Source organism: Hesperophylax consimilis, chromosome 19, assembly GCF_061612785.1.
Source record: "Hesperophylax consimilis isolate HC1 chromosome 19, BYU_Hcon_1.0, whole genome shotgun sequence".
NCBI lineage: Eukaryota > Metazoa > Arthropoda > Insecta > Trichoptera > Limnephilidae > Hesperophylax > Hesperophylax consimilis.
In genome coordinates this window covers 28,047,156-28,191,334 of record NC_142854.1, presented here as the reverse complement: position 1 = coordinate 28,191,334, position 144,179 = coordinate 28,047,156, and the positions used below count along the sequence as shown (strand labels likewise).

Below are 144,179 nucleotides of genomic sequence, written 5' to 3'. Positions count from 1 at the left end.
CTCTCGAATAAGGCATACAAAGTGATCATCAGGATGAAGAAGAGGACTGGATTTAAGTTTTTGGAGGGAACTGAGAGAGTCAGAGAGAACGAGGGAATGTTCAAAATTATTTTTGATTATATATTTGAGAGATTCTATTATTGCAATGCACTCGGCTGAAAATATTGAAAATTGATTTGAAATTGAATGAAATATTCTGTCATTAGAATTATTGTGGTAAACGTTAATACCTATACCACAGTTAGGAGAGTCGGGAGATTTGGATCCATCAGTAAATAAAAGAGAAAAGTTGGGCCATTTAGATGAAATAATGTCATTGAACATATTATTGACAGTTCGGGCCGGGAGATTGGAATGGCTTTTAAGGATTCCGATCCCTTCTATTATTGTTGGGGATAGGGTGACGTGACTATATTTTAATTTGTATAAGGGAAGTAGATCATTTTGGATAATGTGAAGCTCTGAGAGAGACTTAAAATTTTTACAGATGTCAGGAAGAGGTTTAGTTGAAGCTCTGATTGTAGATGAATGAGTTGAGTGAATGAACAACGAGACGCTGGGGATAACCTGATGACATTTAGAATTTAAACATTTAAGAACAAATTTGTCAGCAAATAGTTGACGCCTTAAATAAAGAGGAGGATCAGAACATTCTACTTGAAGGGAATTGATGGGTGACGATTGCATCGCTCCAGTTATAATTCGCAAAGATTTAGATTGAATTTTGTCTAATTTATCAAGTACATTTTTTGAGGCAGTACTAAAAAGTGGGCAGGCATAGTCAAGATGGCTTCGAATAAGTGCGTTGTAAAGTAACTTAATGCAAGTAGGGTGAGCACCCCACCAAACGCCAGATAATGATCTGATGATATTTAAATTTTTTTCGCATTTAGTAACTAAATTATTAATATGGGAAGACCATTTAAGTTTCCTATCAAATGTTACTCCCAAAAATTTTACTTCAGAAGCGTTGGGGATTGGAGAATTTTTAAATAAAATTTGAACGGGGGGGTTTTTATGGCGATTTGAGAAGGTGACACACTGAGTCTTTTGGATTGAAAGTTCAAGACCATTTAACGTGAGCCATGTGCAAAGGGCATTCATGGCTTCGTTAAGATATTTGACGGCGAGAGGGATGATTTTGGATGATAAGAAGAAAGCTATGTCATCTGCGAACTCAATAACTTTTACTTGTGGGGGAATAGCGACATGCATATCATATGTGTATATATTATACAGTAAGGGGGACAATACATCGCCCTGTGGTAAACCCTTCCAAATAGACCTACTTTGAGGAAAAATATCTGGAAGTTCAATGAAAATTTTTCTATCTAGAAATAGATTAATAATAGATTGAACAAACATGGGGGGAAGGCCAAGGCCTAGAAGTTTTTTTTTCAAGATTGGGATGGAAACATTGTCAAAGGCGCCTTCTATATCTATAAAGACGGCAAGACAAACTTCCTGTTTAGAAATTGATAAATTAATATCAGTACTGATGATGGCAAGGTTATCTTGAGTGGATTTTTTTTTCCTAAATCCAAATTGAGATGGAGAGAGAAGCTGTTTACTCTCGACAAAAAATTCTAATCGGTTTTTAATTAATTTTTCATAAAGTTTACTGAGGGTGGATGAAAGAGCGATTGGCCTGTAGTTGGATCCAGAATTTGGTGATTTGTTTGTTTTTAAAATAGGGATGATTATTTGACAACTCCAGTCATCAGGCATTATACCAGTCTGGAAGATTTTATTTAAGATGCTTAAGAAGTGATTTAGAACATTATCATTACTATTTTTGATTATGCTGTAAGGTATACCATCTCTGCCTGGAGATGAGTCCTTGACTGTTGATAAACAATTTTTTAGCTCAATTAAGGTGAACGGAGAGTCTAGCCAATGATTAGACATAGGAGTATTATAGATGGGCGTTATTTCATCTAAGTTAGGTACAGAAGGGGGGGCAATTTTGTCCAAAAATTCATCGATCCATTTAGAATGAGACGCTCGAGGAGATGGTGAACTGAAGGAGGATCTAAATCTTCGGATCATAGACCAAACTTCCGAAATTGGAGTGTTCGGAGATACTGAACTGCAGAAGTTGTACCACCCAGATCTTTTTTTTGACCTCAATACCCTTTTGGCATTGGATTCAGCATTTTTGTATATAAGATAGTTCTCCATAGTCATATTGTAACGATAGGAAAGAGATTTAGCTTTCCGAATTCTTACTACTTTGGAACATTCCTCATCCCACCAGGGAGTTGGAGGGAGTTTTTTGAGAGATTTAGTTTTAGGGGGAGGATTTGATTTATTTATTGCAGTTATGAGCATTGATTTGAAGTTATTATAATCATCTTTGACGGAAAATATATCGGTGGCGGGTGAATTTAATAGGAACTTGTCCATATGAGAGTTAAATTCATCCCATTTGGTGTGTTTCGTTTTAATTTTTGTCGAAATATGAGACTTGTCTGATTGGAAAGAAGTTTGATAAGTAATGGTGATTGGGAAATGATCACTGGAGCAAGGGTCGGGGGACACCACCCAAGAGGAGAGAGAAGCCAGACTAGTAGAACATATCGAGAGATCCACTGCACTGGGGTTTGTGCTGGGGCGAGAGATCCTAGTAGGAGATCCGTCATTCAAAAGGAAAAGGTTGGATTGATCTAGGAAATCCATCACACTTCGACCATCTCGGTCGGAGAAAGCAGAACCCCAGACGGGGGAATGGGCATTAAAATCGCCTAATATAAAGAAAGGAGGGCTTAGTTGACTTACAATTTGCAACCAAGTTTGTTTATTGAAGTGGGCTGTTGGGGGAAGATAGACTGAAATAAAGGATGTGTCCTTTATTTTAGCTGCAACCATTTGAAAGTCAGCATTGGGGGGTTTGATATTTTTTATTGGGGAAAATGATATGGATTTTTTAATAAAAAGGGCAGCACCGCCGCCCGAACCTTCCGGGCGGTCGTCGCGGAGACAGGAATACCCTCCCACATTAAAGTGGGTGGATGGAGTAAACCAAGTCTCCGAGATAGCAGCCAAAGAAATAATGTTGGAATTTAATAGGTTAAGGAGATCAGATTTGTTAGAAATAGCACTTCGGATATTCCACTGAAGTATTCTGACATCCTGAAGAGTCATTTTGAATAAATGATTTTAATGTGGAAATAATAGTAGCAGCGTTGGACGGTAGATTAGTTTGAGAAGAAATAAGGTCAATTAGAAGCATAATAAGAGTTTGGATAAATGAAGAATTGTCTTGGGAGAGTTTTTCAGAAAGTTTAAGAGAGTTCATTGAGGACGGATTATAATTATTTGCACACCCATTTGTGGCATTTGAAAGAGGTGAACCATTGGGATTTAAGAGCAGTGAGTTGTGTTGTGGCTGATCGTATCCAGGAGCCGGTTTAGAGATAGCGTTTTTGTATGTGAATTTAGTTGAACGAGAAGAAGTTGTTGTAGTGGAGGGAAGAGAGTTGGATGAGGAGTTGCTGGATAAAGCCTCAGCAAATGATTTTTTGACAGGCGGGAATAGTTTAGAAGCCTGCAGAAAAGACAAGTTCTGAGAGGCCATAGAAATTTTAATATTTTTTTGGCGAGATTGTTCTGGGCAAGATGTGTTGATAGCTGTATGTGAGCCTGAGCAGTTAAAACATTTAGGTGAGGATGAAGAAGGACATTGGTCAGCTGCGTGGTTTTCTCCACATTTAAAACATCTGGGTTGAGATCTGCATGCAGCTTTGGTATGACCAAAACGGCAGCAATTGAAACATTGAGTGGTGGGATAAGTATACATTTCAACTGGTAATGAGTTGAAGAATAAATATATATGGGAGGGAAGAGATTGACCTTCAAAGGTGATAACGACAGATTGGGAGGGCTTCCAAGAAATTATACCCTCAGAGGAGTCCTTGTAATTTAGCCTCCTGGCTTTTATGGGATTGCCAATGTGTTGGGGGGTTGAAAGTGAAGACAGAATTTCTTCGATGGACAGATCGGTCGAGATACCTCTGACCAAGCCCATGCGAGTGACATTGAAAGTAGGGATATATGCCTTGAACTTTGAATTAGATGAAATGAAGATATTTTTGATGAAACTGTTGGCAGCTGACCCTGAGAGGAATTCGACGGAGATTCGGAAGCGACCCTCGGCTTTTACACCTCCAGGCTTGATTGAAAGATTCTTGCTATTTGATAGGAATTTGCCAAATTCAAGAGGGTGGATGGTTTTTCCTTGCTCAGTTTTTTGGGCGTATACTATGAATGGGCCACGGGAATGAGGAGAATAAAAGTTTGTTGGAGGAAGTTGAGAAAGTGCTGGTGGGGACTTTGAAGTCGAAGGCGAGTCAAGTTTTATTGGGGAAGAAGGAGTAAATTTCCTTTTTTTGGTAGAAGTCAAAATGACAGAATCACTGTCAGAAATTTCTACATTTTCCCCGTCTGGGGGGTCCGGAGAGGGATCTGGGGGCTTTGTAGGGGGTCCAGGAGGGAAATCTCCCTCCATTATTCACAACAGTAAACAACTACAATAATAGTATGAAAAATGACAGAAGTAAAAAAGTTTATAAATATCTGGAAATCAGCAGCGAAAAGTGACTCCTGGAAGATCAGAAGGGAGAAGAAACCTCAAGGCACAACACACTACACTTTTTTTTTGGCCAGAAAACAAAATAGAATGGAAAAAAATTAATTTTAGATAGAGCAAAACAAAACAACTGATGACAGCCAAATGTTATTGTTGCCACCCTTTCTCCATAGTTGGAGACATCATATTTTATGCAGACAACACTGTATTAATGTAGATAAGATCTGAAAAGCCAGGTACTTACTTATATATAATAGTAATAACAGTTCTTTTAAATACATCTATTTTAATTATGCTTTTGTTTTTGTGAGTGAATCTTGGAAGTACACTTCACATCCGTTCGACCTGTAACTCGGTAGATAGGCTCGTTGTCGATGACAATGCATTCTATCAACTTTTGGTGGCAATCATACATACCACACACATGGACATACACTCATTTCTCTGAAATTCGGCAGATGAGCGGGAGATGCAGGCCGGCGATGATGTCGCGGGGCCGAGGAGCAGACTAACGTTATGCCGAGTCAGACTTGTTGAATGGAATTATGCAAGTACTTAAGCCCTCCTCCGCTTATACAGGGTGTATCGGCACTAACCCGACAAACTTTAACCAGCTATTCCTTAGCACATTTGGAGTAAAAAATGTTATGTGCACTTTGCTGTCCGGTAACGTTTTTTTTTAATAAAAAATTAATTAAACATATTTTCACCACATGTCACCACTGTTTTATCCTTTGTCAAAATTTGAAAGCAACATCGCAACTCTCGCGTGTTGCTGCGAACGAAGCCCGTATTACATAATCCAGTACCAGAAAAGAAATATTTTATTTAACAATAATGATTATTCACATTTTTCGTATGCGAATCACTGATTGTCTTCTTGTATTGTACACATCAGTTTTATTTTTGTATCTAAATTGTTTCACCTCTGGAATGCTTTGGTTTCACCTCTTACGCGTTTCACGTATTAAATAGTCTAATTTTGAAACTAAGAAACTAATTAGTAGATTTCCTGAATTTATAATCGAAGTCCAATAATTCTGAGCACTTTTAAAAACAATTTTCCTCACTTAGGTACTTATCAATAATAATAATTGGATTATTTGAACAGCGCCGTTGTTTTTTAAATCACCGTAAGTGCTCTGTCAAAATGTTACTTGCTAGGCTATCCTACAACGTATATTTTTTAATAAATTTAGTTATTTACAACTTCGCGGAATGTGATTTATGAATATTATTGCTTATGTTAAAAGCCTTCCAGAATTACCGGAATATAACGAGCAGCTTGACACACTTAAGTTTATTTCCACTAATTTGAAGGTACAAAGAATGTATAGTTTTAAAAACAATCCCGATGAATCAAAAAACGGTTCATATAAAACTGCTGCGCAACACACTGAGACAAAGGAAAGCACTCACACAAACGTCATGACTGCATTGGATTGACCACCTGCAAATGAATGCTGCCAGATTGCTAATTTATTTAAACAATAATTATTAAATTTTATTTAAAATATCGCAATTTTTTTTAAAAATCGACAATAAATTACAACTATAATTTAAAAAAAATATTCTTAACCCCACGCTTTTTCGTAATTGATTAATTAATTCAGAATTTAAACGTTGCTTGAAATGACTAGCCGTATTTGGTGACCAGATCTGAATATCCAGGTTCAGAATTTAAACGTTGCTTGAAATGACTAGCCGTATTTGGTGACCAGATCTGAATATCCAGGTTTAGAATTTAAACGTTGCTTGAAATGACTAGCCGTATTTGGTGACCAGATCTGAATATCCAGGTTCAGAATTTAAACGTTGCTTGAAATGACTAGCCGTATTTGGTGACCAGATCTGAATATCCAGGTTTAGAATTTAAACGTTGCTTGAAATGACTAGCCGTATTTGGTGACCAGATCTGAATATCCAGGTTCAGAATTTAAACGTTGCTTGAAATGACTAGCCGTATTTGGTGACCAGATCTGAATATCCAGGTTTAGAATTTAAACGTTACTTGAAATGACTAGCCGTATTTGGTGACCAGATCTGAATATCCAGGTTCAGAATTTAAACGTTGCTTGAAATGACTAGCCGTATTTGGTGACCAGATCTGAATATCCAGGTTTAGAATTTAAACGTTGCTTGAAATGACTAGCCGTATTTGGTGACCAGATCTGAATATCCAGGTACTTCCTCACCTTCCACTCCTTCCCTTAGCCATAAAACTTACCCCAATTCAACATAAAAATTGTTTAAATTATCGGATGTAATGAAATGCATAATAATTAGACCCCAAAATACTTAATTATTCAGGGAAATAAACCCCTGAGTCATCAGTTGGAAATACCAACGACATTAAGTGAAATTAACAATGCAATAATCCTATTATTGCATTGTTTAAAATTTCACTTAATTATTAGCATTAGCAAATAATATTGGGATTAGCAAATAATAATTTACGACAATTTACTCGGAAATCAATAAAGCCAGAATAATAAAAAAAGAAAGTTATCACTTACGTCGTCTGTAAGTGGCTTTACCAAAGTTTGATAATGCCGTCAGAAGGTGAAACAGCTGTCACGCGTAATAATAATTACAACTAGCAGAACTTGTTTATAAACACACTGTTTTTATAAATTTTTTAATAAGACTGTTAAAATAAAAAAAATCTCTAAATTGAAATGGAGTTCTACAAACTAAACTTAAAATCAAATAAATTTATTGCGAAGGTTCAAAGTACTGTACTGTAATATTATATTAAATAATTTTTACGTGTTTAATTATTGTTTAAAGTCAGATTAAAGCGATTAAAAAACCCACCTGGCAATTCTTATTCGAGTTTCGTTGTTTTTACGTATTGGCGCGCTTACAAGCATCAGTCGTCTCATTTTTAACCATTAATATTTAGTGTGTAGGAAAGAGAGAAGACGCTTTTCGACACACTTGTCGAAAAACTTGTTGAATGCCGACGGGCATACTCTTCTACAGATTTTATTAAATATTGATATGTAGGTAATATTGATGTGTAAATGAATGACATTGTGAGAATTTTACCAATAAATAATAAATGAAAATGCGGACATGTAGTTTATGTTAATTTTTTTATTGGAGCATTTGTTCGAAGTGACTACCATTATTTTCGATGCAAGCGTGTAGTCTTGTTATATTTTGATTATTTAAGTTTGCAGGATTTGCTTTAATTTCTGCAGCGGCTTCCATCACTCGTTCGAGCAGTTGCTCTCTTGAGGCTATTGGCTTAGCATACACTTTTTCCTTGAGAGCCCCCCACAGGTAGTAATCCAGGGGGGTCAGGTCGGGTGATCTTGGTGGCCAAGCAATGGCCGGACTTCCACGGCCTATCCAACGACCAGGAAACTCGACATCCAAGTAGTTCCGCACGGCAATCGAATAGTGTGGTGGGGCTCCATCGTTCTGGAACCACATTCTCCGTAGTAATTCGAGGTTCACATCTTCCAGAATCTCGCCCAGTTGCACTTGTAAGAACTCCAAATACATCGGTCCATTTAGTCTGGGAGGCAACTCGATTGGACCGAGTATTTGATTTCCCAGGATTCCTGCCCACATGTTGATGGAAAATCTGTCCTGGCTCGACGACTCCCGAACAAGCTTGGGGTTTTGTTCAGCCCAATGGTGCAAGTTGTGCACATTTAGCACTCCTGTTTTAGTGAACTGTGCTTCGTCGGTAAACAATATGTTTTTCATGAAGTCTGCATCTCTTATGACATTATGCAGCATTCTTCTGCAGTACACGACTCTGGAAAAGTGGTCATTCTCCATGAGGCCTTGGCAGCGCCTATAGTGAAAAGGTTTGAGCCCGTGCTTCTTCAGAACTCTCCATACCGCCATGTGTTCCCTGTGTCCTATCATCAGAGCGACCCGACGCACGGACAGCGTGGGGTCTTCGGTAATTAAGTTCAGGATTCTCTCCTCAACTGCCACAGGAACGATGTTGTGTCCTCCGCCGGCGCCTTCAATCCGTCCGATGCCACAGTCACGCAATTGTTGATACATCTGAAACAAAACAACAAATAACAACTGCTTTTATTATTCAGCTCAGTAATAATGTCAAATAAACAATCGCGGGCTTTTTCACTCATTTTATTTTTAAAGAACACTTATTTTAGGCACATATCAGAAAACTTACGTTTTCTCTTCATTTATTTCATTTTTTTATAGTAAAATGTATAACAAAGTGTTTTAAATTATAATTTTCTTAACTAGGTACGGTTGATATCTTGGATTCACAGGGGTGAAATTGAATTCAAGTAATTTAAATAATCCCATGGTGAGAAAGGGAGTGAATTCAATTGCAGTGAATGATGCATTTATTAGAGATTAAAATTAATTAACTTTTTAAAACGCCGTTTAGTGACCACTGAACACAAATCACCTAAAGTACAATTTACATTTTTAAAGTTGGTGGCCCCTTGTTATGTTTTTAATGTTCCCAGTTTAAATTTCAAAAGCGCTTTTTGGCATTATCAATGAATGTAAATAGTTTCAATAAACAATTGATAGGGTACAAACCTGGACAAAGGTAGCATGGTGTGGGACGCGTCTTCCAGGAAACCTCATGCGATACTCCCTTACGGCTGCTCGTGAATTTCCATTGCAAAATCCATAAACAAAAACAATATCTGCTTGCTCGGCAGGTGGATAATTGAGGGGCATATTTCAACAGTAAAAACTTAGATAACAAAACAAAAACGAAACTAGAAACTTGATGACATGCGAACTCCCAAAACAGCACTGACCACTGATACGAGACGGGGTGGCGGGAACCACACGGGACTTGAGACAGAATATGTGTGAAAGAGATGACAGTAGCGCGGCGTTGCCAATTATTTTACCCCTATACTGTGGGCAGTAGCGGAGTGTGGAAATTTTATTTATTTTTTGTTTTTAAAAGAAAAAAAATGTTACCGGACAGCAAAGTGTACATAACATTTTTTACTCCAAATGTGCTAAGGAATAGCTGGTTAAAGTTTGTCGGGTTAGTGCCGATACACCCTGTATAGGTGATGATACCTTTGTTCTCGTCTTCCATGGGTTGGAGCAAAGCGTCTGGACATCGAACCCGTAGGATCGCTGACTCGGTTCATTGTATGAATGTTTTGCATCACCCTGCATTCCTTCACGTTCGTCTTATCAGCAGTTTTCGTATCGCGCTGTCAAAGGTCAATATTTCAATTCATGTTTCGTAATACATTGTAGTCTGAGCTGATTGCTGTAGCTGATTGTCGATTCAGCTTTTCTTCGCCTTCCTACACGTGGTGTCTGCTACATATTAAAGTTAAAAAGAACTTTGTTTTTAACGGGTTGATTATTTAATGTTTTAAATGAAATAATAACACAGGTTTTAGTAATAATGTTTTTAATAATAAATAATTATTTGTATGCTAAAACAGCTAGGTGACAATCACATCACATTTAGCAAAAGCGTGCCCTACTTACACTGCGTAACCAATAATAACATTAAACATAATTCAAGTTATATTTCATTATTTTACACTACTTTGCACAATAGGTAACAGTGTAATACTTAAATTAAATAATATCCTCTTTGTGTTCAATATTGTCCACTGAAGAGACAAACTTCGACATGTCTATGTTCCCTATGCCGGCTCGAGATGCTCGGTTAAACCTTGTTTGGAAAAAATAACTCCACAGTTATCTAGATTCTCTATTCTCTAGCGCAGGTGAAATACGAACATTCATATTTTGCGTGTGGTGGCATCCACAGTTTACGTGTGGCGCTTAGTGATTGGACTTAAATATGCCGTTTTTTTAATCCAAACAATGGTAGCTTCACGACTTAAAGAGTGTATGGAAGAGGTCTCTGGAAGATCAAGTGAAAAAATTATCGCAACAGAGATGACATGACATGAAACAAGCTTACTCCAAAAAGAAGTTGAACCGAATTCAAACAAAAGAAGCATTGTAAAAAAAATAATCAATCTAAAATAATTGCAGAAAATTTGACATCTTTCAGTCGCAAGAAATCTTAAAAGTTGCAGTTAATATTTCATGTGGTTTTCATAATTTTGTAATTAACGATTCACTTAACAAGTTTACGTGTTAATAAATGTTTCTTTTTAACAACCATTGTTTACACCGTTTACTACGGTTGTTTTTTGTTGCCAATATCAAACCGAACACCGTTAACACGTCGTGGCGGATTTGCAGTCTGCCTGAACGTGTGGGTGCTCCAGGCGAATCCGACGAACGTTTGCTGGAGCATCTGGAGCGGCTTAAACCAAGCTTAATTATTGTCGCACTATGCATTTTTCCATCCAGTTTATGGATGAAAAAAAAGGATGTGTTCTATTTCGGAACAGTTTAAGATGGCGGACATTATTTGACATCTGTTGTCTGTTTTTCGTTTTGTAGAAATGTAGCATATTTATTTAGTTTTATATTTAAAATGTGTTTATTACCGACTAGGAAATCGGATTATAAAAAGACTCGCTAAGAAACGCCGGGAAGAAAAGAACGAGATATATTCTACTTGCAGTATTTAATATCTCTAGGCGATCAAATTTTCAAACCAAAAATACAATACTATTTCGCATTGAATCGCAAAGATTACTCACTTTAGCAATCATATCCTAAAGACGTAACATTTTTGATATGCCGTTCTTAAATATCAACAATTTCACTGCATTTAAGTAATTTTTTTTTTACCCATCACAAAATTTATAAAATATAATTTTTCAAATTCATTAACAAACTTCGTAAATCCTCGATTAATTTATTTATCATTTAATTTTGTTTTTTTTTACCAAAATTGTACATTCTTAACCTTTTAAATGCCAGTAGGTAGAAGTGTAGCTGTGCACAGCAGGCCAAGAATGCGAGTTAACTCGCTCTTGGCACAGAAGCGGTTAAGATGACAAAAATCGATCTTACAGTAAAATAACTAGCCCCGTACATTCACATCTTCATTGGTAACAATGTAACTCATTTTTATACAAAAATATTCAAAGAAAATAAATATAATAGTCCAATATCTCTTTTTCATCAACTATTAGGTCCTTCTAGAGCAGGATATGCAAGTATTCGATATTCATGTTGTGTGTTCATATCCTACTGAAATCGTTGCTGTAGCTGACGTTTATGCATTCATTGATTTAAGCACACATATATTGTTATTAAATGTCTGACATAAGTCGTGCCATATTATAGTCTCGACGATGCGAGTGGCGAAAATCTTGCCTGACTCGTTACGGGACGATTTTACAAAATGTAGGCAACGTGAGCTTGTGTAGTTGCCAACATACTTGAATCATCAAGCATCGGATGCTTGCATATTCCTGCGGAAGATGGGCCTTATTCGAGAACATACATTGTGTTTACTGACTATTATTCCGCCATCCCAACTCCCAGTAGAAATGATGTTATAAAGACATTAAACGGACATTATTACTTTTCCCGGCAAAAAGAGTTACAAACGCTCGTCTCTAGTGAATCTTCTCCAGCGGCAGAGCCAGCATAGTGAGGTCTGCGGGGCTGAGAGGGCCCAGGGCTGCCAGGGCCGTGGGGCACAGGTCGGCGAGGTAGGATCGGGGGACCAGCCCCAGAAGCAGCGCCAGCTTGGCCCCCATGGGGGTCTTATTCACGTCGGCCACAGCACTGTCTTCATCTGGCATTACCTGAAACCATCACATGTAGAATAATGTTAATTATTATTTAAAAAAGCTAATTTCGGTTGTTGTTCTGTCTGTGACTGATTGTAACTCCGGTGTAAAGAATAATTATTATTATTATGTAATGAGCAAACAGCATTCTGCTGATGCGCTCATATCTGATTTCAAAAAGTTTAACAGAAATTTAGTTGTTTGAAATTTACAATAAGTACAATAATCATTAACCCATTGGCCTCAAACGACGCCGTTCCGGCGGGTCTGGTGTCGTCGGCTTAAAAACGAAAAAGGGATACATTATTGACATCAGTGTTTAAAATTTTAAATGCCAATCGCTCTGTAGATAATTAAGCATTCATTTCGTAGTAATTGGCAGGACTCCGTTGGTACAGTTTTTTCCTGATATTTACGATTGAAATTTTGTTATATTTCAGCGTCATTGAATTTTTTTTAAAATAGCGTGTGGTTCGGGAATTGACAAGCTTGTTCGTAAAATGCGTGGTGGGCGGCTAACATCAGCCCAAATTGAAATAAAATATATTATGGTCATAAGTATGATTAATGTAAAACTTTTCATAATACAATTATAAAAAAAAGAAAAAAAAATGGTTTTTTATAAAAAAAATATTTTTATATCCTCGTTTAATCATATTATTATTATTTTTTAAAAAACTGCATATATTTTTTGCATACCTTAATTCAATGAACGAGTAAATTTAAAAAAATTGTTTCGTTTGCATGTTTAGTTTAAAAGTTATGTAAGATTTAGTACACCACTGCAGATTTAAAACTTCGGTATAAAACAATTCGGAGGCCAATGGGTTAACGTAATTTTAAATTGGTTTATATTAGTAGAATCAACGACATGTTGTATTTTTGCAAATCATCTATCTCTCTTAGATCATCTTTTGCAAAATATGGACTCCGTGTTTGAAATTTGGATTTGTTTTGAATTTATTTTATTTTCAAAATTGGAACTGATGTGTCAAAAATTCGGATAAGCGATCAAGTACCTACTTACAATATAATAATTTTTTATCAGAAAATTATTTTAATTCTATATTTCAAATGTGTAAATATTATTTCTTTTGTTTAAATATCTTAAGCTGTGATCTTACCTGATCTATTCTTTGATCTATTTCATAGAATCTACGAAATAGGTCCACGAGAACAAGGAAACCCAAATTTGAACAAACTTCAACTTACGTTCTATAAATTGACACACATGAGAATGTGCCGTTGGGGTTAAATTTGACAAATAAAGTCAGATTTGGTTATTTTTCGAGGTCTGCACTTTTTCCATTGTCAAGAATGCGCTATTTACTAACTAACTAGATTTAGTATAATAATATCCTGTGATTTTTCACAGGTCTGCGTTAGTGACCTATAAGTATCAAAGTGGGACATTATATTCATTTTTTATGATTTTGAGATAATAATGAATATGTAAATATTTTTTAAACATTTTTTAAACATAAAACGAAAATTTGAAAAATTCATAAAAATATTCAGTCGCAACTAGGAATTAAACTCTGGACCTCAGCATTGCCGGGCTTTAAGAGAAAGCTACAAGCCAAAAATGTGTATATCCTTGGTATACCTTATAATTGTAGGTAATAGGCATTAAATTCGCTTGACAAACGGAGTCTAGAAACGTTCGATTTCAAGCACAAAACTGGTTTTTATTTATTTTGTAAATAATTTTATAAGAAAGCAAAAAAGTTTATCAAGTGAAACTGTCACAGATAATTTTAGCTATAATACTGTATTTTTTAAAAGTTGTTTCCTTTACGCGTTTGTACATTTCTGTTGAAAAAATATTTTTTTTAGTAGTTTAATTTATATTTTTCATTAAGTAATTTATTATTTTATTTGTATTCTACTCAAGCGAAACGATAGGAAAACCTTCAATTTATCTAAAGCATATTTTTTGGTATTCATAATGTACACCAATTCGTTATAAAGATTAATCAAAATAGAGATTTGGCATTAAGCTTCGCCTTAAACTACAGGGTTTTCCAATAAGAGGTGTTATTTTGATATTCAATTGTAAAAGATCAATGGTTTCGTTGCTTGTGTGGCACGTAGCGCCGTCTTGTTGAAAGTAAACGTTGTCCAGATCAATACCATCCAATTCCGGCCATAAAAAATCATTAATCATCTCTCGATAGTGCAATCCATTCACCGTAACTGTTGCTCCAGTCTCATTTTCGAAAAACTAAGGTCCAATGACTCCGCCGGATCATAATCCGCACCAAACAGTCACACGTTGAAGATAGAGAGGCTTTTCAACAATAACTCTTGGGTTTTCTGAGCCCGAGATGCGACAATTTTGCTTGTTGACGAAGCCACCGAGGTGGAAATAGGCCTCATCACTCAAGATGATTTGCAATTGATTCACTCAAGTGAATTTTAATAATTTCAATGCGTTGTTGAAGCGTGCATCGTTCCATTTTTATTAATGGCTTAGTTTATACTTGTCAAATGTCTAAAAATGACAGCTTCAAAAGTAACATCTACCGAAATAGCGGGCTATTCAAAATAACACCTCTTATTGGAAAACCCCGTAGTACTGGCATTAAAAGAGCCAAGAGTAAGTGTTTATCTGTACAGAGCAGATGACTTGAATGTGAATAGGTTCAAATTAATACCATTCCTGCTAGTACCTTTAGTGGGTTTCCACCAATATGACTATGATGTTTAAGAACTGACCTTGTCTGCAACGTGAGTCTGGATAAGACCATCGGATCCAACGTAGAAAGTCGATAGCCCGTCGTACCACCTGAAATGGAAACACGAGTAATGAATCTCCAACACATATTATTTAATCCTATAACCTAACAAATAGATCTACAAAAACATTACGGATTAATTGTCTGCAATTTTCAGCTGACAATTTTGTCTTTATCGGGAGCTTTTTAACTCCCAGAGCAATTTTAGGAGATATTTCTCCCAGACGTCAAACATTATTGTGTCAAACATTATACGATTTAAACAGTGTAAGAAATAGAGAACACCGTGCTTTCAGTTTGCATACAAAAGTTTACTATAGACGTTCCCAAAATCTGAAACAATAGGGAATTCTCTTCACACCAAAAAATCACTTATTATTAATTATTCACACGTAGAAACATTTCAGACACAAGAATACATAGTTTTTATAATTTTCAAAAATCATTTATTAAAGTTATAATGACTTTAAAAACAGGCGCGAACGAAATATTTCAATGCAGCTAAAAACGCCCGGTGATTGATCAAGCGTTCAAGGGCGAACGATGACGTCACTGTTGACCGGCCCGAGTAGATCCTGCAAACCGATGGCGGCAGCGGCGGCAAAGGTGTGACGTAGCACTTGTGACGTAGCGGTCAAAATGGCGCATGACCGTTTTCAGAGCCGAAATAGCCCGCAATTTTTAAAACAACTACAAAAATTTGAAAATGCATTTAAAAAAAAAGAAAAAAAAGAGGCACATAATAAAATAATTATCTTTATTGAAATAAATTATTTACAAAATGCACGAGAATTCCCTATTCTGTATAATTTTAAAGGTCTGTACAAACGATTAAATATGGTAAAAAGGTCTGAAATCACCGTATCTCCCTTACTGTTGTGATGAGAAATATGATTGAAACGGTATTAGAAAGAAAAAATATCACTCTAACTAACCATCAGGCCGTTTCTCCACAACTCGTTCTTGGCACACACTCCTTGCCTCATTCACATTCATACATCGTCTCATACATACTCTTCTATTATTCTGACTCTTGACATGGCCCAACTCAAGCATCTGATTCACTTGGTCGTGCCATGTCTTCCTCGGGCGTCCCCGACTTCTGCTACCATTCACATTTGCATCGTATATTCTCCTTACACTCCTTTCTTCGCTCATTCACTCTACATGTCCAAACCATCTTAGCGTCCCTTTCTTGATCTTACTCATTACGCTTACATCAGCCTTGTACTCTTTGCGGATCTCCACATTTTTCACACAATCATACATGGTTTTAACACACATACGCCTCAGGGATCTCATTTCAACAGCATTCAATCTACTTTCATCCTTTCTTTGCAGGTTCCATGCCTCACTTCCATACATCAGGGTAGGTACCAGCACTCCATTGAAGACTGCTAACTTCGCTTCTTTGTACAATTTTTCGTTAGCGCCAACTGCGTTCAGTCCTCCATTAACGGAGTTACCTGCATAACCATCGGTAAACGACTTTAAATACTTTATCTATGTTTGCAACCAAAAATTTTGTTTGTTAATATGTTGATTTGTAATATTAAAATCTGAAAAATACTTGCATCAGCTTTCAAAAACAGAATTTTATTTTGAAATACATTAAAAAACAGCAAATTTATCTGTTTAATATATTTCATTAAAACATTTCAGCATTTCGCTAAGAAATACGAAATTCGCAGGAGAAATACTTTGCAAAATATCAGAGGCTCTAAGAGAGGGTATAAAAATTCATCAAAGTTAGTAAAGATCTCAAAGTCTGGTGAAATAATAAAAAAAAATACTTACAGTTCGCATTCGTCGTAGGCCTCTCGCAGTTTCCACAATTTGAACTTCCAGAACATGAACATGGCCTTCAGGCCCGACAGCCCACGGATTCTCCATCGTACCCTGAAACGACATATTGAGACATGAGACATACGGACATAGTCCAATATCTTGCTTAATAAGGTCTTGCATGGCCATATCCAACGGCCTCCGTCGCTGATTGGTTACTATCCTTGGCTACGAATACAGAAGTTGCAGGTTCATATCCTGACGTGTGCAAGTAGATTTTAGTTGATTAATTTGTGTTATTTCACAATATATCAATTTAACATAATACGTATTTTATTTGCAGCACATTGCAGGGTAGTAGATACTCTCAGAATTGTCCTCGTGAAGGACCACCAATCAAAGTCGAAGCTTTGCTTGAAATTTTAGGTTTTAGCCGTGTTTGGTGACCAGATCTAAATAGCCAGGTACTTCCCAATCTATCTATTCCCAAAACCAAACCTAGACCTAAACCAGACCAAAACCTAGACGAACAGGGCAACTACTCAATATGGACAGTGCAATCACTGAGGGATCTGGTAGACACCTCAGGAGACACATGCATCTGTTGACAGAGGAATACACCAATAGATGCAGGAAATGTAAAGAGGCTGAAGAGACTCCAGTTCACCTATGTTGGCAATGTTCTGCTCTGATGGGAACATGGCTCAGATACCTGGGAAGACACATTGTGGAACCAGGAGACAGTTAAATATCCAAAGACAACCCTGGTGAACTTAATCAAAGGGACCGGGTACTGTTAAAGGAATGAGATAAAATGAGAGATAGGATAATGGGCACATGGCATGAGCGCTCACGGGAACTACACATAAACCGTCGCTGATTTATAATAATGAATTGCAGTGCAAGTTGCCTGCAGACAGAAAGGTAGACGCCCACGACCACCGCTGTGTTGGTTCCCCGCATCTTTTACTTCTGTATATCGTTGTATCATTTCGGGGCTACAAATGAGCTTGGACTGAATTAAAATTCCGGCTGAAACAAATAATTTAAAGTAATATACTTACGTAACACTCGAGTCCTCTTGCCGTCGCGTTATCTTAAGGATATCGAACTTGACGTAGGCAAACTTCAGGTGACCGATAGTCCGCAGGAGAGCAATCTGCTTGACATAGTGATATATGCCGCTGGAATGTAAAACGTTACACCTTTAAACGGGCACAATTATTGCAAAAAAAAAACACTCAATTGCTTCTTAGTGTGCAAATAGAAGTGGAAATACATAAGTAATAAAATTTATGAATATAGTTGTTGCGTAACTTCTGTTCCCCGCCAATCACAGAGCCAGGACTTTAACTTGAGTCTGCGCTTGAACGAATAGTCGCCTGCAGCATCAAGTCTGTAACGACTCTTACCTTCTCAACACATGAGAATTCGACGAGTGTACTGCTGGTAAAATGTTCAATTTTAGACATTAAAAGCTCTGTATCAGTAACTACAGATATGGTTCACCGTAAACGCTATGGAAAAACATAATCATTCCAAGTGTTGATCGCCGTGTGCTTGTACAGTGATTAGTGCTTTTAATGTGACTTGTGAGGCAATTTATCTCAAAATTGGGCCCCACTTATATCCACACATTAAGATAACCAAAGCTGGTGAGTACAATATTGTGTGATACTCTCTGAATGGTTTGGGGCAGTGTATTCCTGTATGGGAATCTTAGGTTTTTTTTTGGCAGAAAGAGGACACATTCCTTTCTTTGACCAGTACGTGATGCGAGCTACCGCGTCGTCCTGTTTAAGCTGTCCCTTTTCCGCTAGACATAAACGAGACAAATCTATATTGATAGATATGTGCATGTATTATCAGCATCAGCCATTTTCTATATCCTATATTTATTAGAAGTAAATGTAGTCCAAAAAATAAATGAGATTAAAAGTAAAATACACAAATTACAGCAGAAAAACTGACAAAAAAAATCTATTAATAAAATAATGAAGATGGAGATTATTTCACTCGAAATATAATGCACCTGATTGAACTTGAACCAATGGGAATAGACAACGCTACAAGCTTCCTATCAATATTCTTCTACAACCATAATATACACTTGCTGTCCCACTTCCGCTAGTGACAATAAGTAGGCGCAAAAGTGACAAAGGGCTGTTCTTCGCCGGTGGAAGTGTATACCGATGTACAAATATATTCAACGTTGAGCTTTTTTATTGCAGCCACTGTTCACTGTTTTATCTATACTTACACAGACTTAGTTCCGCGTATGTTGTTGATGAAGACTAGGTCTGGATGGTAGAGGCTGTAGTCCATTGGTTGGGTGAACAGTTTCGGAAGCTAGAACAAATAATGTCATTCCGTTAATATTGAGGGTACATAATATATGCGAGGGTACATAATTGGAGGATAAATATATTTGTTAATAAAAACTGATAAGAAGCAAAAGCAGCACGATCTATTTAACCCCTCAAACCACGGAAGACATTAATAGCCATGAACATCATATTCCATTAGAGGCTCTGAAGGACAGATCTGACCGGGGCGTCTATACATTATAAAAGTAATTTTACGCGTAGATATGTGATTTGTTGATAGGAATAGGCTCCAAGAGAAAAATAACAAAAAAACACCGATCAAAATTATTTTAAAGTGAGTAGTATCTCTATATAATTGTATACTGTACAGTATTAGTAGCCTATATATACTTTATGCTAGTAAACGGTACATATAAAAAATCAATCGTAAAACTGTAAAAATGACACAACTTCACAGATCGTTACTGTTCATCTGATGATACCGATTGGACACTGACACTATCAACTTCGCTTCCACTTTCGCCTTCATATTCTTCTTCTTCATCCGACCTGGACGAAGTTGTTGTCGACTCAGGATTATCTACGTTTTCTTCTTCCCCAGCACAGTCAATTGGATGTTTGCGTTTGCGAGTACCAGATAGGTTTGAAACGTTATGATGCGAAGCAATCTGCTCATCCGTGGAAGAAAGGGTTTTCTTGTGAGCAACTTGAGAGCCTCTTTCAGAGGAAAGAAGTTTCCAATTGTGTGCCACAAATGTAATTTTCCCTGCTCTTTGAGTTGTTAGACGATTCCTCCGTGTTGTATGAATGCGACTAAACGTGCTAAAAGATCTCACAGTGGCTGCTGAAGTAATGGGAGCAGTCAATATTCTTATGGCAACCTGTGACAAATCAGGGGATGTCGTCTTAGATAACTGCTAACACTCGATAAAGCATCCAAGAGAAGTGTAGAAACCATTTTATTAAAAATAAAATAAATTCCCCGTTTTCGGGAATTTATTTCAGGTCGGGGAATATTCACTAAGCACGTTTGAATCAACTTTTCTCAGTCTGCCGAGAGAGCCATCGAGCGTAGTTAGTGAGCTTAGACTTAACGAATAAAAATAAATAAAATGACAGGCATGACTAATGATCGAAAAGTTTTCACAGTATACGAGGATTTAACTTGCTTGTGGAATACTACAACAGAGATATACTCTGATAGAGATACCAGGAACGAAGCTCTTGCGATCCTTTTGGAACAGTTCAAATGTATTGAAAAGGCTGCAACGAAATCAAAACGTAAAAACTACATTTTATTCTTTTATTAGCATCATATTATTACTGAGTTTTTTCGTGCCATGAGACATTTTTTGCCCTTTTGTCTTTTTTTTTTCGTGTAAATAGTTAACCGTGCTACTAGATCTTAAATTTTTGTTATTTTGAAGTAGGAGGCATGCTGCCTGTGTTCCCCAGAGGAGCAACTGGTGAAATTGAACCAACCATTTCGGTATCTGTACACAACACTCAACGGTTGCACCAACCAAACGACATGAAGCAAAGAGTATGTGCCAAGACGCGTGCCAGAATGTTCTCTTTACTTTTCGATATGGACTGAAACTCACTGAGGGAACTGGTAGGACTACTAACAAGACACTGCCATCTCAGGAGGCACATGCAGTTCTCGGGAGTGGAAGATACCAACAGATGCCGGAAATGTGAAGAGGATGAAGAGACTCCAATTCACCTTTGGTGCCAATTTCCCGCTCTGTTGGGAACTAGGCTCAGATACCTGGGAAGACACATTGTAGAACCAGAAGACTTAGCCACGTATCCAATGACAACCCTGGTGAACTTCATTAAAGGGACCGGATTACTGTTAAAGGAATGAGGTAATAAAATGGGAAATAGCACAATAGGCCTATGGCCTAAGTGCTCACGGGAACTACGTGTAAACCGTCTCCGCTCTATAAACAATAAAAAAATATCCTGGTGAGAAATAACGTGATGGCTAGTCAGCTAGTTAGTTAGTTAAGGATTAGATTGTGCAGGCATTGCGTAAGAGGACTCACATTGTTCTCCAGGCTATTGTGAATGACTTCCAGCTGCTCGGGACTGGCCCCCTTGTGGGCGGGTGGCGGCGGCGATGAAGCTGGGGCACTACTGAAGCCTGGGCTGGCCGTGTCCACTCCGGCGCTGCGAGCAAACGCCGTCTTCTCGTAGTCAGAGAGGGACAGCGCTAGGGAATCCTGGACAAGTTATAAATACACATTAAACATGTTTTAACCAAAATTTCTTGCCAAGATACACTCTCAAAGACGATGAATACAATCTCCTTCAACTCGGTACAAAAAGAGGTTTATGCATTTAGATATAAATACATATTAAACATGTTTTAACCAAAATTTCTTGCCAAGATACATTCTCTACCTTACCAATACAATCTCTTTCAACTCGGTACAAAAAGAGGTTTATGCATTTAGATATAAAACCACACTAAACATGTTTTAACCAAAATTTCTTGCCAAGACACATTCTCAAAGACGATAAATACAATCTCCTTCAATTCGGTACAAAAGAGGTTTATGGATTGTTTTCAACGTCACTATCTGACAAGTTCAGTAACTATCTTTTGACGTATGTCACAAAATAGTAAAACTGCCCCCATGACCTTTTATATTTACATTTACCTCAAATTTGTAATCTTCTCTGTAATATATTGGTGCATAACCAAAACATGAATAAATAAATAAAGGGAAAAAATGGAATCTGAAGATAGCAATAGTTGTCTTGGTTGAGGAATTGGAGAAGGATGGATTCTTTCATGCTGCAGAGACAGTAATCCTGATGGAAATTATGAGTTCATAGTCCAATCAGTGAAAATGGCAGATTATAGTAAGTACATATAAAATATGCAAAATATATTAAAAAAAATTTTTTTACATTAACCCCCAAACAGGAGGTCTTGAGTAAAATAATTTCCCTTAACCACTCAGAACATTAGAACGTCAAAAGGCGTAAATATGATAATAGCGGTCAAGACATTAGAACGTCTTTTCACGTAAATGCGCGAGATTTTACAAAAATCGATTTATTTCCATCACTAGTATACGGATTGCCATGATTTAAAAAACAGAGTATCGATAATGAATAACGCTACGCGTCTGTATTCAACAATATCTATGGAACGTAGAACTGCATTATCTAAGCCGATTGAATCTGTCATCTTGTTCATTCATAATTTATTGCGTTTCTAAATAATTTATTAAAATATTTTAGTTTGGACGGTTAATATTTTGAGGTGACTAATAGTTTTTAATTATATTTCTTCAATATATAAAGTGTTATTTCTTTATGATACTCAGAAAAAAGTACATTTTTCACAGCTTTGAAATAATGGTCAGCGATTTTTACATATTTTTGACGTTTTCATAAAATGTATATTTAGAAACGCAAATATTTACGTATAATAACACAATACGATAGTGAATTTCATAATCTTTCCAAAACATTTTTTAGAATGAGGCTACGTTTCCCAAAACGTGAGTTATGAAGCTTTTAGCATAACTCGTAAATAACACAAAAATTATCACGTTTTGACAGGTCTCAAAGGAACACACAGTAAATAAAAGTCTTTGTCTGAGAGGTTAAGGCCTATTTCATCTTTGAGGATGTTGTGAGGGAGATCTTTTTTAAGGAAAGGAAGGAGAAGAAGTTCTGGGAAGGAAAAAGGTATAAGGAGTGTGTAGGAATATATGGATCAGTGTGTCCAGGAATGACGGATGTATGAATATATCCCTCCGCTGAGGCGCGAGGATATGGGTCGAGAGACCAGTCGGAGAGGTCAAAGTGTCGCCCCAAACTAGCCTCTCCCGATCTGGCACACCACACAGCTGGTGGGCTGGCGCATCCTGCTAAATCACCCAACGTATATGACAGAGTTATTGGTTATCCAATAAATGGTTCCCGGGGCAGCGGTACCCAAATATCATAAAAACAAACTGGTTAAAATTGTTTCTAGGTAAGTACTTTCTAGGTAGGTAGGTACTTTAATGCTTCAATTAATATTCAGTAGCCATTCAAAAATTCATTCCACAACAAACAAAAAAAGAGTTTAGCTGGCAATATAAAAAATGTGTTCCATATAAAAAAACAACATCTGTACAAGAAAAAAGTTGGATTGTGTGAAAAATAAAAGTACATTCCGATATATATATACATATAGTGTTTGAATGCAACTTGCGAGTACCAATGAAAACCTCCACCTGTGAAATAAAGTACAAGAGTCAAAATACCGCCACAAACACTGCTATCGATCTTTCGTAAAATATAATTTTTTTAATGTAAAGTCCTAGCAAGCTAGACGGCGTTATATTAAGTGAGTGTGCAAGAGTTAGCCCGTCGTCCCGCTAGGTTACTCCGAAAGGTTACGAAATCGACAAAAACCGGAGACCGTGAGCAGAAAAGAAAAGTTCACTAAGATTTGCAGAGCAGCCATTGTGGGATTTTTCTGCGCAGAGTCTCCGGTTTTTGTCGATTTCGTACCGTTATCAAACCAGTGGGAATTCGGGCTAAGATAACGCAACCCGTCGGTGTACAAAGCTTAGTGTTCGAGACTACGCACGTGAATTTGACCTACCGGCGAATTACAGTTTGATTTGTTCTTTCAACTAGTAAAAATAACGACAGATCATAATAGTTCCCAGATGATCGAGCAGCGTATTACTAAGAGAATGCTGTATTAGAGAAAATGGGTTCTTATCAGCTTAACCCCTCTAGCATTTCACTGTCATATATGACCGTCCATTTTTATGTTTTTTTTTCTTTCATGAGGAAATACTAAATTTCTTTGATGTTAGAAAGAAAAATAATAATTCTTTCCAGTTTGCTTCAAATATTTATAATGGAATCCATTAGTAAAATCCTAAAAATAGAGAAAATTAGATTGGCGTAAAGCAAAAACGTTTTTGACAACATTTTTCACATTTGATATTAAAATTATTTAGATATAGTAATGTTTATTTTAAATGCATACACCAGAAAGACAATTTTATCTAGTTTCTAAAAAAATATTTGACTTTACATAAAATTTAAAAATAAAATGTATATAGCGCATTTGAAATACACGGAAAACATTGCAAACTGAACAAAAGTGAAAATACTGAAAGGTTAAGTACTGTAGGTAAGGCACTCAACCTAAAAAGGGCATGGCAAACTATGGAAGGGTTATTCACATACAATTGCTGATTTTGCTACTAAGTAGTAGATAAACTATGGTTCTTTCAACATAGTTCGCAATGCTTTCTTTGTATTTCAAATGTGCTATTTACGTTGTATTTTTTAATTTTCCGTAAAAACATTTACTGTTTTAGAAACTAGTTAAAATTATCTTACCAGGGTTTATATTTAAAATAAACAGTACTAATTCTAAATAATAGAATTTTAATATCAACCATGAAAAACACTTAACACATTTTTACTTAATTTTTTTACTCCAAACATAGAAAAAATAAGACAACTCGATAGTTTCGAAAACACATTGGTTTTGGTCTTGTACTTCATTTATTAAAATCTGATTATATAATTTAATTCATTAGTTAAACCGAATGTCACGTTAGCGGCGCGAAATATGAATTATCCACTTTGGCTTGTTTTATCCAAGTTGAAAAAATTACATATTTCAGCATAATATAACAAAAAGATAAAAAAAACTTTTATAAAATATGGACGCCCGGTCATATATGACCCTAAAATGCTGGAGAGGTTAAACCAGTAAAATGGCTGCCTAATAATGTATTGACATTGACACATTAAATTATTGAGCAACGAAGCATTTCTGCACATGGACTATTTGCCAATGCAAGATGTCGATTCACGCTTGAAATTAGTTATTAATAATTATTAGTTTGGGTTATTTAAATAATCTACGCGCATTTCCTAACCTTCAAAATTAACTCAGATCATAAAAACAAGAAAAAGCATGGTCGTTGAAACTATAAATTTTGTTCATTTATCAAACTATTTGGGATTATTAGATTTTTTATTAATTTCCAACTACTCTCAAAGATTGAGATTACGGCCTTTAGTTTGTATTTGTATCATTGTGTGAGTGATTTTTATCTAGATGTTTATCAAATTATGACTGCATTTTATTATTATTTTTAAACTATCGCACAATGAATCTAGTATTAAATGGGCAGCCATGCTTTCGTCACACTGGAGTTTTTAATGCGGTTATTTTTTGGTTTGGGTACGTTACTTTTAGAGTTTTTGCGATGCTCCTAAATTATTGCTTGTGCGGAAAGCAATATCACAGCCACAGTTTTTGAGAACATTTCAATCTTTTTGGATCTTAATTCGACGAATTCCAAACACCCAAATTTATTATTAGTTGTAATATTAACCGCTGTAAAACAAGTAGAGAAGTTATTAGGTTATTAGTTTGAGTTATTCAAATTAATTTATAATAATAATAATAATTGAATGACTTGTATAGCACCATTTTTTTTCAAAATTACCTCAAGGGTGCTGTACAAATTTATAATACATTTCTACAGTGATCTATGTTATTACTAACTATTTATGGAGATAATATACAGTACAATACTTACCTGGTAGGTCACTTGAGATTAACACTTAATTAACTTTATCTAATTGTTTATTAGCGAAATTTAGATACAGGACTTATGACATAATTGGAAAATTGGATATAACTGGACTTTCTCTCAGGAATGGTGTACATATTTAATTTAAGGGTATGACAGCTTAACCCCTCCGACTTTTCGCGAACTTGAAGCTAAAATGTCTTTATCGAAATGTCAATTTCACGAAAACGTTGTGTTATTACCGCCTCACAATCAAAGCTCTATAAATGAAACATTACTGAACGGAGCCGAATAGTAAAAACTGTTTTAGAAAGGTTACAAAATAGGCTTTCAAATTGTTGTATCATAAATAAATATTAACATTTGTAAATATTTAAATTTAGAATGGAAACATGAAAAAATTGTAAAAATGACTCACCTGTAATGTTTTATGTAAAAACGATACTAAAATCACGGATAATGTAAAAAAAAAACACTTATTTCATCGTACAAATGTACAATAAACAATTCTGTCACTTCACTTTTTGACCATTTCATACAAAATATATTTTTAAAAAAATAATTAAACTTGCGAGGCGGGTCGGCACGTCAAACGGCTTTCTTGGCGTCGTTTTACGATTTGGCGGGTAAAATTTGCTTCCACTGAGTAGGTCTTTTTACGGGTTTCTATGGATAACTTTGAATAGAGATGTGAAGCTTCATTCAATACGAATATTCTACTTTTTGTTTTAGGGATGTCACTAGAAGAATAACGGAGTTATGACGATTTTTGTGGAAACACACGCGTTGACGTGTAAACACGCTTATTGTACTTGACTGCTATCGTTATTTTATCGTGAATATCTGCTTACGTTGCTGACCGGTTAAAAAGGTAAGTTTTTAGTTTAGACATCTTCTGCATTTCCTAACCTCAAAAATTTAACTCGGAGAAAAATTGGAACTTTAATGCATCTTTTACAATCTGTCGACAAAAATAGTTGTTTCTTGTAGTAATTAAGTTGAAACCAACCATTATTTTTAATATTTTGGCGTATTAAGTGTGAGGCAGAATTCGGCAACAACGGCAAAAAATTTAACTTTAACCCTTTCAGCCCCAGTGTTAATTCAATCCATCCGTCTATTTTTCCGCTCTGTTGAAATCCTTATTCCCGCCACAACAACGATAAATATTTTGACATCTGCTGATTGTGAGTTTCATTGAATTTCTGCCATCATTGATTACTTAATTTAAGGTGAGATATCAATATTTTCTACTTGAATTACAAATATTTTAACGCAGATGTGTTCTATAATAATAACATCAGTTCAATTCACTGTTCACAGTCATTTGCCAGAATATTGTAAAAGAATTTCAATGTTCATTCAACTTAACACTGTTTTTGACATGTTTTGGATATGTTTTCGACCAGTATGGCGAATTTTTAAAGATTTATTATCCTAGATTATTTCTATATTTCTGAATGAATTTTAATTAAAATGTTATTTGTTTGTACCTTAGAGATTATCACTAAATTGTAAATGTGCATTTTTGACATGAAACAGTTATTTGTGTTATGTTTATTTTACCTTACTATTTAAAAACTACCCTCTGACGTCCAATGTTAATCCAAATTAACATAGAATAATTTCAAAAAAAAAAAAAAAAATCAAGCATTACATATTTTATATATGTGGAAACAATAATGTGAGTGTGAAAAGGGTTAATGCATCTTTTTTTATCTTCCCCGACATAAATAGCTGTCTCTTACAGTAATGGAGCTTAAACCAAGTGTTATTTCTGAAAAAAAAAGGTGTATTAAGCGTGAAACGGACTATGAAACTTTATTTTTACCTTTTGATGCAACCCGTTCATAAACAGGGAATATCTGGCGGCATAATAGTTGGCAGTGGGAGCAATAATATCCCCGGGATACTTGTTCCACATGATCATGTCGTCCGGAGTTATCCCCAAAGGTCTGGTAGCCAAGTCCACGCTGGACAGGTTGGCTAGACTACCGTTCAGCTCCGAGCCCAGGCCCTCCAAGGATTGGGGCCGGAATTCCGGAGATTCTGAGACGCACCGCTTATGGATGATGTCCCTCCAGTCGTCCATCTTCAGGGAACTTTGCGAGTCGTTGTGGAGGAGGTTGGTGTCATCGTGGGCTACTTCCGGAAGACATTCTTGGACGGGACGGCAGCTTGATGACAGCTGTCGTATGCCCAGGAACTGAAAAATAGAAATCAGTATTATTTTATTGTAAGCCAGTTTGCTTGTTAATCTTTTCACCGCGTTAAGAATAATAAAATTGCAATCAGAATCAAAATGTGACTTGAAAGGTGACTAGATCTGAGTAGCCAGGTTCATCCCAACCTTCCTCTTTACCATCTCCGCAATAGTTGGGGATGCCGTAGTCCCATAGACTCCGGATAATCGGAAGCAATTGGGACTTTTGTGCAGCATTTGCATTAAAAAAAAAGGTTAATTTTGTTTGGAAATACGAAGATTGTGGAAAGTAATGATATTTGCCATCAATAATTAGGTTTTTAATATTAAAGTTAATGACTCAAAAGTCCAGAGTCTACAGATAAACAAAAGATGTTTATCTATAAAGGAACGTAACTTTAATTAGATAGCGCATGTCAAAATTTAGTTATTATTATTTGTACATAACCGACATGTTGTATCTTGGATATGGTAAATATTGGAATACCTTGTTTAATTATTTGCTATCGCACATAATAGCAAAATGGTAAATTTTAAATGCTCTACTACAGAATAAGATATGTTAAAATACAGTATTCAACGTTGCAATGGTGTGAAATCTTAACCTTTCCTATTTGAAATCATTTGAATTTCTAGCAATTTCGGTGACAGTTAGAGCACTTTCTATTCGATTATGCGAGATGACCTATGTTATAAACCGCTCAATTAACTTGACATTATTCCAAAGTTTATAAATAAATCACGCGTTATAAAATATTATGTAAAATCATCAATGAAATACCTCTTCCAAAAACTGCGAACGCCTCGGCAGACGAGTTTCCAATTTTGAAGCGGACTGCCTCGAGGAGACTATGGCATTTAACGGCGCCAGTTTCATCGAAACGGTTCTTAAACAAACTGCCATTTTCGGAGGTTTTAAAACGACGCACAATTACAAAATATTAAGATTTAACTGGCGTAAAATTCAAGGAACAAATCCATGGCCATGGCACTTCGCCGCAAATAATTCAATGCATAGAAAAAGTAGAAAAATTTGAAAGACTGACAAGACAAGTTGACAAGCTGACAAGCAAAGCAGTGATGCCATACCCAAAAAATCGCTCCGCTTTCCATGGTTAAAATTTCTGTGTGTTAAAAGGTCGATGTTTAAGTATTTTTTTAGTAATGGTACCTTTTTTTTTTTTTTTTTTTTTTTGTTCTTTATTCAGTAAAGTTTATACATTACAGTAAACGGGTAAATTTTTGGCCACCACACTAGGCACATGCCCGTGTTGTAGTGGTCAATATTTATTATCTTTCAGCTTGTTATAATGGCCCTAAAGTAGGAATCAGACGGTTCACTTTTCGCTCATTTCTGTTTTTCAATTTGCCTCTTTCACTCGAAGTGAGAAGTCTGAACACAAAATGAAACAAAAGTACCAAATGAATTCATTCGTGAACCGATCTGTCGATAATGAGTTTTGGCATTCGGCATCTTTCGTTCGGAATGAATGAAAAATGAAACGTCTAAACACGAAATAAATGCTCGTTCATTTCTATCAGTACAGTGTGCAATTTTATTCGTACAGGCATACTCTCTCTCGTCACAGTATTTTCGATAAACTTGTAGAATTCCGCTTCACGCAAAAACAACATAGCGCTTGGTTTCAACTTAATTACCTACTACAAGAAATTACTATTTATGTCGGGGGAGATGGTAAAAGATGCATTAAGGTTCAATTTTTTTTCTCAAAGTTGAGGTTGAAAAAAAATGGAAATTATTAAAATAACCCAAACTAACGACCTAAAAACTTATTTTGTGCATATTTACTTAAACCCCCAACGTTTACTTTGCTTCTTTTTAGTCAAATTCTTCAATCAAATGTGTGTATTTGAATACGCGTGTGTTTTAAAATATATTATACAGAACAGATTTTACCTTTGACTGGTAAAAATATGATATTTTTTTAAAACAATGCCATCTGTTGGACGTAAAAACAACATGCGCTATTGTTAATATATCTTCACAGAAAGTTGGAAAAGGAACCGGTTCCTCATTTGAAACATCGGTCGATTAAGTGACAGCATAGTCACCGGTATATATAGGAATACAGACCATCTCTAATTTACAACTTTGACTTCTGACAGCTGGACAGTAGAGCGGTTCGTTTGTGTTTATTATTTTATTTCTGTTCGAGTCATTTACGAAGGCGCTCGTATTTCATTAATATTTTAAACATATTATTGACAATGGAGAGTGTTACGCGCAAGTTGTTCAAGACTTTAAGCAAGGCCAGCTTCATCAGACAGGTATTTATGTAATTTTAAAGTTGCATCAGACATTCTTACCTAAGTAAGTTTACGAATGTATATTTCCGTAGATTTTTAAAGTATAATATTAATACAACTCATTGAAAGTTGTGTTTATTATCAATACTTGTATGTATACTAATGGAATATGTTAAAATGTAATTAATAAATAAAACTGGTTTTATACTGCATTGCCGGAGACTAAAGAATAATAGGTAAAAATGTTCAAAGTCATTATTTACCTTACCGCCGCTTTTAGGCATAGACTATTGAAATAACACTTCGTTTCAACAATTATTACCCAAGAAACAACTATTTACATGCATAATATGAGTTATTAGGTTCACAATTTTGGTTAATTAATAATTTTGCGTATTTAGATTGAAACGAAACTTTTGTAAACATCATTCTATACTAAAAATTCCAAAATGGCGGCACAAGATCGTTTCAAGTGAAATTTTGAACTTTGATTAAATAAAAATGGAACATTAATGCTTCTTTACCATCTCTTCCGACACAGATCGTTGTTTTTTGTAGTAATTGAGTTGAAAAGAAGTGTAATTTCCATATTATGTGCCTATTAAAAGTGCGGTAGTTAGGGAAATATTTACCCCAGTTTCGCCAATTCTTTGCAACTCTTACCTAGTTTTTTTCTTTCTAGTCATTAGTCCATCCCATGTGTGGATTGGTTTTTCTTTAAATTATCATTCCTTAATGTTTTGAGCTCAGCAGAAACCCATATAATAAATGTGCATGTGTCATTTTTACAGGTTCTATAAATTTTTTTTTACGCAATTGTTTTATACATTGTAACACATTTTCATTCTTCGACATGTAGAAAAACTTATTATTTACTAGCTGTACTCCTCCACACGTTGATGCCGCCCAGTCTGTCTGTGCAGATAGAAAAAAAATAGCATGTGTTGCTTTTACGTCCAACAGATGGCGCTGTTTAAAAAAAAAAAACAAAAAAAAGTTTTTACCAGTCACAGGTGACATCTATATAATATAAGTATCATAGATATATGAATATTAGTAGACCTGCCCTAAGTGATGAAAAGCGTATTATCCCCACTCCCCATACCGGTTCCATTGGAGCCGGCTGTGCTCGCGTATGGCCTCAAGTGAAATTTGAAAACGTGACGTCATCATTCTTGTGCGAACTATGGTCGAGGCATCATCGGTTCATTTTACGAAATAACACGGCAAAATGTTGACTTGTACTATGAAAACTTGTAAAAATAGATGTGAAAAAGAGAATAAACCCAATTGTCGTATTACATTCCATAAGTAAGCATTATTTTACTTTATTTTAAGCTTATTCACACCGTATTATATGGATCAGTTTTAGAAACATATACTATCACATCACAATGTAGCGATTCTCAAGTGTGCTCATCGTTGTTTACTGGGGTAAGTAAATTATGAAACATTTGTAAAAGTGTCTTAACTAAATACTCTGAAACTAACTACGACTCTGCAAACAGAAGAAATTTACTTTGCCGAATTTGGACTTCGCAAATTAGTTCATAACGTGGCGAGTAATTTGCGCTCCCATGTAAAAATGTCTATTCATTCAAAAGCAGATTTTACTTTTAAGAAGTAAATGGTGATATTATAATGCGAGATGCCTATTTACTGTCAGATTGATTTATTGACGAATCACAGTCAGCTTAACCCCCTTCGTTCTTCAACAGTTGATTTTACCCCTCGCCATTATCTTCTCGTCTATTAATTCCTATGTCTGTGATAAGTATACAAAAAAAAAATACACGCATATTCAAATTGTATAAAAATTTCAAAGCAATGGGTGAAGATCTTTCGGAGATTTAAGATTTTGAACAAACAAAAATTTACGTTTTTATTTATATAGATTTAAAAACCTAATTTTATTATGTGATAAATAAAATTGAAATCATCTAAAATTTGCATCGAAAACAGCTGTTTTGCGACTCGTGCGTAGACGCTCGACGTTTGTTATTGTATGCCTGTTCATAGATGCGTTAATTCAATTATTTAATACGCTTCTAACAAGTTATGCTTTACAATATTAAGACAAATTATCTATTTACGTCCGTACATACGCAATATGAATACGAATAAATCATTTTGTCCGTGTAAAACTCAATTCTTTCAAGAGAGGTATATAAATACAATATTGGATTGAATCACCAATACTATATTGTATTTGTATGCCTCTCTTGAAAGAATTGAGTTTTTATATGGATAAAACTATTTATTCATATTGCGTATGTACGGGCACAAATAAAAAAATTGTCTTAATATTGTAAAGCATAACTTGTTAGAAGCGTGTTTTAATAAAATAATTAAATTAATGCCATAAATGAACACGTAGATTACAACCGGACCAGAAATAAAACTTCTTAAATGAGTTCCAAATTTGGCAAGATTTTTAAAGTTTTTTTCTAGTATTCCACACATGCTTATTAGTATTATATATTTTTAAATTTCATAGGTAAAATCAATTAAATAATATATTTTATAGTTTCTGGCTACAACAACATCAATATAAAAAAAAATGTTATTTTTGAAGATAATATCTATACATTTGTTTTGCCGAAATGTTAATTATATGAAATTCCCTCGATAGAATAAAATCTAAATTAAGCTCTGAAAATTATTAAAAACACGTTTTGTTCTGTTATTTAATATGTTATAGTCATGAAAAAATTCACATTGTATCTTTAAATGCAACTAAAGCATTTGTCGAGAGTATTTTGCTCTATTTCAAACAAGTCTTGTTTTATGAAATATTTTCACCATTTCGCTTAATTATTATCGTTTTTTTAATATTAGTGCGCTCCCTCTAAAATTGGTATTTACATATCTCCCTTTCAAACCATCTTTGGTCTTAAAAGGGATGCAGACAGTAGTAACGAAGTGATAAATTTTTTTGACTTTGGGAAAAGGGGACATTTTCTAGTATATATCGTAACTAGTTTTCGTTCGTGATGGATTCTCTGGCGAACTTTTAAAACTTCTTAGGCGGGAAGCATTTTCAGCTAAAACTATTTTCACGGGAAAAAAATTGTGTTTTTTCAGTTTTTTTTGTATGGAATTTCAAAGGACCGAACAACAAAACTTTTTAAGCATGAAACTTCTTAAATGGAAACTTTTTAACCCTTAGGATTCGACCAACTACAATAGCAGTTCTGTGAAATCTTGACTACCTTCAGGTACACTGTAATGTGCAGTGTATAGAGCTAGGTTTTAAAAGTTGTGAACGCATTTCAATACTATCCATGAAAATTCCTAAGTAAAACGTTAACATGCCTATCAATTAAACCACTTCTAAACTAAGATATCTTACCTACATATTTTATAGACTCAAGGAAATTTTAAACGCTAAAAAATTGAAAATGATTTACTTCTCCCTGGTGCAATCTGCAATCACTTATGGCATAATAGGATGGGGTGGTGCACCTGATACATTTATTAAGCTTCTACAAATAATTCAAAAACACATAATTAAAGTCATATATAACAAAAATAAAACATTCTCGACCGACCTATTATACAAGGAATCTAAATTATTTAACATTCGTAAATTATTTATATTAAAAACTATGATATATTTATTTAAAAACAAAAATAATTTCAAAATAAATGAACACAGAATGAGCAAAAGATCAAATAATATATTTTACACCCCCCAAACCAATACTAAATTAATGCAGACACATACCAGTTTCATTGGTCCTCGTACATTTAACCTTCTACCACTACAAACTCAAATGATAAATAAAAAGATAGAATATATTAAAGATGTAAAATTATGGCTGAATGACGCAGATATTGAAACGCTTTTACTATAAATTTATTGATCCTTTCTACAACTCACTTGCTGAAACTTTATAAACTATTGTACATAATGTTTTCTCTTTACTTTTTATAATAACTATAAACAAAAAAAAAAACTTTTTCTACTAATGTATATTATACTTTAGGTACTTGAAATATAGGAATTGTTTTATATTACCCACACTCAGGCAGTGCCTTAGTGGGTTTTCATTTCTTGTGTATACTATTTGGTATTATATATTATGTTATTATATACTATGTGTAAAGAAATGAAAATATATAAAGCAAAAAAAAAAAAAAACATTTGAAATTTATTTTTCAAAATTATATTTGGCTTTGAGATGTTAACAAAGTATTACCCGTCTTCTAAGGGTACTTATACACTTGCGAACCGAAACGCGAACCGTAATACGAATTACGTATTTGCGGTTGCTTAGTTTCTTTCCCATAAGTTGAGGTTCAGTTCGGCTCGCGGATGTATACGTAGCATTAGGTTTAAGCGAGTTTCGCTGTGTAAGAATAATGTCACAGTCCTCCCCACTAGGACTTCCTGTTTTGAGGCGGCTTGTAGTTTTTATATTTTGGAGTATCCAGTTATCTTTATTTTAAAAATGAATTTCAGTGTTCAAATGCGGCGGCTAACAGGAATCAGCTCCTGGAGAAGCGGCGCGCGGAGCTGATGGCCAAGGGTCTGCCCAAGAAGCAGCCCATCCCCGGAGTCAAGCACATCCTGCTGGTGGCCTCAGGGAAGGGCGGTGTGGGCAAGACCACCACGGCAGGTAAACTAAAGCACTTTTTGATACCTATAATTCTATGCTCTATTAGCAAGAACTGTGCCATCCTTATACTCACATAAACAAACACTACTGCAACTTGCAAAAAATATGAAAACATAATTTATAAAATTATTGCAAGAACACTATCTTCAGTTTTAAAATATGTGCAAAGTACCAACCACAATACGCTGCGCCGCGCGTGCCTCACAGACCACCTTACGTGTCAAAAGCAGAAACTAAGTATGCAAAATGATGCAGGCATCATAATATGTATTCAATTTGGGATGCGGGCATGGGTACTGCCGCCCCGACAACCAATTATTGAATAACCAACACCTCTGCTATAGTAATCCTGTCTGATTACGTCTAAAAGGGATCCAAATGATAATCTAGTCTCCTTCAACGGAAGCAATCTTCCGAACAGGCCTTCCATTGATATGCTTGGTGTAACTATAAGTGACCAGCTCAGATACGGGGGCTCCATCGAAGCCAGAGTAAAGTTGGCCTCTCAGAAGCTGGGCGTACTGTACAGGGCCCGCAGATACTTTAATAGTACACAACTGCTGACCCTGTACAAATCGCAAGTGCGCCCTACTGTCGAATTCGGCAGCCATCTCTGGTCCGGAGCCCCTAAATACCTGAAAAAAACCCTTGACTCTGTGCAAAAATGGGCGGTCCGTTTGATAGATTCCCCAATCTTAACAAACGGACTGCAATCTTTAGAGCACAGGCGTCAGGTAGGTATGCTGTCCTTGTTCTATCGGTATTACAATGGAAGATGCTCTGAGGAACTAGCGTCATTGATCCCTTCGGCACCGGTGCGTAGTCGGGATACACGCCAAACGCGCGCTCAACATTTGTACACGGTTGACATTTGTCACATGAGAACGGGTCGCTTCTACGATTCGTTCTTAAGTTCAACAGCTCGGCTGTGGAACGAACTGCCGGCCTCTGTGTTTCCTCCCTCCTACAACATGGGACTCTTCAAGACCCATGTTCACTCCTTCCTCTCCACAAAAAGACCCTCCACACAGCATCCCCAAAGATGACATAGGCCCTGAGGGAAATTATTTTCTTCAGGGCCTCCTGTGTGGAGTTAATATAAAAAAAAAAAGTTTCGATCCACCACCTTGCACCGCAGTTGGAGGGATAAATTCATACATCTGTCACTCCTAGACACACTGAACCCAGGATTTCTATCTACCCCTTATACCTTTTTTCTTACCAGAACTCTCTTTCCTTTCCTCAAGAACCTCATCACAGCATCCCTACTGTCTGGAAGCTAAAGTAAAAGAAAAAATTCTCCGTCTTTAAAAACCGTTTAAACGATTGCATCATCTTCCATTTTTGTCACAACACTTTATTGACGAACTGTGCTTCCATTTGTATTTTTAAAATGCAGTGTTCTCATCTTGTATTTGACTAAGTTGTTTTTGCTTGCAGTAAACTTGGCCTGCGCCATGAAGGTGGTGGATCCGTCCAAGGAGATAGGGCTCCTGGACGCTGATGTGTTTGGCCCCTCCGTGCCCCTGATGATGCACATTAGCGGAGAGCCCATGCTCAACAACGACCATCTCATGGAGCCACTGCTGAACTACGGAGTCAAATGGTAAAGTATATATATATAAATATTGAAAACAATATTAGTGATTTCTAAACGAAAATCTGAAACAGAAAAATCAGAAAAGGAAACGGTCACATCTGGGACTCGAACCCAGGACCCTTGTCTTTCCGTGACAGTGCTCTACCAACTGAGCTAATGGGACCCTATTCCCCTCGGTCATTTTTAACTGTATCATACTTCGAATAAGAACTACCAACATTGTCTTCATTTTTTCACCGCACATTTTTATTGGCAACTATCTTTATGTATGATCGCAAGATTCAACCCGAACTAAATGCAATCCAGACAGCGTCTTTTTAGATAAACCTATCTAATTTTTTATTTTTAATGTGCGACATCTGTTGACTTTTCTGCAAGTCTAGAATGAATGTTCGAGTCCCAGATGTGACCGTTTCCTTTTCTGATTTTTCTGTTTCAGATTTTCGTTTAGAAATCACTAATATTGTCTTCAATATTTAAATATTACAATTTGAGGTTTTACTCAATAAAGTCATTCCGAAAAATAAATATATATGTACAGTACTCTTTCAGGAATCTGCCGCTTGATTATTCTACAACTATTAAGATCCGCCGTTATTTTTAATAGATAGAATATAGAATAAATTAAAATATAAACGAAACCGAATTTATTTACAAGCCTATGTAACCTTTGGACTGGGAAATCAATAAAATAATTGGTTTTAGATGAATGAACAAAGGACAACTCAGGTAGCCTTTGAAGTGGGAATTAATAAAATAGTTGGTTTTAGATGAATTAACAACGAACAACTCAGAAAGTCTGTAGCATTTGGACTGGGAATTAATAAAATAGTTGGTTTTAGATGAATTAACAACGAACAACTCAGAAAGTCTGTAGCATTTGGACTGGGAATTAATAAAATAGTGGGTTTTAGATGAATGAACAACGAACAACTCAGAAAGTCTGTAGCATTTGGACTGGGAATTAATAAAATAGTGGGTTTTAGATGAATGAACAACGAACAACTCATGAGGTCTGTAGCCTTTGGACTGGGAATTAATAAAATAGTGGGTTTTAGATGAATGAACAACGAACAACTCATGAAGTCTGTAGCCTTTGGACTGGGAATTAATAAAATAGTGGGTTTTAGATGAATGAACAACGAACAACTCATGAAGTCTGTAGCCTTTGGACTGGGAATTAATAAAATAGTTGGTTTTAGATGAATTAACAACGAACAACTCAGAAAGTCTGTAGCATTTGGACTGGGAATTAATAAAATAGTTGGTTTTAGATGAATTAACAACGAACAACTCAGAAAGTCTGTAGCATTTGGACTGGGAATTAATAAAATAGTGGGTTTTAGATGAATGAACAACGAACAACTCAGAAAGTCTGTAGCATTTGGACTGGGAATTAATAAAATAGTGGGTTTTAGATGAATGAACAACGAACAACTCATGAAGTCTGTAGCCTTTGGACTGGGAATTAATAAAATAGTGGGTTTTAGATGAATGAACAACGAACAACTCATGAAGTCTGTAGTCTTTGGACTGGGAATTAATAAAATAGTTGGTTTTAGATGAATTAACAACGAACAACTCAGAAAGTCTGTAGCATTTGGACTGGGAATTAATAAAATAGTTGGTTTTAGATGAATTAACAACGAACAACTCAGAAAGTCTGTAGCATTTGGACTGGGAATTAATAAAATAGTTGGTTTTAGATGAATGAACAACGAACAACTCATGAAGTCTGTAGCCTTTGGACTGGGAATTAATAAAATAGTTGGTTTTAGATGAATTAACAACGAACAACTCAGAAAGTCTGTAGCATTTGGACTGGGAATTAATAAAATAGTTGGTTTTAGATGAATTAACAACGAACAACTCAGAAAGTCTGTAGCATTTGGACTGGGAATTAATAAAATAGTGGGTTTTAGATGAATGAACAACGAACAACTCAGAAAGTCTGTAGCATTTGGACTGGGAATTAATAAAATAGTGGGTTTTAGATGAATGAACAACGAACAACTCATGAAGTCTGTAGCCTTTGGACTGGGAATTAATAAAATAGTGGGTTTTAGATGAATGAACAACGAACAACTCATGAAGTCTGTAGTCTTTGGACTGGGAATTAATAAAATAGTTGGTTTTAGATGAATTAACAACGAACAACTCAGAAAGTCTGTAGCATTTGGACTGGGAATTAATAAAATAGTTGGTTTTAGATGAATTAACAACGAACAACTCAGAAAGTCTGTAGCATTTGGACTGGGAATTAATAAAATAGTTGGTTTTAGATGAATGAACAACGAACAACTCATGAAGTCTGTAGCCTTTGGACTGGGAATTAATAAAATAGTTGGTTTTAGATGAATTAACAACGAACAACTCAGAAAGTCTGTAGCATTTGGACTGGGAATTAATAAAATAGTTGGTTTTAGATGAATTAACAACGAACAACTCAGAAAGTCTGTAGCATTTGGACTGGGAATTAATAAAATAGTTGGTTTTAGATGAATTAACAACGAACAACTCAGAAAGTCTGTAGCATTTGGACTGGGAATTAATAAAATAGTGGGTTTTAGATGAATGAACAACGAACAACTCAGAAAGTCTGTAGCCTTTGGACTGGGAATTAATAAAATAGTTGGTTTTAGATGAATTAACAACGAACAACTCAGAAAGTCTGTAGCATTTGGACTGTTACGATCGTGTTACGATTTGGTACTCTGAACATTAACTAATACGAATAAAAGTACCATACAAAATATGATAGTGAATACATATATGTATAGTAAATTGTATTTCTTAGTCCTCCTCACTAGGGGGACCTTGGGCTGAAGCTGACTAAAGTTATTCATTTCTATTTTATTTGTTGATTTAATTGATGTTTTTTGATTGATCTCTTTCAACCAGATTTTTATTCTTGATTTGTAATCATTAAACTTTTCCACTAGAATGTTGTGGAGTTTTGTCGCAAAATAAATGTAGTTTTTTTTTTTTTTGTCATGCGAATACACATAATTTTTTTTACGTTAGAAAGAGAAATAAAAATTCTTATACTGCAAACCATTAATAAAATCCTAAAAATAGCCAAAATTAATAATTCATATTTTGCGCCGCTATCGTAACAATCGTTTTAATAAAAATTATTTATACTTTTTTTATGTGAACGAGATAAAAGTGAAGGTACAATTTTATTACAAATTCCTCAAACAAAACTAATGGGTTTTGGAAATATCGAGTTCTTTCAATTTTTCTATGATCGGAGTAAAAAATTAAGTAAAGATGTGGATAGCATTTTTGACAACGATTTTCACGTTTGATATTAATATATTATTATTTAGAAATAGTAATGTTTATGTTAAATTTTTCACACCGGAAAGATAATTTTATGTAGTTTCTAAAACAGTATTTGTTTTAACGGAAAATTAAAAAATAAGATGTAAATAGCGCATTTGAAATACACAGAAAATATTGCAAACTGAACAAATATGATGAAAGTACTGTAAGGTTAACTTTAAACCAAAGTAAAGCGATGTTTGATTATTTTCTCGAAATATCTGTTTTAATGAATGCACTAAAATCCCCGGTTGTCACTTATTTTTGGAGTGGCGGGTTAGCCAGAGATGACTACTGGCTAGGAGCTTTAAGAGCGCACATGTCTCTGGCGGAGAACCTGTATAATAACCAGTTGTTGATATGTGTGTTTGTGTTGGTCGCAGCATGTCCATGGGCCTGCTGGTGTCAGGCGAGGGGGCCGTGGTCTGGCGGGGGCTGATGGTGATGCAGGCGCTGGAGAGGCTGACGCGGCAGGTGGCCTGGGGCCCCCTGGACTGTCTGGTGGTGGACACGCCCCCGGGAACGGGAGATACGCACCTGTCTCTGGCGCAGAACCTGCCTATAAGCGGTGAGAACTTCATACGCTGTTTTATCTTAATTTAATTAGCCCGCCGTTTCTATTTAATGTATATACAGGATATCATTAAGAAAAGAGAGAAAGATAAAATTAGGTTATCAACTGTCTGCCTATAATGAGGACGACCACCGATACCTTGGGCTGATCAAGTGTCACATGACTATCGGATAGGATATATTTTTTTTGTTTTTATATTAACTCCACACAGGAGGCCCTGAAGAAAATGATTTCCCTCAGGGCCTATGTCATCTTTGGGGATGCTGTGTGGAGGGTCTTTTTGTGGAGAGGAAGGAGTGAACATGGGTCTTGAAGAGTCCCATGTTGTAGGAGGGAGGAAACACAGAGGCCGGCAGTTCGTTCCACAGCCGAGCTGTTGAACTTAAGAACGAATCGTAGAAGCGACCCGTTCTCATGTGACAAATGTCAACCGTGTACAAATGTTGAGCGCGCGTTTGGCGTGTATCCCGACTACGCACCGGTGCCGAAGGGATCAATGGCGCTAGTTCCTCAGAGCATCTTCCATTGTAATACAGATAGAACAAGGACAGCATACCTACCTGACGCCTGTGCTCTAAAGATTGCAATCCGTTTGTTAAGATTGGGGAATCTATCAAACGGACCGCCCGTTTTTGCACAGAGTCAAGGGTTTTTTCAGGTATTTAGGGGCTCCGGACCAGAGATGGCTGCCAAATTCGACAGTAGGGCGCACTTGCGATTTGTACAGGGTGAGCAGTTGTGTACTATTAAAGTATCTGCGGGCCCTGTACAGTACGCCCAGCTTCTGAGAGGCCAACTTTACTCTGGCTTCGATGGAGCCCCCGTACCTGAGCTGGTCACTTATAGTTATACCAAGCATATCAATGGAAGGCCTGTTCGGAAGATTGCTTCCGTTGAAGGAGACTAGATTATCATTTGGATCCCTTTTAGACGTAATCAGACAGGATTGGGTCTTTGAAATATTAATGGCGAAATGTAGATTGAAAACAAATCTCTAAATATGGATTGCAATATTTAGAGTACAGGCGTCACGTGGGAATTCTGTTCTTTTTGTACTGGTATTTCAATGGTAGATGCTGCGAGGAACTAGCGTCATTGATCCCTTTGGCATCGACGCATAGTCGAGAAACACGCCAAACGCTCGCCCTACATATTATGTACACGGTTGACATTTGTTATATTTATTTATTAAATTAAATTCCCTGATGTCCGGTCAGAACCACTGAGCTATGTCGGCTTATTTCCAACCCGCCAAATAATTCAATTTGTACTAGTACCTCAATCAACAATTACTGCTTATTATATTCTTTTCACCTGTAAACAACCAACTTTATTTTTGTAGGAAAGCGGGACATATTATATCTACTATGTTTATCATTAAAAAAAATAATAATAATAACACAGGGTACATATAAATATCCATTTAGAATATTTAAATGTACATAATATAAGAAAAAAGAATAAACCAGTTTTAGAAGTGCAGATGGCATAAAAATAGTAGAACAGGTTGGTTAATTTACAAGTAATTTGCAATAAGAAGTAAATGAAAAAAATAAATGTAATTGCTCCTAACCGATACTCCTAAATAATAATATAAGCTACATAAAAACATCTTTCATGTATTTCTTATATTAAATATTACGCGCGTTTGTGTGTTTTATGGATCTTTACATAAATAATTTTATTTTTTTTATTTTTATTTATTTAATACATGTTACATTATTATGAAATTTACATAAAGTAGATATAATGAATCACCATACTAGGCGGCTGCCTGTTTCATGGTGACCAATTGAGTGTAATTAATTTGTATGAAATATGAAATCTAGTGTAAACATATGAAATTAGTAACTATAGATGAAGCTAAAATTTTGGAAAAATTGTAATAAAAAGTAGAAGATAGAAATTAGAAAGGAGAAAGAAGAAATTAGCATTAGATTGTAAAAATGTACATAATTATATATATATAATTTTTAATATGTGTGCATGCAAGCACACATGTGTATATAGCAGCAGACATACCTATATACATATAACAGCACATGTATACATACACCCATATGACGCATATAAACAATATATACACCTCTATCTGAGTACTTGGAATAGGCTACTAACACTATAACAATCACACATCAAAAAATCCCCGAGCGCTTTCCTGAAACTGTCGTATTTGGCTATTGATTTTATTTCTAACGTTAAATTATTGAATATTTTTGGAGCAAGAAAGTTAATTTGTCTTTGTGCCATTGAGGTTTTTATTGGGGGAATAGTATAATTCGATTTGTTGGAATATCTTGTATTATGGGTCGATTCAAAAATATTTTTTTTCGTATGTTTGAATTTATAGTAGGAGGATATGTTTTTATATAAAGACTAGCTGACGTGCACCCGGCGTTGGTGTGAGTTATCCGGAGATAGACATGTATGTATCGTGGCGAAATTTTCTGTAGGCCTTTTTAATATATACAATTCCATAGTACATACATTATTTTGATGCATCTCATAAGGTTTAGCCAGCGTTAGCAATGTAAGCGCCCGAAAGTATATTTTTACGACATGATTACAAAATGTCGACTTTGCTTACTATAAATATATATAATATATATTTATTATATATATAAACCTTCCGGATAAAATACCTAAATAAGAGGTTCCCAAACTTTTTTGCCCCGTAGACCACTTGCCAAATATATTTTTTTACTGAATTTTATTTAAATGAATATTGAATTTTCCTAAAACTGTTAACGTCCCATGTGATAATCATTTATTTTTTTCGTAAAAGATTCCCTTTCCTTGCCTGCCTTACAACCGGGTGGCTAAATAGTTCCTCTGTTTTTGCATTGTGCTGACAGGGGCACCCTTGTGAGGTATTACACCAAATAAAAATGGAGCAGGATAAGCAACGGGAATTTCTTTCTGGAGCTGGCCCTACAGAACTGCCTCTTAAGTTCTTTGTTAGTGCTTATTCCGATCAGTTCTTCTTGTCACATGATATCCGATTCTTCAACATTCCATTTCCACAGTCAAAATGTCCTCAAACTTAGTTTTGAAGTCTGTGTGAAGTACATCTAAATGTTGAACGTCATTATTACCCTGGATGTTTTTCAAAAACAAGTTGGGGAACTAGGAAAATTCGCGGCTTCCAATGTGCAATGTTTTGGTTCAATATACTAATTCTGACGAGAAAAGGAAAGTAGACTCTATTTATATACCTCAATAAACAACTTTACGATATATAAACGTACAAATATCAAATAAGTAATTTCTCAGTCTATTATTAGTATTACGTAAACTGTGTTAGGGGCCGTTCAAGTATTACGTAAGCAGATTTATTACAATTATTTACCCCCTCTTCCCCCTTGTCAGCAAAAGTAAGCAATGCTCTTACCCCCCCCCCCTCCCAAGCTTACGTAAAAATTGGTACCTATATGCATTTTTCTGTTAATGTATTCTGTTTTTTTATTGATTCATAAGCACAACACTTATAAAATTGACTTAGGATAGAGGACTTTAATGCACATAATATTCATTTAAACAAACTTTATTGACACAGTGGGAATCCCCGAATATGTATTCGGTTTTCAAACATAGACAATGTGTGGGTTGCCAATGTGTAAAAAAAATTAACTACTGCTGAGCAGTGCTGACGTAATCACTATCTCGACCCCCCCACCCCCCCATGTCATCAAAAATAAGCAAAGCAAAGACCCCCCTGCCCCCCTATAGTGCTTACATAATACTTGAACGGCCCCTTAGGTGTATTGTGTCTTTTACGGAACTCCTAAATATTGACTTGAGGTAAATGGGGATCTGCTCGTATGTACCCCCATTTGAATCTCGTGGACCCCCAAATTTTTTTCTCTCTGACATAGACCGCCAGCAAGCCGATATCGACCCCTGAGGGTTCATATAGACCACTTTGGCAACGTCTGCTCTAAATGATAGTGAAAACCCTATTAAAATCTATTGGGTTGTTTAGAAGAACTAAGCGCACAAACAGACAGACGCGGATAGCGACATTATTTTATACTATTTAGAGATAAAGTGCACACGTAAGCAAAAAGACATTTTGTGGATCAGTTACAAATATTCTAATTTATTGTTTTTTTTAGTTTTATCACCGAGTGGTGGCGGTAAACATCGATTGAACTATAATTATAACCTAGTCTGTGTAGCCTCTGCATTGTTTTTTTTTCCTAAAGTCTCATGAGTATATTATTTTCCAGGGGCAATCATTGTCACAACTCCTCAACTCGCAGCCATCCAAGTGTCACGCCGAGGCGCCACCATGCTGGAGAAACTCCACATACCGATACTGGGCATCGTGGAGAACATGGCTCACTCCACGTGCGCCAACTGCGGCTCCGTCAACCACATATTCGGCGAGAACACCGACGGCCTAGCGCAACAGCTGCACATCCCCGTCCTGGAGAGCTTCGAGCTGCATCACCGGGTCTCCGAGTCCACCGCCACGGGTAAACCCATCGTCCTATCCGATCCTGACAGCAATTACTCGTTGAAATACAAGAGTCTAGCCAAAAAGGTCTACGAGTATCTGAAACAAGATGAAAGCCAAAGCCAATCCAAGAGTTTGTAACGCTCATTTGTAGTAATAGAAACAAGGGAGATAGCCCATGAACCTCTGGTACAGTGGAACTCTGTTATAAGGTTTTTCAAGGATCGAAAACAAAACTCCTTAACCCTTGGAGTGCCGAATCTGTATTTGCTCTGAATTCACCGCGATTACCTCGATTTAATGGTATTTTGAACCTTAAAATGTGCTCCCAGCATACTAATATAAATTTATTTGCTTGACAAGGAAATAATGTATCATAATATTATCCTAGTTTGTCGTTTCGTCACTTGCAAACATTGATTTTTATCTGTGAAGAAGCTCGTTGCAAATGTCGTAATTTTTCAGTTTCAAAAGTCATAATACTGTATTTATTTACAGGAAAGCCTCATATAGCTTCAAAACATAATTTTGAAAATTTTGTAAATTATTACGAAAATTGTGTCTTTGCCTAGTATCGCAGGCTGCCAGGCATTTTACCTGGCACACTAAGGACGGGTTGTTTCGGAGAATTTGAACAATTCATCAAATTTCAACATTCATTTTCAAGTTCTGCGAAAGATTTTTTCAAGTTCTGTTTTTATTTCAGTTTTGTCAAGCAACTAGCCTATAATGATATAATAACAGAACTTGAATAGGACTTTCACAGAACCCGAAAATGAACGTTGAAATTTGATGAATTGTTCACATTCTCCGAAACAACCCGTCCTAAGAGTTTAGCATTAACACTTCTTATGTAGGTATATGTTCACCAATACCACTGCAAATCTCACATACGCATAGCGGGGCTTCTCCTTTGTTTCTATCTGCATGCCAAAAGCACAACTTTCATAGTATAGCTGCTTTGACTGTCGGTGCAGCCTGTTTGTTTGGCTCTGTGACAGTCGACAGGCTTCCATGCCATATCTCCCCTCGTTTGTATATGTTTACAGTTTTGTTTAGATCAATTTTACGATAGAAATTTCTAACTTCTAAGCTACATTATATTTTATATCTATGAATGAACAAATAATTTTTAAGTGTTGCAGTTGTACTGGAGTAAATGACAGTATAACTTATGATTGTATTGAATCGAATAGTGTGTAAAATTTTTTGGCCGTTGTTTTAACTTATTCCTTCAATGCAGTTGGTTCCACAGCTTGTTTTCTGATGTGTAGCTAAGCCGATATGGACAAGGAAATAAATAAAAAAATCGTTCTACGATTCAACTCTGGGGGTTATTGTATTCGATGCAAATTTTATATCTATTTCATTCGTACGCACAAATTATTTGAACGTCTATCTTTGTCATACATGAATGAACGTTTGAATCAAGAATTTATTTAGGAACGTGGGTGTGTTTTTTTTACTTGGCACATTTTGTGAGACAATATCGTGTTTATCTGGATGACGTTGCCATATGGCAACTCTGGCGCACGACGGGTACAAATCTTGCGTAGCCGATAAGCAACTCCGGCATACCAGAGGTTAATTAGAATATCATTGACTTCAAGTATGCTAATAAGCTAATTGCGTTTCTGCACCCCATAAGTGTAATGTCTGTAACATTATTTATACTACGAATTGTGCGTCAATAGACTATAATTAACACAATGAACAAGCAGATAGATGAATTGCAGCTTCCGATAGTGGCCATAATAAGGAAAAATATTTATTGAAATATGTATTTTGTATACATATTAATTGTAATCTCACTACTTCGCCAAATATCATTAATATTATAAGGTGTGGACATAGATTTTTTGAGCATGTAAGGAAATTTTTTGTTTCATTTTTTATTCAACATTGACCTTTGGAATGTTGGATTCCCGTGAGTAAAAACTGTAGATAAGTTTTAATACCTCAAACTTCTGAAATTCCCCATACATTCTGATGGCAGTATGCTGCACTAGCGCCTCCTAGCAGTACGAGTTGTGACGCTTGGTCTATTTTCATGCATTTTAATGGATTTTTGCATGATTAATGGTAAGGATCTCGACTAGCAATTCAAATCCTGGCGTGCCTGTCTCAATATCGCCCTGGTGTAAGACCACCATTCAGAATAACGTTGCTTGAAACTTCCCCGCCTTTCTCTTCCCCATCTCCTTTCCCTCAATACCTTCAGCCTCACAACACACTCTGATTGAGGATGCCATAGTCTCACTGGCTCCAGACGGTTGGGGGACTCTTGTGCGGTTTTACATTTAAAAAAAATAAAATCTAAACCAGCGCCTCTAGCCGCGAGAGTTGCCTGCTAATACAAGTAAATACTGCCAATATTTTACTGGAGTTAGATGTATTATTAATATTCTAAGGTATTTCAAAACTTCTCTTCTTTGTAGCAATTATGGTTCATTTAAATATGCTACCAACAAGTTATGTATAAAAAACCCATGAAAAGATAATGTTAGCTGATGTTGCCATATGGAAACTCTGGTACAAATATTGCGTACCCTATAGGCAACTACAGCATAACAGAGGTTAATTAAATTTTTAAATAATTTTGCTGCTCAGATTTATCTTCATCATTTACCGTGTTGAAATGCATTAAAAAAGGTTAAATCAATTTATTTAAAAGATTTAACCGCTTACTAATAAATGTGTTTTAAATTTTACACAACTGACAAACAATTTTTTTCCATACATTAACCCATAGTGTGCCAAGAAACCGACCGTGGATTTGCTAGTAGCCCACTGCACTTACTTTGATTGTACGGTATTTTGAACCTTACAAAAAGCTCTTAGCTTTCTAAAATATATTTTATTCGCTTGGCAAGGAAATAATGTATTTTAATATTATACTAGCTTGTCGTTTCGTCACTTGCAAACAATGATTTTTTAAATGTGAAAAAGTTCTTCTCAAAATGTCACAATTATGAAATCTTCATACGATTTATTCCTATTATTAAGAATTCTTATTTACCTTAAAAATAAATTAGTATCACAAATATTTTCTTAAGTCTTCATTATTATTCATTGGAAAGAAAAAAAATCCTTACTCTGAATAAAGGTAGTAATTCTGGGGAAACTACATAGGATAGATGTATACAATTTTTATAAATATACTAGCTGTACCCCACCACACATTGCTGTGTCTCTGTGCAGATAGAGAAATAATAGCGCGTGATGCTTTTATATCCTACAGATGGCGCAGTTAAAAAAAAAGCATGTTATTACTTGTCACAGTTGACATCTATACAACATTGTTATATAAAAACACACGCATATTCGAATGCAACATTGTGTCAAAATTTCAAAGCAATCGGTGAAGAATTTTTTCTTGCTAGAGCAATCTCGATGAGTTACAAAACTCATTGTAATTTATATAGATAAACACATTACCTGGTAAGACTGTAAATTTTCCTAAAAGACAAGTAACTTAATATGAAAATAGTGTCAGTCGACCTACAGCGGGCGATTGGCATTTTATCTCTGGCATTCCAAGGGTTAACGGTTGTGTAAACAGTTGGGTAAAATTTCAAACAAGTTTATTAGTAAGGCCCTTTATACAGGGTGTATCGGCACGTACCTGACAAACTTTAACCAGCTATTCCTTAGCATATTTGTAGTAAAAAATCTTATGTGCACTTTGCTGTCCGGTAACGTTTTTTTTTTAATAAAAAAATTATTATTCATATTTTCACCACATGTCACCACTGTTTTATCCTTTGTCAAAGTTTGAAAACCCATCTGGCAATATTTTATTCGAATTCCGTTGAATAATGTACGTGTGTACCTATATTGGCGCGCTTTTACAATCACAACGAAATGGCACGGCACCATTCGTCTCATTTTTAACTATTATTATTTAGTGTGTGCGAAAGAGCGAAGACGCTCTTCGACATACTTGCTTATAACAGCTGTTGAACACGAAAAGCAATGCCAATGACAGTGATGTAGTGTGGAAATTTTTAATTTTTTTATTTTTAATTAAAAAAAAAATGCTACCGGACAGCAAAGTGCCCATAACATTTTTTACTCCAAATGTGCTAAGGAATAGCTGGTTAAAGTTTGTCGGGTACGTGCCGATACACCCTGTATGTCTTGTCTAGATGTATGTAATAATTATAGATAGAAGGGTTTGAATATCAATTTTGCTGACATTTCGTTATTTTTTAATTATGTGAATTAATTATTTATAGCATACTAGTGTAGAGTTCCTAATGAAAATTGTGTTTATTGTTATCATTAACATTGTATGTACGTCGCCAGCTGATAAGGTGAACCATGTGATTATGCGTGCACAATTATTATTCTATTTTCAGTTAAGTCAGTGTAAAAAATTGCTGATTAGAATAAGAAATGAAGAATACTAGATTTTATACAATTGTATAATTTTAGAGATTAAAAAAAAAAAAAAAAATGATGACTTTATTAGCATGTACACACACACCTGTATATTTATATTATACATGGTGCCTGGACACTCGTAGTACTAACGGAAAGCTGAGTCTATATTTTACAGGGTTTCCGGAGTTAAAGTGCACAAACTTTGGGAGGTGATAGTAGAAGTAAAAAAAATAAATAACTATTTAGAAAAAAAAAATTCTCACACAAAATATTCTTTAAAACATTAATTATTTTTTCCAAATTTTGAACTTTTGTACCGGAAAACTACCTTAATAGGAAGCTACAAGCCAAAAATGTGTATATTCTTCGTATACCTTATATCGTAGGTAATAGGCATTAAAATCGCTTAAAATATTCGATTTCAAGCACAAAACTGGTTTTTGTTTATTCTGTAAATAATTTAATAAGAAAGCAAAAAAGTTAATTAAGTGAAACTGTCACAGATAATCTTAGCTAAAATGCTGTATTTTTTTAAAGTAGTTCCTTTTCGCGTTCATACATTTCTAGTGAAATTTTTTTTTTTTTAATAGTTCACATTTATATTTTTTATTGAGTAATTTATTTTGCTATTTGTATTCTACTCAAGCGAAACGATAGGAAAACCTTCAATTTATCTAAAGCATATTTTTTGGTATTCATAATGTACACCAATTCGTTATAAAGATTAATTAAAATAGTGATTAAATTGTTAAAATTTAGAATTTTTTTTTTTTTTTTTACTTGTACTATCATGTAGAATCACCTCCCGAAGTTTGTACAATTTACCCCCAGAAGACCTGTACAAAGAACCGAAAATAACTCTACGAGACAGGTCTACGCTTTGTCGCATTTTAAAACACATTAAACAACTGATATTGTAAAATTTGTGACCAATTATTTTTCAAATTTGACCAAAAACTTTTCAATTTCGGTCTCGATAGATTCACCAGTTTTCCGTTTGTACTACGAGTTTCCGGACACCGTGTATAGGTTATGCGTAAAATAATATTTTTTAACCCTTGCGGGTACTTTGTTCGCTTTTGGAAACGACAATAGAAATCGTTGTCTCCTTTACTGTAACGGTGAGAAATTTTATTTAAACTTAGAAAGAGAAAACACCATGCTTTATATTCAAATCAAGAAGTTAACCACAGAAAAATTAATTGGTATTTATTTTGCAATCATATCCCCAATAACAGTGGCAAAACCACAGGCTGCAAATTTAAGTGTGTCGATCTGTAGTTCATATAATAATTACTAGTTGACGTTCTCTAAATGATGGTGAAAAACATAACAAAATCCGTTGTGTAGTTTAGAAGAACTAAGCGCACAAACAGGCACTCGCGACTTTATTTTAGTACAATAGAGATTGCCTGGTCTTATAAAGAGGTTAATTCTGATAATATTAGTTACCACTGTATCTACCAACTAGAGAATTATTAATATCAAGGGAACAGTTTTATTATTATAAACAAATAATGTCATGTCAAATTCACTTTGTGTTATGTTTATGCACATTTGCTAAATAAATATATAGAAAACACGGATACACACGTTTAATACAAAAACACTGTGTATCTGTAAGATAACAGAACAGATAAGTAAGTATTTGAGTTTCCAAAAATGGGAAATATTGCATTTTAGTAGCGATTTTGTAAAAAAAAAAACGGAAAATTTGACTTCTTTTCTTAACGCCATGTTTTTTGTTTATTTAAATTTTTTTATCATGTTTTAATTAAACCCAAACTGTCAACCTAAGAACCTATTTTAAGCTCGTATCTTGGTCATCACATCAGTAACCATTTTCAAGTAAAAATAATTGTAATTTGAACAAAATAACTATTTAAATACATTATTTTCTATTTCTTCATACGCGCAAGCGATTCTGTAAATTTTTTTTATGCACTCTATCAAGGCATACAGATTTGAATCGCATATCAAAAAATTCCAGCTAGGCGAAATTCAAATGCCACCAGCGCACAATCGGTTTGACGACAGGTTTTCCAGAAGTGTGTCCTTATTTTCTGCATATTTACCAAATAATGTAGGTACATACAGTTAATTTTTTTTAAATATATCTCAACGCATTTTATTATGTGCTGTGTTTATTATAGTAAATAAATATTTTTTTTATTTTTAGCGTAAGTATTTTTTTTATACCTGCATTATGTAGTGTTTTAATTTTAAATATATTATATTTGGATACAAAGCAATATACCATTTTGTTTTTTTATTTCTGCTTTTTGAAAAAATTTTCAGCTCTCGTTATAAACCACTAGCTATTGCTGATGTCTTTTTCGGGTGTCTCCGACTTTTTCCACCATTCACTACTGTATACCACAATGTTACTGTTAAAAAACTACATTACATCGACTTTAAATCGGCTCTATATCTCATTCCGGTGCAGAGATATTGCGTTAAGTATTTCTCGGGCGTCCCCGAATTCTTCTACCATTCAAAGCAAACACTCTAAACACTCCTGGTACCATAGACATATGAATATTAGTAGACCTGCCCTAAGTGATTAAAAGCGTATTATTCCCCACTCCCCATACCGGTTCCATTGGAGCCGGCTGGGCTCGCGTATGGCTTCCCGTGGATCTTGAGAATGTGACGTCATCATTCTTGTTCGAACTAGCGTCAAGCTATGGTCGAGGCATTTTATGAAATAACACGGCAAAATGTGGCTTGTGCTATGAAAACTTGTAAAAATAGATGTGAAAAAGAGAATAAACCCAATTGTCGTATTACATTCCATATGTAAGCATCATTTTAAGCTTATTCACATCGTATAATATGAATCAGTTGTAGAAACATATTCTATCACATCGTGATACATCTGGTCGAATGTAGCGATTCTGAAGTGTGCGCATCGTTGTTACTGGGAAGTAAATTATGAACACTTATAAAAGTGTCTTAACTAAATACGTAAACAAAATATTCGACTCTGAAAATAGAAGAAATTTTTTTTTGCCGAATTTGGACTTCGCAAATTTGTTCATAACGTGGCGAGTAATTTGCGCTCCCACGTAAAAATGACTATTCATTCAAAAGCAGATTTTACTTTTAAGAACTAAATGGTGATATTATAATGCGAGATGCCTTTATACTGTCAGATTGATTTATTGACGAATCACAGTCAGCTTTACCCCCTTCGTTCTTCAACAGTTGATTTTACCCCTCACCTTTAATTTCTAGTCTATATATTCATATGTCTGTGTGTGGTACAGATAAAAACAAACTTTGAAATTTTCAGTGATATCGGTTGACTACCTGTTGAGTTTTTGCCATCACAAACATACACAGGCTGAATTTTTATATAAGAAGATGTGTTTGTATTGTATTGTATATAATTGTAAGAAGAAGCTAAGATTCAATTGTATGAAGTGTGTACAATAGTGATTCAAGCCAAAAGGAGATACGGAATACGGTGAGTAAGCCTTATTCATGTATTGGTGGAGGTCCTGCGTTGCAGCTATTTTACACAAGCATTTCTTTCTCCTTTGACCCCTCAGATCTCTTGCATATTGTCAGAAGTTCAGAGTATTTCCACTTTGAAAAAAAATTTCTTCTATTTTCAGAGTCGAATATTTTGTTAACGTATTGAGTTAAGACACTTTTATAAGTGTTCATAATTTACTTCCCAGTAACAACGATGCGCACACTTGGGAATCGCTACATTCGACCAATGTTGGCTCGATGTGATAGTATATGTTTCTACAACTGATTCATATTATACGACGTGAATAAGCTTAAAATGATGCTTACATATGGAATGTAATACGACAATTGGGTTTATTCTCTTTTTCACATCTATTTTTAGAAGTTTTCATATCACAAGCCACTATTTTGCCGTGTTATTTCATAAAATGCCTCGACCATAGCTCGACGCTAGTTCGAACAAGAATGATGACGTCACATTCTCAAGATTCACGGGAAGCCATACGCGAGCCCAGCCGGCTCCAATGGAACCGGTATGGAGAGTGGGGAATAATACGCTTTTAATCACTTAGGGCAGGTCTACTAATATTCATATGTCTATGTTTTGAACTAAAATTTGAAATACGCTTTCATATTTTATTATTGGAAATACAATCGAACTTAGTTATAACGATCGAGTTCACGGCTATAATGAGCAATTACAAAATAATATTTTAGTTCAGCCTTATCTGCATATGATTGTTGACTGTTATAACGAGGTTGATTTACTGATATACCGAGGAAATAATTTTGTAAACACAATTTCTGAATACATGAACGGATACATATTTTTATGGCACCTGTATAAGATTGTTGGCTATGTGAACCATTTGCTATCCATCGGGCACAATGTAAAATTGTCATCAAATCTGCGACAGTCGTGTGAAATTAGAGCTTCGCAAATTCGTTACCTTTTTATGTCTTCTTTTGTATTACAACTCATCGTAAATTTTGTTTTACAACCATTAAATATGTTTATGGAGGTACCTAATTACGAGTACCGACAACCCTGCAGGAGCTAAATTTATAATAGTTATGCACAACTTTTTCAGGCCGCGACCTACAAGTTTTCTGTTGATTTTTGGTATTTCGTTTTATGCAAACCGGGTTTTCGAATTTCCAGATTCCAACTAGGAAATGCAGAATAAATAAACCAAAACTCTACAAAAAAATGTTCTCAGCCAGGGTTGTCAAGAATTACACCAAAATTTTTAATTTTTCTTTATAGCCAAGTGGGCGGTATGAAATTTACATGCAGGCCGCAAGAATGGGACCGCAGGTTTGTGACAATTCAAATTTTACAGCCTAAAACCAAAACAATCCAGCAAGCTAGTTATTTATGACAAGTGCGATTTTACAAGCGGTACGTACAGTACGCGCAAGGTAGTGATAATAAGATAGACAATTTAGTGATATTTTTTTTGGAAGCCTTAAACCAGTTGATGATAGTTATAATGCGTTGACTGTTTTGAAGAGGAAATTGAGAAGCATGAAAGCGAAATTTTAAAAACAATCATTGATAATAAATTTGAGTAATAATAATTTTTTTAATAGGTAATACCTACTTGTATTTTGAAAATATGCTGTACTTTAGCGAATATATTGATAGTAGAGGTAGGTACATATGACTTTTAAAAAACCTATTTTGGATATGAATCCTATAATTTCTATACCCGCTATATCCGATTTTTTGACAAAATGATCTGAGTATGACATCTTGTTCACATTTTTGCGAGCAACAAGAGGAGCCTAAAATTGAGTTTCAAAACCGTCCTTATCACGACCAAAAACCATGTTAATACTGCGAGTGAGAAACCAAATCCGCTATATCATACAGAAAGTTACTATCAAAACGCGCTAAATCGGATTCAACCAATCACAAGCAGTTATTTTGCCAAAATACAACATGGCCGCCACTCTGAATTTTGTCTGTCACATTGTGCCGAGCGACCAGTAAGGGAGACAGAATGATTTCTATGAAACCAATTAATAATAATAATAATTAGTTTGAGGTTAAAATTTTTCATGTGATACTGCAAAAGAATCTCAACTTTCCGAAGCCAGTGGAACTACGGCTTTCCCAATTTCGGAATTTTGAGGTTAAGGAATTTTTATTTATTCAAATCTGGTCAATAAACATAGCTACTAAAATAAATTGCTGATTATGACTATTGTTTTTCACCAGGGGGATACTGAGAGTATTTTCGACAGATTTTACGAAGGGCACATAAATAAAACAAAATAACTTCATAACTAACTAATATATATTAACAAATAACTAACTGCATTCTTTGCCTAAAATTTATACTACAAAGTAAATCTACATAAAATTAAAAATAGTATTCGATAAGAATAATGCAGTATTTACCAGAAAAAAAATTAAAGTCTGTATTTTTGTGTTTGAAAATAACTTTGTGTAAAAAATCATCTAACTGGTTAAAGTTAATAGATTAATTTCAAACTAGTAAACTAATAATGATTTTAATTCTTTCCATAAAATTACAGAATATCAAACTTAAAGCTTTATTTTCCAGTATAAAAAAAAATAAAGCCCATATTTTTATATTGGAAAACGGTAATAATTAGTGATTCAAACGATAGATTATAATTAATAAATCCCCTTTTGTACAAAAAAACCGGAATATAATATATAAATTTAGACATTTTCCAATATAAAAAGATTAAGGTTGATAATTTTATATTGGAAAATGACTTTTTGTATGTATGGAAAATACTGCCAAACTTAATTTTTTATTCTGGAAAGCATTAATCATCGCTATGTATGGAGCAGTAATATAATAATAGAACAAGCTTATGTTTCTATTCAGTGGGTAAAACAGAACAGTGACAAAACAGAACATGGTAAAATAATAGGTTAGGTTATTAGCATTGACGTGCATCGCTCTTTTAAAAAAGGTCAATACTAGAGATGAGTGGTTGATTTGAAAAAGGAGTAGGAGTGGGATTCGCTTCCTGCAAAGGACTAAGGTTCAAGAACTCATTCCGGCTGAACGCACACACCGCTAGTCAACACTGCAATTGTAGAGTTTCGTACCAAGCGTGGGCTTAATTCCTCAACACTGCAAATGGCTACTAGAGGTTAAGGTACGGTACACATAGGGTTGCCAGACGTCCTTTATTTTAAAGGACGTCCTCTATTTCAGACCCAAAAATTGATCTTGTCCTCTAATTTAAAATCTTCAATAGAGGACAATACTTTGATATATAGTAACCTTGATGCATTGTATGAAGAGTTCTGTATATTAAAGCCTCTCCTGACGAAAATTATAGACGATAAGAAGTGTGAAAATATTCTTGATATTTGGATTCAGATTCTCAAATCTACGGATGAAAACAAGAATCTGCTAAAAATAATACAATACGTATTTTCAATCCCCGTTTCTAACGCCCAAGCCGAAAGGATTTTTTCCTTGTGTACGAATACGTGGACCAAAAACCGAAATAAGTTAAATATTGATAATGTAAAAGCAGAACTACAAATAAAGTCGAAGTTCAACATGAAATGCAAACAATTTTATAATTTCATTATAGAAAACGAAGAAGCTCTTAGAGCAGCCAAAAGTAATACCAAGTATTAACTTTATTTATTACTTTAAATGCAAAATGACTAATTAAGGTCGTACTACTCACTTGGCTTCGATTAACATTGTGTATTAACAATGTTTTTTTTATTAATAATTGTAAGTACTGATACCATAACAGCATTTTAATAAAAAAATATTGATGTCCTTTATTTTCATCACATGTCCTTTATTTAATCGTATCAAATCCTCTAATTCAGAAAACGGGAGCTGGCAACCCTAGGTACACAACACAATAACACGATGCGTCGCAAGAATCTACAACAACGCATTCGTTCATGTGATGCGTCATCGCACTAGTGTTGTGTGCGGTCCCTGTGTGAGTGCTAAATAAATTTCTTATGTGAAAAAAAAAAAAAACAAAAGTTTAAGTTAGGTTATGTTTTTTTTGACGCGTGTAATTCTCTCCATGCATAATTCTGCCCGTGTGTAATTCCAGCAGAGCAATAATTTGATAAGTGAAATTCATGTGTGTGTAATTTGGTCATGTAACTCTATTTTGTCAGTGTTCTGTTTGATCGTGGAACCGTCCGGAACTATATTTTGGTGACAGCGTCTTGCACAAACTGGCTCTTGTGGGATCCATCGCAGAATGGCCTGTTCTTGGTCTGCTTGCACATGCATAACCAGTAATCCTTAGTCTCCTCAACTTCAAACCTGATCGGCCTGCAACAAAGGAAATTGAAAGTCAGCCCAATTTGAAACAGACGGTTTTGGGCAAGCGGCGCTTGGAATATTTGTCATTATTTTTTAATTTTTCTGTTAATCCGAACTGGGTTGGATAAAAATGTATAGTTTTGCCCAATCGCTAATGAAAATGATCCTGGTGAAACTGACTCTGAATAAACTGATTTTATGTAGATTGAACATTCACCTTTGTTATATGGGATGACAGGCATTTAAAATAATTTCTGTTGATGACATATTCTTATGTTGTTATTCCTGATATTATACGAGTGGCTAGAAGTAACGTTATTACCTTTTGATTCATGCATTTTAGGTAGGTACTATTTTGGCGGAACTCTAGAAATAAAGTAAAGCTATTTGGCCATTTTTTTTAAATAAAAATATATTTAAATAAAGATTAGGTTAGTATTGGTTTGATTAGGGTAGGTTAGTATAGGTTAGGTAAGTATAGGTTTGATAAGGGTAGGTTAGTATAGATTAGGTTAGGTTAGATCAGGTTATATTAGTATAGGATAGGTTGGGTTTTTTTTACAAAATTATAGAAAAAAATGTTAAAAAACTATTTATTTAATTTTATTTCCAGAGTTCCCCCAAAATAGTGAGAACCTAATATACATGAATTAAATGGTAATAACTTTTTCCTTCTAGACCCTGGTGTAGTATTAGGAATACCAACATACGAAAATATCGTTGACAGAAATTATTGGCAATGATTGTCATCCCATACAATTTTCATTTTACATAGTTTAAAATTAGATGTAGTTTAATAATAGAAGAGTATGTATGAGACGATGTATGAATGTGAATGAGGCAAGAAGTGTGTGCCAAGACCGAGTTGTTTGGCGGTCCGTCCTCTCTGCCTACCCCTGCGGAGAAACGGCGTGATGGTTAGTTAGTTAGTTAGTTAAAATTAGAATGTTAAAATCCCAAATGTTCCCAAATGCAGATAGTTTCCTTTTATAGTAGCTAAGGTGAATAAAAAGGTTTTATTTTAAAAATATATCGTATTAAGCGTGGCCAGCGATCCCGAATAATTATATTACTTTCTTGTAATAACAATACTTGGATGATTTGTACAGCGCCGTTTTAGTGTAAAATCACCTCAAGGGCGTTGTACAAATACATTTCTACAATGATCTATGTTATCAATTGTAAAATTCTTACAAACCTTTGCTTGATTTTCAAGAATATATCTTTGTGTGTTCCGTCGCAGATTGGCTGGCTTTTTGATTTGCCGCACAAACACCAAGAATATTTTTTTCCAGCTTCCAGGGGAATTTTGAAGGGTTTCTTATCGTAGGGCGGTCCATTCACTGTCTGGGTATTGGCTGAAAACGTCTCTTTTAGTTTGTTTACGGGAAGCGGAATCTTTTTAGTTGTAGAGTAGCAGTTAACCTAAAAATAAAAATAACCTATTTAGTCGCGGTGAAGAGCAGTCTTTTTAAATTGTAGATTATAAATGTTTACCTGGTTGAAGCATGATGCTTGAATTAAACTCTTACGAGTGAGAAATGTGCTTAATACTTTTGTTGATTGCATTTTGAGAATCACGCAATGAAATATGAGTGATGAGAATAGTTCAAGATCCAAGATCTTATATTTTTTGAGCTTGAGCTTCTGTCAAAACAGAACTTTTTCTATGGAGAAATCTCAACGCGCGACTAGAATGTTTTTAGGATGGTTGTTAATTGTCTAACTATATCATCAGTTATTACATTTCTAAAATTAATAAATATATTTTTTAGCATCATTGCTCTTTTAGATAATTAATATAATATATATTAATATCAATGTGACCTATGTTGGTTGAAGTAAGTAAAGTGATGGAAATTCTCCAACACCTGTTCAATTTAACCCCACATTTTCCTGACGTTTCAAATGCTGTTTTGATTAGTTAAATTTGTGTTTGTTCTTAAGCACGGTTTTAGAAATAATATTATTACTAACAATTTTTAAAGGTTTTTCAATGACGATTCCTATCAATCAATCAATCGATAAAATATACATTTTAAAATGAGTTTCCACCGCGCCAGATTTGACACATGCATGTTGGTATTGTTGGTACACGTGTATTTTTTCCAATCTGAAATCTGACGTTTCCGCTGTCGCCGAAGCTATTGTGAAGTGCATTGTCATCCTTCGGTCGAATTTCTGTCAATTTCTCATTAACACGATTGCGTTCGGGTGCGAAGCTTCTCGTTCAACTATCTCTGATTACTTATCAGACCCATTCGCGTAGTAAAATCGCTAGACGCGTCAGTGTTCGCCGTAATATCGAAGTTAAGTTTGTGAAATAAATATGGCGGAAACCAAAGTCTTCTCTCGCGCGGAAGTTTCGAAGCACAGTGACAACAAGAGTACATGGCTAATTATTCACAACAGTGTGTACGATGTTACCAAATTCCTAGGCGAGGTATGTCTCTTTGCTATTTCATTGATTAATTTATCGGAGATACTATTTTTCACCTCAAATTAAGCGTTTTAAATTAACGAGGTAGATTGACATTGATAATTTCTGTTGAGTATTCTTTTAGGATGTGTTATGATGTACGTGCATTAGTATTCATATATCTTGTAGGACATTACCGGTCTGTCTTTTTGATATATTATTAATATCAAGTTGGTTTGTCAAGTACTCTACTATAATACCGGTTTTTTATATCGCTTATTTAATTAAGCCAATTTTGTTCAATAATTTATCGGTGTTGTGCTGTGTGTCTGTCTTAAAAACGAGCTTCTTAGAGTTGAGCGTGATAATATAATAACCAATCAAATTCCGTTTTATAACCAATGACCCTGGCTTGAGTCTGTAGAATTCTCGGTTCTTTATCATTATTCTGGGGGCAAAGTTTGTATTGCATTTCTCACTTATAAAGCCCACGATGACACAATTTATCGGCTCATGAAGGATTTCTCAGCCATTTATATTTAAAAATAAACCTTTTAATCGAATTTGAAGCATTTTTCAAGCAGGTGTATTATATATTTTCGCTGACAGCTGTCAGTTAACCTTTAACCTGTGCCGACGTTGCCTTTATGCTACGGACGGTGTGTACCCGTTGCGTGATGGCGTAGCGTTTAGGCTACGGCATTCAGCATTAATTAAATTTTCACGTGTTTTCTTAGTGTTATTACCAACCTTCCAGCAAGTTAGCCGAATTTTTGGTAGCAAATTCACGTAAAAGTTTTGTGCAATACACGTATGATTAAATCGAAGATTTAACCCTGCATGGGTCTAAAAAGACACACTACACCTTTTTATCGAATAAGGTTAAGCGATCTATGAAAAGACAAACTAACCAACACGCCACTTCCCCGTAGGGGTAGGTAGAGAGGACGCACCTCCAAACAACTCGGTCTTGGCAAACACTATTTGCATCATTCACATTCATACAGCGACCTATGTTTTTATTGTAAATTCGGAGCTTGACTGTTGCGAACACCCGAGTCTAGTCAATATAAGAGTACCTACTCACAAACAAATTATGAATCAAACTCGCTTACATAGTTTAGCAAACACATATGAAAATGATTTTTATTGAAATCTAATTCGATGTTTAAAACACGCGTAAAATCTTTAGTTTAAATATATTTTTTAATCACATTGTAAACCATTGTAATGTAATGTATGCAACGATTGTTTATTGTATAAAAAATGTAACCCATCCTATGTATCCAATGTAAAAACCCCATGAAATCTATCCGATCGGGCTGCAACTCGGCAGACAGACTCGTTGTCGATGCCAATGGATTCTATTAACGTGGCAATCACGTATGCACACGTGAAGCTTAATGCCAAATCACTATTTTGATTAATCTTTATAACGAATTGGTGCACATTATGAATACCAAAAAATATGCTTTAGATAAATTGAAGGTTTTCCTATCGCTTCGCTTGAGTAGAATACAAATAAAAATATAAATTACTCAATAAAAAATATAAATGTAAACTACTAAAAAATTTTTTTTTTCAATATAAATGTATGAACGCGTAAAGAAAACAACTTTAAAAAAATACATTATTATAGCTAAGATTATCTGTGACAGTTTCACTTGATTAAACTTTTTTGCTTTCTTATAAAATTATTTACAAAATAAATATTAAAAAAAAAACAGTTTTGTGCTTGAAATCGAACGTTTCTAGACTCCGTTTGTCAAGCGATTTTAATGCCTATTACCTAAAATTATAAGGAATACCAAGAATACACACATTTTTGGCTTGTAGCTTCCTCTTAAGGTCGAAAACAAATTCGTTGGTTAGTTTTCCTTTTGACTTTTGACCGCCCGCACAGATAAGTGTGTAAATGTAAGAAAGCACAACACAGGTGAACTCCTAGCGTGGAAGACAATATACTATACCATTGTAATCAGTGGCGGTTCGTGGTCTTTTTAACAGGGGGTTCAGAAATTCAAGAGAAGATAAACAAATCTAATTAAAATTTACTTACTGTTGTCCTTCGTCAAATAGTCGAATACGGTAGCAGTCACACAACTTAAATAAAGTTAGTGGGAGGGGTACCTACATATTATTGTTTTTAAATCACTTTACCTAGACACAATTATTAGATAATGAGAAAAGTTTTATAGGAATTAAATTGTTTAATGTTTTTATAGCACTCAATGTAGGTATATTGCTAATTATTATTGTTTTTTAGAGAAGAATAATTTCGTAGAATATATAATAGATATTTTAAAACATAAAAAAAAAACAAATAAAGGTGGCACGAAATAAATTTAAAAATAGGTAGTAGATTTACAAATGCCATAAGCAAACGGTTGGAGAAATGCAGAAACAAGAAAACAAAATATGTACAAAAATGACTACAAAGTTAAATACCATAATATAACATAAAAAAAATAACACTTATCTTGCATCCCTATGGTTCAAAGGTTAAACGTCGGCCGCGAAGTTCTCGGGTTTCTTCGGTTACATTCGTCAATGTTCGGAGGTCACGTGGTATCATAACGCGTGTTCGGCGCACACAATTTGTCTTATTTTTGCAAAGAAAGACCAAATTTTGTATATATCACCGTCATAGGGTCTGTACCGGCTAAGATTATTTTGTATGGAGAGTTTGGCGCGGATTTTAACTCGCACAAATTTGGAATAGGCATCGTATTTTTCGGTGGCGCGGGTTTTGAAGGCGAAATTTTAATAGCGTGCTATCTATAATGTGCTTATATTATTATAAAACAAGGATGTTTTATTTTCTCATATTTTTAATGGGGGTTAGCCGCACAAACGCACTTTAGAGAAAACCGCCACTGATTGTAATACAAATATATTTAAGAATAAATAAATAAGGATTGCATTTCATTGTCATGAACGCAATACCAGATCAAATACCTTATTTTATATACAACATTTCAAATCGAAATACGCACCAAACTCCTTGCTCGGGCGTATCTGCAAATCTTATAATGCCCATTTTCCACTGTACCCTTAAATCGTTTAAAATCAAATTAACCTTACTATGTACCTAAGTTAAAAACATTACTTCTGTATTGTTTAGTATTCTCTTTTTAATCATTTTTCACACACACTATGTACTTTATTACTTTTAATTAATTTCAAGCTTTTATAAATATTATAAATGGAACTTAACTGGTTTAAATCATGTTCTATATTTTATGTTCAATTATTTTTTTTTGTAAAACTGTATGTTTCCTAAATAAACTTAAATAAAAAAAATCGCTGTGTTATTTATCAGGTATCATATCTACCTACCGCCCAGGTGTTGATAAAAACATATCTTAGATTTAAATCACGAGGAAGATAAGACATTTTTTAATACCATAATCTGAAAAGTAAAGTTATTTTTCTTATCTGGATGCCTTCTGTACAATGGACCATTTATTTAGTTAAAAGAAAGAAACATTCCCGGGTTACGAATAACCTGACAATAATTTGAAATTTTGATTGTGTCGATTGTTGATTGTAGCCAGTCGGGGAATTGAACTCACGACTCCTGACACCCGGTGGCGATGCCAAATTAGCCACTGTACGGTCATTGATCAAGTCCGCTTTTAAAAAAAAACTTTTCATGTCATAGTTATTATTATTATAATTACTACACATTTATGCAACATTTAATCAATGCGCATATTTGTCAGTTATATAAACCTTCAAAATTCGTTGCATAGTTTAGAAGAACTAAACGCAAAAACAGACAGTCGCGGATATCGTCTTTGTTTTATACAACAGGGTTTTCCAATAAGAGGTGTTATTTTGATATTCAATCGTAAAAGATCAATGGTTTCGTTGCTTGTGTGGCATGTAGCGCCGTCTTGTTGAAAGTAAACGTTGTCCAGATCAATACCATCCAATTCCGGCTATAAAGAATCATTAACAATCTCTCGATAGCGATCCATTCACCGTAACTGTTGCTCCAGCCTCATTTTCGAAAAAGTAAGGTCCAATGACTCCGCCGGACCATAAACCGCACCAAACAGTCACACGTTGAGGATAGAAAGGTTTTTCAACAATAACTCTTGGGTTTTCCGAGTCCCAGATGTGACAATTTTGCTTGTTGACGAAGCCACCGAGGTGGAAATGGGCTTCATCACTCAAGATGATTTGCATTTGATTCACTCAAGTGAATTTTAATATTTTCAATGCGTTGTTGAAGCGTGTATTGTTCCATTTTTAATAATGACGTAGTTTCTACTTGTCAAATGTCAAAAAATGACAGCTTCAAAAGTAACATCTACCGAAATAGCGGGCTATTCAAAATAACACCTCTTATTGGAAAACCCTCTATTTAGAAATATTGTTTTCAATAATTTATTTTTACAAGTTATCTTAATTTTTGTATTTCCTAGTGTGGATAATTGCGTCGCAGACAATATTATTTTTCTTGTCACATTAAATTCTTTATCAGATCCGCCATTCTTATATCATTTTGATATAATATACAAACTTAAAATTGAATCGGAAGAAATTAACAATTTCTCTAAAAATATAGGGTGTCTCGAAATGTCTCGCGTTCCGATCGATATTGCCATATGATGCGGATTTTTTTGGCTCCAGAAATGTAAAATCAGATTGGCTTCGATCGCAACACATTTTCCAGCAGAATGGAGCCACGTCCCACGTAAGAAATGACTCGTTAGAAATGAAGTGTAATTAGTTGCAGTGAAGACATCAACTGGTCGCTGAGGACTTTTTCCTATGGGGCTACTTAAGGCGATGCACTACGTCGTGTCATATTTTGAATCGAGCCGCTATCAATAACACCTTACGTAGATGGCGATAAGGCTTAAATTCCCGCTTCACACCATCCACCTGTTTTGATTTATGCAAGAAATAAACATTGACAAAAAATGCCTTTTATTTTATTTTGTGGATGTTCAGGCACAAATATTTAAATTTTTTTCGATCATTTTATAAATAACTTGATTTGCCACATTATACAATAAAACCATAATCGAAAATGGGTTCGTAAGTAGGAGATTTTGAATTTTAAAGCAGTTTTCAGAGGCCTTATACATATTTTTTTCTGGGCTTATTAAAAGACGTATCTAAAAAATACTCGATTATTTCAAAGGCCAAGATGTATTCTACTCGCACTATTTAATTAAAGCATCTGAAACATTTCTAGGCCACCAAATATTCAAACCAAAAACACATGATTTTGCATTACTACGTATGGCATCGCCTTAACTTTAAAAATTGAAATTTCAAACCATTATGATTTTTTATTTTTAAGTATATAAAACGAAATACGTTCTAAGACACGCTTTACTAAGTCATTAATTTAATTTATTATTGCGGCGTATCATAACATGCTAATTTTTATCTTGGAATTCTTCGTTACGTATTTATCAAAGTTTATATTTGTTACAAATATAAGATTCCAAATAAGTTCATTAAATTTGTGAATAATATACTATATTATCTGTTAAGAGAATAAGATAAAGTCGCTATCCGCGTCCGTCTGTTTGTACGCTTAGTTCTTCTAAACTACGCAACGGATTTTGATAGGGTTTTCACCATAGACATATGAATATTAGTAGACCTGCCCTAAGTGATTAAAAGCGTATTATCCCCACTCCCCATACCGGTTCCATTGGAGCCGGCTGGGCTCGCGTATGGCCTCAAGTGAAATTTGAAAACGTGACGTCATCATTCTTGTGCGAACTATGGTCGAGGCATCATCGGTTCATTTTACGAAATAACACGGCAAAATGTTGACTTGTACTATGAAAACTTGTAAAAATAGATTTGAAAAAGAGAATAAACCCAATTGTCGTATTACATTCCATATATAAGCATTATTTTACTTTATTTTAAGCATATTCACATCGTATAATATGAATCAGTTGTAGAAACATGTCTGGACGCGAAACACAAAGCTGGTTGGTTGCTGGGAAGTAAATTATGAACATTTATAAAAGTGTCTTAACTAAATACTTAAACGAAATATTCGAGTCTGAAAATAGAACCGAATTTTTTTGCCGAATTTGGACTTCGCAAATTAGTTCATAACGTGGCGAGTAATTTGCGCTCCCATGTAAAAATGTCTATTCATTCAAAAGCAGATTTTACTTTTAAGAAGTAAATGGTGATATTATAATGCGAGATGCCTATTTACTGTCAGATTGATTTATTGACGAATCACAGTCAGCCTTACGCCCTTCGTTCTTCAACAGTTGATTTTACCCCTCGCCATTATCTTCTCGTCTATTAATTCCTATGTCTGTGGTTTTCACCTATCATTTAGACATTTTTCCGGAAGGTTTATATATATATAATACATGCATATTATATTTATAGAAAGTAGAAAAAAGTTAATGTTTATCCAGGCGTGAAAAAATATTTTCGGGCGCTTACATTACTAATGCTGTCTAAACCTTATGATATACATCGAAACAATGTACTACGGAATTGTATATCTTAAAAAGGTCTACAAAAAAATTCGCGATTGTATTTGTCTATCTCCTAAGGATAACCCCTGGCAAATGCTAAATCACTATTTTGATTAATCTTTATAACGAATTTGTGTACATTATGAATACTAAAAAATATGCTTTAGATAAATTGAAGGTTTTCCTATCGCTTCGCTTGAGTAGAATACAAATAAAAAAATAAATTACTCAATAAAAAATATAAATGTAAACTACTAAAAAATATTTTTTTTCAATATAAATGTATGAACGCGTAAAGAAAACAACTTTTAAAAAATACATTATTATAGCTTAGATTATCTATAAATTACAAAAAATACAAAACAAAATGAACCTTTGTCTGTCCAACTGGGAAGGATTCCCGTTTCAGGACAGCCAAATTGTGTATTTAATACATAATATTCTTACAATGGAATGGCGATGCTGTCAAAACAAATTTTGTGAACATTGTTGATTGCATTCGAAGTGACAGGATGGTTTCTTTATCCTTGAAAGAATCGCAAAGATGTAATTTATTACCAGGGTCAATTTGGATAACATTAGTAATTGCATTCGGAACAGGTGAATGGTTTCTTTCGGGACATCACAAGTTTGAGATTCTTTCCAGGGCATTTTAGAGAACATTTACAATTGTATAGTTAGAATTTCCACATTTATAAATCAGTATAAAATATATGAATCCTATAGTACCTACAATATTTTTTAGAATTTCTTAGGTGATAGAAATTACATATTACTAGACCAGAATATATGCCGTATGACAAATGAATTTCCAATTTTAAAATTGAGAATCTTTATTTATTAAATGGCTAGTCATTATTATACAGTAATCGAAATAAAACCGCACAAAAGATTCGTAATTTTAAATATAAATAATAACAACAATGAAGATTAAGTATTAGGAACAAAAATAACAATTTTTAAACTTGAAATAAAGACTTTAGATCCTTATCTCTCTTTAGTATAAAATAACCGTTTGGAAGATAAACAATAAAATTTAACATAATATTATCAACGCTATTATGTATTTTTTCTATCTAAGTACATAAATAGGTACTATTTTTTTTTTAATTAACATTTTTTTTAACATTAAAATTACTGATAACAAAAAATATATAAAAATACACCTATTAGAGAAATATGTTTCAAACATTAATTAATAGTTTTTATTAATCTTAAATATAAATAACTGACATCCGTAGGGATCCCTCTAGAAACATTTTGGATTTTAGTAATACGTTCATCAGAAATAATTCAAATGTGAGCCTCTAGCGAAACCCCGTTATTAGAGTCTAATGTCGCAATCGTTTTTCAATATTAGCGAGATTTCCTCCAGAGGTCCAGAAGTTGGTTAATCGAAAATAAATAATATGAAATGTTAATATATTGCTAATGCGTAATGAAAATTATAAAAACGCCAATGTATGTAATTAATTTGCCGGTACCCACCTATTCTGAAGCCTGTAGTACAATATTGTTTAATTTAAGATTATTTATTTACACATATAACTAATTAATCCTTTTTTTCTTTTAAAGTTCTTTCCTTTTAAAAGTTTTAATTTGTATCGACTCCAAACTCAGTCCATTGTTTATCAGCAAACTTAAAAAGTAAACAAGCAAAAGTACATATAAGTTCATTTTATTGCACCCGCAAATGCACTGATAAAAATGATAACTTTCATTTTATTGATTATTTTTCTCTCTGTAACATAAACTAATTGTCACTTCATTAGTTGGATTATTATTATTATTCACTAGTTGGCTAGTCAAAGTTTCCGCATGTTTCATTGTAGGGGTAGGGGGGGCACATTGATACACAAAAATTCAATCTCTTTTCTGAGAACCATAAAGCATTATATTTAAATATTTGTTTTGATGTGTGCATTGGCTGATATGTCAGCTTATATTTTGGCTACGCTAAAACCGCAAAAACTGGCGACGTATAGAGATAAACTGATTTTAAGAAAAAATCATATTTGTATCATTCTGCCCCACTAGTGGGGCACTTTGATTCATGGGGTGGGGCAGTTTGATAGGTATTTTAGATCCATATGAAATGCAAATTTAAACTGACTAAAAACCCAATATAAACTGTATTATTACTTAAAATTAAGAAATAAAACAATTTTATTGATTGAGATCGCAAAATACTTTTTATTAAGAGTGCACATTAGCCATAATCAGTCTCTTAAGTTACTTAAGGAATATAATCACAAAAAAAAACAAAATTGTCATCATAGAACAAGACTAATTCTCTGTTATTTTCTTAATTATATAATCAGTTATATACTTACTAAGTAATCAGACTTTAACATTGAATATTGTTAATGAAAATATAATATTAGAATCTCCTATCAAAATGAACAATGTTTTTCTTAAAAAATTAAACAAACATCAAAAATTAAAAAAAAAATAATCATAAAAATTCTCATATAAATTACAAAACAATCTACTGGATATTATATCGAGTTAAACCTACCGAAAATGAATAAAGCGACGATGTTCGAGATGTGCCTTTGTAGAAAGTTGGTTTTGGTTATTGCAAAACTACATCTCTAACATCCACATTTGCTTTGTGTTCCGCAATTGGAAATATAAACTTAGAAGACCCTGCTTTTTTTCTGAGATATAATACTTCATATTCTGTCACATTATTTATACTTAAATACAACTTTGGCAACGTAGTGAATCACAGTTTTCTTCTTCTCATACTTAATTAGCAGGAAATCTCCAATATTTATGTGTTCAGGATTAACTGGTTCTTCATTAATTACCTCTTCTTCCGATTCCGACGGCATTTCAATGTCTTCACTATCACTCGTCATCACGACTTCATCTTGACTAGAATCGGAATCTATTTCTGCAGGCAAAGAAGTCACTCTCTTTTCCTTTTTTGGCTCAGTTAATCCCAACAGATTTTTCACTGTTTTCAATTCTTTTGCATGCTGTTTTGCTTTTTGTAATTCTCTTTTCCTGTTCTTTTCATTACGTAAGCTTTCTAATCTATTTTTTTCTAGTGTTTCAGTGTATATTCTTGATCGTCCCTTTTCTCTTCCTTTTCTTTTTAAGACACTGTCAGTAATCGCCTTTTTTGGATAAGGTCTAACTACTTCAGGAGTAAGAATAGCCTTTGATGAAGAAACATGTAGAGGATCGTCAGCATCAGACGCTGAAACTGGGTCAGCATCCAAAGTAGGAGTGTTGTAGGGTTGCAGTTTTGATGCCATATTTGTCGGCTGCTTTGCGTATAGATAAAGTCTTTGACAATACTTCACGTATTGCATCTTCAATGTTTTCTTCATTGATATTTTTTCTATCAGTTTTGGGTTTGTAAGTGCGCACCATTTTCTGAAAAAAAAAATAAAATAAAATAAAATAAACTATTATTTTTGACGGGGCACTTTAATACAATAAAGGGGCAGATTGATACGTATCATTGTACCCCGCACATTACCGTATCAAAGTGCCCCAAAGGACTTTTTCCACAAACAATTAATTTTTTCAAATATATAATAATCTTGCAATCAAAAACATTTTAAAATACAATAATAACTATATTTACTTACATTTAGTAACAAAAAATAACAAAAACAACTAAGAGTATCCTCCTGAGACACAATTACATTTCACGTATTTTTTTTGTAGGCAGCGGCGCACGCCACTTCTAACACGTCAGTGACCGTTGAGGCCTAACGGCAAACTGGCAGCGAGCGGTGTCACAACTGTCATTCTTGTGAATGTCTTTGAGCATTCTAGTGATGTGCCGGACTGTGTAGCGTTTATCGGTTTTGAGATATAGATACTGTACCAATGTGCCCCACGAATCAATGTGCCCCCCCTCCCCCTATGATTTTTATGTGAAATAAATTTATTATTATTATTATTATTATTATTTGAATACGTTTGTCATAATTCAATGAATTGTTTGCGTTTTCTTTCAAAACGATACCACAGAAATTAAATTTTTAATTATTCCATGCAAATTAATATCAACAATGGATAAACAATTTCGCGAACTAATATTCAAGTTCAAGATGGTTATCATTTATAACACAAACACTTACGACTGACATTTCTTTACATCTCCCTCTAATACCTTAATAATCTTAGGTCGTAGATATCTCTGTCTGACCGCGGTCATGTCCGAAAATCCCTTTAAAATATAATATTTGTGATACTAAACATACGTCAGACATGATAGTGTTTACCTCCTTTGTCTGTATAGCAAAGAGAAAGAAAGGAGATAGCTTGGGGACAAAACATGATGTGACCCCACGCTAGGTACATACAGTAGCTTCTCATTTGGACGCTAGATGGCACTGGAACTCGCTATTACCGTACGAAAATGCAAGAATATTAAAAATAAATTAATAATCGGGTAGTTTGTTAAATCCTTTTTTATATTAATACTATTGCAGCATATTTTGGGAGGTAACTAACTAACTAACCATCGCGCCGTTTCCCGCAGGGGTAGGCAGAGAGGACGGACCGCCAAACAACTCGTTCTTGGCACACACTCCTTGCCTCATTCACATTAATACATCGTCTGATACATAATCTTCTATTATTCTGACTCTTGACATGGCCCGACTCACTTGGTCGTACCATGTCTTCCTCTGGCGTCCCCGACTTCTGCTACCATTCACATTTGCATCATATATTCCCCTTTACACTCCTTTCTTCGCTCATTCGCTCTTTTTTTGGGTGGTCATTGACCAAAAGACCTCCGTAGACGAGCCGCCACCGCTCTCCTCTAACATTCATATTTGCACTATGGAGCCTTAAGGTCGTTACCTAACTTCTGTGCGTTATTCTATCTTGATAATAATACATAATCATGATACGTATAATTGAAAATGTTTATCATATTATTATCTCTTGATACCATTGGATGATTACTGTTGGTAATTACATTTATCGTCGATCTGAAAGATGCGATCTCTGCTAGTCATCTGACGTGTGTGTTTTTCGCGATTTATCGACGATTTTCGCGATGAGTTGCATTTTGTATATTCAGATTAAATCATGACATTCGCAATGACAAAGCGATAGTCATTCAACTCAGCACATAAAATAATATGTACGTAAACATTAAATGTCTTCATTTTATCTCAAATAAGACGTTGTCATCTATATATCAACGACATTGTTGATGTATTTACTGACACGGATCTACGTTCTTCTGTTTGCTGATGACATGAAACTATATAAAGAGATTAACCACATTGATGATTGTATTACACTTAATTATTAATCCTTAGTAAACAGATGCCAGGTAGACTCAGTATACACTGACTTCAGCAAGGCATTTGACAAGGTGTGTCACAAAATATTAATCAATAAATTAGCTAAACTTGGAATTTACGGTAATTTACTAAATTTGTTTACTAGTTATTTTTTCAAGTCTTTGTTTAAGAATAAATGGCACAAATTCATACGAATTTATGGCGACAAGTGGAGTGCCGCAAGGCTCTCATCTAGGGCCCATTTTGTTTATAATATTCATAAACGACATTGTTGATGTATTTACTGACATAAACGTTCTACTGTTTGCCGATGTCATGAAACTATATAAAGAGATTAACCACATTAATGATTGTATTACATTTCAAACTAACTTGAGATATCTTTTTGAATGGTGCTTAATCAACAAATTAGCATTAAACACAAATAAATGTCAGTTTATTCATTTTCCAAAATAAATAATCCTATATTTTTTCAGTATTCATTAAATTATGAAAATTTTAATTGTGTTAGTAAAAATATTGATCTAGGCATTATGTTCGACCGTAAACTCACCTTTGTATGTCGTATTAACAGTATTATTAACAATGCCCTAAAGACTCTTGGCTTTTTTTTGAGAGCTGAAAAAGATTTCAATAATTTAGGAACATTTATTATGTTATATAAAACCCTTGTCAGGTGGCCAACTTGAGTATAACTCTAAGGACGGGTTGTTTCGGAGAACTTGAACAATTCTTCAAATTTCAAAGTTAATTTTCAAGTTCTGTGAAAGATATTTTTAAGTTCTGTTTTTATTTCAGTTCTGTCAAGCAACTAGCCTATACTGATATAATAACAGAATTTGAATAGGACTTTCACAGAACCCGTAAATGAACGTTGAAATTTGATGAATTGTTCAAATTCTCCGAAACAACCCGTCCTAAGTTATGGTCTCCATTTTTCAATATTCATTCAGATAACATTGAAAAGATTCAACGGAAATTTCTAAGGTTAATAAACTATAAATTGCATATTCCTATACAAAACATTGATTTCAATTACCTCCTGGATAAAAATGTCTCTGTTGAAACTTTCAGAAATAAGAATAAGCACAGATTTCATACTGTTACAAAGAATACTACATTTTAAAATTGACTGTCCCGAATTACTTCAATTTATCAATATCCATGTACCCAAAAAATCATGCTGACATTTCTTCTGCCTTTTTACTTCAATAACACCACAATTACCAAAATTCTCCGATTCCGAGACTTCACAGTCTTTCTGATCTGGGTGATATATATATTTTTTTATAGTGAATACCTCACAAGAGTCCCAACTGCTCCCGTCTGGAGCCAGTGAGACTATGGCATCCCCAATTGGGGGATGTTGTGAGGCTGAAGGTAAGTGGGGAAGGGAAAGAGGAAGGTGGGGAAGTACCTGGCTATTCAGATCTAGTCACTAAACACGGCTAAAGCCATTTGGAGCAACGTTTCAATTCTGAATGGTGGTCTTACACCAGGGCGATACTGGTAGTATCTTCCACTCTGGAACGTGCCGCAAATATACTATATATTATTTTAATTAATTAATTGTGAAATAACACAAATTAATCAAATAAAATTTATTTGCGCACGCCGGGTTCGAACCCGCGACCTTCGGAATGGCAGTCCAATGCGTTACCACTGGACTATGCCGGCCGTCGAATGTTCTTCTGTTTATATATATTTCATCTTAAAACTAATCAGTATAAATGTTGTATATTCTATCACTTTTATTCTTCTAGACACAAATATACCTATGTACCTATATAACTTCTTCGCTTCTACTATTATGTTTGGTTGAATCTTTTAAATTCAATTATATGCGTGAGGATTCATAGTTTCTATTCACATTTTTAACTATGAATTTTTATTCTGTGTTTTTTGCAACCTTTTTGATGGGGGTACCTAATAATTTATTAAACAATTAAGAAAAAAAATTTAAACCTAACCTACTTAACCCAGCTAATAAAGTTTTTGTTTCATCACTTTCCATGACTTTATATAACTTTTAAAAAATGTGATGAATTATCATTTTGATGATTTATCCGGTCACCGTTTTATACATACAATACTCGGAGCAGGTGGATCTATTATGATTTGATCAATCTATTATAATTTGATTTATACCTACAACCTCTCTCCATGGCTATAAATGTATTGATTTGTAAATTTTTCGTTTTATATAATCTTTTGTTTTGTATAAATTTTTTAATTCATATTCCTTTCTCACAAATTTAAATAACTTATTCCATATTATGCTGTCTCAGTTAAAGACAAAAGGAGGAAATCCATAATTGGTTTTATTTTACTATATAATACTTATGTACAAACTGATTAAATTTAAACTGTCGATTTCCCGAAAATGAATAAATAAATAAATAAGTTTTTGTATTTAGGAAGTACGTTTACGAGAGATGGGAAGGCTGACAGAGATATTAAAAGAAGGGTAAATGCAGGTAACTCCATTAATGGAGGACTGAACGCAGTTGGCGCTAACAAAAAATTGTCCAAAGTAGCGAAGTTAGCAGTCCACAATAGAGTGCTGGTACCTCCCCTGATGTATGTAAGTGAGGCATGGAGCTGACAGAGAAAGGATGAAAGTAGATTGAATGCTGTAGAAATGAGATCCCTGAGGCGCATGCGTGGTAAAACCATGTATGATCGTGTGAGTAATGTGGAGATCCAAATAGTGCAAAGCTGATGTAAGCGTAATGAGTAAGATTAAGAAAGAGACGCTTAGATGGTTAGGGCATGTAGAGCGAATGAGCGAAGAAAGTAGTGTAAGGAGTATATACGACGTAAATGCGAATGGTAGCAGAAGTCGGGGACGTCCGAGGAAGACGTGGTACGATCAAGTGAATCGGATAATCGAGTTGGGCCATGTCAAGAGTCAGAATAATAGAAGAGATGTATGAATGTGAATGAGCCAAGGAGTGTGTGCCAAGACCGAGTTGTTTGGCGGTCCGTCCTCTCTGCCTACCCCTGCGGGGAAACGGCGTGATGGTTAGTTAGTTAGTTAGTTTGAATTTCCAGAACCTTCTAGTAGCTGCCGCTACAGACTAACAATTCAGAATCAAAACGTTGTTTGAAATAGCTTTAGCCGTGCGATGACCAGATCTGCAAATTATTATGATTATTATTTATCAGAAAATCCTCAATGGTAAATTATTATAGGTATATCGCACATAAAAAGTGAAGTTTATTGTATTTATCATATTTCTGACATATCGGTATTTTGGCAGGTTGCATACCTACTTTGAAACATCACAATTACGTTAATTCGAATCATTTAATAGCGTTTATAAGCGACAATTAACTCAAAAATCATGTTTACAGTCAATACTTACGATAATATTAAGTTTTCTCGTGTTAAAACCACTTAAATATGGAAAACTAAATAAAAAAACGTATCACAGTAAAACAAATCCTTTGTCAAATGACAGCCGCGGTCAGCCATTGACATCTCAAAGACAGGTCCCGAGCTCTCCTTACGGTGCGTTGGCCAACGCTAGCGTTATGTTTCAAAATGTAAGGAATATGCCGGTTATCGACTGTCACTGGGAGAACGAGAATCGCATTTCACGAAATATTCGAAGGTAAGGATAAATTTGAAGGCGAGGTTACTTTTGGTGTCCTTAAAAAGAACGTGAATCGCCCTCCAGGTACTTGACATCTTTCCTTCCTCATCTATTTCCCTTTCCCAATTATTAATTCAACTCGACAACATACTTCAAATAGGGGGTGGCAACTTTAGGATTATTTTGCAGTACCCATTCAATAATGACCCATAATGGATATAATGATATTATTATGTATTTTGATGCTAGTTATGTAGTATGCAAAACACTAAGCACGCCGATAGACGCACCGGTTTTGCCGGACGGCAACCTGCCGGTTATTTCAATGAATTTCTGAATTTCTTATTATTTATATAATACACATTAAATTTTATTATAAGTGACTAGGTGGGTATATTCAATTTTACATAGTTAAATCTTACAGCCAACAACTGGCTAATCAAATTTACAAGTTAATTTTCAAGTTCTGTTATTATTTAATTATGTGGCAGTTTCACAGAACTGAAATAACGACAGAAGTGATTGATTATCGTAGTCTGCGCCATAAGCTTCCCATATGGTGGCGGAGAAGCGCTTTGAAAGAGTGCACTCGTCCCTCCAGGAACATTTCCGTAGCGCTGCAGTATCTCGGTAGGCGGAATAGTTGTCGATAAGCATTATTGTAAGCGACATTTAGCTTATGCCATTGGGATGCAGTGTAATCCACCCACAGTTCTGACGTATACAGCGAAGTGCAGAATGCGTTGAATAGTATCCTTTTGACGTTTGTACTGCAAAAGTAAAAACACCTTGACAGCATACCTGCTCTAACGGCCTATAATAACGGCTTATAATTATATATAAGAATTTATATTTTTAATCAATTGTTATCGACTTAATTGGCATCTATTATGCCCTTTTTTATAGTCCGAAAGCGAGAACTTCTGCCTGCTAGAAGACGCCAATCAACAGAGCAATTCAAATGCTGAACGATCCTGAATTGACCATTGACATTTTCAACGTCTTACAAACAATTTAGCATCTTTTTGACACATGTAATAAAATAGTACATCTTCCCCCATCTCCTCTTAATTCTTAAATGCACCTTAAATTTGAAATCTTCTCTGTAAAATATATTGGTGCATAACCGTTTTATGGAGACCATGAAAAAATAAAAAAAATCTAGGGACCGGGCAGCGCTCCCGGTTTGTACATTGCCGGGCCGGTGCCGCACAGTGGGCTGAAAACCGCCTTTCATAGACATAGAGACTTGAATTTTCAAGGGTATTTTTTTTGGCTACAAATGGATTCTGCTGATCATTACTATGCTATAAAATTTCATACGAAGCAATTGCGTGTACAAATGAAGGAGTTATCATTTTTTTAAGAAAAAAATGTATGGCACTGACATTAAAAATGAGGCTATCTCTGGAATAATAAGGTTGGCCATTCTATCCTTACACAGATATATTACTATTTATTTGTATTTTTTTGACATACTTCGTATTGTGGCGCAACTTGCGCTTTTTTTTTTTAAATCCTCAATGTCAAAAAAAACTTTTATGTTGATGATTCGTTTTAATGCTTAAATGCTTTACATATGAATATGATTTGTCTAGTGTACAATATTTTATTGACACTATAAACCAAAACAGTCTAAGAAATAAAAAAAGTTAGTTTATTTATTTATTGTTTTTGTGTTTAATTCGTACTTCATTTGCTTCATACGAAATTTTATAGCATAGTAATGATCAGCAGAATCCATTTCTAGCCAAAAAAAATACCCTTGAAAATTCAAGTCTCTATGTCTATGGAAGGCGATTTTCAGCCCACTGTGTGACGGTGCAGGTATAAGTGGACCCTGCGTATATTTCCACGTAAATTAGCACCGGCCGAAGAAAAATGACTAGCAAAACCGGCGTGTCTGTCACCGCGCTTACGTGAAGCCTCCATCTCAAATCATTATGGACCAAGGTTATGTTTATATATAAAATACACACACGCACACACCTGACTCTACACCTATGGCAGTATCTGTACACAGCTGTCATAATTTTATTTATTATTTTTTCTCTTCACATTGCATTTACGTCAATGTCTATAATTTAATAATATTTATAGTGTAATACGTTCGTTTGTTTGTGTTGGTTTCGAAGGCCACACTTTGTCTTCGTATTCGTTCCATTATTTATAATTAAAATAGTTGTTTTAATAACTTAAAAATATAGTTATTATTTATTTGTTTTAAAATTACGCTATATTACGCTATCAAATTACGCTATACGCATATCGCTCGCCATAAACTACCAATGGGAATGTATAGCGAGCGATATGCTGAAATAGGCCAAGACATGGTCAGTCACAGGCTTTAAGGCAAGACTAACTAACTAACCATCACGCCGTTTCTCCGCAGGGGTAGGCAGAGAGGACGGACCGCCAAACAACTCGGTCTTGGCACACACTCCTTGCCTCATTCACATTCATACATCGTCTCATACATACTCTTCTATTGTTCTGACTCTTGACATGGCCCGACTCAAGTATCTGATTCACTTGGTCGTGCCATGTCTTCCTCGGGCGTCCCCGACTTCTGATACCATTCACATTTGCATCGTATATTCTCCTTACACTCCTTTCTTCGCTCATTCGCTCTACATGCCCAAACCATCTAAGACAATTCCCTAAAATATAGCTAGAATCTTAAGAGGAAGCTACAAGCCAAAAATTTGTACATTCTTGGTATAACTTATATTGTAGGTGATAGGCATTAAAATCGCTTGACAAACGGAGTCTAGAAATGTTCGATTTCAAGCAAAAAACTGGTTTTTATTTATTTTGTAAATAATTTTATAAGAAAGCAAAAAAGTTAATCAAATGAAACTGTCACAGATAATCTTAGCTATAATAATGTATTTTTATGTAAGTTGTTTCATTTACGCGTTCATACTATTTCAATTGGAAAAAAATTTTTTTTAGTAGTTTACATTTATATTTTTTATTGAGTAATTTAATTTTTTTATTTGTATTTTACTCAAGCGAAGCGATAGGAAAAAAATCAATTTATCTAAAACATATCTTTTGGTCTTCATAATGTATACCGATTCGTTATAAAGATTAATCAAAATAGTGATTTAGCATTAAACTTCGCATTAACGACGTAAGTGAAGCAGTCGTGCAAAAAAATATGCGATCCGCGGCGCTGGTGTATTGGACAGACCCAAGGTTGAATTTGCCTTATCAAATCTCTAAAATAAAGTGGGAAGACTCTAATAACTGGGGGTTTGCTCGACGCTCATATTTTATTTTTTTCTGATTTACACGTGTATTATGGTTTACACGTGTATTATGGTTTACACGTGTGTATGGAGTATTATCGTGCCTTTATTGTAGCGTGTCGGGTAGTATGCAATAATACTCTTAGATTATCTATGTACTGGTATTTATTGGGGAGCTGCTTGTAGCAAAAGAGGGCGCACAACTAACGTGCATCGCCTTTTATAAGATCTTGCAAGCATTCCATCTCGCTTGCACTCATCCACATTCGTACAGACATGACAATACGAAACTAAAAAACATGTTAATTATAAAAAGTTATTTTCACTTTACTTTTTTCATTTTTTATAAAAATATTTATTCAACAATTTGAAAATATTTAACGCAATCTGAAAACGTGGTATTCACTAATTCTAACAACGTTTAATTGATAAATCTCACCGTAATACAAAGTGAGATAGCATAACTTTTAATTGACCGCGACAGGCTGGGAGATATATCTCACAAAAAGACTACGGCTGTTAATCTTTGAAGAATATGTCACAAAATTTCCCAAGGGGTTAACTCCTTACAAATTTTAGTTTTGTGAATATCGATTTTATTTTCAACAAAAATAATAATAAATAGTCAATCGATAATCATCAATTTAAAACATTTGTTATAAAAAAAACAGTCGGTGGCTGAGTTGACATCGCGTTTGGGTACCACCCAGGCGTAGTGCGTTCATTTCGTATGCTGGCTAAGTCCTCCATCACAAGACAAGCAATGTTTTCCGCTTACTGTGGTGTTCAAGATTTTCGTGTTAGTAAGAGATTTTCAAACAATGTCAGGTTATTCGTAAACATAAAAAAACTTCGGAACATTTCGATTCTAAAAATAAACAAATCGATAAAAATTTATTCGAAACGATGCGATTCTTGAATTATACATATAATCGATTGATTGCTAATTATTGAAGGTTTTTATTTTTATTTTGTTATCATAATTAATGAGTAATAAATTATTATAAGCAATTACGCGCTTGTAATATCAATATAAATTTAAAATATTTCCCGAGTAAAAATAAATGACGCCGACGGGAATTGAACCCGCGCCTTATGATGATTGATATTACAGGCGAATAATTATTGCTTATAATAATTTGTTATCCTTTGTGCTATGCATAAAAACCTTGTCTTATAAACATTAGTTTATCATTAAAAAATGATAATTAATGAGATTTAAGTTCTGCTAAAACTGTCGTGTCTACACAATGAAAACTTCCTATATTAATAAAATAAGCAGAAGTATATAGACAATTGAAGTTCTTTCGTCGCACAGTGGGCTGAAAATCGCCTTTCATAGACATAGAGACTTGAATTTTCAAGGGTATTTTTTTGGCTAGAAATGGATTCTGCTGATCATTACTATGCTATAAAATTTCGTACGAAGCAATTGCGTGTACAAATGAAGGAGTTATAATTTTTTAAAGAAAAATTTGTATGGCGCTGACATTAAAAATGAGGCTATCTCTGGAATCATAAGGTTGGCCATTCTATCCTTACACACAGATAATTCTACTATTTATTTGTATTTTTTGACATACCTCGTATTGTGGCGCAAGGTGCGATTTTTTTTTTAAATCCTCAAGTTGAAAAAAACACTTTTTAATGTTGATGATTCATTTTAATGAATAATTAGTATGGTGGGATTTTTGTACTTCAAACCTATCTCTGGCGTTTCTGTTCTTGAATGGATAGGTACTTAGTGTCTATATTATAATACTTATGTAATAACAGGAAAGTTAGGAACAGGTTAGACAGGACAGGAAGTTAATCTAAAAGCCGGTAAAAACGACTGGTTAGTTTTGATTAATGATTAATAGTTGGTACCTATATGATTTAAAAAAACGAGGAAGGAGATATGAAATATGCCAAGCAAGGTATTATAATCTCTCCTTGGTTTCTTCGGCGTTTCCGTATAGTTCCGTTCTGTATCATCATACGAATACGCTATAAAAATAAGTTCTGCCACTTGTTGTGTATATTGTACTTTATCTTGTTCTGAATCTTGATCTGTATCTTGTTCTGTGTCTTGTTTTGATAGCAGTGGTAACTACATTTTAAAGACGTTAGATTTCATTTATTTGTCACGAACTTACAAAACAACCAATAAAATCCACAAGTAAGATAGACGAAAAAAATAATAAATTTATTCATAGATAGATACAAAAGAAAGTAAAAATTACATATTAGGAAGCTTTGCCTGTCCTGGTAATTTATTAAAGAAATGTTTTCCTTGATGGGTATAATGGTGCTGAGCAAAAGAAGTGTGTAGTTTAGGGCATGCAAATATATATTTAAGTTTGGTTCGATTTTCAGCTATGAATGAGTATTTATCTTTTTGTTTTATAATTTGAATAATTGAATTAGGAACTTTGAATTCTTTGAATACGCGTTCAGTGGAGAAGTTTTTTTTAGTATTATGAGTTTTTGAACAATTTTTATGGGGGTCAGGTTAGTTTTGTAAGCTGCTCCCCAACTGATAGTGGCATATTGTAGAACAGACTGTACTAATGCATAATATATTGAGTATAGATTTTTCATTGATAAGAAATTTCTGATTCGTAAGAATATATAAATTAATTTCCTAATTTTCTTTATTGTATGGTAGATGTGATCTTTCCATTTTAGGTTTTTATCAATGATTATTCCTAGACAAAGATATTAGAAGAACGAGATATGCTATGTTGGCCGCCGGACCGTAGCCGGAGTACTACCTAATTAGGGTACTTTGAACGGTATCGGGACGTGTACGCACAGAAATCTGTTCTATGTATTAGTGCGGATACCTTAGCGCAAGCGAAGGTGTGCAGTAGTATTGGTGAACAAAACCGGCGACACTCGGCAAAACAATTCCACTCAGTACGAACTGCTCATAGCACATCTCGTTCTTCTAATATCTTTGTTCCTAGATATGTTATTTTATCAGCTGTTTTCAGAAAATAGATGGTTAACATTGATAATTTCTTCAGAAATGAATGAAATATTTCACTCCCCAAGCTAATTTGTTAACTTTTGGGAACAACTAATGGCTTCATAAGATTTAAGAGATTTTAAATTTGGGTGGCGCGTTTGGGTACCGTTGCCCCGGGAACCATTAGTTGGATAACCAGCACCTCTGCCATACGTTACCCCAAGTGGTTCGTTACGTTTGGTGATTTAGCAGGGGTGCCCGGGTTGATCGAGTGAGGTAGATTCAGGATGCGTCCGTCCACCAGCCGCGTGGCGTGGCTTGTTTGGGTAGACCCTTTGACCTCTCCTACTGGTCTCTCGACCCATCTTCTTTTGCAGCAGTGGGAGGGATATATTCATATGTCCGTCACTCCTGCACAAACTAATCCCTAGATTTCAACCCAACAAAACGGTGCGAAAACACAACGCAAGTTACCACAGAAGTATTGAAATAAAACATGTTATTTTTAAGATAATACCTATACATTTCTAATGCCGAAACGGTAATTATATGAAATTCCCTTGATAGAAAAAAATCACAAAGTAAGCTCCGAAAATTATTAAAAACATAATAATAATAATAAATTTATTTCACATAAAAATCATACAATAAAACATGCGGAAACTTTGACTAGCCAACTAGGAATGGATCCTGTTTTAGGCCAGTCAAATTGACAAGTTTAGTTCATATTATAATTTAGCACTTAATATAAAACAAAACCGGTAAAGTAAATAACAGCCAGATAGTAGTAATAAAAAGACAGATCACCACAGAAGTTGTAAGGTAGAAAAAATGGGAAGGGTAGTTTATAAGTTTATAATATAGTTGGATGATTAGAAAATAATCGATAGCATTGATAAATAAAGTACAGATTAATACAGAATTGACAATTGTGTTCAGAGGTGATAAATATGTGTTTTTGTATTGTATGTAGGTACTTTAAAAAATTATGTATCGGTGTTTTGACAATAATGTACATATATATTTTTTATAATTTTTTTATAATGACATGTTTTGTTCTATTATATAATATTTTATAGGTATGAAAAAATTCACAGCATTTGTCTAGAAAATTTTGCTCTATTTCAAACGAGTCGTTTTGTATTAAATATTTTCACCATTTTCGCTTAATTACTATCGTTTTTTTTAATATTAGCGCGCTCCCTCTAACTTTCCTATTTACATATCTCCCTTTCACCTTTGAACGCTTACTCCAAGAACATCTAAAGCATGACAGAAAAGCACTGCTCTTGGTGTACTTGCCTTGCGATGCTTAGCGTCCTACGGTTATGTAAGGCGTGTGAAGGTCTCATAAACAATGGCGTGTATTCTATCTATTCATAATACAATAGATTGAAAACATGCTACAGGTTAAAAAATTGATCCGTACCCATTACGATGCAAAGCGCAATATCTAACAAAATATTCTTAGAATAACATATATCTCTGTTGAGGTATTAATTTGAAACATTAGAACATAAACCCTCCAGGCCTCTGGCATATTAACCGTTATATTTCTAGATGCAGTCAGGAAGTATGAGAATTTTTTGTGTATTTCCGCTTCTCGACAAAATCCAAATTAATGGAATATTTTTGAACGTATCCGAAAACTAAATACTGTTTTTGAAAGGTGATGAAATATGCTTTCAAATTGTATTATTAGAAATAAACACATCATTTTTTTAATGTTTAAATTTTGAAAAAAACATATATTTTTTACCTTAAGCTTTTTCGCCTAAACACTGAACTATCATTACTGATAGCGAAAAAAACATATTTGATTACTCAAATGTACTATAAACACTACTCACCTCACTTTTATGTCGTTTCATATAAAAAAAATCGAAAAAGTTTCATTAATTTTTCTCAAATTGCGATCTTTGGTTTCATATAGGTGTACATTTTAATTATTCTGTGGTTAACTTCTAGATGTGAATATAAAGCGTGGTGTTTTCTCTTTCTAACACCGTTTAGAAAGTATTTCTAACTATGTCAGTAATGGAGACAACGATTTCTATGAGGTCATAATACTCGAATGAGCTAATCCCAAAATAATCAAAATGTTTGGGTTGTTCCCATCACTATTTTAGCGTCCCATTAAAATGCATTTGGCGCCTTTATCTATGCATAACTCGTTTGAATATTTAGGAATGCTAGTGATGTGCCTTCCCCTCGCGAAATAGGCGCTGGTATTTGGACATCGCATTTCTCATCCCGCGTGCCGCCGCATTCCAAGGCAGCTTCGAAGCGAGAAAACTTATGTATGGGGTGAAATTAAATTCCCAGCGTTCTTTCTCGCATTCACATCATTATTATACCCTGGTAAAGGCGTCAAATGTAAATGAACCATTAAGTTATTTTTTTCGGTTTTAGCAATATTTAACTGCCCAGAGTCACTGGGGTTAGGGCAGCTCTAATGAGGAATTCAAATCAAATGTATTACCCCATTAAAAAAAAACTGCAAACTTAAAATTTTTCGTTAGGAAAATGTTGAGAGGCTGCTTGCTTGCTTATTCGAAGTTAATTTGATTACTTGGTAAATATTTACCTAACCGCCGCACATTTCATTTTTAGGCACAGATGGAAATTACACTTTGTTTCAACTTAATTACTACAAGAAAAAAACTAATTATGTTGGAGGAGAGATGGTAAAAGATGCATTATTAATTTAATGCTCAAAATTTACCTCATAAAACGATCCCTTTGCAGCCATTTTGGATTTTTTTTAGTATGGAGTGACACTTGCGAAAGTTTCGTTTCAATTACTTTGATTAATCCAAACTAAGAACCTAATCATCTTTTTTATGCATGTAAATAGTTGTTTCTTGTGGTAATTGTTGAAACAATGTGTAATTTTTATTATATGTGCCTAAAAGTGCAACTCACCTTTCAAATCACCTGTCAAAATATAAACATGGCTTCCGCATGAACGAGTGACAGAAATCCAAAGAAAAATATATTGTTCTATCCAGTAGAGGTGGGTCCTATGAGTACTTTTCGTTACTGGGTACAATGAGTACAGGTACAAAAAAATACCGGTGACAAAATACTCAAAAGTATTTAATACCGACCTGAGGATTGATTCAGAATAAGTAATTCTAATGAACTCGCATAAATTCTGCCCACATATTCCCCACAAATATTCTACGGGAGCTTGATTCCCCGTTTTATTATTCGAAATCCGTGGGGGGGGGGGGGGGGGGTGGGGGTGTTACAGAATTTCTGAAGAACATTATTCCACACAAAATATTTCAAAATGAATACTCCCCCTAAAAAAAATTCCGCACAGGCAAAATCATCATATGTAATTCCCCACAATAATTTTTCAAAATCCATGGGGGGGGGGGTAGCTACGGAATTCCATTTCCCACATTTTTCCCGTCGCTAAATATCGGATCAAATACCAGTCACAAATACTACCCATCAAGAAAATACCTACTATCATAAATACCTACTAAAAATACCCAACAAAAATACTCATCAAAAATACCAATCGAAAATACCTATCAGAAATACCTACTAAAATACCCATCAAAAATACCCATCCAAAATACCTATCAAAAATACCTACTGAAAATACCCATCAGAAATACCCATCGAAAATACCTATCAAAAATACCTACTGAAAATACCCATCAAAAATACCTACTAAAAATACCCATCAAAAATACCTATTAAAAATATTTAGTCCCGGTATAAAATACTCATGAGTATTTTGGAACCAGGTATTTTAGAGATCTGTCACAAGTACAAAGTATCGCATGGAAATACTCGGTTTTACTGGGTACGATAAATACGCCTCACCTCTAGAAGCCAGTTATGCCAGCAATTGGAAAATGAAAACTGCCAATTTTTATTCGCTCTAGATAGGGAGAAAAAAAAGCTGAAATTTATGTATTTTCAAATGCACGTACGATACCAAAGGGTTAATTCACTTACGTAAAACATAATAAAATATTTTTTTTTGTATAATTCATGTTTGTCTTTTTGTTGTCCGCAGCATCCTGGAGGCGAGGAGGTACTTCTGGACCAGGCGGGAAAGGACGGCAGCGAACCCTTCGAAGATGTCGGCCACAGCTCCGATGCCAGGTACCCTGTTGATATATCTTAACTAATTGACCAGGGGTATTCAGAGAGAATGAACCACGGCAAGGTGGCGTACACAGAGTTTGTAATCGGGTAGGCAGTGGAAAAAAACAGCTGATACGCTTAGACTTAGTAAGAATAGGCTCTCAGCTTTAGCCGATGTAGGTCAGGATTACCTAAGCCACATCAAATATTCGAAAATATTCATTTATAATAATAATTGGATAATTTATAAAGCACCGTTTTTGTGAAAAATCACCTCAAGGTCGCTGTACAAATATATAATACATTTGTACAAATGTACATATGTTATTATTATTATTATTTATTTATATTTTGTACAGGCAGATAATATACAGTACCATACTTACCTGGGAGGTCACTTGAGATTAACACTGTTTATTGTTTATTAGAGATATTTAGATACGGTTTGCACGCACGAGACATAATTGGACTTTCCGGTATTTATTTTAATAAAATATATTTATGTTCTTTAATGAGCGTGTTTAGGAAAAGAAAAGCAAATTTTACACTGGGCAGTACTACAGTACAAGGTTTTGATCAGAATTCATCTTCCTAAACATGATTCGTCCCCCGGTATAAGACAGATGTCGAATAATGTAAATCCAATAAGAAAAGTGTGATTAGGAGGTATTATAGGCAATACAAGAATGCTACTCTCAGACAGGTATATTTAATTTAAGGGTATGATAGCTTAAAGAGGTAAGTTTTTAATTTAGACCTGAATTCTGTTGGACTTGTTATGGATCTTAGTTCCGTGGGGAGTTTATTCCAAACCTTCGGCCCAGATGCTTCGAAAGTGCGATCACCAAACTTAGTATTTGGCTTGCGCTTAGGTTCTATCAGTCTGCCTACAGCTGATGATGTTGCTGATCTAAGAGTTGACTGCCACAGACCAGTGTTTTCCGAGACGCATAGTTCAAAGATTCTAGTTCTAGTTCAGAGTTCCTAGGCTCTTTCTAATTTTGTTATTTATAAACAGATTCAGAAAAATTTATTTCTTATTTACATATAGAAAAAACACTGTACATTGATTTTAAATGTGCTATTTTACTTTTCCTTTAAATTTGACCTCCTTTACAATATTTAACATTTATTAGAAGATTACTGGCAAAAGTAGACTTGATGTTTTTTTAAAAGGCTGGAAACTTTAGGACTGGAGGATTTTATGAAATGACCTTAAAAAGCTTACAAATTGTTAGTTGTTTACATTATTTATTTAATTATTTACAATGTTGCGGCTTGTGAAGGTGAAAGGTTTACAGGCCAATATAAAATTTCCATAATTTTTCTACAGCAAACTAAAAGAAAACCAACTAATATGATAATTATTTTGTTAGTGAAGTTGTACTAATTAGTAACAGCGACCAACAGATGGCACTGATTGTTAAATATATTATTTGTACCAAAGGCGCTGCCTTTTTCGACACTAACACAATCGAATCGTCCCTTTGAAGGAGCATCGCGCACACATGTACATTTTTGTGTAGAATGAATACAACTTTTGAGTATATGTGTGTCATTTTGCAAGTTCCTGCATTCGATACCTTTTAGTGTTGCCGTCGAAGCAGCGCACGCAAAACACAATAACATTCTCTTCTTTTATTCTGACATCTTGACATGTCCCAACACAAGTGTATGGTTCACTTGATCGTGTTATGTTTTCCTCGGAGTTCTTGTACTATCAACTTTCTCGTCATATATTCTCCTGGCATTTCTTTCTTCGTTCATCCGCTCCTCATGTCCAAACCATTTTACTTAGATATGACCTAATTAAATTAAATAAACAAGAATTCGATTGCTAATTTTGGAAATAATATTAATTTTTTTTTTCTTTATTCATTGTGTGTTTGTTTGTTTTGTTGTTTACAGATCGCTGATGAACAAATACAAGATCGGAGAGCTGATTGAGTCTGAGCGCAAGGAAACCAAGGAGGCCAAGATGGATTGGAACGACGAGAGCTCCACCGGCACCAGCAGGTGCAAAGTCTCCTAAATCAACACCGACTCTTTCCACCAAATGCCCCCTCATTCCGTCGCACAGACAACACAAACACGATCTCTCGGCTAACATAACCTAACCTTACCCAGTCCTCGGAACACAGCTTCTTATACATTGCATTGTTTTTCAGATGACGTCATCTTCAAATTGAAGCATTTTCAAGTTGGCGTCATTTTCAAGTTGTTGTCATTTTCAAGATCACGTCATTTTCAAGTTGACGTCATTTTCAAGTTGACGTAATTTTCAAGTTGACGTCATTTTCAAGTTGACGTAATTTTCAAGTTGACGTCATTTTCAAGTTGACTTCATTTTCAAGTTGTCATCATATTCAAGTTGTCACATTTTTAATTAAACCTAATCATTTTCAATTTGACGTTAGTTTCTAATTGACACTCTTCAAGTGTTTAAGATGAAAAATTTCCAATGTTATTGAACCTTTGTATGAACCATTGATTTGTTTCTTATTTTAGGTTTTACGGTAGTTTTGAAATAACCGCATAGATTATAAACAGACTTATTATAAACTGACATGTTCTTATGCTTGTCGGCTGAACATGATTTGATCCAAAGCTCTAACGGTCCCAGAACTTTTACGTGCAGACAGCGGAACTGCGCTTGCAAAGTCATTTCCCAAAGTTTTCCATGATTATAATTTTGTCGATAGTTTTTTTTTCAAAATATGTAGATACATAAATTTTATAGCGTAAACGGTGAACAAATGCTGCTGTTTCTAGGCAAATATTTCACACGTTTAAGATCTCCAATTGCTTTATCTTATCTCGACCTCCGTATGAAACCAAAGCTTATCAATTTTAAGTTGTTTTGTCATTTTAAAATTGCTTCATCATTTGAACTGACGCCCTTGGTTATTTATTATAAATATTAATTTCAATTCATAACATAGACAAATCGTAAATTAATCTCTTTTTAATGGACCAATTGTGTGATGATATAAAAAAAAATTTCTAGAGGTTAAATACCTAACTTGCTACTTACGTTTGGGTCCAAAATATATATGTTTAGGTTAGAAATAGCTTAGTAAATTTAATATTATAATAACTAATTAAATTGTACTACATATTAAATTATATATACATATATATGTATACGGTTCCATGATATTTCATAAAAATAAAAATTCAACACACCTTTACAAAGTGATATAGTCATTAAATGTGTTGAAACAAAAACTAGGTTTAATAGTTACCTATGTAACCTATTTAACCTAGTTTTTGTTTCATCACTTTTCATGACTTTATATCACTTTTTGTAGGTGTGTTGAATTGTCATTTTGATGAGATACCCAGTCACAATATGTATATATTGTCAAGCTTATGTCATTTTCAAGTTGACATCATTTTCAAGTTGTCATCATTTTCAAGTTGTCATCATTTTCAAGTTGTCATCATTTTCAAGTTGAAGTCATTTTCAAGTTGACATTGTATTCAACTTGAAAGTAAACCTATTTATTTTCAATGTGACGTTAGTTTATGTATGTTCTAACTTTGTTGCTAACTGTATATGTAAGGGTTAGTATGAATTGGTGTCTAAATATATGTAATATTAAGTGTTAGATACCCCTAGTATCGCCCTTTTTCATAGTGAAAATGTTGCTTTATATGGCTTCAGTCGTGTTTAGTGACGAGATCTGAATAGCAATCTCACCCACCTCTTCCTCACTCCTTCATCTTCACAACCACAGAATAAAGCAGAACACTAGAAATGATTTCGGTATATATTGAATGGAAATCAATGTCGCCACAGACTTGTAATCTCTTACACTTGCCTGACATATCGCCATCACATTTGAATTTCATAATGATGGTAAAAATCAGTTCTCATACTTTGGGATCATAAAACACGTCCACATGGCATTTCTTGTTTTCGTCTTTACTCTATGGGTATTACATTCCCCGTTCGGGAATGTCTAAATAGGTTTAAAACAATATAAATTAAAACTAACTTTTTTAGTGGTGTGGGTCCAATATAACACTGAGCTAACTAACCAAAGGTTGCATAATTGTACGCTTAATGTTGTCACGTAAATGTAGAATATCTATCTCTAAATAGTATAAAATAAAGTAGCCATCTGTCTGTCTGTGTGTGCGCTTAGTTCTTCTAAACTATGCAACGGAGTTTGATAGGGTTTTCACTATTATTTAGAGAATTTCTTCCGGAAGGTTTATACAGCGTTTTTCAATAAGAGGTGTTATTTTGATATTCAATCGTAAAAGATCAATGGTTTCGTTGCTTGCGTGGCACGTACCGCCGTCTTGTTGAAAGTAAACGTTGTCCAGATCAATACCATCCAATACCGGCCATAAAAAATCATTAAACATCTCTCAATAGCGCTATCCATTCACCGTAACTGTTGCTCCAGCCTCATTTTCGAAAAAGTAAGGTCCAATGACTCCGCCGGACCATAAACTGCATCAAACAGTCACACGTTGAGGATAGAGAGGCTTTTCAACAATAACTCTTGGGTTTTCCGAGCCCCAGATGTGACAATTTTGCTTGTTGACGAAGCCACCGAGGTGGAAATGGGCCTCATCACTCAAGATGATTTGCATTTGATTCACTCAAGTGAATTTTAATTTTTGCGATTGCAATGCGTTTTTGAAGCGTGAATCGTTCCATTTTTATTAATGACGTAGTTTCTACTTGTCAAATGTCAAAAAATGACAGCTTCAAAAGTAACATCTACCGAAATAGCGGGCTATTCAAAATAACACCTCTTATTGGAAAACCCTGTATATGTAATACATGCATATTATATTTATAGAAAGTAGAGAAAAGTCGATGTTTTGTAATCGAGTCATTAAAAACATATTTTCTGGCGCTTACATTGCTAACGCTGGCTAAACCTTATGAGATTCATCAAAATAATGTACTACGGAATTATATATCTTAAAAAGGCCGATAGAAAACTCCGCAATGTTATATATATCTATCTCTTGAGGATATCCCCAAGCAATGCCGTGTACACGTCAGCTAGTGTGTAAATAAATTTACATTGTCATCACAAGGAAGCAATATTGTACCGTTACTGTCATGTTCCAGAAACATACTTGCCAAGTGGAAATATTCCTACCTTCCTTAAATATTATTTTATAAAAGTGATGCAACAAAAAATATTGTTGCTGTAAATTTCTATAAATAATCACCGTTTTGTTTTGCCTTGTGAATATTGTCACTGTCAATCTATAATATCACTGTTTGCTTTTGTCTTATCGTAAAATCTAGTTTTTTGTGATATAATATCTGACAGAGCTAATTATCAAAGTGATGCAATTGTTATGATAATGATTACCGTCCAAATAATTTGCCAGGCCTAATTTATTTTTGATTATTAAATTCTGCTTGGTTTATATCGGTGTCCCAAAAGTCAATGTTATCCATTGAAGGGCCGAAAAGCCAACTCACAATGGTCTAGAATATCTAAATGACTGCCTCTTGTGCGCCGCCGTTACGCACAGTATACGCACAATCAATAAGACTAGCAGTTGAAAACCCGGTTTAAGTGATACTAACAACAGTAACATTTAATAGGTAGATATTAGGTCATTCACAGAGAGAGGGTGAGTATATATTTTTAAAACACGGAACAGGAAGGAGTTAATGAATAATAAAATGTTCGATTTAGGCATAATAAGAATGACAGTTGTTTGGGTAAAACTTGGTACCTTTCCCGAATAATTACCTAAATGGGTAAATTTGTTGAATTTGGCAGCCACCTCTGGTCTGGAGCCACAAAATACCTGAAAAAACCCTTGACTCTGTGCGGAAACGGGCGGTCGGATTTATAGATTCCCCTGTCTTAACAGGCAGATTGCAGCATCTTTAGAAGACAGGCGTCAGGTAGATATGCGGTTTTCGTTCTACTGGTATTGCAGGAACTAGCATCATTGATCTCTTCGGTACCGGTGTATAATCGGGAAACATGCCAAACGCGCGCCCAATATTTGTACACGGTTGACTAATGTCACATGAGAACGGGTCGCTTCTATGACTCGTTCTTGAGTTCAACAGCTCGGCTGTGGAACGATTTGCCGGCCTCTGTGTTTCCTCCCTCCCACAACATGTTCACTCCTTCCTCTCCTCAAAAAGACCCTCCAAACAGATGACATAGACCCTAAGAGAAATTATTTTCCCCATATCCAACTTTTTATATATATCTGGTAAGAAAGAGTATTTTATCTGGTTAGACCATACACATTCAAATGAATAGATGAAACAATCAGGGAAAGGGGTAAAAACCAACTTGCGCCGAGCGCACTCTCGGTGATTTGTCGGTATACAGGCAACTCGCATTGTAATATCAGCATTCGGTCCTCGAAAGTAAAATCTGCTTACAAATTACTAGTCTATGGGTAAGACGGTAAAATTTACTAAAACAACATTTACAAGAACTATTCCATCTAAACCAGAGGTTCCCAAACTTTTTTTCCCCGTAAACCACTTGCCAAATTTTTTTTTTCTGTAGACCCTGTGTAAAAAGATTCCCTTCCCTTGCCTGCCCTACAACCGGGTGGCGATATAGTTCCTCTGTCTTTACATTGTGCAGACAGGGGCGCCCTTGTAAGGTATCACACCAAATGAAAATTGAGGAGGACAAGCCCTACCGAACTTCCCCTTAAGTTCTTTGTTATTCCGATCAGTTCTACTTGTCATATGATATCCGATTCTTCAACATTCCATTTCCACAGTCAAAATGTCCTCAAACTTAGTTTTGAAGTCTGTGTGAAGTACATCTAAATGTTGAACGTCATTATTACCCTGGACGTTTTTCAAAAACAAGTTGGGGAACTAGGAAAATTCGCGGCTTCCAATGTGCAATGTTTTGGTTCAATATATTAATTCTGACGAGAAAAGGAACGTAGACTCTATTTATATACCTCAATAAACAACTTTACGATATATAAACAAACAAATATCAAATAAGTAATTTCTCAGCCTATTATTACGTAAACTGTGCTATTTGTGACTCCTAAATATTGAGTTGAGATAAATGGGGGTCTGCTCGTATGTACCCCCATTTGAATCTCGTGGACCCCTAAATTTTTTTCTCGCTGACATAGCCCCCGAGCAAGCCGATATCGACCCCTGGGGGTCCATATAGACCACTTTGGAAACCTCTGATCTAAACCATCAACAACTCCCCCATTTCTCCAAAAAATAAATTTCCTCACTTATTCGCCATGAGGGTTGGACATTGTTCCGTTCATTCTCACCTTTTTAAAATTCACGTTCTTGACTCCTCAGATTGTACATTCTGTGGTCTAGAAGTGACAACTTTAGATGACGTATTTGTTGCTGTCCCTCTCTAAACAAATATTCTATCTTCTATCAAGCTTCATCTAAAATTGCCTCCCATCCTTTCAACATCTCTTCTAAGTCTGAACTCCTATCTTCCATATAATTTTGAATTTGCCAATTTAAACAAAATCTCGAAATAGTATAAAACGAAGTCACTATCCGCATCTGTCTGTTTGTGCGCTTAGTTCTTAAAAACTATGCAACAGATTTTAATAGAGTTTTCACTATTATTTATAGAATTTCTTCCGAAAGGTTTCTATATATACATGCATATTATATTTACTGAAAGCAGAGAAAAGACGATGTTTTGTAATCAAGTGGTAATAAATATATATATGAAATACGGTAAATGAAACTTAATAACCGTACAATATTTTGCTTGTGTGATTATTGATTGGAACACCATAATCGTAAAATCACTGATTAAATATCCCAGTCAGAATAACTTTACTCTAATAGTTGTATTCTGATTGAGTTTTCTAATCTTCAAAGTCAGAACTCTTTCATAAATATTTGATAATATTAATTGCAGCATATTTTGTGCAGTTCCGGATAGAAATGTTTATTGTTCTGTCAAATTGTGGATGCCAAAGTTCCATTGGCTCCAGTCATTTGGCATTCTTTCGTTAACACATTAAAAAAAAATGATCCATTGTAAAACGTGGTGTTATTTTAATTTTACGACGGTTTACGGATACTTCATTCAACCCGGTTCCCTTTGATAAAGTTCACCAGGGTTGTCATAGGATATGTGGCTATGTCTCCTCGTTCCACAATGTGTCTTCTCAGGTATCTGTGCCATGTTCCCAACAGACGGGAGATTGGCACCATGTGTCAATTGGAGTCTCTTCATCCTCTTCACATTTCCTGGATCTTTTGATGTTTTCCACTCCCGACAGATGCAAGTGTCTCCTGAGGTATCTACCAGTTCCCTCTGTGAGGCATTGTCCATATTGAATAGTTGGCTGGCTTGTTTCGATTGTCTCATTCCGGGTACCCTCTCCCATTCCTTCCAGTGCGGGGATTTGACCCATCTTTCAATACATAATTTGGTGTGGAAAGCTGACACTCTTACAGCCGGCTCGGATTCCATTAGTGGTGCTTCCACTCTTTTCCTTGCTAGCTGTCAGCCCGTTCGTTACCCTCGATTCCTTTATATCCTTGCATCTAGATCAGGGTTATTCTATTGAAGTCCTTAATGAGCGTTGTAAATCCCCAAGTATATTAAAGTCAAAATTCTTGCCAACAATCATGTTTTTTATTTAGGAGAAAACACAGATGCAGAAAGTAATTATAAATATTTTGTTCATGCAATTTAAATTGTTTTTCCTTATGCTTTATATGTCTTAAGATTTTGTCCGTAAATAACATAATTTACTTGTTAAATTTAATATTCGCAACATATTTGTTTTTAGATAAAGGCCTTTGTTCTAACTCATTTAAATACAAATAAACTTATCCCTGATAACTGTTTCATGAAGTAAAGCTAAATCAGAGGTAGACAATAAGTTTCAGGGGTGGTCCGTGACTTTTCAATGAGTTAGAGTGCTAGGATATGACCAGAGATGTGCTTTATTTCAAATAAATCCATTTCAAATGGAAATGCAAAATGGGTATTTTCCATTTTGCATTTTAAATGCTTTTCTAAAAACCATTTTGCATTTTGCATTTTAAATGCTTTTCTCAATGCATTTTCCATTTTAAATGCTTTTTTGCAACATTCTTCCTACTATCTCCACTCATCTTTTTTTCATAAGCCCCAAATATCAGTCGGTCCTCAACCTCGCTATGAGAGATAATTTACATGTTTCAAGTTGCTCCCTGGTAGAAGCCCTGGCAATTGAGTGATACCATTACAAAAAATACTGATTCAAATACTGAACATGGGGCCATGACGCTGTAATATTAAATGTTAGATAGCAGTTTCTATGTTTTTACGTTGGCAACATTAGTCCCGCGCAAATTTTTTGTGGTTCATAATCTGTAGTCGTTGCATTTCTTGATTTACCATGATGTAATATGTTTGTTCTACATTGATGTCCATTATTAAATGACAAAACTGTTTAATAATTCTATAATTATTTTGATTGTTTGACCCGAGAAACCATTTTGCATTTTCAATGCATTTTGAAAATAGGTATTTTGCATTTTGCATTTGAAATGCTTTTCTAAAAACCATTTTGCATTTTGCATTTTCAAATGGAAAAGTTTTGACCCATTTCCATTTTGCATTTCAAATGGTTTTGGGTACCCATTTTGCACATCTCTGGATATGACATGCTTGGTGTTGACCGCCACTGGTAAGTTTTCAAGTTGGGAGGCGGGTTTGGATACTGCTGCTTGCTACTATTTATTGGATAACCAACATAGGTCAAGCCGAGTGGTTCCCTACGTTTGGTGATTTAGAAGGGGTGCTCAGGTTTATCGGGTGAGTTGTGTTCAGCTTTGACCTCTCCAACTGGTATCTCGACCTGTCGCCTTGCTCCGCAGTGAGAGTGATATATTCGTTCGTCCGTCACTCCTGGTCACACTGATCCCTAGATTCCTACACAACCCTCATACCTTTTGCCTTCCCAGAACTTTCTCTCCTACCTTTCCTTATAAAAGACCCACCACACAAAATACCAAAATTTGACTAAGGCACAAGGCAAATTATTTTCTTTAGGGCTTCCTGTGTGAGGTAAATGATGAAAAATAAAAAAAAGTTTACTCTTCTTTTGAACGTCAAGTGTGTAAAATTTCATAAGAATTATCAAAATTCTGCTTTAACCCTTTCATCCCCAGTGTTAATTCAAATTAACACGAACTTTGTGATTTTTTTACCGTAACGGTAGCGATTTAGAAAAGCCATGTTTTTGTTTTCTTATAGCTTATAATCTTTTCTTTGATGTCTATTTTTTCCGCTCGGTTATTCCCGCCACAACAACGATAAATATTTTGACATCTGCTGATTTTCATTGAATTTCTGCGTTATTGATTACTTCATTTAAAGTGAGATATCAATATTTTCTACTCGAATTACGAATATTTTAACGCATTAAGATGTGTTCTATAATAATAACATCAGTTCAATTCACTGTTCACAGTCATTTGCCAGAATATTGTAAATGAATTTAAATGTTCATTCAAATTAACGCTGGTAGTGACTGACATGTTTTCGACTAGTATGGCGAATTTTTAAAGATTTATCATCCTAGATTATTTCTGAATGAATTTTAGTTAAAATGTTATTTGTTTGTACCTTAGAGATTATCACTACATTGTAAATGTGCATTTTTGACATGAGTTTTTTTATTACTTTTTTTGTTATGTTTATTTTACCTTACTATTTAAAAAAAAACCCTCTGACATCCAATGTTAATCCAAATTAACATTGAATAATTTCTAAAAAAATAAAAAATGAAATACCAAAAATTTTCAAATAATTTTCTGAGGTATTATCAAGCATTACATATTTTATATATGTGGAAACAATAATGCGGGTGTGAAAGGGTTAAGGGGTGGGAAAGGGGATAACATCTTCCTCTTGTTTTGAAGGTCAAGTGTGCAAAACTACATCAATCTTGGAAATTTTTTGTAGATTTTTATAAAAAACAAAGCTATTCTACACTCTCTCTTCTTTATACATTAAAAATAAAAATAAACTATTTGAGGCAAAAATACTCTGGTCCCAGAATGACTATCGGTAATCTAACGCCACTGAAAACATGTACGTACATCCTTTAACCTTTGCACCATCTTGGTGTTGCCATTCAAAGCAATTTCCCTCCATTGTTATTTTCAGACCATAATCTAAACATATTTACCCAAAAATTGCCATTTGTCCCCCATGACGTCTCAGTTTTTATCCGATCTAACTCAACATTGAAACAACAATATACATGGTGTCCTTTAACTAGTGGTACAAACAGGAAACTGATTAATCTAAATCACATTTCGAGTCGATTTTGTGTTAAAACTTTTTTTTATTTGAGCTCTCGTTTTCGAGTAAATCGAGTCCAAAGATGGAATTTTTTAGGTCAAAATTGAAATAAATTGGTCGCTACGTGACTACTATCAGCTGTTTACTGTCTTTTAAAATGTGTCGAAGTGAAGACGCGGCTCCAAATGTATTCTTTCAACTTTCAGAAAAGTCAGTTTCTGAAAAAAATATAAATTAATAATTCAAAATGCTAACTAACTAACTATTCATTATGCCGTTTCCTCGCAGGGGTAGGCGGAGAGGACAGACCGCCAATTCTTGCCTCATTCACATTCATACATCGTCTCGTGACATGGCCCGAATCGAGTATCTGATTCACTTGATCTTGCCATGTCTTCCTCACGTTTGGCATCAAATATTCTCTTTGCACTCCTTTATTTGATCATTCGCTCTACATACCCAAACCATCTAAACTTCCCTTTCTTAATCTTACTCATTACGCTTGCATCAAACTTGCATTATTTGCGATACTCCACATTTCTCACACGATCTTACATGGTTTTACCACACATACGCCTCAAGAATCAGTCTGCTTCTCTCCTTCCTCTGCCAGTTCCACACCTCCCTGCCATACATCAGGGTAGGTACCAGCACTCCATTGCGAACTGCTAGCTTAACTTATTTGGCCAATTTTATGTTTGCGCCAACCACGTTCAGTCATCCATAACATAGTTTCCTGCATTACCCTTCTGTCAATATCTCTATCAGCCTTCCCATCTCTCTAGAACATACTTCCCAAATACACAAACTCATCCACCTGCTCCAAGTATTCATCATTTATTTATTAGGTTTTCTATGTTATGTAGATTCACCAGTTTCCCGCTTGTATCACTAGTTTCCGGACGCTGTGTATATAGAAACCTTCTTCTTCTTCATGTGCCGTATCATCCCCCGACGTTGGCGATCACTCTAGAAAATGTCTCTTTGTCTTGCGCTGCCCGGAATAGCTCCTCCACACTTCTAATGCCGGTCCACTCTCGTATATTTCGCAGCCAAGACATTTGTCTCCTACCAGGCCCTCTGCGACCCTCTATCTTGCCTTTCAATATTAACTGGAGCAAGTGATACTTCTCCCCTCGAAGTACATGACCCAGATATGAAATTTTCCTGATTTTTATTAATCTAAGCAGTTCTCTCTCTGCTCTAGCCCGCCTGAGAATTTATAGAAACCTAAAGGCATTCAATTCATTTACCACATACATCACCATCATTAAAATTCATTTTAATTTTGAATAATTTTATTTATTTCTGACTCTAAAAACAAAATAATGAAACTCTAGGACATTCAACTTTTTCTTGCATATTGTGTATTGTGTTTTATTCCTAGCACTGTGTTTTCTCTAGTAAACTATTATTATTTTTCTTGCATTGATGTTTCACAGACCGTGAGAAAAGAGAATTTTTACATAAATTATATAACATTTTCAGGCTCAAAATTTTGTTGTAAGACTGTCTTTTCGGGGCGTCACTGACTTCTTTCTCCATTCACTACTGTATGCCACAATGTTACTGTTAAAAATCTACATTACATCGACATTAATTGGATTCCGTATCTCACTCCGGTGCACAGATATTGCATTAACTATTCCTCGGGCGTCACCGACTTCTCCTACCACTCAAACCACTCTCTAAACACTCCTGGCACTAATAAGAACAAACTTTGAATTTTTCATCGGAATCGGTCGACTAGTTTTCGAGTTGTGCCCGTTCGTTTGAGCGATGTTGCTGGGGGTTCTCCTTAGGAGATATACATGTACCAACGAACACTTTTCTGTAGTCCTTTTTTAAGATATACAATTCCGTAGTATATTATTTCTACTTTCTATAAATGTAATAAGCATGTATTATATATATATAAACCTTCCGGAATAGATTTTCTAAATGATAGTAAAAACCATGATGAGTATCCAAATTAATTTTGATCCACTGATCTTTGATTTAGACGGATTCAAATTGAATACGACAATTATTCCCGACATCCGATCGAGCTCGATGTCGATGACAATGCATTCTATCAATTTTTTGTGGAAATTACGCAAACACACACGCAGACATTTCTCTGAATTCAGATGAAATTACAGCAGTTATTATACAAAATAAATGTCTGTCCTACCCGATTGGCATTTGGCCAGGTTGATTGAGTTGTTGACTCTTGTTCCTGTGCAGGAAGGTTCAATTCTCAGTCAAATCAAATTTAATTAAAAAAAATACATTTTAAAGACATTTTAAAATAGATGTATTTTAGTAAAAAAACATCGTTTTTTATGGGTTTATTTTTTCATTAATCTAAACCAAAAAAAACTTTTTTTATATTTTTTCTGTCAACTGATTAATAAAGCTCTTGGAGCTTTTAATGGGCTTTCATGCAATTAAACATAAATTTAACAGAAAATTTTACCAAAAAAACTCCAACTTTGGACTCGATTTACTCGAAAATAATAGCTAAAATCAAAAACGTTACACTGTAAAATTGACCTCAAACTTCGTTTTTACCGCTAGTTTCCGGACACCATATCTACACCATCTATACAATACATAGATGAAGCTGTTATATTCAGAATCAATGTGGCCAACCAACTTTAACACTGTTCTTTTGAATAATTCATGTTACAAGCCTTGATCTTCGAACTGACATTATTATTTAGATATGCGATACATTAGAATTGTATTATGTTGTATTTCTCATTTCCTCACTGTCTGTGCCTTCCAGCTTTTATAATTATTGTTTTTCTTCTTTTCTGAATGTGTCGAGTGTTGCTATGTTTCAGTTCACTGGGATCCTGGGTAGTACCGCTCATTCTAGGAATCATCGCCACCATTGTTTATAAATTCTTGTTCGCGTAGTGGCGACACCTACATCATCGAATTCCCGACGGCACGAGAAGCAAACACAATTTATATGATGAGAAGATTAAAGACGACTTCTTCATAAAGGACCCAATAAGTTCAACAAATTAATCACTGCCGCCATCTTGTTTAAAATCTTGTTTGCCTACTGGCGATAACAGCAAAATTCAAACAACTACAATATAAGAGACTCTGCATCAAGAACAAGTTAAACATTCTTGAGATTATTGCTGTCATTTTGTTTGAAATCTTGTTTGCCTACTGGCGACACCACCAAAATCCAAAACAGTAAGAATGCTTCAAGATCTATCAAGTGTTTGAGAGATTAAGCATTATCGCCATTGCAAAAATAATCTACATTTGAATAAATGTGTCACCTCTATTGTACTGTAAATATCAAGGGCAGCATTTTTTTTGTTGTTTTTTTCTTTTCATTTTTAACTGTTTCTTTCTTAGGTTGGTACTTTTTAATGTTGTAAACAAAGGTAAAATCTTATACAAAGGAACAATAACACGAGACTTAACAAACTTGTATGTAGATAACTTTGGATGTGATTTTACCAGTATGTTGTGCACCTGTGTACCCTACATATGCTGATATGATAAAATATGCTTTTTGCTTTATATAAGTCATTGTAAGTTCAATATCGCGGAAGAACCATTTGTAAAAATGTTCTGGAGCGACAAGAAACTATCCCAGGTTATTCGCGCTCTTTCTTGCTTATGTGCTGGGGATGATTCGTTCGCGGTATTGACTTGAAGCGAGAACAACCAGTTTATTGGTCGATTTCAATGTTTGAAAGCTCCATACAAAACTAGCACATACGCTATATTGAACTCACATAAATGATATTGTAATATATTTTTGCACACGATTTTGGATATAATTTACAATGAGGATTTTTCAATATGTTTCACGTAATATTATTGCAATACTAACCTCATTTATGAATTTAAAAAAATATATTGTAATTTTTTATGTTTTAAATAATTTATTTAATGTATGCCTTACATATTTTTAGTGTTGGCAAATTAAATTCTGAATTCACTAAATAATACAAATCCGTTGATAGTGTTTTTTTATTTTATTTTACTTAACTTACATGGTGTTGTTTTGTTGCACGCTTTAGAAATATTTTTGTACGCATTTCATAATACGCGGTTCACGCAAAAAACTGTTCTCGTGATAAGGAACTTTGGCTAAATTGATATTGTTAAAATCAAATGTGTAATTTTTATTATATTATATACAATTTATTACGCTGTCCAATGATTTTTCAGTTCCTACGTAATATTTCCCAAACTTCCGCTTTCCACTTCCTTCATTGCAACATTCTACAAATTGAGGCTGCCGTAGTTCCACTGGCTCCAGGCTGTCAGGACTCTAGCACAGTATCACATAAATGATATTAAATAATTGATTTCATCCACAATTTTGAATTGGGTTGTTCGCGTAAGCAAAAGAAACAGTTTGCGTCAAGCAAAACCAACTCATAAACTAACTATATATTTTGAACTCTATAACTCATGATGGTATAGTATTTGCAACATAAAAGATTTGTGCATGATTTGCCATTTTACTGATCGACAAGCATAACTTTGCAGTCGGGGTTCGTCACCCTCTGTAACTGTAACTGACGGCAGTTCCTCGTAATACTGGAATTATCGTGGTTATCACTTGTCAACTTTTTCCTTTTTGTATCGCTTTCTACAATAAAAACAAAAAAAACATGGCGAATTTGTTTCCCCTTTCGACCACTTGCAAAGTTAACTCTGTCAAACTGGGCATTAGTGTAAATAGTTAATTCCATTATGGGCCGGAATTTCAGTTGCTTGTAAGCTCGCTAAGAGAGATACATATTTACATCCATAAAGTTGCTTTCTCGTGGAGCTTAGGGCTAGGCTAAGCTGACTTATACAATTACTAACAGTTACTGAAATACCGGCTCTCCAACACCTTTATAGCATGGAGATTTGTCTTTGTTGGTAGTTTTTTTCTACAATTTTCAGTTAAATGTTGCTTCTGTCAATAGGTATAATTTTTCGCTTTAAATAACAGGATTATTTCTAATAGTTTTTTTTTGGTGTTGGCTTTGAGTAAAGAAAGATTTATTAATAATCATAATCACAAATCTGTTTTTCTGAAGCAGTTAAAACTCTTTAGCGAGCTCTTTCATCGTGAAATTTGCACACTTTTATATGTGGAATTTTTAGGCAAACGTCATTTTAATTATCTACCTTGCGCACTTGAAGTGAAATTATATAAAACTGCGCTATACAAATACTATGTTATTATTATTAAATAAAATAAACATTTTATATGTTGGTTCAAAATTAAATTATTAATAAAAAACAATACCTTTTATATATTTTGTATTTAGCATTTATCAGATTCCACTTTTATTACCTCCATCCTTATTATTAAGGCTGTACTGTAGAAACTGCACTGACAGATAAAGATACCTGATTTCGGACCTATCGCACTGGGTTTAGTACTAAAATCTGTTAAACCCAGTGCAAGAAGTCCGAAAACTGTCTTTAACTGTCAGTACAGTTTCTACAGTGTGGTCTATGTTAGTAAATATGGTATTTGATTTTCCTTTTTGAAAAACATTTGTGATGGATTTTGAAAAAAAAGGTGCATAAACAAACTACTGGTGCTTAACAGTTTTTGAAAAAACAAATATTTGAAATTTTGTAATAACATTGAATGAAATGATTTGCACAATGTAACCATTATTTATTTTTTAAGAAATGTAATACTTTGCAAAAGCCAAAAATATATTTTTTCCGTAATCATTAAATATCACAAACATTATTTTTTTGTCGTCTTTTAAAAAAGATTTTATTTAAGGAAAACAATTTTCAATGATATTTAGTTAAACATTCCTTTTTGTACTGTATTTTATAATTTTTTTATGTAAATACAAGAAATATTAAAAAAATACATCTTTGACAGTAATTGACGTAATATTATTTCATGTAATTTAATTGCAGACGTTTCGCTTTGTTTGGTGTATAAAATGGCGAGACAAATTATTCTTTAATAAAACTGTGTATGTTCGTTCTATTGATTCTTATATAATGTTACATAAATATATGTTATTTTAATAATTGATTTGTTTTTTATTTATTTGTTGACTTTCCCTATTACAGCACATTATTAAAACACAAATTATGTGTAATGTTCAGAGATGTGCAAAATGGGTACCCAAAACCATTTGAAATGCAAAATGGAAATGGGTCAAAACTTTTCCATTTGAAAATGCAAAATGGTTTTTAGAAAAGCATTTCAAATGCAAAATGCAAATTATCTATTTTCAAAATGTAAAATGGTTTCTCGGGTCAAACAATCAAAATTATTATAGAATTTTTAAACAATTTTTCATTTAATAATGGACATCAATGTAGAACAAACATATTACATGATGGTAAATCCAAAAACACCACGACTACAGATTATGAAACCACAAAAAATTTGCGCGGGACTAATGTTGCCAACGTAAAAACATAGAAACTGCCATCTAACATATCATATTACAGCGTCATGGCTCCATTTTCAGTATTTGAATCAGTATTTTTTGTAATGGTATCACTCAATTGCCAGGGCTCCTACCAGGGAGCAACTTGACAAATGGAAATTATCTCTCATAGCGAGGTTGAGGACCAACTGATATTTGGGGCTTATGGAAAAAAGATGAGTGGAGATAGTAGGAAGAATGTTGCAAAAAAGCATTTAAAATGCAAAATGGTTTTTAGCAAAGCATTTAAAATGCAAAATGGAAAATACCATAGACATATGAATATTAGTAGACCTGCCCTAAGTGATTAAAAGCGTATTATCCCCACTCCCCATACCGGTTCCATTGAGCCGGCTGGGCTCGCGTACGGCCTCAAGTGATATTTGAAAACGTGACGTCATCATTCTTGTGCGAACTATGGTCGAGGCATCATCGGTTCATTTTACGAAATAACACGGCAAAATGTTTACTTGTACTATGAAAACTGGTAAAAATAGATGCGAAAAAAGAGAATAAACCCAATTGTCGTATTACATTCCATATATAAGCATTATTTTATTTTATTTTAAGCATATTCACATCGTATAATATGAATCAGTTGTTACTATCACATCGAGAAACGTCTGGACGCGAAACACAAAGCTGGTTGGTTGCTGGGAAGTGAATTATGAACATTTATAAAAGTGTCTTAACTAAATACTCTGAAACTAACTAGGACCTGAATATAGAAGCTGCCTTACTTTGCCGAATTTGGACTTCGCAAATTTGTTCATAACGTGGCGAGTAATTTGCGCTCCCATGTAAAAATGTCTATTCATTCAAAGCAGATTTAACTTTTAAGAAGTAAATGGTGATATTATAATGCGAGATGCCTATTTACTGTCAGATTGATTTATTGACGAATCACAGTCATCTTCACTCCCTTCGTTCTTCAACAGTTGATTTTACCCCTCGCCTTTATCTTCTCGTCTATTAATTCCTATGTCTGTGGAAAATACCCATTTTGCATTTCCATTTGAAATGGATTTATTTGAAATAAAGCACATCTCTGGACTAAGGAGGAACACTACGTAGTAATGCAAAATCACGTGTTTTATAAATTAAATACATCTTGGCCTTTGAAATAATCGAGTATTATCTTTGAATACTTGTAATGTGTTCTTGGATAAAATAAAAATCGATCTATAACGCCTCCCTAAAGTCTTATAAAAAAGTCTTGGTTTCATTATAAATCAACACACCTTTAAAAAGTGATATAAAGTCATTAGAAACGATGAATTTTTTTTTTAAACCTAACCTACTTAACCCAGTTAATAAAGTTTTTGTTTCATCACTTGTTATATAACTTTTTAAAGATGTGATGAATTATCATTTTGATGATTTATCCAGTCACCATAGTCTCTTAATAGTGACATCTGTCGGAACTATTTCAAAGTACTAGTAAAGCCATCTATGCTTTTCAACTCAAACTATCACAGTTATGTCTTGAGAACGCTTGATTTAAAAGGTTGAAGGGTAAACGTAACGTACTTTATAATCTGCACGTTCGATACAAATAAAAAACAAATCTTATTTAAATACGCTTTTTCAAATTATTGAATTATTTGTTTTTGCCCGTACATAAGCATGAAAAAGAATAAATAGTTTTTTTCCGTATTGAAACAGTTTCATTTCAAGAAAGGCATACAAATACAATATTGGTTTGAATCACCCATCAATATTGTATTTGTAAGAAAATAATTGATAATTTTCTTGAAAGAATTGGGTTTGTATACAAACAAAACTATTTATTCATATTCATAATGCATAATATGTACGAGCGCAAACAAATAATTCATCGTAAAATTGAAGAGCATAACTTGCGAAAAGCGTATTTGAATAAAATAATTAAATTAACGCCATCTATGAACACGTAAAGTTAGGTTAGGTTATACGAATACAATATATTATTGTATTTGTTTTGTATTTGTACGCCTTTCTTGAAATAATTGAATTTTTATACGGACAAAAATACTAACGGCCACACAGAGTAGGTTGACAAATCCGCCACCAAGGCCTAGACAAACCTCACCCCATGAACCAGGGCACCCCTGCTAAGTCATCAAACGTAGCGAACCACATGCGTTAAACTAAAACGCAGAGGTTGAGAAGAATGCGTTGATTTTTTAAAATCTAATGTTGATATAAAATATATTATTTGGTAAAGCAGGTGCAAGAAAAAAGATACTTTTCTTAAAAGAATATTCATAGTTGGAGCAGCTCGCTCCGGGCGCCGGCTTGCCAAGGAGCCAAGGCGCTGATAATTCCTAACACTAAATACAGCGACCTTGAGGTTTTTACTAGCGCCATGCCGTATATATGTTATGAACATAATATTGTTACTGTTGAGGCATGGTATTGGCAGTGCCGGCCCTGAGCCAAAAGGAGCCTGGCGCGAGTATAGTTTTGGCACCCTTTGTAAAAACCAGTAGGCGCCTAAGCCATAGGTAGTTACGTAATGTAGGTGATCATCACTAATCAATAATATTCGGATGATTTTTGTTTATGCAAATCGCCGTTTTTTTGTTCATGATGGGTTTTTCTATGAAACCGAATGTAACTTTTATTTGTAATTGTTCAACCTATCTAAGCTTGGACTCCAAAATATTCCATGAGATGCAGCAAACTGCAATCTAGTTGCCATGTATACCATGAGATGCAGCAAACTGCAATCTAGTTGCCATGCATACCATGAGATGCAGCTAACTGCAATCTAGTTGCCGTGTATACCATGAGATGCAGCTAACTGCAATCTAGTTGCCATGTATACCATGAGATGCAGCTAACTGCAATCTAGTTGCCATGTATACCATGAGATGCAGCAATCTGCAATTTAGTTGCCATGTATACCATGAGATGCAGCTAACTGCAATCTAGTCGCCATGTATACCATAAGATGCAGCAAACTGCAATTTAGTTGCCATGTATACCATGAGATGCAGCTAACTGCAATCTAGTTGCCGTGTATACCATGAGATGCAGCAATCTGCAATTTAGTTGCCATGTATACCATGAGATGCAGCTAACTGCAATCTAGTTGCCATGTATACCATGAGATGCAGCTAACTGCAATCTAGTTGCCATGTATACCATGAGATGCAGCTGACTGCAATCTGGTTGCCATGTATACCATGAGATGCAGCTAACTGCAATCTGGTTGCCATGTATACCATGAGATGCAGCCAACTGCAATTCTGTTGCCCATGTATACCATGAGATGCAGCTTACTGCAATCTAGTTGCCATATATACCATGAGATGCAGCTAACTGCAATCTAGTTGCCATGTATACCATGAGATGCAGCTAACTGCAATCTAGTTGCCATGTATACCATGAGATGCAGCTAACTGCAATCTAGTTGCCATGTATACCATGAGATGCAGCAATCTGCAATTTAGTTGCCATGTATACCATGAGATGCAGCTAACTGCAATCTAGTCGCCATGTATACCATAAGATGCAGCAAACTGCAATTTAGTTGCCATGTATACCATGAGATGCAGCTAACTGCAATCTAGTTGCCATGTATACCATGAGATGCAGCTAACTGCAATCTAGTTGCCATGTATACCATGAGATGCAGCTAACTGCAATTCTGTTGCCCATGTATACCATGAGATGCAGCTAACTGCAATCTAGTTGCCATATATACCATGAGATGCAGCTAACTGCAATCTAGTTGCCATGTATACCATGAGATGAAGCTAACTGCAATCTAGTTGCCATGTTTACCATGAGATGCAGCTGACTGCAATCTGGTTGCCATGTATACCATGAGATGCAGCTAACTGCAATCTGGTTGCCATGTATACCATGAGATGCAGCTAACTGCAATCTAGTTGCCATGTATACCATGAGATGCAGCTAACTGCAATTCTGTTGCCCATGTATACCATGAGATGCAGCTAACTGCAATTCTGTTGCCCATGTATACCATGAGATGCAGCTAACTGCAATTCTGTTGCCCATGTATACAATGAGATGCAGCTAAGGGCCCGTTCCCACTTCCGTTTTCAAATCGGAGGCGGGTCCCGTTTTAAAAACGGATGGCCAATGGCCCTGTTCACACTTCCGTTTTGAAAACGGATCCGTTTTGAAAACGGACCATACTCTACGAAAAAAAATAATTGTCGATTCAACAAAAACATGTTATTTGCTCATTCTTCAGTAATGGTGCGCAATGGACGACGATGAAGCTCTTGTTGTCATGTGGTACTTATTAAAAAGAAGGAAAATTTTGGGTACACCCAATCATAGCCGAATGATTTTCTGTAGGAATTTTCCAAGTGTTAATTGGTGAGTTGAGAAGTGATGAACTAAAGTTCTTTAATTATTTTAGAATAATAATGAATGGATTATTTATATAGCGCCGTTTTCACCATGAAAAATCACCTCAAGGGCGCTTAATGGCTTAAGAGAATGTCTATCACTTCCTTTAACCATCTACTGGAATGAGTTTCAGAGAGCTTAACATATCAAAATACAAAATTGAGAAAGTGCATTTGTCCTGAAGAAAGGCTATCGATATTTTAAAGTAAGAAAACAATAAACACTCAAATATTTTTTATTATGTGTTTATTTAACTAATACGCTCTTCCGTGCATCTCATTAAAGCTTTAAAATTTAAAAAAAAGTAAACTTAAATAAAATAACATAAAAATTTTGATGTACAAAAGTTGTGTACACCAAGTGTTTTGTTTTTATTTAGTTAAAGATAAAATATTACCATACTCTTTCTTCGACCAGTGGTATTAAATTTTCGGGATTTATTTCCTTATCCATTATTGTAGTTTTGATTTATTTACTTAACAAAATAACCAAATACAAGCACGCAGTGTGCCTGCTTCCTTGCGACAGGGAGCGGGCGGGGAGGGGTCGGGGTTTGGCGGGGACTCTGCCGGAACGACTGGACGGCAAGTGTGAACAGCTCCATACAACACTATGAGCGAGCGTGTGCCGACACGATTTGAAAACGGACGCGCTGCGTAGGCGAGCCATCCGACAAAAAATGTCGGATCCGTTTTCAAATCGTGTCGGACAAGTGTGAACAGCTCCATACATCCACTACAGCCACTAGGGCATCCGATTTTAAAACGGGACCCGCCCCCGATTTGAAAACGGAAGTGGGAACGGGCCCTAACTGAAATCCGAAGAATATAGGGTTCCATGGCAACTCAGCACAGCGGCAATTCAACACACTGATGAAAAGTGACTAAGAAAAGTTATTAAAAGTGAAAAAAAAAGCTGTGAACCAATCACTTTCAGGTGTGATGAAGTGTGTTGAATTGCCACTGTTCTGAGGTGCCCGGCAGGCAATATAACAGTAAACATAACAGTTAATATAAGAGTTTTTTTGTAATCTTTTTGTTTTTGTTTTTGAATAATTTTTACAATTTAATTTTAATTTAATTTTGTCAAAATATAACAAAAGTTAACATAACAGTGGATAGTGCTGAGTGGAGAGGGGCAGGAGACGAGGAAGAGGAAGGTGGGAAATTACTCACTATTCAGATCTGGTCGAAAATTAAATTTCTAATGTAGAATCATCTCCATAGTCACTTGGATTATAATTATTTTTTAGTAACGTTTCATTTTCCTTTCAACAATTTTGGTGTTGACATTTAAAACCATAAACAAAATCAGCTCCTTCCATTTTGTGTCGACTATTAATTTGTTGTCAGACTCTACGATCATACATGAAAAAATCTAAAACCATTTTCTAACTCCCTATCTGATTTCTTATCGAAATAAACAAACAATCTATCTAAATTTAGCCAGTTGCCCCGTGAATGTTCGACCAAATACAACGTTTTATACCGTTTGAGTGAGTTACGAGTAGTTGATATTCTGCCAGTTTCAAAGTGCAGTGTGTGCTCAAATTTTCAATGGCAATAACACCCATTTTATTTAAAGTATATTTAAATCGGTAAGCTTTCTGAATATTAAATTGTTTTTAATGATGATTCCTGAATAATATCACACACTATACGAATACGAACCAATTGATTATCTTTAAAGCTTATCTTATCAATGTACGTATATAAATTAACAGGACCGAACCCAAAAAAAGCCCGAAAAACTGTATATTATTAAATAAGAATATTTATTTATTTGTTCATTTTCGGGAAATCGACAGTTTACATTTAATCAGTTTGTACCTACATAAGTATTGTATAAATAAAATAAAACCAATTATGGATTTCCTCCTTGTGACTTTACCTCTACTGAAACAGCATAATATGGAATAAGTAAATTAAAGATGTGAGAAAGGAATATGAATTAAAGAATTTATACAAAACAAAAGATTAAATAAAACGAAAAATTTACATAACAATACATTTATAGCCATGGAGAGAGGTTGTAGATATAAATCAAATCATAATAGAAATATAAATAATAAAGACATAAACTTTATTCACAAACCATCAGAGAAATATTCTTTTATGGACCTCTTGTATTTGGTAAGTTCGCAACTGAAAATGTCGACCTTGGATAATACGCTATTGTAATTATTGCATAGTCTGTTCAGGGAAAAATTCTCCTTAGAGTTCGTTTTGCTTTGATCAACCCTGAACAGGACACAAGAGCGTGTTGAACGCGCAGGTACATTGAATGGAATCTTATTTAGCAACTATGGGCATTATTAATACTAATAAATCTAAACGAAATATGAAACAGAACAAGACACAGAAAATAAAAAAACGGTCTCAACTAGGAATCGAACTCACGATCTCTGTCTTACCGGGTCAAAGTTTTTAACTACTCGATCATTGGTATCTAATTATTATACGTAATTTTGCTAAATTTCAAACTTCAAATTCAGAATTAACAATATTATCTTGCAAATAATTTTTCCAATATTTTTGGCAACTATCTTTTTGAATGATTATGAAGTTATAAATAATTGGTTTGAAACCTAGATATCTAGATAGAATCTTAGATAAAACTATCCAATTTTTATTTTTACATATGAGTTTTTTGTATCAAAACTGGTCAAATCCAAAATTAAAAAAAAATAAACTAAGTATTGAACTGTGTTCATTATTAACAAAAGAACAGTTCTTATTTTTCAAAAGCAGTCATATCCGCATATTTTGTAAGAGAAACCGGTTTAAAAAGCGGCTGTGGTATGAAAAATAGTCAAATCCAGCACTTGTTTTGGTGTTTCCTGAAAATTCACCTAAAGTGGAGTTGACCAGTTTTGATACCAATGGTCACATATATTACAAATATATTTAAGTTTAAAATAAAAACATCTTTTTAGACAAAGCGTATCGAAGTCCAGTTTTAGCTCGACCTTTTCTGGTTTTGCATTTCATCTGTCTGATTTAAATTTGTCTGTAAGTGCGATTTACAGTTCTGGATGTTTTGTGCATTCAAAAACTGTTATTTTGGTTTATTTATTTTGGTTGTTCGTTACATGAATTGACGCATCAGCTGTTTACAGTTGGAAGACGATTTTTTAGCTCTACTGTAGTTTTGTTTAGTTTATTTTTGTTTGTGCCCAAGTAGGTAAAAGTACCAAATCTTTTTGCCAAAAATAATTCTTAATACATATTTACTTTCTTCATTTCAGGTGACATTAAGATGTTCGGCAGACGTTCGTCTGATTCGTCCAGCAGTTCAAGTTGTAACCATGACACAGGTGGTTCTTATGTTTGTGAACATTGCCAAGATACAAAAATAAGTAATGGAATGTCCAGTTTACTCATTGAGTGTCCACACTGCAGTGAAAATTCACCCAAAGCAGGGAGTTCTTTTTTCAGAAGAAGTGACGATGAAGATTCTAGTTTAGAAGAATCATTCGAAGAGGGATACAGACTAGGAGATTTTACCAGAAGTTTTTTAAGAGGCATGATCCAAGTTAAAAATGATCCCTCTGAGTCGGATGATGAGGACTACAATTGGAGAAGAGAAACGTATTCGAAAGTGCCTAGAGAACCTTTTTCGAGGAAGGCGACGCCTCCAAAAAAAAAAGAAACACCAAAGACACAGGAGACAAACGCAGTAGAACATGCAAGCACGGAGGAATCAGTAAGAAAAGAAGAACCACAAAAAGAAGATCTGCAACAAGAAAATTCGAATCCGAAGTAAATACAAAAGAGAAATTAGAAAAATCAAGAAAAGATGAAGCAATTTGCAAATACTGCGAACAAAGATTTGATGCAAGCGATCAAGCTATATCATTGACCATTTGTGGGCACAACCTTCATACCCATTGCATGGATATGCATTTGCCAGATTCCAAGCAGTGTCCAATCTGCAAACACCACTTAGACTGGGATAGACTTTTTTATTAAATTCGCAGAAACTCCAGTATATTATAATCACATTCTTCTAATTATAGATCCTATATATTTTTTTATTTAACAACCACTGTTTTGTTTACATAATTTATAATGCCCACGCACAGGCTTCGCCTTTGTGTGATTTTATTTTGTTACGGTTTTATATTTTGTTGGTTTTATATTAACTGGGAAGACTTCGGTGGCTAGGTCATGTGGAGAGAATGACCGAGCATCAAGAACCAAAGTCCCTGCTGAGCTCAAGACCGATAGGGAGAAGGAGCCTGGGAAGGCCAAGATTAAGATGGAGCGACAACGTCCTCAAAGATTCGTCTGCCTTGGAGCTTCGAAACTGGAGAGAGCTGGCGCGGGACCGAGATGAGTGGAGGAAGACTCTTGAGGAGGCCAAGCAAGACCCACCAGGGGTTGTAGAGCCAAAAGTGATGATGATGATGATAATTATGTATCGTATGTACGTATCAAAAAAAAGCCAAATTAATCAAACAAATAATTCATATTTGTATTTTAAAGCATAACTTCCAAAATGGGTTATTAAGCGAAATAATTAAATAAGCGCCATCCATGAAACAGTAGATTATGGTATACGTTTACCCTGAAGGTTTAACGCTCGTTATGTTCAATATTTTTTGCAAGACAAATTATTCGTTTGCGCCCGTTCATACGCAATATGAATAAGAATATAATTGGAAAGCAATACCATGCAAAAACCGTATTTGAATCAAATTTATTAACTAACGCCATCTATGAACACAAAGATTATTATATTTTGTAATGATGGCTAGCGTTTACCCAAGATTTGTATATATATATATATATATATATATATATATATATATATATATATTGTCCTCTTCCCGTATTATGTTGATCCAGTAAGAAGTTGTTAGACTAAGTTGATCCACCTTTAACACCAAATAACTTGGCTATTATGGAATACATCTGTATGAACTGACAACAGTGGTACAATAATTATCAATGTTGCCAGTTTGCCAGAAAAACCATTTGATATACTGTTAATAAAATTTTCAAAATTTGTATGGAAATCGGATGCATAATTTATGTTGATCTACCCAAATTGGCATACTTATGTTGATCTCATATATATTGATCTATTCCCGTAGTATGTTGATCCAGGTAAGAAGTTATTAGACAAAGTTGATCTGTGTCCCTATATATGGTTTTACTAAATGAACCAATCAAGGGGCAATCGGTGGACTGTTCATCACAAGGTTTTATGTGATTCCGTAATCTTTTGTGATATTGAACCCAAAGTATTAGTCTCTAGAGTCAAATATCGCATGAAATGACTGTGAGATGGTATCGTTTCAAATCAAAATGACGTGTGTTGCTTGAATTGTTTATAAGAAATGTATGCGTATTTAGATTGAAACGAAAATTTCGCAAAAACAAATCCACAAAAAAATCATAAGGGGTACACGGGTTCATAGGGTGAGGTTTGTCTAAGTCCTGGCGGCGGATGCGTTTGCCCATCTACTGCGTGGCGGGCCGGATCGAAAAAGAAACTGGTTGAGGGATACCTTTCGACCATAAAAATCCAAAATGGCGGCAAAAGGAATTATGTTACGTAGGAAACTTTGAACCTGTATCTTTTACCATCTCTCCTGATTACGCTTCGTGACTTAGTAGGGGAGGCCGGGTTATTGGTTATAATGGGTAATTAATAGCGGTTGGAGCTAACTAAAAACTGTCCAAAGAAGCGAAGCTAGCAGTCCACAATGGAGTGCTGGTACCTACCCTAATATATGGAAATGAGGCATGGAATTGGCAGAAGAAGGCTGAAAGTAGACAGAATACTGTAGAAATGAGATCCCTGAGGCATATGTGCGGTAAAATCATGTATGACGAAATGTGCGTATGCTGTGTCTATTCTACAGGTATTTTATTAGAGCCTGTTAAAAGGAGAAGCAGCATTGATCCCCGGTGCACCGTGAACGTGCTTGATACCCGACGGACACGATCGGAACACAGGTTCACAGTAAAGTAGATGTTATCTATATATGAACGGGTCGTTTCTCCGACTCGTTTTACCGTAAGTCGGCTCGCATGTGGAACGAGCTATCAGCATCTGTTTTTCCTCCTCCATATAATTCGCGCCTCTTTAAGACCAGCATTAATAAATTCATTCCTACAGCCCCTACCTTAACCCGCCTCATAACGCTGCCCAACAATGATCATTTTGTATGTCTTCATATTCAAATTCGCAAATATGATTTTTTTATGTGACACATATCACAAGAGCGCCCCTGTCTTTACACTCTAAATACAGAGAAACTATGTCGCCACCCAGTTGGGCAGCGTTATAAGGCGGGTTAAGGTAGGGGCTGTAGGGATGAATTTATTAATGCGTATCTGAAAGAGGCGCAAAATATATGGAGGAGTAAAAACAGATGCTGATAGCTCGTTCCACATGCGAGCCGACTTACGGTAAAACGAGTCGGAGAAACGACCCGTTCATATATAGATAACATCAACTTTACTGTGAACCTGTGATCCGCTCGTGTCCGCCAAGTATCAAGCAGGTGTACGGTATTATATTTATTTATTTTTTTTATTTATTAAAAGTATACAATACAGAATATAGTATATTATATAAAGCATCGTACTCCCAGGAGTTAATAAACTCATTGCGGGAATGATACGCATTACATGAAACATATAGTTGTATGTATTAAATGGACATATGATGGGACATACACAACATTATTATTTCAGATAGTCATTAATAAGTTGAAGTTTGAGCATGTTAGTTTGGATCTTTTTACATTGACTTGCACATTTGATCTCGTTGGGTAGTTGATTATATTTTGTGTGAGCTATGTATTCTAGGGATCTTAGTCCATATTTTGTTGATTTGATTTTTGGTATATGAAGTTTGTTGTGATTTCTTGTGTTGTGTTGGTGTACGTCGCAATTGTAATAGAGTGTAGTGTTGGAATGTGCCGAGTGTTGAATTACTTGTAATATAGTTTTCGTTATTTCAAAAGTGGGAATGGTATTAAAAGGAAGTATTTGGGTGTTTCTGTAGATGTCTTTGACATGTGTGTCCCAAGGTAGACTGAAAATATTTCGCAGGGCTCTATTTTGGACGACTTGGATTTCTGAAATCATTTTTTTTGTAGCAAATCCCCAGATTCCGGCGAGATATATTAGATGTGAGTGAATCATAGCATGGTAAATCGATTTTAATAGAGAGGGAGGAAGTAACCCGCGAAGTCTATATAAAACACCAGTTATAGGAGTAATTTTGGATAGAACATGTTTAAATTGGTGATTCCATGTGAGTTGTGAATCAATGAAAAGGCCAAGATATTTTGTAACATCAACCCTTTCAAGGCGGTTATTATCAAGACTTATATTAAGACTTACATTTTTTTTATTTGCAAACAGTATGTAATGTGTTTTTTTTATGTTTAGGCTAAGTTTGTTTAATCGCAGCCAGTTTGCCAGGCAAGCTATATCCCTTTCCATTTCCTTTTCAAGTTCGTTTAAATCATTATTGTGATAAAGAATCACTGTGTCATCTGCATAGAGTTGTATTGTACCCTTAAGTCCCCATTTAGCAATATCATTAATGTATATTAAAAATAGCAATGGTCCAAGTACGGAGCCCTGAGGCACGCCACATTTTATCGTTCCCATGTTGCTTGTCCCTTTTCCAACAAAGGTCTGACAGTGTCGATTAGAGAGGTAGCTACACAGTAACTTCAGGGGAGTGCCTACTATGCCTAGGTGTTCTAGCTTCTTTAGTAGTATCCCATGGTCAACCGTATCGAATGCCTTTTTTAAATCTATAAATAAGCCTGCAGCATGCTTACCCTGGTCTATATGCTTTTGGAGGGCGTATACAAAATCGAAGGCAGCACATTTTGTGTTAGATTGGTTTCTGAATCCATACTGTTGGGATGCGAGTAAATTGTTTGATAAGAGATATTTAGTGAGCCTAAGCTTAATAACCTTTTCAAAAACTTTAGAGACGACAGATAGGATGGATATAGGACGATAATTAGAAGGATTTTTTTTGCAATCATCTTTGTAAATCGGAATTATTTTTGCTATCTTTAGTTGATCTGGGAAGATTCCACTATCCAGGGATTGATTAATAAGAAAAACAAGGTGGTCAGCTAATATATCTTTGCAAAAGTTCAGGTACACTGGTGTAATTCCATCTAAACCTGGAGATGCATTAGACTTTAGTTGAGAGATGATACTGAGAACTTCTGTTTTATTTGTTTTGGCCATGTATAAGGACTGGATTGCTTTTTGATCCGTGTTTATAGTGATAGAATCATCTGGATATGATGCAATTGTGGCTGCTAAGTTTTCCCCAACTGATATAAAGAAGTTGTTAAAAGTTGAAGCTATCTGTGTTGGGCATGTTATTTCTTCATTCTTAATGAGAAGACATTCAATTTCATCTTTCTGGGGTGTCGAGCTATTTGTTAGAATTGCATTTATTATTTTCCATGTCTGTCGCGGATTACGCAGGTTTTCTTTAAATATAGTCGTGTAGTATTTGGTTTTAGCATATCTTCTATAGTTGGTAACTTGATTTCTTGTTTTATTTCTCAGTGCTGTGAATATATCACTTTGCTGATTTTTTTTCCAGAGTTTAAACGCATTGTTGCGCTGTTTGATAAGTGCATTTAATTTTGCATCAAACCATGGAGTATTACCCCTCCGTTGGTCTCCTATGCGTAACTCAGATTTATGTTGGGATGATTTTATTGCTGTTTTGATGTATTCATTAAAATTATTATAGTTTTCATTGGCATTACTGGTGGTTTCGTGTGGAAAGTTGTGGGATTCTAAATATGTTTTTAACATGTTTTTATCGGTTTTGGTGTTGTTTGAAAAAGAATGTATTCTATTATTAGTGTGATGTTTCAAGCTGTTTTGGTAATCTAATATCAAAATGTTATGATCACTTAGGTAGGCATCTATATTTGCAGTAGTTGAGGAAATATTTTGTCTGTTTGAGATGATATGGTCTATTAGAGAAGTAGAGGTATCTGTTACTCGTGTAGGATAGGATGTGTTACATATGAAACAGTTGTATGAGTCTAGCGTGTTGATGTACTTAAGAGATGTATTATTTTTTTGAAGAATGTCAATGTTGAAGTCACCAAAGATAAGGGTATCATTTCTACAGTTATTTAAAATAGATTCAAGATACATTAAGAATTCGTTAATGTTTGAGGTAGGCTTTCTGTATATAACATAAATATTTAACGGTTTAAAATTTCTATTACGGATATTAATTCCTAAGAAAGAATTTTCACTACAATGTTTTTCGATAGTTGTAGCATTTAGTGAATGGTGTGTGTAGAGAATCACCCCTCCTCCTCTTTCATTGGTGCGAGACGCGAATGTACTTTGGTAGCCGTCGATGTTGAAGAAGCACTCCTCACCATCTTCCAACCAGGTTTCGGTTATGGAGGAAAAAACACACACACGAGCGGACTTACGCAAAAACGAGTTGGAAAAACGACCCGTTCTCATAAAGACAACATCAACTTTACTGTGAACGTGCGTTCCGCTCGTGACCGTCGAGTATTACGCACGTGCACCGGGGATCAATGCTGCTAGCTCCTTTTAACAGGCTCTAATAAAATACCTGTAGAATAGATTTCGTCATACATGATTTTACCGCACATATGCCTCAGGGATCTCATTTCTACAGTATTCAGTGTACTTTCAGCCTTCTTCTGCCAGTTCCATGCCTCACTTCCATATATTAGGGTAGGTACCAGCACTCCATTGTGGAGTTTCGTTTCTTTGGACAGTTTTTTGTTATCTCCAACCGCGTTCAATCATCCATTGATTACCCATTTTAAATAATTACCCATTATAATCAAGAACCCGGCCACCCCTACTAAGTCACGAAGCGTAATCAGGAGAGGTGGTAAGAAGTTCAAAATATACCATATAACATTATTCCTTTTGCCGCCATTTTAGATTTTTATGGCCAAAAGGTATCCCTCAACCAGTCTCTTTCGATCCGGCAAGTCCACAATGGAGTGCTGGTACCTACCCTAATATATGGAAGTGAGCATGAAACTGGCAGAAGAAGGCTGAAAGTAGACAGAATACTGTAGAAATGAGATCCCTGAGGCATATGTGCGGTAAAATCATGTATGACGAAATGTGCGTATGCTGTGTCTATTCTAGGGGTATTTTATTAGAGCCTGTTTATATATGAACGGGTCGTTTCTCCAACTCGTTTTATCGTAAGTCGGCTCGCATGTGGAACGAGCTATCGGCATCTGTTTTTCCTCCTCCATATAATCCGGGCCTCTTTAAGACCCGCATAAATAAATTCATTCCTACAGACCCTACCTTAACCCGCCCCATAACGCTGCCCAACTAGGTGGCGACATAGTTTCTCTGTATTTAACGTGTAAAGACAGGGGCGCTCTAGTGAGATGTGTCACATAAAAAAGTCATACCTCCGAATTTGAATATGGAGACATACAAAATGATCTATATTATAAGTTATAACCAATGAATTCACCCAATTTTTATCGATTATCACTTTTTATTAGGATTTAATAAAATCGTAAACTTTATAATCACATAACTCTTGAAAAGAAAGTCCCGATGATTGGCATAAATCATTCAAATCGAATAAACATTATTTTTTAAATATTAATATTCTGTATAAATTATTGTCACATCTTACCGGAAATCGTTATATTTTAAAGTTCTCTAAATAAAATTAAATCTTCTTATTTAAAAGAATTATCTCACATTTAATATTATTTAAACAATATGACCGGAAGTCGGCATCTTTGAGTGAAATATAATAATGCAAAAACTAAAAAAACACCACAAGGTGGTTACAAATGCAATTATATTTAATCAATTTTTTCGATTATATTTTATGTGAAGAATTTTTCACAGAGGCCCAATGAATATTATACAATGAAATCACTTGCTTCATCGGTAGAGGAGACCAAAGCCAATTGAACCAATTTGACTTTAACATTTTCTACGTCTTGCTTATAAAGTTTACGATAAAAATACCTATAATCAACGTCAGACAATTTAACTGCCCACCAAATTAGTATATGATTTTTTTTCAATCTCATATAAATTAAGCTATATACTCATAAACCAATTGTCATAAACCACATAGTTGTCCAATTTCAATAACTTCGATGACGAAAAGCAGTTTTTATAATTAGTTTAAACTTACTCTTCAAAATTTCAATTATTTTTAACGTAATACACTATATATCCTCAAGAAAATCTGTTTAATCACGAACCGTAACTACTTGATGTAATAAAAAAAGAAAAACAAATATATGTTAATATCATAGTTTGCTTTAATCTCGATAAAAACAGAAGAAGAAAAAGTTTTTTTTTATGAATGAGATAAAACTTTACCCCAAACAACGTGTAAATATATTTTTGCTATTTGTTTTTGGGGTGTTATGCCGTGTTGCGCTAACTCCTTCTTTAGCCAACGTTTCGGACATCATTGCAGTGTCCATCATCAGGGCAGATGTGTTATTTTAAATAACACATCTGCCCTGATGATGGACACTGCAATGATGTCCGAAACGTTGGCTAAAGAAGGAGTTAGCGCAACACGGCATAACACCCCAAAAACAAATAGCAAAAATACTTTTGGCCGTGAAAATCTTAAATCATTTTTGTGTAAATATATTAATTAAAATCAAAATATAAAGTTCACATTAGGAAAGAGGACAACGAACAAATAAGTACATTGACTAAGTGTTACGGACGGACATGCACTTGAGCAAGACTTGGGAGCTGTACTCACAGAAACTTAAAAAAAACTTGGGTTTATTTGTAGTACGGGGTCAATTATTATGTAATGAGCAGGCAGCATTCTGCTGATGCGCTCATATCTGATTTCACAACAAGTTTGACAGTAATTGAGTTGTACTGGTATAATTATCCCCCGAAAACATTAAAACGGAAACAATATAAACGACTTTTTTTAAAGAAAGACATACATTCCCGGGTTTCGAATAACCTGGCAATATTTGAAAATCTCCTACTACCACCACAGTCAGCTGAAAATGTTGCTTGTGTTGTGATGGAGGACTTAGCCAGCCCAGGAATTGAACACACTACGCCGCGCCTGGGTGGGACCCAAACGCGATGTCAACTCGGCCACCGACCGGCCTAAAATATGACAGAGATCGCTCCAGTGGATAAGTAATAAAACGTAGTTTATAGTCAGTTTATATAAAAAAAATTGTCTAAAGAAACAGATACATTTTTAAAACAGTAATAAATAAAGTACATTCTGGGATCGTTAATAAGTCGTTTTGAAATATTTAGCCGTGTTAAGTAATCAATAGTATCCGGAAACGCGGTGGCAAAACGTGGAATTCCATAGCCGTTTTTAATTCATTAAAAATATTTATAAAATCAAAGACAAAACAATTAAATGTATTCTAATCAGGGTGTTGTTATAACAAAAGAATGCCGGCCGGGATATATCGCGGCCGGCCACGCAGCTGCATTATCTTAACAACGAAGTTTAGGTCTGATCAAATTCACAATAAAGTATTATTTTTTTAACGAAATTAGTTTTAATGCAGAGAATATCCAAATAAACCTTTTTTGTGTATAAAAACATATCGGCTTCTTTGTCTGGATGTGGTGTGATTTGATTTGTATTTTTTTATGAAACATTATTATGAAGCATCGAGGAACTATCAATATTTAAATAAAAAAATATTGAAGTGTTTTACGCTCTCCTCTAGCTGGTATAAGTATAACATGCAGGTGTTCGGTTCTACACAAACTGTGAAAAAAATCAGCTTCTCATTGGGTGGTCATGTAAAATGAATGTTATTCATTGATGTATTAATGTCTAAAAATATTAGTCTACAATAATAATATTGCTATTGTTAGAATAATATTGAAATTTTGCCATTTTGCCGTGCTAAAAACACTTTATTCAACTTCTCGAAAATAGCTGTAGATTTGTAGTTTTGAATACCACACCAGAGTCCCAACTGCTCCCATCTGGAGCCAGTGAGACTATGGCATCCTCAATTGGGGTTGTTGTGAGACTGAAGATATTGTGAACCTCGAAGGAGATGAGGAAGTTAGGAGAGTACTTGGCTCTTCAGATCTGGTTGCCAAACACTAATTGTAAAATAGTACAAATTAATTTTAGTAAAATTTATTTGAGCCCGCGACCTTCGGATTGCTAGTCGATAGCCTTACCCCTCGATAACGGAGGCCGTCATTTAGGAACGTTTTAAATTATGTTTTACATTTGAAAGTAGACGTTTATTACAATTTGGGAGGAGGGTATGTGCACCGCCGCCCCGGGAACCATTTATTGGATAACCTACACTTCTGCCATAGGTCTCCCCAAGTTGTTTGATATGTTTGGTGACTTATCAGGTGTGCCCGAGTTTATGGGGTGAGGTATGTGAGGGGCTTGGCGGCGGATGCGCCTGCCTAATAACTGCGTGGTGGGCCGGATCGATTAGTCCTCTTTCAACGCATCGCCTTGCAACGCAGTAGGAGAGTTGGATTCTTATGTATATCACTCAATCACACTGAACCCCAGATTACTACCCACCCATCATACCTATTTACTTCCCAGAACCCACTCTCCTTCCTTTCCTTCAAAATTCCCCCAACACAGCATTCACAAAGATGACATAGGCCCTGAGGGTTACGATTTTCCTCAGGGCCTCCTGAGAGGATATGTTGTAAAAAATATAAGAAATAAACAACAATCTCGCTAAACGTTGGCGGTGACCTATGGTAGGGGTGTTGGTTATCTAATAAATGGTTCCCGGGGCGGCGGTACACATAATTGTAATAGTTCTCGAGGGCTCTGATGTACAGACATTATGGCTCCTGTTGATTGACGAACATATACTAAAACATCGTTGGTTGGAATCGTAGCTTGAAATGACTTTAGCCATGTTTAGTAATAAACAAATTAGAATAGATTTTTTAGCAATCATAATTTAAAATTTGTAAAATTTAATTCTCACCAATCTAATCATATAGGCACATATTATGGATATTACGCTTTGTTTCAACTTAATCATTACAAGAAACTTACGTCGGGAGAGATGGTAAAAGATACATTAAAATAAAAATTTATTCAATCAAAGTTCAAAATTTCTCTTATAAAATGACCCAGACAAACCTCACCCTATGAACCCGAGCACCCCTGCTAAGTCACGAAACGTAGTAAATGATGTATTAAATTTACAATTTTTGTTTAATCAAGTTCAAAAGATTTTTTTAGCATGGATTTGACGTTTGCGAAAGTTCCATTTCAATATAAATACTCGTGAGGCAGTCTATCCTCTGTAAGTATAAAGTCATTTTCATAGAATATGGATGTACTAACAGGATCTAACAAGTACGACAACGCGCGCAAAATTGGCGGTTAAGTTACAACGCATGCAAGCCGTCAAGTTTGTCAGAAATATATAGATCAACAAAATTAATCGTGTAAAATGTATATGCGACCGAAAAACGGGCGTGGCTTACAGCTAAATCTCGATGACACAAGTTGATCTGTAGGGATTTACATATGTATGCCAGCTTGGGTAATGGATCAACATATCCGGGGTGGATCAACAAATGCAAACGGATCAACATATACCTGGCGTACCGTCGCGCGAGATCAACATAGTACGAGAGGGGATAAATATATATATATATATATATTTATCCCCTCTCGTACTATGTTGATCTCGCGCGGTGATCTCGTTGTGGTACTTTTTAGATTCCGTTAGAACATCCATATTCTATGAAAATGACTCTGTACTTAAAGAGGATAGACTGCCTCACGCGTATTTATATTGAAATGGAACTTTCAAAAACGTCAAATCCATGCTTAAAAAATCTTTTGAACTTGATTAAACAAAAATGTAATTTTAATGCATCATTTACTACGTTTCGTGACTTAGCAGGGGTGCCCGGGTTCATGGGGTGAGATTTGTCTAAGTCATTTTATAAGAGAAATTTTGAACATTGATTGAATAAAATTTTATTTTAATGTATCTTTTACCATCTCTCCCGACGTAAGTTTCTTGTAATGATTAAGTTGAAACAAAGCGTAATATCCATAATATGTGCCTATTAAAATTGCGGTGATTAGATTGGTGAGAATTTAATTTTTCAAATTTTAAATTGAAATTGGTGAAAAATTTATTCCAATTTGTTTTTTACTAAACATGGCTAAAGTCATTTCAAGCACCGATTCCAACCAACGATGTTTTAGTATATGTTCGTCAATCAACAGGAGCCATAATATCTGTACATCAGAGCCCTCGAGAATTATTACAATTATGTGTACCGCCGCCCCGGGAGCCATTTATTAGATAACCAATACACCTACCATTAGTCACCGCCAACGATTTAGCGAGATAGTTGTTTATTTTTTGTATTTTTTTACATCGTCTCCACACAGGAGGCCCTAAGGAAAATCGTAACCCTCAAGGCCTATGTCATCTTTGTGAATGCTGTGTTGGGGGTATTTTGAAAGAAAGGAAGGTCAGTGAGTTCTGGGAAGGAAATAGGTATGGATGGGTGGGTAGTATTCTGGGGGTCAGTGTGTTTGAGTGATAAACATAAGATTCCAACTCTCCTACTGCGTTGCAAGGCGATGCGTTGAAAGAGGATTAATCGATCCGGCCCACCACGCATTTGGTAGGCAAGCGCATCCGCCGCCAAGAACCGAACAAACCTCACCCCATAAACCCGGGCACTCCTGCTAAGTCACCAAACATATCAAACTACTTGAGGTGGCTCTCGACTAGCAATCCGTAGGTCGCGGGTCCAAATAAATTTTATTAAAATTAATTTGCACTATTTTACAATTAGTGTTTGGTTATATCTGAATAGCCAGGTACTCTCCCACCTTCCTCCTCGTCATCTCCTTTGAGGTCTCCTTTGAGGATGCCATAGTCTCACTGGCTCCAGACGGAAGTTTTTGTAAGTCTCCATATTCAAATTCGGCGGTATGATTTTTTTATGTGACACCTCTCACTAGAGCGCCCCTGTCTTTACACGTTAAATACATAGAAACTATGTCGCCAACCGGTTGGGCAGCGTTATGAGGCGGGTTAAGGTAGGGGCTGTAGGAATGAATTTATTAATGCGGGTCTTAAAGAGGCCCGGATTATATTGATAGCTCGTTCCACATGCGAGCCGACTTACGATAAAACGAGTCGGAGAAACGACCCGTTCATATATGTATAGATAACATCAACTTAACTGTGAACGTGTATTCCGCTCGGTCCGTCGAGTATCAAGCACGTGCACGGTGCACCGGGGATCAATGCTGCTAGCTCCTTTTAACAGGCTCTAATAAAATATCTGTAGAATAGACACAGCATACGCACATTTTGTCATACATGATTTTACCGTACATATGCCTCAGGGATCTCATTTCTACAGTATTCAGTCTACTTTCAGCCTTCTTCTGCCAATTCCATGCCTCATTTCCATATATTAGGGTAGGTACCAGCACTACATTGTGGACTGCTAGCTTCGCTTCTTTGGACAGTTTTTAGTTAGCTCCAACCGCGTCCAATCATCCATTAATTACCCATTATAACCAAGAACCCGGCCTCCCCTACTAAGTCACGAAGCGTAATCAGGAGAGATGGTAAAAGATACAAGTTCAAAATTTTCTACATAACATTATTCCTTTTGCCGCCATTTTGGATTTTTATGGTCGAAAGGTATCCCTCAACCAGTTTCTTTCGATCCGGCCCGCCACGCAGTAGATGGGCAAACGCATCCGCCGCCAGGACTTAGACAAACCTCACCCTATGAACCCGTGTACCCCTGCTAAGTTATGATTTTTTTATGGATTTGTTTTTGCGAAATTTTCGTTTCAATCTAAATACGCATACATTTCTTATAAACAATTCAAGAAACACACGTCATTTTGATTTGAAACGGTACCATCTCACAGTCATTTCATGCGATATTCGACTCTAGAGACTAATACTTTGAGTTCAATATCACAAAATATTACGGAATCACATAAAACCTTGTGATGAACAGTCCACCGATTGCCCCCTTGATTGGTTCATTTAGTAAAACCATATATAGGGACACAGATCAACTTTGTCTAATAACTTCTTACCTGGATCAACATACTACGGGAATAGATCAATATATATGAGATCAACAAAATCTTTTGAACTTGATTAAACAAAAATGTAACTGTAATGCATCATTTACTACGTTTCGTGACTTAGCAGGGGTGCCCGGGTTCATGGGGTGAGATTTGTCTAAGTCATTTTATAAGAGAAATTTTGAACATTGATTGAATAAAATTTTATTTTAATGTATCTTTTACCATCTCTCCCGACGTAAGTTTCTTGTAATGATTAAGTTGAAACAAAGCGTAATATCCATAATATGTGCCTATTAAAATTGCGGTGATTAGATTGGTGAGAATTTAATTTTTCAAATTTTAAATTGAAATTGCTGATTAATTTATTCCAATTTGTTTTTTACTAAACATGGCTTAAGTCATTTCAAGCAACGATTCCAACCAACGATGTTTTAGTATATGTTCGTCAATCAACAGGAGCCATAATGTCTGTACATCAGAGCCCTCGAGAATTATTACAATTATGTGTACCGCGGGAGCCAATATATTAGATAACCAATACACCTACCATTAGTCACCGCCAACGTTTTAGCGAGATAGTTGTTTATTTTTTGTATTTATTACATCGTCTCCACACAGGAGGCCCTAAGGAAAATCGTAACCCTCAAGGCCTATGTCATCTTTGTGAATGCTGTGTTGGGGGTATTTTGAAAGAAAGGAAGGTCAGTGAGTTCTGGGAAGGAAATAGGTATGGATGGGTGGGTAGTGTTCTGGGGGTCAGTGTGTTCGAGTGATAAACATAAGATTCCAACTCTCCTACTGCGTTGCAAGGCGATGCGTTGAAAGAGGATTAATCGATCCGGCCCACCACGCATTTGGTAGGCAAGCGCATCCGCCGCCAAGAACCGAAAAAACCTCACCCCATAAACCCGGGCACTCCTGCTAAGTCACCAAACATATCAAACTACTTGAGGTGGCTCTCGACTAGCAATCCGTAGGTCGCGGGTCCAAATAAATTTTATTAAAATTAATTTGCACTATTTTACAATTAGTGTTTGGTTATATCTGAATAGCCAGGTACTCTCCCACCTTCCTCCTCGTCATCTCCTTTGAGGTCTCCTTTGAGGATGCCATAGTCTCACTGGCTCCAGACGGAAGTTTTTGTAAGTCTCCATATTCAAATTCGGCGGTATGATTTTTTTATGTGACACCTCTCACTAGAGCGCCCCTGTCTTTACACGTTAAATACATAGAAACTATGTCGCCAACCGGTTGGGCAGCGTTATGAGGCGGGTTAAGGTAGGGGCTGTAGGAATGAATTTATTAATGCGGGTCTTAAAGAGGCCCGGATTATATTGATAGCTCGTTCCACATGCGAGCCGACTTACGATAAAACGAGTCGGAGAAACGACCCGTTCATGTATTTTTTTTTTTTTTTTTTTATTTGGTACATTATTTTGTTACAATTTATGTTTTCCAGTAATGTAGGCCTCACTGGGTGGCTTGCCCGTGCTGAGGCCTTCATTTTATAATATGAAAATCTTATCTACATATTACATTTAAAGAGAAGATAGTAAATTTGAAAAGAAAATAATAAATTTAAAATTAAAAATAAAAATATACAATAATACATTTAAAATTAAAAAAATAATACAATGAAAATAATCTTGTGTGTTTGTGAGTGATGTGTGTTTATGTTGGTTTTGTGTGTTACGTGTAGGTTTTATTTTTATTTTATGCTATGACATTTTGGTAATATTGTCTTTTTTGTTGTTTAATCCATTTTGTAATTTTGTGTGTGAATTTATTTTTATTTTCCTCAATTTTAATTTCAATTTTTAGACTGTTGAAAGCTTTTATAGCATGGTATTGGTAGTGTCTTTGTCCAAATGTTGAATTTACTGTTGGAGTTTTAATGTTTTCTTTGTACGCTTGTCTAACTGGTCGGTTAGTGTTATTTTGTGTATGTTGAAATTTATTTTTTTTGTTAAAAATGTAGTTTAGTAGTGTTTTAACGTATAATTGGCGTATATCTAGTACGTCACAGCTGTTGAATATTTGGTCTGTATCGGTCAGTCTATGTTTTTTTAGTATTACCTTTAAGATCGTTTTATGTGCGGTTTCTATGTAATTGATAACCGAGTTTGTTGCTCCTCCCCAAGCAATAATTCCATATTCTATTATTGATTGGCAGAGTGCAAAATATATTGTTTTCAATTGTTTTATTTTATATATGTTTCTTATGTTAAGGAAAATGTGGATTGTTTTGAGAAGTTTATTTGTGATATGTTTGATGTGAGGTATCCATCTAAGGTTATGGTCAATTACGATTCCTAGATACTTTATTTGTTCTGTTTTTTCTAGAGGAGGTATAGATAATATATATATATATATGTATAGATAACATCAACTTAACTGTGAACGTGTATTCCGCTCGGTCCGTCGAGTATCAAGCACGTGCACGGTGCACCGGGGATCAATGCTGCTAGCTCCTTTTAACAGGCTCTAATAAAATATCTGTAGAATAGACACAGCATACGCACATTTTGTCATACATGATTTTACCGTACATATGCCTCAGGGATCTCATTTCTACAGTATTCAGTCTACTTTCAGCCTTCTTCTGCCAGTTCCATGCCTCACTTCCGTATATTAGGGTAGGTACCAGCACTCCATTGTGGACTGCTAGCTTCGCTTCTTTGGACAGTTTTTTGTTAGCTCCAACCTCGTCCAATCATCCATTAATTACCCACTATAACCAAGAACCCGGCCACCCCTACTAAGTCACGAAGCGTAATCAGGAGAGATGGTAATAGATGCAAGTTCAAAATTTCCCATATAACATTATGCCTTTTGCTGCCATTTTGGATTTTGATGGTCAAAAGGTATCCCTCAACCAGTCTCTTTCGATCCGGCCCGCCACGCAGTAGGTATTTTTTATGGATTTGATTTTTGCGAAAGTTTCGTTTCAATCTAAATACGCATACATTTCTTATAAACAATTCAAGCAACATATATTAGGGTAGGTACCAGCACTCCATTGTGGACTGCTAGCTTCGCTTCTTTGGACAGTTTTTAGTTAGCTCCAACCGCGTCCAATCATCCATTAATTACCCATTATAACCAAGAACCCGGCCTCCCCTACTAAGTCACGAAGCGTAATGAGGAGAGATGGTAAAAGATACAGGTTCAAAATTTCCTACATAACATTATTCCTTTTGCCGCCATTTTGGATTTTTATGGTCGAAAGGTATCCCTCAACCAGTTTATTTCGATCCGGCCCGCCACGCAGTAGATGGGAAAACGCATCCGCCGCCAGGACCTAGACAAACCTCACCCTATGAACCCGTGTACCCCTGCTAAGTTATGATTTTTTTATGGATTTGTTTTTGCGAAATTTTCGTTTAGATCTAAATACGCATACATTTCTTATAAACAATTCAAGCAACACACGTCATTTTGATTTGAAACGGTACCATTTCACAGTCATTTCATGCGATATTCGACTCTAGAGACTAATACTTTGAGTTCAATATCACAAAAGATTACGGAATCACATAAAACCTTGTGATGAACAGTCCACCGATTGCCCCTTGATTGGTTCATTTAGTAAAACCATATATAGGGACACAGATCAACTTTGTCTAATAACTTCTTACCTGGATCAACATACTACGGGAATAGATCAATATATATGAGATCAACATACATAAGTATGACAATTTGGGTATATCAAAATACTACGGGAATAGATCAATATATATGAGATCAACATAAGTATGCCAATTTGGGTAGATCAACATAAATTATGCATCCGATTTCCATACAAATTTTGAAAATTTTACTAACAGTATATCAAATGGTTTTTCTGGCAAACTGGCAACATTGATAATTATTGTACCACTGTTGTCAATTCGTTCAGATGTATTCCATAATAGCCAAGTTATATGGTGTTTAAGGTGGATCAACTTAGTCTAACAACTTCTTACTGGATCAACATAATACGGGAAGAGGACAATATATATATATATATATATATATATATATATATATATATATATATAAATCCCGCTACCGATGTGGCGACCTTTCACTTCGCATCCTTTTGACTACCACCGCTTATGGTAGGTTTAGAAACAAAAACGCTGTGAATGTTCACTTATATATAGTTATAGAATAAAGTGATCGTAACAGAATTTGCCATAAATCGTGTTTTAAGGGTATTCATATTTTTGCAAGGTACATACATTTTAGAGTCTTTTGGACACCCTCTCATATTGCTGCCCTTTTGGTAACCGCATATATCTTACGAATATCACAGTACATTACGTTTTTAATAAGGCGTCCGTTCATTACGAACATTTAACGACTTCCGTATATTCCCGTATGCCATACGTTTATATTCCGATGCTTTCAGAATCCTTTTAATTTGGTCTTGATTTGGCACCGGTGTATATCCTATGTATATAACGATACGCTGTCATTGAAAAGACGAGTCCATACAAACAAAGGTTAATTTGACGACATAATACATTAATTTAATTTGCTTGTCTAGAATGATGCAAATTTAATTTTAAAAGAATAGCATTCCGAAAATTCAAAATGATGGACGATTTTATGATACATTTTATATTAGAAATAACAGAAAATAACGTAATTATCTCCCTTCACGTCTGTCAAAATTGACTATCGATTTTGGCTTGTATTTTAACGAACCGCTTTGGCTCTAGCGTTATGTTTGTCACCAATAAGTATTCTGACTTAGTAGCTGCCTTTCTACGATGGACGACAATTGCGAAAAGGTTTATTTCTTAAAAGAAAGATGATAAGATAAGCGGCAGATGTTGGTTGCTTATTCAGTGATGGAGGACTTAGCCAGCCAATGAAACCAGCCAGGCCTTGACTGGGTGGGAACAAATGGTATTAGCCAAATGAATTGAATTCACTGACAGTGAAACCGTAAGGTTGGTAGAAAAGTAATTATTTTTCTATGCTTAGAAACAACAACGAAATTTTGCCAAATTTCATAGTTAGCGGCGGTCATCTCAAGTCAGGTCTCCAGCGACAAAATGTTTTCAAAACATCCGACAAAAACAAAAAGATTGGGACAGGGCCTATATATCCATCTACATGCATAATATATAAAGATGTTTGGTTTGGCTTTTTATACAAATCTACAGTTTTATTCCGATGTTGATGAAATTTTGCATACTTGACGATAAGAATAAAATAAAAATTACTACCTACATCCGAATTCTAAAAATTGTGTGTAAAGCCCGGCTGATCTAATATAAAAATGTTTCAAAATTTTATTTTAAAATCTGGGAACCCTTTTAAAATTAATCTCGCGATAAAGGCAAGATAATCTCTCTATATATCTAAACAACACAAAATCCGCATTAGTAAACTAATCATTTTCTCAACTTGTTTGGCGAACAATAAACTTATCACCGTAAATAAACAAGTTATTGTTTAGATAGAACTGAGTTGGATAAAATTATCACGTACTGGTCATATTATTATTAATTTGATTGATCCCCCTTATATTTATTGGAATCGGTTTCGTCAAAGCTAACAACATCTGACATTAGCGCCCTACCAAATGTTTGTTGGGCGATTGCAATTTTTTCTGATTTTAGATAAAACGATTTCGTTCATTGATATTAGTAATTATCACGAATATTATGTACCTATTTTATGACTCTATTCTACCATTCTAACGAGAAAAAGAGTTGAGTTAGTAATTTCATAAACAATTGATTAAGTAAAGGGACCATCGTCCATATTACATCTAATGTCAATAATCATTTTTCTTTTCATTTAGGACATAATTTTTGTTTTAATTTCCGGCAAATAATCATATTATGATGGTCCGATGCTCTGAAAGGAACCCGCTTGCACAGCGCGGGTGTAAACTGTGCAACCTAAAGTTTAAGTTTAGACTTACGGATTTCAATACTTTTGTTTGTGTGAAAGCACTATGAAATAATACATGATTTTACTTCAATGACAAGCCATAGGTTATTAAGATAAATGTAATGATTACATAATATAAGTACTACAATAATATCCTGTTATTATCATATAACGTCATTCGATGTGAATTATGCTGACAAATAATAATATCTTTTGCATTTATTTTGAAAAAAAGTTATCCATCTGTTATATAGTTGGCCATCTTCCTAATATATTTATATCTGTCGCATGATTATTAGCTTTTCTTTAATTTTTTTGTGGTCTCGTGCTCAACAAATTGTTTTATTTATTTTATGTGTAATAACACTTTTTCATAATAATATATGAAAATCACTGAGACTACGTGTTCAAAGAATAGCTGGAATGCTTATAATAATTTCTCTATCATCATAAATAACATGAATCTTCGTAGACTCTACCGGCTACCCAGATTTCAACTTGCCAATTAAAGAATATTGTACTATTATATCTATCTTTTACGTATCATATTTTATTTTTTATGTACTTTTTTTACACAGTTATTATTATATTATGTACTTTAAACTTGTCATACTACTTTGCACAACTTACCTATAAAAACGTACCTAAATTTGTAAAAGACTTTATTGTGTGGCATTTAAAAAAAACAACATAAGATGAAATAAATGATCTGTCTTTGAAAAAATATTAATGTCACGTGATATTTTAAGATATAATAAACGAATAATCCTGCCATAAGCTAGTTGTAATTTCAACAAGTCCTGGGGAAGGTTACTTGCTAATTCATCAGTTATGCTAATCCTGAAAATCCTCGAAGGGTGTCGTTGTAAGGATATGCCATAGTATCACCATACCATAGTTTCAGCGCCCATGAGGTGATTTTTCAAAATACGATGCTCTAAATATTATCCAATTATTATTATGCACTCTTAGGACCGGTTGTTTCGGAGAATTTGAATAATTCATCAAATTTCAACGCTCATTTTCAAGTTCTGTGAAAGATTTTTTCAAGTTCTGTTTTTATTTCAGTTTTGTCAAGCAACTAGCCTACAATCATATAGTAACAGAACTTGAATAGGACTTTCACAGAACCCGAAAATGAACGTTGAAATTTGATGAATTGTTCAAATTCTCCGAAACAACCCGTCCTTAGTGTACACTGTTCACACTTAAGCACGTAGGAACTACCTACCTAGTAAAAAAAATATTTTGATTATTTGTAGAGTGTTTGTGAAAAACCACTTCAAGGGCCTAAGATATAACTTATTGCAGGAAAAAAATGTTTACTTTACTTAAACCCATTTTTTACATTGAGGCCCTGAGGAATATAATTTACTTCTGGGCCTGAACATGTCTTTTTGAGGAGAGGAAAGACTGTACATGGGTATTAAAGAGACCCATGATGCATGAGGGAGGAAAAACAGAGGCCGGCAAATCATTCCACAATTACTAAAATAATGTATTGATCAATAGATTAATCAGTAGATATATACACAATGCAATTTGCATGCGTAAAATATTTCTCATGTAGAACAATAAACACATTAGGGAATACAGGTAGGTATACGAACCAAGTTTTGAGGTTATTTAGAGTAATTAAATATATATACTGTTTTTACAATATTATTCAATAGAAAAATTCATATTGTCATGCTATGCTATGCTTGAAAATCTATTCTGCAGTTTGGTATCTTGAACAATTCGTGTCATGATGACGACTACCTACTGCTCAAGTTTTCAGGCACGTAAATGTCAAATAATTCCAAGAGTAATAGGCTATCAAATAGAGATACGCACTACTTTATTAAAACTAAGTATTGCAAGATATGTATGACGATTTTTTCAATTTTTTTCAATGTACCTACCTGCCCAGCTGCCTACCTACCTAATTAAAGTCAACTCTTTCTTCGGATATTTCCTTAACCTCATCTGTATGATTGGAGGTTGGCTGAGTGTTTTACACCCGCAGAGGGAGGTTTTCCTTGAGCAGTTAGAGACAAGAGTTTAAGTTCAAAGTGTCGCTTATGGGTGGATTCATTAAGTCTGAACTGTACGCGGCATTGCACAGTGCTGAAATCCCATACATGAATAGGTACAAAATTAAAAATGGAAACACAAATTGTCGCATAAATAAATAACACTCCAGCAGGTTTGGTGACTAGTGCATGGCGCTAATTAGCAAAGAACTATTTCTCAAAAATAATCTTAGGTAACTATGACAAGGTAATTAGACAATAGTAAAAGTTAGGTTGCTTAACCATTTATTTTACAAAATTCAGAGTTCGAGCATCAGTGTACTTATATTAATATTTGTTTTTTGTATTTAGTTTTTGAGTATGGAGGCTACTATTAACTAAGACTACCAAAACATTAACCAAGATTGACTTAGATAAACCAAGATAAACTAAGATTAATCAAGTTTAACCGATAATAACCATGATTAAAGAAGATTTTTGTAAACCTCTCGGTTACAAATTATTATAAGCAATATTATTGTAAGAGAAAAAACTTACAAATTGAAAAAGCTCCCGAGAAAAAATACATGTCACCAATGGGACTCGAACCCACGGCCTTCTGATTACCGGTCGGCAGCTCTACCACTGAACTATGGCGGCTTATTTAATACCCACCAAATTAGTCAATTAATCAAGACATATATCTCGACGCCCTTAAGTGGGAGAATTAAGCACTTATAATTCCTTTACCTACAAAAATGAAGTTGGTTTTTTCAGGTAAGAAAAAAATTAATAAGCAATAATTTTGCTTGCAGAACACTAAGTACACATTGACTAATTTGGCGGGTATTAAATAAGCCGCCATAGCTCAGAAGTAGAGCTGCTGACCGGTAATCAGAAGGCCGTGGGTTCGAGTCCCATTGGCAGCATGTCACTTTATAGGTGACGTTTCGATAGATAATTTTGCCTTAACTCACTTACGGTAAAAAAAATTCCAAGTGTAACCGCAGCCTTACAATAATTATTGCTTATAATAATTTGCAATCCTTTGTGCTATGCATAAACCTTACCTTATAAACATTAAGTTAATTCAAAAGAAAATTAATAACCTCTCTGTTTGCTGTGTTATTTTAATTTTTTTTGTTGTATTTGTTTATCTAATATAGTTTTATTTTTATTATTACTAACTTTACTTTGTTTTAAAACTTTCTGTGATGTTAATATTGTACTACCTACATGTAAAACCCCTCAGGACGCTTGTACACCCACTTCCAGTTATATTATTTTGTTCTTCTACTTTTTACGTCTATTAGTACATTTTTTAATTGAATACCACACAAGAGTCTCAATCGCTCCCGTCTGGAGTCAGTGAGACTATGGCCTATCCCCAATTGGGGAATGTTGTGAGACTGAAGGTAGGTGAGGGGAATGAGACGAGGAAGAGGAAGGTGGGGAAGTACCAGGATATTCAGTTCTGGTCACCAAACACAGCTAAAGCCATTCCAAGCTAGCTTAACACACTTTAATCGGGAAGGGTAGTTCTTCCCGTTCGCGTTCGGTCGATTGATGCTTAACGTCGGAAGTGTATTTCTACCTTCTGCGCCCGCCTCATTTCAATGGCAGAAAAGAAGAAATTATCCGATGTTTTTATATGAATATTATAAACCAATCTCTCTGTAAAGGTTCCAACTATACGTACGTAATTATCAAATTGTAATGCAAGTCTTTTTTTAGTATTTATCTTGCAGTCTTTTGTGTACATCGATATTTCAACTAAAATGACCTATATTATTAACACCTGACACTTGATAGGTATTGCGTTTGAAGTACAATGAAATAAGTAATTTAGATAACATATTCTGTTATTATAATAGTTCAATTCCTGGAACGAGAGTTTTTATGTCCCTGGAACTCGAAACAAATCTCTCTATCTCGGTTCCGCACCCACTCAACTACCGAGTGTCTGGCGCATCTAACAAAAGCAGGTATCGGCGAACACAGTAAGGCGGACCATAATAAATATTTACAAGTGCATAGCAGTTTTTAAAAAGCAAATTGTCCTACGGTTGTGTTCCGAGGAGATTATTTTAAATTTCATTTTAAAAAATAACCAATATTATTAGCATGTTCCGATGGTTTTTTGGGTGGCAATTGCACACGTGGTATTTGAATGGGTAATAATGTGTTACTCTGACGATACTAGTGATGTGGCAATTGTTTTTGTTTTTATAATGATTTGGGCTTGGTGAAAATATAATAATTTGTAATTTTATAAAATTGAAACCTAGTTTATACTTTAAAAATTGAACCCTAATGACCCAACAATGATTTTGTTTTCGATTTATTAAGTTGCATTAGAAATAATACTTGGTTTTCGGCTAGAAATTTTATAGCTTGGGTATGCTGAGTTAGTATGTAGAAAATTTTATTAAAATATTTCCATTATTTTCGAAGATATAGCGATTTAAAACAAATTAAAGAAATTCGCACGGGACCTTTATTTTCGCCCATTTTCAGCGGTCTGCCGGCGAAAAAATAACCCGATCAAAGTGTGTTAATAAAACACCAAAACATCATACAAATAAGAATACTGAAGGGGTAAATAAAATCATATAAATAAGTTGCCTTCGTGTGGCGTAGCTGAAATTTTATAAGTACTTGAACCCCGAAACAGCCGTCACAATAATAAATACAAAAATATTTGCAAAACTCAGTTAGGTATCTGTTTTTTCCGGAATGCGACAATTCCTATTCCAAATAGTTTTTGTCATAAGAATTATATTTATGCGTCATTTCTTTTTTAAAAGTAGCATAAAAACATTTATTATATCCTCACATGTTCACAAATAATGTCATAGCCTTATATTGTAAAGTACAGTAATATTTTTGGCATGGTATATTTATAAACACGGTGTCTTACAACTATATTATGAAATTCTAAAATGTTGCATTGTAAATATCATTTTTAGGACTTATTTTTAAGTGTTAGGTAAACTACTCACTGAAACCCTTATCTATTGTCTATCTCAAGTAGGAAAAGCAATAAATCTCCAACATTATATGGCAGCTTAAAATTAGAAGTGTTGAAGACCCACCCGCTATATCACCGTCCGAACCATAATAAAATTAAATTTGCATCTTCCGAAAAAAATATTTACATTGCTAACGTCATGTTCAATATCTTTTATATTATTATTTCTGTTTTACTCTGTACCCACTTATATTGTACCTACTTTTTATTTTCAACTTATTTTTTTTAAATTGTTTTTTATTTAAATTTATTTAGGAAACTTATAGTCGTACAGTGAAATATAACAATAAACATGAATATGTTATAGACCAATTAAATTCCATGAAATGTTAAAGAAGTACATAATATTATTAAAGATACAGTTTTCGCATGGTTATAGGTACTAATTGAAAATAATAAAACAAACTACGGAAGACAAACGAATCAGTTAATTTATTAATTATTAAATGTGCGAGGAACTTTTGATTTCATCACTGAACACATTTTATTTTATTTTATTTTAAATACATAAACGGCTATACTGCCTTTTATAAATAAACATATAATAGAGTACAAAGTAAGAAAATAATATTATTACATTATAGTAGTTTTAAACTTAAAAATAACATACAATTATTTTGTGTATCACAACCAAAAATAACAAAAAAAGAACAATGAGAAATATCATCATTTCATTTCAACATGTCCATATTGCGTATATAACGTTACATTATGGAAAAATAAGTTTTGAGTGCATGTTTGTATTGCGCTAATTTTAAGAAATAAATGTCGCCGATGTTGGCATGTTCATTTCCCAAAATGTGTAATCGACTGATTGGTGAGTAATAATGTGATAATGTATGTGTGTTATTATAGTAGAACGGTAAAGTCAGTCTATTGTTAGCGCGACCAGGGCAATGAAATCGTATTAGTTCTATTAAATCAGGGGTATCCAGGACCGAGTGAATTATTTTATATAATATTAATAGATCACAGATTTTTCTGCGATCTGATAAATTTACGAGATTAGTCCAGTTCAATAAAAAATTATAGTCCACGGATTCTCTTGGAATACCTAATTTAAAATTAATATACCTAAGGTATCTATGCTGGACTTTTTCAATAGCTTGAATATGGATATTGTAATGTGGAGCCCAAATCGTAGTGTTATATTCCAAAATGCTTCTCACTAGCGTTAAATAGTGTAGTGTAGCGTAGTGTTAAATACCTAGATCATTTATTGTTTCTACTGAGTTTAATATAATTTTGTCAAGATTGTATTCATAAATTGTCGGTTTCTTTATTTTATAAAATCTTATTATTTGACATTTACTAATGTTAAGTGCCAGTTTATTGCATATAGGTACACCAATTAAACAAGTTGTTTAAATTTTCATGATCCTTCCTGAAAGATAGTATCTTCGACTCCACACGAAGTAAAGTTCCCTCCACATAATAGTATAATTTTCCCAAAAGTAAAAGTATTTTTAGTTATTAATTATTAATTTAGTGAGTTGCAATTTATTTGATTTCAAGTTGAAAATCTCGTAAGGTATTAGAAGTTTCACACATACGTCCTATTATAGAGTTTTGCGCGTATTTGGATTTACAGTGAGATATTCTAAATAAATCGTTCGATCTGGTGTTTTGTTTGGGGCAACGAAATGCAATCTTTTCTAACAGATATGATGAACGAACAAGACAGTTCACGATTTTGTATAAGAATAAAGCATCATAGATTTTTATGCGTTTATATAAAGCGATAGGGTCAAACCGATGATCACTAAAGCGATACGATAGGTGTTTTATAAATTTGTTTTGGATATTTTCGATACGATCAATATACATATGTTTGATATTGAGGATTCCAAATGACTGCGGCGAACTCAAGTTGTGACCTTACATATGACATATAACATAATTAGGGTGTGTGCTACGGGAAAGGCTTTGCTATGCTTATAATAAAGACCATTTGTTTATAAGCTTTTTCTAAAATATTTTCAATATGATCCTTAAATAAAATTTTAGAATGTAGTATTAGTCCAAGAGATCTGATTGTTTCTACCCATTGTAATGGTACAAGGTTTAATTTGTAAGTATAATTAATTGGACATTACATTTTGTGACGGCCGGCATAGTCCAGTGGTAACGCATTGGACTGCCATTCCGAAGGTCGCGGGTTCGAACCCGGCGTGCGCAAATAAATTTTATTTGATTAATTTGTGTTATTTCACAATTAATTAATTAAAATAATATATAGTATATTTGCGGCACGTTCCAGAGTGGAAGATACTACCAGTATCGCCCTGGTGTAAGACCACCATTCAGAATTGAAACGTTGCTCCAAATGGCTTTAGCCGTGTTTAGTGACTAGATCTGAATAGCCAGGTACTTCCCCACCTTCCTCTTTCCCTTCCCCACTTACCTTCAGCCTCACAACATCCCCCAATTGGGGATGCCATAGTCTCACTGGCTCCAGACGGGAGCAGTTGGGACTCTTGTGAGGTATTCACTATAAAAAAAAAAAAAAAATTTGCTTAGGTTTAGAAATAGTTGATTGTTTTCGCAATATTGTTCAATTTTGTTAATGTCATCTTGTAACTGGTTGCAGTCATTTACGGAGTCAATGCATTTATATAATTTCATGTCATCCGCGTAAAATAAGAAACAAGAATGACTAATATTACGTTCCATGTCATTTATATGTAAATTAAACAAGTGTTATGTACTAAATTATATACACTTAATATTGTGATCCTGATAAAGTATCCTTGTAAACGTGTATTCATGTAAAAGCCTTCAAGGCGTCAATTAATAAGTAAATAAATAAAAATAAAACTATTTTGTAAAGGGTGGTTATATAAGTACAGTGGAACCTTTCATAACGAGACTAATTCGTTCCAGAATCTTACTCGTTATGTGAAACACTCGCTGCGAAATAATTTTTCCCATATAAAACAATGTAAAATACAACAATGCGTTCCATACCGAAAAAATAATCAATTTTTATATTTTTAACATTTATTCAAATAAAATTACATACTAATAAATTGTTAATGAGCCTTACCCTTAGGAGTACAACCTGGAATGCGATTTTGATTTTAAAAAAACTATAAAAAGATCGAAAAAACTAGTTTATTACTTGTGAATTTATGACAAATAATTGCAGTACAACCCTAGTATGCTATTTATATTTATGAATTAATAATAAGAATTTTGTTATCCGCCAACTTGTCGATGTAACGGTTTTATTTATTTTTGTTTGTATGATCATTTTGTATTTTACTTTAAATCTGAGATACTTGCCAGTATTACCAGAAGCATTCAGAAAGGTGATTGTATTGTAAAGACAGTTGTTAGGTACATGCGTACCTATTGTTTAGTATTATTGGAGACGCCATGTGAGACTTTGTAGAGAAATTGAAATTAGTTTTTTTTTTTATTTTTTTATTTTAATAAATTGAATACAAAGAAGATGATACCATAGAATTAAAATGCTGTAATTTAATAATAAAATATAAAAATAATGGACTGGAGTTCCTTATGGTTGTTTGTTTAATGTTTACCAGTTAATTGTTTTCTTATTTGTACATTTTTCTGCAATGTTATGAAGGGAAAGGAAGGTCTGGGAAGAAAAGGGTATGAGGGGTGTGTAGTAAACTAGGGATTATAGTGGACAGTAGTGATGATTGGTATGAACCCAACCCACCCATTGCGGCGCAAGGCGATGAGCCGAGAGAATCCGGCTGGAGAGGTCACCCCAAATGTCCCCGAACGCTGTTGCTGGGTCCGTTTCGGTTACGAACCGGCACAACAGTTGCCCAACTAGTTGATGAGGCAGCACACCCTCAGTCGTCAGTCTGAGGCTCAGGCCCCGGCATTACCAAGCGGCCCTGACCGCGGTAACCGGTTGTAAACAGTCATCGCACCCACCACCCAGACCCGGGCAAACATTACCCCATGAAAACAGACACACCTGCTAAATCACGAAACGTAGCCAACCACTTGGTGTGGCCTATGTCAGGGGTGTTGTGTCATTAAATGGTTTCCAGGGAAGTGCTACCCATACCCACCTTCTAAATTTCTATTTGTGCTTTTTAACTTCTATTTAGAACGAGTTGCTTTCATTGTATCGACAGTAATCAATACTGTATGTAAACAAGACATTCAAATGGTTGGTCGCCAAATAAACTCTAAAACGTACAGACGTCAATACTCGGTATTAAATTGAAAATAGATACATTTGAAATAGTAAGACATTCGGGACCACTGGCAAAACATGTGCTGCAACGTCGCAAATAACCAGCCACCGCGAGTTGAAACGAACCGGCAACATTGTTTCCTGTCGCCACTAGCTATGAAATGCAAAAAAACGTACCCTTCACGGTCACCACAACAGGCTAGATATGAAATGCAGAATACGTCGTTTCCAGTCGCCACTAACGGCTAGGAATAAAACGCAGAATACGTCGAACACGGTCGCCATTTTAGTCTAGTTATGAAAGGTCGCCACTTTAGGCTAGATATGAAATGCGGAATACGTCGTACCCAGTCGCCACTAAAGGCTTGTTGTGAAATTAAGAATTCGTCATACCCAGTCGCCACTAAAGGCCAGGAATGAAATGCGGAATACGTGGCTGTGTATATCACCTAGCGCCAAGCTGCCTGGCGACAGACTCCGGAACTTAAATATTCGAAAACGTGCACCCCCAGCCCAATTTGGCGACCAGGACTAATTTCGCTGAGATGCTTGTAACGACATCTATTATTGAACTGTGTAAAAATTTTGAGAAAACAAAGTGGCAACCGTATATCGGTCGCCAAATGTCGGTGGTCGCCACTTTAAATGCATATTTTCCCATGCTGGTCGCCAAATAGGCGGTGTATATATATATATTGTCCTCTTCCCGTATTATGTTGATCCAGTAAGAAGTTGTTAGACTAAGTTGATCCACCTTTAACACCATATAACTTGGCTATTATGGAATACATCTGAATGAATTGACAACAGTGGTACAATAATTATCAATGTTGCCAGTTTGCCAGAAAAACCATTTGATATACTGTTAATAAAATTTTCAAAATTTGTATGGAAATCGGATGCATAATTTATGTTGATCTACCCAAATTGGCAAACTTATGTTGATCTCATATATATTGATCTATTCCCGTAGTATGTTGATCCAGGTAAGAAGTTATTAGACAAAGTTGATCTGTGTCCCTATATATGGTTTTACTAAATGAACCAATCAAGGGGCAATCGGTGGACTGTTCATCACAAGGTTTTATGTGATTCCGTAATCTTTTGTGATATTGAACTCAAAGTATTAGTCTCTAGAGTCGAATATCGCATGAAATGACTGTGAAATGGTACCGTTTCAAATCAAAATGACGTGTGTTGCTTGAATTGTTTATAAGAAATGTATGCGTATTTAGATCGAAACGAAAATTTCGCAAAAACAAATCCATAAAAAAATCATAACTTAGCAGGGGTACACGGGTTCATAGGGTGAGGTTTGTCTAGGTCCTGGCGGCGGATGCGTTTTCCCATCTACTGCGTGGCGGGCCGGATCGAAATAAACTGGTTGAGGGATACCTTTCGACCATAAAAATCCAAAATGGCGGCAAAAGGAATAATGTTATGTAGGAAATTTTGAACCTGTATCTTTTACCATCTCTCCTGATTACGCTTCGTGACTTAGTAGGGGAGGCCGGGTTCTTGGTTATAATGGGTAATTAATGGATGATTGGACGCGGTTGGAGCTAACTAAAAACTGTCCAAAGAAGCGAAGCTAGCAGTCCACAACCCCAACTCACACTTCTCGTCGAGGCACAACCGGTTTCCTGGCTTAGGGGCGCGGAACCTGATTCTCGTGAAGCCAATCCAACGCCCAGCTTTCTCTCCCTAGGTCTGCCTGTTAGTGGGTATCGAAACCCCGTTCACCACAGAAAGAGGCGCATACTTTACCATTTTTCTTTTTTGTTCTTTTTGTAGGTGGCTGTGTATTATTTTAATTCTTCTCTACCTATTGTTGACATTTTGTAAATGTGTTTTTATTATATTAACCAAGTAGAATAGAACTTACTAAAATTATTAAAACACAGCACTTGCATACTGCGAATAACATCGTATGCATGGACATTTTGGAGGTCTTGTTTTGAAATTTTAAATGTAGACTCGTTTTTTCAAAAAAATTAGCGTCCTTGCGAGAGCTCTGAAGGGGTTCCATCAGTACCTAAAACAGGGCGGGGAAGTGGTGGGCCTCCTCCAAAAGTCCACAATGGAGTGCTGGTACCTACCCTAATATATGTTGCTTGAATTGTTTATAAGAAATGTATGCGTATTTAGATTGAAACGAAACTTTCGCAAAAATCAAATCCATAAAAAATACCTACTGCCTGGCGGGCCGGATCGAAAGAGACTGGTTGAGGGATACCTTTTGACCATCAAAATCCAAAATGACGGCAAAAGGCATAATGTTATATGGGAAATTTTGAACTTGCATCTTTTACCATCTCTCCTGATAACGCTTCGTGACTTAGTAGGGGAGGCCGGGTTCTTGGTTATAATGGGTAATTAATGGATGATTGGACGCGGTTGGAGCTAACTAAAAACTGTCCAAAGAAGCGAAGCTAGCAGTCCACAATGGAGTGCTGGTACCTACCCTAATATATGGAAATGAGGCATGGAATTGGCAGAAGAAGGCTGAAAGTAGACAGAATACTGTAGAAATGAGATCCCTGAGGCATATGTGCGATAAAATCATGTATGACGAAATGTGCGTATGCTGTGTCTATTCTACAGATATTTTATTAGAGCCTGTTAAAAGGAGCTAGCAGCATTGATCCCCGGTGCACCGTGCACGTGCTTGATACTCGACGGACCGAGCGGAATACACGTTCACAGTTAAGTTGATGTTATCTATACATATATGAACGGGTCGTTTCTCCGACTCGTTTTATCGTAAGTCGGCTCGCATGTGGAACGAGCTATCAATATAATCCGGGCCTCTTTAAGACCCGCATTAATAAATTCATTCCTACAGCCCCTACCTTAACCCGCCTCATAACGCTGCCCAACCGGTTAGCGACATAGTTTCTATGTATTTAACGTGTAAAGACAGGGGCGCTCTAGTGAGAGGTGTCACATAAAAAAATCATACCGCCGAATTTGAATATGGAGACTTACAAAAACTTCCGTCTGGAGCCAGTGAGACTATGGCATCCTCAAAGGAGACCTCAAAGGAGATGACGAGGAGGAAGGTGGGAGAGTACCTGGCTATTCAGATATAACCAAACACTAATTGTAAAATAGTGCAAAATAATTTTAATAAAATTTATTTGGACCCGCGACCTACGGATTGCTAGTCGAGAGCCACCTCAAGTAGTTTGATATGTTTGGTGACTTAGCAGGAGTGCCCGGGTTTATGGGGTGAGGTTTGTTCGGTTCTTGGCGGCGGATGCGCTTGCCTACCAAATGCGTGGTGGGCCGGATCGATTAATCCTATTTCAACGCATCGCCTTGCAACGCAGTAGGAGAGTTGGAATCTTATGTTTATCACTCGAACACACTGACCCCCAGAATACTACCCACCCATCCATACCTATTTCCTTCCCAGAACTCACTGACCTTCCTTTCTTTCAAAATACCCCCAACACAGCATTCACAAAGATGACATAGGCCTTGAGGGTTACGATTTTCCTTAGGGCCTCCTGTGTGGAGACGATGTAAAAAAATACAAAAAATAAACAACTATCTCGCTAAAACGTTGGCGGTGACTAATGGTAGGTGTATTGGTTATCTAATATATTGGCTCCCGGGGCGGCGGTACACATAATTGTAATAATTCTCGAGGGCTCTGATGTACAGACATTATGGCTCCTGTTGATTGACGAACATATACTAAAACATCGTTGGTTGGAATCGGTGCTTGAAATGACTTTAGCCATGTTTAGTAAAAAACAAATTGGAATAAATTTTTCAGCAATTTCAATTTAAAATTTGAAAAATTAAATTCTCACCAATCTAATCACCGCAATTTTAATAGGCACATATTATGGATATTACGCTTTGTTTCAACTTAATCATTACAAGAAACTTACGTCGGGAGAGATGGTAAAAGATACATTAAAATAAAATTTTATTCAATCAATGTTCAAAATTTCTCTTATAAAATGACTTAGACAAATCTCACCCCATGAACCCGGGCACCCCTGCTAAGTCACGAAACGTAGTAAATGATGCATTAAAGTTACATTTTTGTTTAATCAAGTTCAAAAGATTTTGTTGATCTCATATATATTGATCTATTCCCGTAGTATGTTGATCCAGGTAAGAAGTTATTAGACAAAGTTGATCTGTGTCCCTATATATGGTTTTACTAAATGAACCAATCAAGGGGGCAATCGGTGGACTGTTCATCACAAGGTTTTATGTGATTCCGTAATCTTTTGTGATATTGAACTCAAAGTATTAGTCTCTAGAGTCGAATATCGCATGAAATGACTGTGAGATGGTACCGTTTCAAATAAAAATGACGTGTGTTTCTTGAATTGTTTATAAGAAATGTATGCGTATTTAGATTGAAACGAAAATTTCGCAAAAACAAATCCATAAAAAAATCATAACTTAGCAGGGGTACACGGGTTCATAGGGTGAGGTTTGTCTAAGTCCTGGCGGCGGATGCGTTTGCCCATCTACTGCGTGGCGGGCCGGATCGAAAGAAACTGGTTGAGGGATACCTTTCGACCATAAAAATCCAAAATGGCGGCAAAAGGAATAATGTTATGTAGAAAATTTTGAACTTGTATCTTTTACCATCTCTCCTGATTACGCTTCGTGACTTAGTAGGGGAGGCCGGGTTCTTGGTTATGATGGGTAATTAATGGATGATTGGACGCGGTTGGAGCTAACTAAAAACTGTCCAAAGAAGCGAAGCTAGCAGTCCACAATGGAGTGCTGGTACCTACCCTAATATATGGAAATGAGGCATGGAATTGGCAGAAGAAGGCTGAAAGTAGACAGAATACTGTAGAAATGAGATCCCTGAGGCATATGTGCGATAAAATCATGTATGACGAAATGTGCGTATGCTGTGTCTATTCT

General features: G+C 35.0%; 4 protein-coding genes and 1 non-coding gene across 5 annotated transcripts; 2 read left to right on the top strand and 3 right to left on the bottom strand.

Moving 5' to 3' along the window:
• Nucleotides 1-9,963: 9,963 nt before the first annotated feature.
• Nucleotides 9,964-28,884, bottom strand: LOC149415062 (uncharacterized). The gene is made up of 8 exons (XM_089643615.1): nucleotides 28,662-28,884; nucleotides 27,509-27,883; nucleotides 21,145-21,321; nucleotides 19,027-19,115; nucleotides 17,831-17,950; nucleotides 16,779-16,880; nucleotides 14,962-15,031; nucleotides 9,964-12,258 (listed from the first exon to the last, which is right to left on the bottom strand). The coding sequence occupies exons 1-8, from the start codon at nucleotides 28,782-28,784 to the stop codon at nucleotides 12,067-12,069; spliced, it is 1,248 nt and encodes a 415-aa protein (XP_089499741.1). The 5' UTR covers nucleotides 28,785-28,884; the 3' UTR covers nucleotides 9,964-12,066.
• A 1,135-nt stretch (nucleotides 28,885-30,019) lies between these two features.
• Nucleotides 30,020-45,131, top strand: LOC149415061 (iron-sulfur cluster transfer protein NUBPL-like). Its single transcript, XM_089643253.1, has 5 exons — nucleotides 30,020-30,169; nucleotides 34,614-34,770; nucleotides 36,211-36,376; nucleotides 40,081-40,265; nucleotides 44,501-45,131. Exons 1-5 carry the CDS (start codon nucleotides 30,110-30,112, stop codon nucleotides 44,869-44,871), a joined length of 939 nt encoding a protein of 312 aa, XP_089499379.1. The 5' UTR covers nucleotides 30,020-30,109; the 3' UTR covers nucleotides 44,872-45,131.
• Nucleotides 45,132-55,147: 10,016 nt separating this feature from the next.
• LOC149415060 (uncharacterized) lies at nucleotides 55,148-58,537 on the bottom strand. Its single transcript, XM_089643069.1, has 3 exons — nucleotides 58,392-58,537; nucleotides 58,093-58,319; nucleotides 55,148-56,903 (listed from the first exon to the last, which is right to left on the bottom strand). Exons 1-3 carry the CDS (start codon nucleotides 58,461-58,463, stop codon nucleotides 56,774-56,776), a joined length of 429 nt encoding a protein of 142 aa, XP_089499195.1. The 5' UTR covers nucleotides 58,464-58,537; the 3' UTR covers nucleotides 55,148-56,773.
• A 465-nt stretch (nucleotides 58,538-59,002) lies between these two features.
• Nucleotides 59,003-102,198, top strand: LOC149415059 (cytochrome b5-like). Its single transcript, XM_089643483.1, has 4 exons — nucleotides 59,003-59,337; nucleotides 84,923-85,011; nucleotides 86,902-87,009; nucleotides 99,098-102,198. Exons 1-4 carry the CDS (start codon nucleotides 59,224-59,226, stop codon nucleotides 99,171-99,173), a joined length of 387 nt encoding a protein of 128 aa, XP_089499609.1. The 5' UTR covers nucleotides 59,003-59,223; the 3' UTR covers nucleotides 99,174-102,198.
• Nucleotides 102,199-132,651: 30,453 nt separating this feature from the next.
• Nucleotides 132,652-132,723, bottom strand: TRNAT-GGU (transfer RNA threonine (anticodon GGU)). The gene has a single exon. It is a non-coding gene; the product is annotated as a tRNA-Thr (tRNA).
• Nucleotides 132,724-144,179: the final 11,456 nt, after the last annotated feature.

What these genes read in the sequence shown, in the direction of transcription:
- LOC149415062 (XM_089643615.1), bottom strand. Translation starts at nt 28,784, where the DNA reads ATGGCAGTTTGTTTAAGAACCGTTTCGATGAAACTGGCGCCGTTAAAT. An exon ending in ACAATAGCCTGGAGAACAAT is followed by an intron (nt 19,116 to 21,144) that starts GTGAGTCCTCTT and finishes TATTTGTTCTAG; the next exon opens with CTTCCGAAACTGTTCACCCA. An exon ending in GCCTACGACGAATGCGAACT is followed by an intron (nt 15,032 to 16,778) that starts GTAAGTATTTTT and finishes TTTCCATTTCAG; the next exon opens with GTGGTACGACGGGCTATCGA.
- LOC149415061 (XM_089643253.1), top strand. Translation starts at nt 30,110, where the DNA reads ATGGAGAGTGTTACGCGCAAGTTGTTCAAGACTTTAAGCAAGGCCAGC. An exon ending in AGGCCAGCTTCATCAGACAG is followed by an intron (nt 30,170 to 34,613) that starts GTATTTATGTAA and finishes AATGAATTTCAG; the next exon opens with TGTTCAAATGCGGCGGCTAA. An exon ending in GGGCAAGACCACCACGGCAG is followed by an intron (nt 34,771 to 36,210) that starts GTAAACTAAAGC and finishes TTTTGCTTGCAG; the next exon opens with TAAACTTGGCCTGCGCCATG.
- LOC149415060 (XM_089643069.1), bottom strand. Translation starts at nt 58,463, where the DNA reads ATGCAATCAACAAAAGTATTAAGCACATTTCTCACTCGTAAGAGTTTA. An exon ending in AAGCATCATGCTTCAACCAG is followed by an intron (nt 58,320 to 58,391) that starts GTAAACATTTAT and finishes TTTTATTTTTAG; the next exon opens with GTTAACTGCTACTCTACAAC. An exon ending in TTCTTGAAAATCAAGCAAAG is followed by an intron (nt 56,904 to 58,092) that starts GTTTGTAAGAAT and finishes CCTTTGTTGCAG; the next exon opens with GCCGATCAGGTTTGAAGTTG.
- LOC149415059 (XM_089643483.1), top strand. Translation starts at nt 59,224, where the DNA reads ATGGCGGAAACCAAAGTCTTCTCTCGCGCGGAAGTTTCGAAGCACAGT. An exon ending in TTACCAAATTCCTAGGCGAG is followed by an intron (nt 59,338 to 84,922) that starts GTATGTCTCTTT and finishes TGTTGTCCGCAG; the next exon opens with CATCCTGGAGGCGAGGAGGT. An exon ending in AGCTCCACCGGCACCAGCAG is followed by an intron (nt 87,010 to 99,097) that starts GTGCAAAGTCTC and finishes GCTATGTTTCAG; the next exon opens with TTCACTGGGATCCTGGGTAG.